The sequence below is a fragment of the Myxocyprinus asiaticus genome, chromosome 24 (assembly GCF_019703515.2).
Source record: "Myxocyprinus asiaticus isolate MX2 ecotype Aquarium Trade chromosome 24, UBuf_Myxa_2, whole genome shotgun sequence".
Taxonomy (NCBI): Eukaryota; Metazoa; Chordata; class Actinopteri; order Cypriniformes; family Catostomidae; genus Myxocyprinus; species Myxocyprinus asiaticus.
The window spans coordinates 45,576,950-45,721,128 of NC_059367.1; the positions used below are offsets into that span (position 1 = coordinate 45,576,950).

At 40.6% G+C, this 144,179-nt stretch overlaps 1 protein-coding gene and 1 pseudogene across 4 annotated transcripts; one reads left to right on the forward strand and one right to left on the reverse strand.

Moving 5' to 3' along the window:
• Positions 1–17,953: 17,953 nt before the first annotated feature.
• Positions 17,954–93,817, forward strand: LOC127415225 (interleukin-17 receptor B-like). 4 transcript variants are annotated; one of them, XM_051653877.1, is made up of 12 exons: positions 17,954–18,063; positions 18,161–18,185; positions 18,396–18,518; positions 36,882–37,006; positions 51,450–51,585; positions 51,675–51,719; positions 61,288–61,427; positions 61,567–61,635; positions 62,392–62,458; positions 84,419–84,493; positions 85,991–86,257; positions 92,607–93,817. In XM_051653877.1, the coding sequence occupies exons 1-12, from the start codon at positions 17,977–17,979 to the stop codon at positions 93,020–93,022; spliced, it is 1,575 nt and encodes a 524-aa protein (XP_051509837.1). In that variant the 5' UTR covers positions 17,954–17,976; the 3' UTR covers positions 93,023–93,817. The 4 variants fall into 4 exon arrangements, with proteins under 4 accessions (XP_051509837.1, XP_051509839.1, XP_051509841.1 ...); XM_051653879.1 differs by having other exon boundaries at positions 61,315–61,427; XM_051653881.1 differs by lacking the exon at positions 36,882–37,006 and having other exon boundaries at positions 51,547–51,585.
• A 29,331-nt stretch (positions 93,818–123,148) lies between these two features.
• LOC127415229 (selenoprotein K-like) lies at positions 123,149–140,809 on the reverse strand (annotated as a pseudogene).
• Positions 140,810–144,179: the final 3,370 nt, after the last annotated feature.

Here is a 144,179-nt window from a genome sequence, read left to right on the forward strand (position 1 = left end):
GTGTGTGGTGTGTGATTCGCTGGCTGGGGAGGCGGTGCCAGGGCCATCTATGTCAGCTTCACATCAGGAGGATGTAAGAGAGGGGGAAGTCTTGGCTTCCCCAGCCCTTAGAGGATTCCCAGCAGGGGATTTCCTCTGGAGCAGACACGAGACAAGACCCTTTGGCATGCCTTTGATCAAGTGAAAGTGATAGATGGTCAGTGCCTCCAGCCAGACATTGCACTCGCATATACATATTTTTCAATTATCAAGGATCGGTTGTATGAGTGACATAGGACACTCAGACAAAGGAGGATACAACCCAATTATTGATACCGTGGAGCCGTCAGGAAATGTTATTCCAGATGGCTCATTATAATCCGATGGCTGGTCACTTAGGGCAGAAAAAGACACTGAAACATCTAATTGCCTGTTTCTATTGGCCAAGCATTCACAGGGATGTTTGCAGGTGGTGTGCGGCATGCCGGAAATGTCAATTGGTGAATCTGACGGCCGCCCCAAGAGCGCCATTGAGCCCCCTTCCATTAATTGAGGTCCCCTTCGAAAGAATTGGTATGGACCTCGTTGTGCCATTAGAGCGGATGGCATGCAGACATCACTTTGTGTTGGTTCTGGTGGACTTTGCCATGCGATATCCGGAAGCAGTGCCTCTGCGCAACATTTAAGCATGAAGTATTTGTGGAGGCACTCTTCAGAATTATCTCCTGAGTGGGGATTCCGAAAGAAATCCTCACTGATCAGGGCACTAAGTTTATGTCACGTACACTACGCAAACTGTAAAAATTATTGGGGATTAAATAGATTCGGACCAGCGTTTACCACCCCCAAATGGACAGCTTGCCCGAACGATTTAATCAGACCCTAAAGAATATGATTCGTAAGTTTGTGCATGAAGAGCTCAAAATTGAGACAAGTGGTTTGGCCCCCTATTATTTGCAGTACAAGAGGTCCCGCAAGCCTTCACGGGGTTCTCCCTATTTTAATCATTGTACGGGCGTCGACCGTGCAGCATGCTCAGTGTCCTATGGGGAAATTGGGAGGAGGGACCTTCAAACAGAAAAACTGAATTCAATACATTCTTGACCTGAGAGCAAACCTTCACATACTGGGGCAATAAATGCAAGAGAATTTTCTCCAGGCTCAAGAACGTCAAAGCCAGCTGTATAATAGGGGTACTCGACTATGGAAATTTACACCAGGAGATAAAGTCCTTGTATTGCTCCCCACATCGAGCTCTAAATTACTCGCCAAGTGGCAAGGACCATTTGAGGGGGGAAATTGATTATGTGGTGAAACGAACAGATAGAGGTGAAGCAAGTCAGATTTACCACCTCAACCTCCTAAAAACATGGAGAGAGGCGGTCCCCATGACTTTGGTGATGGTAGTTTCGGAGAGGGAGGAGCTAGGACGGGAGGTGAACTTATGTCACCGATTGAGTTACCCCAGGGTAGTGGTACGTAGTCGTCCCTACCGATTACCTGAAAACAAAAAAAGTGGTTCGGGAACAATTAAAGTCCATGCTGGATATGGGGTAATAGAAGAATCCCACAGTGACTGGGCCAGCTCAGTGGTTTTGGTTCCTAAGAGCGACGGCCAGTCTGGTTCTGTGTGGATTATAGAAAAGTCAATCCGGTGTCTAAATTTAATGCGTACCCAATGCCTCGTATTGATGAGCCTCTCGATCGGTTAGGTGTGGCTCACTTTTATTTAACACTGGATTTAACAATAGGATATTGACAGATCCCATTTACTCCCATATCCCATGAAAAAATTGCATTTTCCACACCGTTCGGATTACACCAATTCTGTTCGTTTTTTTCGGAGCCCTGGTGGCATTTCATGGACAGAATCCTCAGACCGCACGCTGCTTACGCCACTGCATATCTGGATGACATCATTATATTCAGTAATGATTGGCAGTGGCACCTGCGGAATCTGAGTGCTGTCCTGAGATTGTTGAGACAGGAGGGTGGAAGTACGGTATTTGGGCTTCCACTTGGGTCATGGGCAGGTGTGGCCCCAAATTGATAAGACCACAGTGATTGCAGCCTGCCCGAGACCTAAGACCAAAAAGGAGGTGAGACAGTTCCTGGGGCTGGCTGCCTATTATCGTAGATTTATGCCTAACTATTTGACCGTCACCAGCCCACTGACTGATCTAACTAAAAAGGGGGCACCAGATCCGGTCCAGTGGACAGAGCCGTGTCAGCAGGCATTCACATGGGTGAAAGCTGCACTTTGCGGTGGGCCATTATTGCACTCTCCTGACTTCACTCTCCCTTTTATCTTGCAGATGGACTCATTGGACAGGGGGGTGGGAGCGATACTGTCCCAGATGGTGGAGGGGGAGGAGTGCCCCGTGCTGTCCATTAGCCATAAGCCCTCGCTGAGAGAGACTAAGTACAGCACCATTGAGAAGGATTGTTTGACCATCAAGTGGGTGGCCTCACCCTCCGATACTAACTGTTGGGGCATGCTTTCACCCTCTGTTCGAACCACACCCCGGTCCAGTGGTTCCATCGTGTGAAGGATACCAACACACGGATCACCCATTGGTATCTAGCTCTCCAGCCTTTTAAGTTCGAGATGGTCCACAGGCCGGGGGCGCTGGAGATGGCTGTTGGAGATTTCCTCTCCAGAAATGGGGGGGGTGGGTGTAAGTGAATGGCTCCTCGGCCTGAGTCTGTAGAAAGCGAGGCCAGTAGAGGAAGAACCGTGAGAATTGACACCTGTGGTAAATTATTTCTAACAGCTGTTCTGTGTTGCAGTGAGAGCTGAAGAGGGATAAATAATGCAATCCAGACCACCAGAGAGAGAGAGAGAGAGAGAGAGACAGATGCATGAAGCTGAGTCTTGTGTGTGTGTGCTGAAAAGCAAACAGTTTGTAGCAGACCGAAAAGTGTGGAAAATAAAAAACATACGTGGATTTGTTAAGACAGAGGACACATTCCCTGGAACTCCCAAGAAAGACTCAGAACACACCCTGTCTTGTCCCTCTGAATTACAATGAACAAAACAACGGCAATTCGATGAATTCTTCCAGATCCTCCGTGCCATGTAGAATCCAAGGAAATCCTCGGAAAACAAAGTCCCGAGGAAGCCTCTCACTCTCTGCTCAACGGTTCACACACCCTACGTGAGTCGCGAGCCTTCCTTGCAGTAGGCCTCATTTCAAAGCCCACCAGCTTCATCCAGACAACAAACTATCAGCGATCTAACAGAGATCCAAAACATCGACAGAACTTTTGACAAAGAGCCAAAGAACCAAGCAACACAAGGAAACGCAACACAAGGAAACGCAACGACATGCAAGTATATCTCCAGACTTTTGCTCAAAGTGCTGGTGTATTAGTTAAATACTTTGGGTAATCTGATTGCAAATCGATTTACACCCAAAGAAGGATAAATGGTTCTTAAGGCATTGTCAACAGACCCAATAAAGTTCATTTTCTCTGTATTGATCATTTATTTCACACTCTGTCACTACTCACCAACCTGTTTCATGTTGTATGTGTTAGATTAGTTTTATGTTTAGAATAGCAATAAAGTTTGTCTGTATTCAAAGATAATTTGACTGTGATATATTATGATAAATAATCCCATCCCTGTTTTTAAAAGATTTAGCTTCAAAGCCATCCCTAAATATGTGTAATATTGTTTTCAATAAACCATGAGAATAATATTACTCCAATAAGTGAATTAATCATAATTCCCTTATTAAAGCTAATTCCTTACAATAGAAATTGTGAGCAGATACAACAAGACGTTGTATTACGATTTTAATGGTGGAGAATTTTATTCAGACAAATAATCTAGTTATTTGTTATTTTTCGAATTTATAATGGTTGTCGAACTCGACTAATTCCATTATGAATTTCCTTACATAATAATGTTGGATAAGGACAGTTTAATTTAATTCCTAGCTCACACATACTACATTTCCTTACATATAATGGTGGGGGTACGTGGGCATTTTAACCTATCCTGTGTACATTTATACTACCAAAATTCCTACACTACGTTTAACAGGAAGACCCCATGTTTTCGTGTGAAAAGTTTGCGCGAATAAGCAAGAACTCACTCTGTGGTATGAATGGTTGAGCACGACATTCGACGTGAGGGCGTATGGTAGGCTATTTTCGAATGAAATTGATTGATGCGGAGATGCAGGCTTATGGTGAACTGTTTAAGGAAGACCAGAAAAACCCTGATTGTTGTCAGTTGCTAGGTGGGTGATGGTTTGTTTGGTATGAGTGGCATAATATGGGTTATGGAGCCATGGAGGCTGAGACGCATGGTCTGAAAGATGTGCCACAACAGTTGCAGTGCCTGTACAGTGTGTTTGTGCTGTTTGCCTTGTGGTGTGAATTTGTCATATGGCCCTAAAAACGCCACAGTTGCAGCGCTTGGACAGTGCATTGCACTGTTTGCGGTGTAGTGGGAGGTTTGATTGCACAGACCAAAAGATGCCAAAGTTGTGGCACTTGGACAACGCATGCACACAGTGTAGTGGGAGTTTGTCGCATGGCCCGAAAGACACCACAGCTGGGTGTTTGGACAGTGCATTGCACTGTTTGTGGTGTAGTGGGAGGTTTAGTCACATGACCCGAAAGACGCTGTGGAGTTGCGGCACATGAACAGCACATTTGTGCTGCTTAGGGATGTGTTGAGCCGATGGAAAACATGGTAACATGGTAAACGTAGCATCTGAGGACACCTGAACGTAATTGTTTGCTAGATTAAATGTTGGGAACATGTGAATCAATGTCAGGAAACTTGCTTGCGTGTGCATACGAACAACGTTATTTAAAGTTGCTTTGTCATGAAACTGGAAGGCACCTGAAACTGAGAGCCCAGATGAATACCATAGTTTGATGTTTGTTAACTTAAGCATATGGTTTGGAACTCTGTCGATTGTTTTCCAATGTAATGCGATGGGGTTTCATAACTCTGTATTATTGGCATGGGGTGACTCGTCTCGTTTGATGAGGACGTATGAAATCGTAAGAGTTTGTGCCTGAGATTTGGATTTAATGGATATTATAAGAGCACAGTTTACAGTAGTGCGGTGAATAAAATTATTTATTTATATTGATGACTTAAATTCTACAGAAAAGCTGAAATATTGGAGTATAAAGCAAAGAGTCATTTGGCGTCGATTTAAACCTGTTACTTTAAACTTGAGTGGAGTGTAAAATTATGACAGATTATTGACGCTTTTAAAATCATGCAGCAATTAAGTTGTATGGCCAAGCTTGTAAATAAAAGTTTGTAATCCAATGATTCGGGCAATGTGGGAGAGAAAGTTGAACCAAAATGTATAATCACGCGATCATTATAACCTCACATTACCCAAGGAACTCATGCATAGCCTCATGTGACCCAGAATGAGTGGAGAACAGTGAACAATGATAGAAGAAATGTAAGGAGGGTTGACAGCGTAAGAGGTAGGGAGTAACCCATGCACATCCGACAACCCCCATTATATTAAAACAGATACAAGATGCTGATCAACTATAGTGGGAAAACAATGGTGTGATCATGAGGACGCAGACAGTTTTTAGAAATACGTCAATCTAAGAAAGGAAAAATATGATGATGCAGACAGTTTTTAGAAATACGTCAATCTAAGAAAGCAACAATAAGAAAGACGGGCAACTAGACTATAAAAGATGAAGCCCCATAGCGTCAGTTCAGTTGCTTTAAAGGAAACGCAACGCAGGGAAACGCATGAGGGAAAGACATGTTATAGTGTAGAGCAGAATGGAAGTTTGCAGCAGCGCTTGATTTGTGATATCTGGGCTGCGTGGCGAGGCAAGCTCGAATGCTGAGAGGAGGCGAGTTTGCGGAATGATTATGAATGAGTTGGGACATGGTGCCTGATCTGTTCGGACAGAGGCTGTGTATAACTGCAGTGTGCTGTGGAATGGTTAAAGCCAGTGCACTAAAATGTCTGCGTTGGTTTGAAAAGAAGGTGTAATTAGAATATCGGTCGATTGGAAGGAGTTCGCTGTTGCATGATTGCCCCAGTGTTCCGAATTGGATAAATCGCACTCCGAAAGGCACTTTGAAGGGAGAACGTTCGTTATATTCATGTTAGAAGTTGACAAACAGAATCGCTGAATGGATCATGCCCTAAACGAGCTGCACGGCGAGGTAATGAGGCTGACAGGAATCACCTGTGTGGGAGAACCAGATTGAAATGCTGGGGAGCATTGGAATGATACTTGAATTAAATAGTTAATCTTTTGTTTCCTTCGCGTTCAAATGAAGCTGTAATAGAGCCAGAGCAGCACCCGTTCACGGAGGCAACTCGCGTGATGGACCGCTCCGGGTGGAAAGTTTAGATGAGAGAACATATGAGCAGTCGTGGAGAGCTGCTTGATATGTATACAGAGTGAAGCAGCTAGTTTGTGGAAGCAACTTCACACTATAAATTGCTTCGGCAAATAGAGCATAGAAAGAAAGACAGATTAAAAATATAATACTTAAAATGGTAGCGGTCAATACTGCAAAAAACAAATGAGCTGCTATGGCAGCTTCTGTTGAATAACAAGATTGTTTTGATGGAAGAGCTGTTCTGATGAATGCAAATGCTTTACAGCAAAGTTGTGTCTGATGATACGAGTCACTGTATGGGTCTATTCGTGGGCAATAGGCGGGGCCGAATGCCGGAAGACTCAACGCCATGTAGAGGTAAGCAGCTGTTTATATACGCTTACTCTAGCGATGTGATTGGTCGAATTAAATTACTTTGCTCCTCCTGAACCTTGTTTATAAAACTAAATTTCATTTGCGATATATCTCGAATATTTATAGCTCTATTAATTTTTATTTCTTAATTTGGGATGGTAATCATTTCTCTACATAGTAATACAAGCATCTTAACATCTTGCATCTCCAACCCAACCCTTTACCATGGCACAGTCATTCAAATTCAAAGGTGTCTTCCTCAAGCCTTTACCGTTGCACTTACCGGCCATAAAAGCAGAATTCTCAATTAATTGGTCCGCATACAAAACTCAAGTTATTTTTCTGACTTACACAGAAAAATATTTTACACATTAATGTTTAATCTATTATTTTCGAAGATTGTACCTAAAATACAAATGGAAATCCGCCTGTGTAACCTCCAGAAAATATTTATGCAGTAATCACAAACAACTGTGATGGGTGCATCCTGAAAATTGATGAGAAAAGGAACAGGTTCAATGTGACAATGCTGTTTATGTGCTGCTTCAGAAGAGGTTGGACAATAATTTACACATGAATAATGATACCATCCATCCATCATCCATCTTCTATAGTCACTTGTCCTATGTAGGGTCACGGGTAGTGCTGGAGCCTATCCCAGCTGTCTCGGGCCAAAGGCAGGGAAACACTCTGGACACGTGGCCAGTCCATCACAGGGCAAACACACACAGACATACACATTGAATAATGATACCAAGAAACTTTAATAGTCATTAAAATGAAAATAAAAACATAGTATAAAGTTAAAATATTTTTTATGTTGTAAAATTGCTCAAATGTTGGTCGAGGCATTTCCGATCTTCTGAATGTTGGTAGGGACACACAATGGAAGAAAGATGCCTCTTGTTGTTCCTTGCAGGGTACTCAGCCTTACAGGCTTCATATGGTTGGATTAGGGTGGGGGCGAGGTTAGGGGATCTGCTGCCTCCTTGGAACAAACTGAGGCCCCTTTGTACAATGGGTGTAGGGACATACCGTGTTCATGGTAACACTAAAATTGTATTACAGTAACACTTGGCTCACTGTAGTAAATCCAGGGGAGTAAGAACAATTATAACTGAGGGTGACATGTCCCCCTCACTTTTAGAATTATCTAAATTGGTAATTCGTAATCGTAATTTCATGTTTTTTGTTTGGCCATTATATTGAATTTAGATAGATGGTAATGGTGATGTTTGTGGCATATCTATTTTAGAAAAAAGAAAAAAAAAGAAAAAAGATCAGTGACCAAGTCAACAATGTAGACAGAGAGGTGAGACAAGCTTCAGAAACTGTTCAGGTAAGATCATATTTGACACTGACATTAAGGCATTTTTTCTGTGCCTTGATTCTTTGGTTCTGGCTAACTGGACCAATGTTTGAAATGTTTAACAGTCATTAAATTATATATATATATATATGTTTAATATGAAAATTTTCATTAATTCATGGTTTTATACATTTTAGTTCTAATTAAAGTTCTATCATAAAAACTGCAGATGTTTTTTAAAAGTTCAGTTGATATGCTTTCTTTCAAATGATATCACATTCTTAAAAACATAAAACATATTTTAAACAAATATGATCGTTCCTACGCCCCTGAATTTCCATTACATAAGAGAAGAGTTCAACACCCTCAAGTCAATCCCTAAGGTAAGGGTAAAACACGCTTTAAGTGTTTTACTTAAGGAAAAAAACGTAAGGTGTTTTATGCAATTGAGCACTGTTCCTTGATGAAGATATTGCTGAAAAAATCTTCCAGCAATACATTCACCCTGAACTATGGAATGGTCTTGATGCAGATTTTTAACTGTAATAATATAAAAATGATAAAGATGATCAAATTTAAGAGTGCCACTTTACCTGAATTTACCCTATTTGTGGTGCTATTTGTTTCTTTTAAGGTATTACATTTTTACAATACAATACAATTTTATTTCTATAGCACATTTAAAACAACAGCAGTTGACCAAAGTGATTTCCAACTGTAGTAAAAAAGTAAAACAGCGTAAGAGCATTCACACAACACATTAAGAACAATAACTACTCCGCCTCAAATGCCAACCTAAAAAGATATGTCTTAAAGCAAGACTTGAAAATCTCCACTGTAGGAGAATGCCTAATGTTTAAGGGAAGAATATTCCAGAATCGGGGTGCTACAGCAAAAACAGCAAGGTCACCCTTAGATTTTAATCTTGTCTTTGGAACAAACAGGAGCATCTGGTTAGAGGACCTCAGGTTTCTAGTTGTTTGATGAGGATATAATAGATCAGCGATATATTGAGGGGCTATACCTTGAAAGGCCTTGAATACAAGCAGAACGATTTTAAACTGTATCCAGAACATGACTGGCAGCCAATGTAAAGACACCAGAACTGGGGTTATATTTTCACTCCTCTTTGTGCCTGTCAAAAGACTGGCTGCTGCATTTTGAACAAGCTGAAGAAGGGAGAGATGATACGGAGAAATGACCATGTATAATGAATTACAATAGTCAATACATGAAGATATAAATGCAAATATAACAGTTTCCAGATCTTTGACAGAGAGCGTCGCCTTCAATTTAGAGATAGCTCTAAGTTGGAAAAAATGAGTTTTAACTACACTTTTTATTTGCTTGTTGAATTTCAATGCCGAATCAAAGATGACCAAACTTGTTTAAAAAAATTAATATATACAGGTGCATCTCAATAAATTAGAATGTCGTGGAAGAGTTCATTTATTTCAGTAATTCAACTCAAATTGTGAAACTCGTGTATTAAATAAATTCAATGCACACAGACTGAAGTAGTTTAAGTCTTTGGTTCTTTTAATTGTGATGATTTTGGCTCACATTTAACAAAAACCCACCAATTCACTATCTCAAAAAATTAGAATACATCATAAGACCAATAAAAAAAACATTTTTAGTGAATTGTTGGCCTTCTGGAAAGTATGTTCATTTACTGTATATGTACTCAATACTTGGTAGGGGCTCCTTTTTGCTTTAATTACTGCCTCAATTCGGCGTGGCATGGAGGTGATCAGTTTGTGGCACTGCTGAGGTGGTATGGAAGCCCAGGTTTCTTTGACAGTGGCCTTCAGCTCATCTGCATTTTTTGGTCTCTTGTTTCTCATTTTCCTCTTGACAATACCCCATAGATTCTCTATGGGGTTCAGGTCTGGTGAGTTTGCTGGCCAGTCAAGCACACCAACACCATGGTCATTTAACCAACTTTTGGTGCTTTTGGCAGTGTGGGCAGGTGCCAAATCCTGCTGGAAAATGAAATCAGCATCTTTAAAAAGCTGGTCAGCAGAAGGAAGCATGAAATGCTCCAAAATTTCTTGGTAAATGGGTGCAGTGACTTTGGTTTTCAAAAAACACAATGGACCAACACCAGCAGATGACATTGTACCTCAAATCATCACAGACTGTGGAAACTTAACACTGGACTTCAAGCAACTTGTGCTATGAGCTTCTCCACCCTTCCTCCAGACTCTAGGACCTTGGTTTCCAAATGAAATACAAAACTTGCTCTCATCTGAAAAGAGGACTTTGGAACACTGGGCAACAGTCCAGTTCTTCTCCTTAGCCCAGGTAAGACGCCTCTGACGTTGTCTGTGGTTCAGGAGTGGCTTAACAAGAGGAATACGACAACTGTAGTGTCTGTGTGTGGTGGCTCTTGATGCCTTGACCCCAGCCTCAGTCCATTCCTTGTGAAGTTCACCCAAATTCTTGAATCGATTTTGCTTGACAATCGTAAGGCTGCGGTTCTCTCGGTTGGTTGTGCATCTTTTTCTTCCACACTTTTTCCTTCCACTCAACTTTCTGTTAACACGCTTGGATACAGCACTCTGTGAACAGCCAGCTTCTTTGGCAATGAATGTTTGTGGCTTACCCTCCTTGTGAAGGGTGTCAATGATTGTCTTCTGGACAACTGTCAGATCAGCAATCTTCCCCATGATTGTGTAGCCTAGTGAACCAAACTGAGAGACCATTTTGAAGGCTCAGGAAACCTTTGCAGGTGTTTTGAGTTGATTAGCTGATTGGCATGCCACCATATTCTAATTTTTTGAGATAGTGAATTGGTGGGTTTTTGTTAAATGTGAGCCAAAATCATCACAATTAAAAGAACCAAAGACTTAAACTACTTCAGTCTGTGTGCACTGAATTTATTTAATACACGAGTTTCACAATTTGAGTTGAATTACTGAAATAAATGAACTTTTCCACGACATTCTAATTTATTGAGATGCACCTGTATACACACACACACTGGTGGCCAGAAGTTTGGACTAATGTACAGATTTTGTTGTTTCAGAAGGAAATTGGTACTTTAATTCACCAAAGTGGCATTCAACTGATCACAAAGTATAGTCAGGACATTACTGATGTAAAAAACAGCACCATCACTATTTGAAAAAAGTCATTTTTGATCAAATCTAGAGAGGCCCCATTTCCAGCAGTCACCACTCCAACACCTTATAATTGAGTAATCAAGCTAATTTGTTAATATGGTACTAGAAAATCATTTGCCATTATATCACAGTTGAAAGCTATTTGGTTTGTTAAATGAAGCTTAACACTGTCTTTGTGTTTGTTTTTGAGTTGCCACAGTATGCAATAGACGGGCCTGTCTTAAGGTAAATATTAGGTCAAAAATGGCAAAAAAAAAGAAAAGAAAAAAAGAAACAGCTTTCTCTTGAAACTAGTCAGTCAATCATTGTTTTGAGGAATGAAGGCTATACAATGCTTGAAATTGTCAAAAAAACTGAAGATTTCATACAAAGGTGTACAATACAGTCTTCAAAGACAAAGGACAACTGGCTCTAACAAGGACAGAAAGAGATGTGGAAGGACAGATGTACAACTAAACAAGAGGATAAGTACATCAGAGTCTCTAGTTTGAGAAATAGACAACTCACATGTCCTCAGCTGACAGCTTCACTGAATTCTACCCGCTCAATACCAGTTTCATGTACAACAGTAAAGAGAAGACTCAGGGGTGCAGGCCTTATGAGAAGAATTGCAAAGAAAAAGCCACTTTTGAAACAGAAAAACAAAAAGAAAAGGTTAGAGTGGGCAAAGAAACAGACATTGGACAACAGATAATTGGAAAAGAGTGTTATGATCTTAACCCCATTGAGCTTTTGTGGGATCAGTTAGACTGTAAGGTGTGTGAGAAGCGCCCGACAAGACAGCCACATCTATGGCAAGTGCTACAGGTAGCGTGGGGTGAAATGTCACCGGAGTATCTGGACAAACTGACAGATAGAATGCCAAGGATCTGCAAAGCTGTCATTACTGCACGTGGAGGATTTTTTGATGAGAACTCTTTGAAGGAGTTTAAGAAGTTCTGAAAAAAACTCAAAATTGTAATAGTAATTTTTCACATTATTAATGTCCTGACTATACATTGTGATCAGTTGAATGCCACTTTGGTGAATAAAAGTACCAATTTCTTTACGTAAGAGCAAAATGTGTACATTATTGCAAACGTTTGGCCGCCTGTGTGTGTGTGTGTGTGTGTGTGTGTGTGTGTGTGTGTGTGTGTGTGTGTGTGTGTGTGTGTGTGTGTGTGTATATACACTACCGGTCAAAAGTTTTGAAACACTTGACTGAAATGTTTCTCATGATCTTAAAAATCTTTTGATTTGAAAACGTATGCTTAAATGTTTGAAATTAGATTTGTAGACAAAAATATAATTGTGCCAACTTGTTAATTTATTTCATTATAAAACTAAAATTTAATTAAAAAATAAAAGTTTTTTAAATTGATGACTTGGACCAAATAATAAAGAAAGCAGCCAATAAGTGCCCAACATAGATGGGAACTCTTTCAATACTGTTTAAAAAGCATCCCAGGGTGATACCTCAAGATGTTGGTTGAGAAAATGTCAAGAGTACATGTCTGCAAATTCTAGGCACAGGGTGACTACTTTGAAGATGCTAAAATATAACACAGTTTTGATTTTTTATTTTTTTTTGGATTTTGTTTAGTCGCAACCTAATTGCCATAGTACATTAATGTTATTCCACAGTTTTGATGACTTTACTATTATGCTAAAATATAAAGAAAAAAAAATTATCATAAAGAATGAGTAAGTGTTTCAAAACTTTTGACTAGTAGTGTATATATATATATATATTTTTTGCATTTAATATTAATAGTTTTAATAACAAGCAATGTTTTTTAAATACTTTTATGTATAAAAACATATTAGTGCCCCAAAATAATATGTTGTGTAAAGATTATATAAACAATCAAAATAGTTTTTTCCTTTACACAACTTTATCATGCTATCAGTTTCTTCCAAAATATAATACATACTAAAGTGATTTTTACTAAGAATAAATCTGTGGTAACCTGTTATTATCTACCACTGACAAACAATATGTTTGTATGATACATATTTTGTTTTTTATTTCAGTGTAAATCATCATAAATCAATCTATATAAACACAAAACAATAGAGCAATTTACCATTAATCTAAACCATTTGGTTGAGAAAATTTTTCAAATAATTAAAAATTACTTATCAAATGTTTGGTGTGTAGTTGATGTATCTTCAGTAAACCCTCTGAAACATCCTGGTTACTTTTGTAACCTCCATTCCCTGATGGAGGGAACGAGATGTTGTGCTGATGGTCGCCCTTGGGAGCCCCAAACGCCTCTGATCTTTGAGAAAAGGCTAATGGGAATTGGCAAGTAGAATTTGCATGCCACTCCCCCGGACATACGGGTATAAAAGGAGCTGGCTCGCAACCACTCATTCAGGTTTTGTGCTGAGGAGCCGAGACAAGGTCCCGGTCATTTCAGCGGATAGTTCAGTGTTGTGGCAGGAGGGACACAACGTTTCGTTCTCTCCATCAGGGAACGGAGGTTACGAAAGTAACCAGAATCGTCCCTATCTGTCACACATTCGACATTGTGTCGATGTAGTGACACAAGGGGTCCCTATACGAAACGCCACAACTAGCTGAACTGTGTTATGTGGACTGGTGGTGCGAGACGGGCAGATCACTGTGTGCCTTGTAGCCAGCGCACCTGGCCGTCATGTAAACTACCCCAACGCTCCTACAAGCGTCGTATGGTCCCCTGCACCTCGGGGACAAGTCGACTGCCAAAAAAATGGGGACAGGCTACCCCAGTCGTGGCCTCTTCTCTTCTTTTCTTCTCCCCAAAAAAGAATGGAAATCAATCGACTGGGGGCCATAAGTGTCTGCATCGGGGGGGTGTCACTCCCAAGGGGAAGACACCGCGGAGACCACACCCTCCCCGAAGGGGAGGAAATGTGTGGAAATATATCACATGGTCTTACCGAGTTTTGTTGGTAGTGTCGCATGTGGAGAAGTCCCCGTGGTAGGTCCTACCCAGAGGGGACGGAACTCTACAAACGGCAACTGGGGCAGAGAGGACTCTGCCCAAGTAAGACGCGGGTTTACCAACGGGGAAGATATATCAGATGGGGTTACAGACAGGTAACCAGTGCAAGTGGAGCACCTACCCCAGTACAGGGCCTACTTGCACATGTTCTGGGCCAGCATCGAGTTTCTCTGTGAACTCGCCTGCCACAGGGCTAAGGAGGAAGGACATCCAGGGTCCATGGTCTTGTGAACACGGCTGGGGGGTAAAAGCATACGTCTCCCCCTCCAGGAGGGGAAAGGCGCTATGCACAAGCAGTACACCTGGTCAGGTGTCCCGTACACTTACCTGTTCGTACCTGACAATACATGGGACAAAACTGGCTTAACCCAGAGATTGTAGAACCTCGCAAAGGTATTGGGTGTTGCTCAGCCCGCTGCTCTGCAGATGTCTGCTAAAGAGGCGTCACTGGTCAGGGCCCAGGAGGCCACCACACTCCTGGTAGAGTGTGCTCGTAGCCCCAAGGGGGGCGGCACGTCCTGGGTGTGATATGTCATGGCGATGGTGGCAATGACCCAGTGGGTGATCCTCTGTTTGGAGACAGCACTCCCTTTCCGCTGTCCTCCAAAGCAGACAAAGAGCTGCTCAGAGCATCTAAAGCTCTGTGTGTGGTCCAAACAGATGCGCAAAGCACGCACTGGACACAGAAATGACAAGGCTGGGTCTGCTTCCTCCTGGGGCAGCGCTTGCAGGTTGACCACCTGATCCCGAAAACGGGGTCGTGGGAACCTTGGGCACATAGCCCAGTCAGGGTCTCAGGACCACGTGAAAGTATCCCGGACCGAACACCAGGCACGTGTCGCTGACAGAGAACACCTGCAGGTCCCCTAACCTCTTGATGGACGTGAGCACAGTCAGGAGGGCAGTATTCAAAGAGAGAGCCTTTAGCTCAACTGACTCCAGGGGCTCAAGCAGGGCTCCCTGCAGGCCCCGTAGGACCACAGAGAGATCCCATGAGGGAATGAGGCACGGTCTGGGAGGGTTCAGCCTCTAAGGAACCTGATGATCAAGTCGTGCTTCCCAAGAGACTTACCGTCAACTGCGTCATGGTGCGCCGCTATAGCGGCCATTTACACCTTCAAGGTGGAGGGGGACAGCCGCCCCTCCAGCCTCTCCTGCAGGAAGGAAAGCACCGACCCGACTGTGCATCTCTGGGGGTCTTCGCGTCGGGAAGAAGACCACTTAGCGAACAGATGCCACTTCAAGGCATACAGGCGCCTCATAGAGGGAGCCCTAGCCTGAGTGATCGGGGGGGGGGGGCGGGCTGTCGCGAGGAGTGTGAGGTCCAAGAATCAAGTCTGGGTGTGCCAGTAGGGTGCTACTAGGACGACCTGCTCCTCGTCCTCCCTGACCTTGCACAGGGTTTGCGTAGCCCCCGGGGCCAGCTGTGTGCCAGTGTGTCTGTGCTGAGGGGAGCCTCGGTCAGGGCATACCAGAGCGGGAAGTGGGAGGATTCCCGGGAAGCGAACAGGTCTAGCTGCACTTGATCGAATCGACTCCAAATCAGCTGAACCACCTGGGGGTGGATTCTCCATCCTCCCTTGAGCGTGACCTGCCATGACAGCAGGTCCGCAGCGTTGAGGTCACCCGGGATGTGAGTGGCTCGCAGCAACTTGAGTCACTGCTGACTCCAGAGGAGGAAACGGCGGGCGAGTTGCGACATGCGACTGGAGCGCAAGCCGCCTTGGCGATTGATGTATGCTACCGTTGCTGTGCTGTCTGTCCGGACCAACATATGCTTGCCCTGGATCAACGGCCGAAGCCTCGGGCGAGCAACACTGCCAGCAACTCGAGGCAGTTGATGTGCCAACGCAGTCATGGCCCCGTCCAGGAGCCGGCGGCTGTGTGCTCATTGCACACGGCGACCCAGCCTGACTTGGAGGCATCTGTCGTGACGACGACTTGCCTGGAGACCTTCTCTAGGGGAACCCCTGCCCGTAAAAATGCAAGGTCTGTCCAAGGGCTGAACAAGCGGCGACCGATCGGCGTGAAGCCCACGCGATGTGCCCCGTGGCGCCATGCCCATCTCGGGACTCGAGTCTGAAGCCAGTGCTGAAGTGGTCTCATATGCATCAGCTTGAGCAGCGTGACCACCGTCGAGGACACCGCCGAGGACGCCATATGCCCCAGGAGCCTCTGAAATTGCTTCAGTGGGACCGCTGTTCTCCACCTGAACGATTTCAGGCAGTTCAGCACCGACTGTGTGTGCTCGTGAGGCGCGCCATCATCGAGACTGAGTCTAACTCCAACCCGAGAAAAGAGATGCTCTGAACCGGGGAGAGCTTGCTCTTTTCCCAGTTAACCCGAAGCCCCAGCCGGCTGAGGTGCCTGAGCACTAGGTCCCGGTGCGCACACAACAAATCCCGAGAGTGAGTTAGGATTAGCCAGTCGTTGAGATAGGTGAGGATGCGGATGCCCACTTCCCTTAGCAGGGCAAGGGCTGCCTCTGCGACTTTCGTTAAGATGCGAGGCAACAGGGACAGACCGAAGGGGAGGACCTTGTTCTGAATGGGAGGTCCGTGGGGGTTACCCAGCAGAGCGGCTCCCATTAGGGTCCCCAAATCGCCCCCAGTGCTAACCGACATGGCCTCATACCCATAGATAGAAGGACCAAGGCGGGGAGCTGCTGGGGTGGCTTTCCCTCTGACGAAAGAAAGCCGCAACCGCAACGTTGCCATGGTCATGTTCTCACAGTGAGGACATGACCAGTCCACGAACGCTGTCTTCGTGTGGGCAGCGCCCAAGCACGTAAGACAGCGATTGTGGCCGTCGGAAGCGGAGAGGTAACGACCGCAACCAGGAATTTCACACAAACGGAAAGTCATCTTTAAAAATACACTCTCCATGAGTGCCACTCTTTTAGAAGGAAAAATATACTCTTTTAGTAGAAGAATATACTCTTTTAGCTGCTGAAGCACCCAGGGGCATTCTCTGCACTCCACCGGTGCACGAGGGGGAGAAACCGCTGTAATGCGCCATAAATTCAACAGCTTCGAGGTGAATGGATCGGCAGAGTAATTCAGCTCACTGAATACAACCGCTCGGCTCCGAAGAGAAAATCTGAATGAGTGGTTGCGAGCCAGCTCCTTTTATACCCGTATGTCCGGGGGAGTGGCATGCAAATTCCACTTGCCAATTCTCATTGGCCTTTTCTCAAAGATCAGGGGTGTTTGGGGCTCCCAAGGGTGACCCCTAGTGTCACTACATTGACACAACTTGGAGTGAGTGACAGATAGGGAATTTAAAAAAAATAAATAAATAAATAAAAAAAAGCTTGCCTTTGAAATATTCACAAATAAGTTCCACATCACTTATTTCACTGCTGCTCCATCCTGAAATTTTGTGAAAAATATTGTTCCCTGAACAAAAATACTGAGGATATTATACACATCTTTGTATATAAAGCCTGGCATCAACTCACAATCTTTTTTTTAAAATTAACATGGCAGCATTTTTTGCGAAGGCAGCTGCCCTCAAGGCAAATGTTCCTATATTTTCAATGTTATTTTTGTGATTTCTTGGAGCTTTACAAAGCTCCTAGAAACTAAAGCAATATTTAAGAGGAAAAAACTAAGGAATTTATTATGTAGGCCCTAATGTGTGGAAAAAAAGCAATGAAATAATTTTCAGATGTATCCCTTATATTTTTGCACTTTTTAGGTGCTAGAAACTGACAGTAACCTGCAGGTGTGGAGTGCTAGTGAGTGCTGTGTGCCTGTGGCTTAATCCGACAGTGCAAGCATGTGATTTGTGGGTGTGTTTAATTTTGACAGGAGATAAAGCAGACATACTTCTCATTTCAACAGGCATTTGTGTTTTCTCTCATGTCTGTTTTAAATGGATCCTATACACTGTATGAGGACTGCTGTTGTTTTTATCTTATTAATTCATTTGGTAACTTCTGACAGCAATGCTCTCAATATAGTAAGTATAATCTGTCTCATTATAACACAATTATATAAATAATCTCATGTTTTGATGGCTGGTTTGTTCCATCACTGATTCATTTTGATATTCACAGGTTGCCACATGTAACCATACAACAGGTAAGTGTTACAAAACTTAATTAATTTATTAAGTTGCATGCAGGTATTAATCAAAAAGCTTTCTTTCTTTCTTTCTTTTCATATCAAGGACAGACAATAAAAGATTAGAGTTCTTCTTGTTTTTTGCCGTAGTTGCAGTAATGTGAACATTTCTTTTTTTTTTTGGTCTCACATACGCAAAATTGTACATGTAATTCTTTACTATTTTAGATAGTGTACCTCCAGGTTGGTTGAAACCAGTTCGTTTAAACCCTTCACCCTTAAGTGAGCTGTCTGTGCAACTGAGTGAATCTGAAGTGTCACTCATTATAAAGTGGTCCATTAATATTGACAGTAAGGCATATTTTCTTTGGTCTCTTGAAAATGTATTATAATAGTATGATGATAATTTTTGGAACTTTGGGGCATTTTACATTTAGTGGCATTTGCATCTGGAATATTTTCAAAAATGAAACTAAACCTTTGGTGGATTAACTTTTTATTTCATATAAAGTCTATAAATTGAGTTTCATTTTTTAAAGATTAGATTAGAGTAGATGTTTTCCAAAAATAACGAATGAAAGAGTGACAGACATTAGTCAGAAGCATTTCGCAAATGTTATTGTATTTTTAATATTGTTATGTGGAACCTATAGGATCACATTACTATACCTACATTTTTGCATACTGTGGCAGTTTCCTGGTGAAATTAACACTAGAGGTGCTACAACATAAAGGACATTTATTCACTTTCACACAAATCCCAAGTAAAACGTCAGATTATCAGTTCATATACATTTACTTTACACCCTGTTCCTCACACAATGCTATTTTATGTCATCAAAACATGTTTACAATAGCGCTTGAAAGGCAATACATTTGATTGTTTGCACTACATATACAACTACATTTACAAGCTTGTTTGAGTGCAATCAAATTACGCAGACGTTGCAGTTGCACTTGTGATGTAAAGGACCGGGGTACGAGTCCAGAAGAGCACGTGAGTTGACGTGAGCTAAAAGTGTCATAGAAGCACCACAAAATAATGTGTTTGCTTCAGCAAATGTGTTTTTCATCTCACATTTGCTTTTTATGGCACTACTGGTCAAGTTTAGGTTAAATGTTTAGGTTAGGGAGGTAGGTTTTGTTGACTGAATACTCGATACCTCATCTATTTGGGAGAACATTTAAACTCACTTTTAGAGCCACACAGTGAACATTTCACCTCAGAACTGGTGTGATATGTGTAATTTAATTTAGCAAAAATGTTGCCACAGTCACATAAAAAAGATCAGGCTGAGAATTTTGATAATATGTCTTGTTCAATCAATTGTTTGTTAGTTCGAAGTGATGAAGCTTGATTATTCAAACTATAAACACATATTATTTTTTCATTATTTTAAATGATCTCTATATTGTTTATACAATTGAATCCCCTTTCAAACATCTAGCTTTCCATATATGTTTGAATTACTTTAATTATTTTAACATTTATACTTTGTTATTTTATTTGTGGTTAGTTAGAGATAAGGTTAGGGGTGGGTTAGGATATGGATTAGGATTAGGGTTGATAACCCAATTACATCAAGTCAAAATTCAGCATGCATAAGTTAACAAAAACCAGACTAATAAGTGGGCTTTCTTGTTACAAAAGGTTTCGTTATTTAGAACGTTCCCTAATCCAGGTAGTTCTAAAATATCTGGTAGTATTTAGACTGAAGTATCAGGTTGTTCAGAGAAAACCGAGAGAAAGAGAGAAACATTTGCTCAGGGAGGAAGAGGGTTTCAGTCTTCTCAAGATAACAGTTTGAGTTACATCCTGTTTGAAATGTCAGAGAGATATGTGAAGATCTCTGAAGTTGCAGATGAGGATATTAAGATATGTTATTGAGCATCATTGGCTCAGCAGTGATTAGAGCGGGCCTGCCATTGGGTAAAGCTTTAGTTTTATCTGGTGTAGACACATCTTTTCCATGAGCACTTGACACTCATAAAAAATAAAAAAGTAAAAATAATTGATATGTATATTATTCTTGCACTCTAATCTGTCTTGGAAAGTATTTTTCGATGCATTTGAAACTTTGTAATACAGCACATTTTGTACTATTGTCTCCGCTAGATGAATCGCTTATGTTGTATTATTATTCTTTTGTAAGACGCTTTGGAGAAAAGCGTCTGCCAAATGAATAAATGTAAATGTGTAGAATGAGAAGATTAAGGGTCCCAGCCAGGGCCGGATTAGGGTGGTGGGGTCCCCAGGGCTGGATTCATTGTTGGGGCCCTACACCATAAAATATTGTGCTACCATTTCGGAAAGAAAATGTAAGGTAACACAGAGAGAACAGAAGCATTGTGACTGACATCAAAAACATTCTGTAATCACTCTGCTTGAACTCCACTCTAGGTTTTTCATAGCCTGGACCTCACTATATTATTAAATTTACATACATAAATGGAATGGCATACACCTGTATATAATTATCAGGACAATAAATAAAAATAGACATAACAATGGATAAAAATAGACCATGGGGTTTCCCAAAGCACTAAGCAGCACAGAAGCAGCTATCGCTATGGCATTTTCCCCAAAAGAATCGTTATCTCAATAGCACGTAAAAACTTTTGTGAGCCTCAGAACACCCATAGGTCCATTATGTGCAACTATCTTTCTCTCATCTTTCAGTTTTTAAGAAACAAAGTCCTAGGCATAATTTAAGTGTGGGATGAGTGGGACATGTCCCTCCACTTTTTTTCTTTGCCAATTTTGTCCTATCGTGGAAACAGTCCTTCTACCTACGGGTATAAGGCCAGCGCGGCTAGCACTGGGGGCGATTTGGGGACCCTAATGGGATCGTCTCCGCCGGGTATCCCCGTGCGGACCTCCCATTCCCCAGCACACTCGTCTGCCACAATCGGGCTTGCGGATGAGTTCGCCGGCTCGTCTCACGGCGAGTCTGGCTTCTTGTTCGGAGCACGCGAAGATGATGAGCTCTTGAGCGCAGCATCGGAGAGCGGGCTTGTCCAGTCGGACGCAGAAGCCTCAGCTGGGCTTCCCCCTTCGGGGACGATTGCCCATTCACAGGCCGATGCCGAAATGACAGACATGCTTTCTCAGGCGGTCGCGAGTGTCAGGTTAGAGTGGAACCCTCCGCTCTCCCCTGAACCCTCGCGGCTTGATGATTGGTTTCTGGGCTCGCGGCGCCGCTCAAAGCAGCCCCGCTCCAGTGCCATTCTTCCCGGAAGTGCACGAGGAGCTGACAAAGTCGTGGGAGGCACCTTTTACTGCCCGGCCCCGAACTGCGCTGCAGTTCCCCCGCTCTCACTACCCTCGATGGCAGGGCGGCCAGGGGCTATACGCCGATTCCCCCGGTGGATAAGGCGCTCGCAGTGCACCTATGCCCGCAGAGCGCCACCACCTGGCACGGACGCCCTAAGCTCCCGTCCAAGCCCTGTAGGCTTACGTCGTCCCTGACGGCTAAAGCCTACAGCGCTGCTGGACAAGCCGCCTCTGCCCTGCATGCCATGGCTCTCCTGCAGGTCCACCAAGCCAAGGCACTGAAAGAACTACACGAGGGTAGTTCTGCCCCAGATTTGAAGCAGGAACTGCGCCCGGCGACCGACCTCACTCTCCGAGCGATGAAGGTCACTGCGCGGTCTCTCGGGCGGACGATGGCCACGCTAGTGGTCCAGGAGTGCCACCTTTGGCTCAACCTGGTCGAGATGGGTGAGGCCAACAAGTCACGGTTCCTTGCTGCCCCCATTTCCCAGGCAGTTCAGTACCCAACAGTTCAGCCAAAGAGTGGCTTCCTTCCTCCCTGGGTCACATACCCGGTGTGTACGGTCGTCACCACGACCACCGTCCATGGGTTTTTTCTTGCAGGATTGGCGCTCCAGTGGTGGCCTTTCCACCCCTGAGCACCCAGCTGTGGCACACAGCTGCCCCCGATGTGGCAGTCTCCATGGGTTATGAGGACAGGCCTCTTCCTCCCCCATCCCAGGCTGTTCCGGGGGTGGTCACAAGGAGCCAGGTAAGTGCTTCAATGTCCCTAGACTCAGCACGGCCACGACGTGGTGTGGCATATCGCGCTCCGCCCCACCGTGAGGCCCCACCTGCCGGTACGTCTGATGATGTTGTCCCCTTGGTCCCCCTCGAGCAGAACTTGGACGCGTGGCTCACGCTTTCCAATCCGTCGCGATGGCTGATCCGGACCATCTGACTCAGCTACGCGATTCAGTTCGCCAGGCGCCCGCCCAGGTTCAGCGGTATTCACTTCACCTTGGTCAAGAGCGAAAACGCTGCCACCCTGCGCTTGGAGATTGCTACCCTTGTACGGAAGGACGCGATAGAACCTGTCCCTCCAGCTGAGATGAAGAAAGGGTTTTACAGCCCCTACTTCATCGTACCGAAAAAAGGCGGTGGGTTGCGGCCAATCTTGGACCTGCGATTACTGAACTGGGCTTTACACAGACTCCCTTTCAAGATGCTGATGCAGAAACACATTCTGGAGAGTGTCTGGCATCAAGATTGGTTCGCGCCGGTAGACCTAAAGGATGCGTACTTCCACGTCTCAATCCTTCCTTGACACAGACCCGTCCAGTGATTTGCATTTGAGGGTCAGGCGTATCAGTACAAAGTCCTCCCTTTTGGCCTGTCCCTGTCTCCTCGCGTCTTTACGAAGATCGCAGAGGCTGCCCTTGCCCCATTAAGGGAGGTGGACATTCGCATTCTCAACTATCTCAATGACTGGCTAATCCTAGCTCACTCTCGAGACATGTTGTGCGCACACAGGGACCTGGTGCTCTCACACCTCAGCCGACTAGGGCTTCAGGTCAACTGGGAAAAGAGCAAGCTCCTCCCGGTTCAGAGCATCTCTTTTCTCGGTTTGGAGTTGGACTCAGTCTCCTTGACGGCGCACCTTACGAATGAGCGCGCCCAGTCGGTGCTGGCCTGTTCAAACAGAAAACAGCGGTTCCACTGAAACTTTTTCAGAGGCTCCTGGGGTATATGGTGTCCTCAGCGGTGGCCACCCCGCTCGGATTGATGCATATGATGCCGCTTCAGCACTGGCTCCAGACTCGAGTCCCGAGATGGGCATGGTGTCACAGGACACATCGCGTGGCCATCATGCTGGTCTGTCACTGTCTTTTCAGCCCTTGGAATGACCTCTCGTTTCTACAAGCAGGTGTTCCTTTAGAACTGGTCTCCAGATGCGTCGTGGTCATGACAGATGCCTCCAAAATGGGCTGGGGCGCTGTTTGCAATGGGCACACAGCTGCCAGCCTCTGGACGGGTCCGCGACTGCATTGGCAGATCAACTGCCTCGAGTTGTTGGCAATTCTGCTCACACTGCGGAGTTCCGGCCATTGATCCAGGGCAAGAACGTGTTAGTTCGGACAGACAGCATGGCAACAGTAGCATATGTCAACCGCCAAGGCGGTCTGTGCTCTCGTTGTATGTCACAACTTGCAAAGTCTCCTCCTCTGAAGTCAGCAGCACTTCAAGTCGCTGCGAGCCACTCACATCCTGGGCAACCTCAACACTACAGCGGACATGCTGTCAAGGCAGGTTAACCTCAGGGGAGAGTGGAGACTCCACCTTCAGGTGGTCCAGCTGATTTGGAGTCGATTCAGATGGGCACAGGTGGACCTGTTGACCTCCCAAGAATCCACCCACTGTCCACTCTGGTATGCCCTCACCGAGGCTCCCCTCGGCATAGATGCGCTGGCACACAGCTGGCCCCCTGGCCTACGCAAATATGCATTTCCCCCAGTGAGCCTGCTTGCACAGACCCTGTGCAAGGTCAGGGAGGATGAGGAGCAGGTCGTCCTGGTAGCACCCTACTGGCCCACCCAGACATGGTTCTCGGACCTCACGCTCCTCACGACAGCTCCCCCCTGGCGAATTCCCCTGAGGAAGGACCTTCTTTCTCAGGGACGGGGCACCCTCTGGCACCCGCACCCAGACCACTGGAATCTCCATGTCTGGCCCTTGGACGGGACGCAGAAGACCTAAGCGGTCTACCACCCACGGTGGTAGACACGATCACTCAGGCTAGGGCCCCCTCTACGAGGCGCCTGTATGCCTTTAAGTGGCGTGTGTTCGCTAAGTGGTGTTCTTCCCGATGCGAAGACCCCCAGAGATGCGCAGTCGGATCAGTGCTTTCCTTCCTGCAGGAGAGGTTAGAAGGGAGGCTGTCCCCTTCCACCTTGAAGGTGTACATTGCCGCCATAGCAGCACACCATGACGCAGTCGACGGTAAGTCCTTAGGGAAGCATGACCTGATCATCAGGTTCCTAAGAGGCGCCAGGAGGCTTAATCCCTCCAGACCACACCTCGTTCCCTCATGGGACCTCTCTGTAGTTATTCAGGGTCTACAGAGAGCCCCCTTTGAGCCTTTGCAGTCAGCCAAGCTTAAGGCACTCTCCTTGAAGACTGCCCTCCTGACTGTGCTCACTTCCATCAAGAGGGTAGGCTCCCAAGAGTGACCCCTAGTGTCACTACATCGACACAACGTCTCGTTCCCTCCATCAGGGAACGGAGGTTACACAAGTAACCATGACATTTTCTGGACAGTGCCTGCTTTTTGTCAGCTTGCCACACCCTCCATATTTCTGCTTCCTCTTCTGATCTCAGGTTTGGTCCTTCTGTTGGAGGAACATAAATTGTGTCTAATCTGTGCAGGCTTTGACATTAGCATTCATTAGCATTTCACCCCAGTCTGTTTCTAGTGGCAGTGGAAGTTTCACTTCCTCTTTCTCGTCTCAGCTAACCCTCTCATTGCTTCCCTCAATTCTTCTCTCTTTGTGAAACAACAACAATCTTTATCAACAAATATCTTCATCCCTCTTTGTTTTTTCTTTGTTTTTGAGGGACCATAAAAACTTAATTTGAACTAAGAGCAAAGTTTTTCTGGTCTACCGCAACAATTCTCCAATTTCAAGTTCACTTTAGCAGTTTTTAATTGCATCTAAATACGGGAGTGTTATTTCATTCTATTTCTTTTCAAAAAATGGTATATCTTAATATCTCTCTATATATTCAGTATTAACTTTTTAAGTTTCAATAATAACATAATTCTGCATGTACACAGCTTTTGCTGTAGACACAGAAACACAAAAAACAGAACCTTTTTGAGGCTCTGAGGTTCGAGCCCTTAAACCAGACTTCTCTCTCCCCATCTCCTCCCGAGAGTCCCCAAAAACTCTAAATAATTACCCCAGTTCCTGACAAACATGTCCCCAAACCCCAGCTTTTTATTTGCCACCTCCTCGAAAGCTGCCACCCTCCCCATCTCCGCAGACCACTCCGGAAATGATGGTGCACCGTCCGACTTCCAACCTTTAAAATAATTTGTCTGCCAATCATGATACTGGTCAGAACCCAATTTTTTATATGTTTATCCCCCAAATTTATTACCGCCCCATCACCCAAAATACAAAGTCTGGGGCAAAATAAAAATTTGTGTGCCCAAAACACCACACAAACAAATCTGAACCTTCAACCAAAATTCTTGGATCTCAACACACCCCCAAAAGACATGGGTTGTGTCTCCATCTTCTGATTGGCATGGCCAGCAGGTGAGTGTGTCTTTAAGACCAAGCCTATACAATCTAGAGGGGGTCCAATAGAATCTATGTAAAATCTTGAAATGCATAAGGCGCACCCTTGACATTTTTTAGAATCCTAGCCCACACTCCCTCCTCCAATACCAAATTTAAATCTTTCTCCCATAATCTCTTGAGAGAAGCTGAAACTCTGTGCCCCAGACTCTGAATTAGCAGGGAGTAATACACTGATGCCTCATGACCATTTCCAAAAGCAGTAATCACCTTTCTCAGAGTGTCTGCCACTTTAGGGGGGTGTGTACTACTCCCAAAAACAATACAAAGCAGGTGGCACAGCTGTAAATACCTTTAAAACTGAGATCTGGGAATCCCAAAATGTTGAACCAAATTCTCAAAAGATCTCAACACTCCACTCTCATACAGGTCACCGAGTGTAGTAACTCCCCTCACAATCCACTCTGACCAGCAGAAAGGGGACTTATTAATAAATAATTTAGGGTTCGGCCATATGCATTTTAAATAAATGTCCGAATTAAACACTCTGGACACTTTTGTCCATACCGAGTGCAAATGCGAGATAACGGGGTGTAACTTAACTTCTCCGATTAGTTTAATAGAAAGGCTTTGCAATGGTAAAATAGGGGCAAGAACTTCTTGTTCTATACATAACCAGGGAGGGGCTCTTTCAGATGGAAGCAACCAATGAGCCAAATGTCTGAGACTGAAAGCATAATAATAAAACAAAATCTTGGGTAGGTCTAGCTCACCTTTGTCAATCGGCCTTTGTAACTTATTAAAATGCAATCTAGGATGCTTACCATTCCAAAAGAAGGACTTTTCTATGCTATCAAATTGCTTAAAATAAGAGAGGGGGACATCTACAGGGAGAGATTGTAGCAGGTAGATGAATTTTGGAATACAATTAATTTTAATAACATTAACCTTCTCAATCATAGATAAATGTAATGAAGCCCACCTGCCCACAAAACCTTTTTATTAAGGGGTCAAAATGAACTCTAACTAAATCAGACAAATTTGCTGGGAATAAAATGCCCAAATACTTAATGCCCTGTTTGGGCCACTGGAAGGTGCCCGGCTGGTAAGCCATTACTGGGCAGTATGCTGTCGGAGACAAAGCTTCAGATTTAGACCAATTGACACTGTATCCCGAGAACTTAGAAAAGGAATTAATAATTCTACGGAGGCAAGGCATAGATCTAATGGGGTCAGAGACCAATAATAAAATATAATCTGTGTAATGCGCCATACCTCCCGCCACCACCTCTGGAAAATCATCTTCCCTTCTTATCGTGGCTACTAATGGTTCCAGGGCAAGACAAAACAATAATGGGGAAAGAGGGCAACCCTGCTGGGTGCCCCTATCCAGAGTAAAATAATCTGAAATTAATCCATTTGTTTGTACCGCCGCTACTGGGTGTCTATAAAGTAACTTAATCTATCCAACAAAAGTATTCCTGAACCCGTATATTTCCAAAATCTTAAAAAGATAATCCCATTCTACCATATCAAACGCCTTTTCGGTGTCAATTAAGATGGCCGCGACCAGAGCCTGATCATTCGCCACTGACCACATAATATTGATGAAACGCCTAATGTTATCAGAAGGGCTGCGGCCCAGAATAAACCTCACCTGATCTATATGTATAAGGGATGTCATAACTTAATCGGTTAGCCAGAATTTTTGACAATATTTTTACGTCTAGCTGGATCAGGGAAATTGGACCGTAACTCTTACACTTGCTTGGATCTTTGTCCTTTTTAAGAATCAGACTGATCCGGGCTTGTGTTATGGTTGGCGGAAGCTTTCCATTCTTTAATCATTCCATATAAACTTCTAACAAAAGTGGAGCCAGTTCTGTAGCATAAGATCTAAAAAATTCAGCGGCAAAACCATCTGGCCCCAGAGCCTTGCCTGTAGGCAAGGCCTTAATTACATCGCCAAGCTCTTCCAAGCTTATCTCAGAATCAAGAGAATTTTTTTACTCATTCGTCAATTTAGGGAGATCTAATGGTTCCACAAAGTTTCTTATGTCTTCATCAGTAGACGAAGACGTGGAACTATAGAGATCAAGATAGAATTCTTTATATATCTAGCCAAAAGCTTCCCTGCTTTGTCCCCCAACTCAAAAGTCTTGCCCTGAACAGCCAAAACTCCACCTTCCACGACAAAATAGTATTATATCTGTGTTTCAATCGGGTCAATTGTCTGAGGCCATCAGAAGACATTTGGAGCTTCAGCTCTGCCTCGGCACTTTTAATATTCCCTTCCAACTCCACGAGTTCTCGAGCTTTGGATTTTTTTGATGAATGAGGCATACTGTATGATCCAACCCCTAAGAACTGCCTTAAGTGCCTCCCAAGCCACGCCCACAGAGGATAATGAGGACCAGTTGGTTTCCATATAGACATTGATTTCAGACTTTCAGCATTTGTTGGAATTCAGGATTTTGCAAAAGGGATACATTAAAGCGCCAACTATATGATTTCTTTTTCTCCATATGTGGCAACACGTCTAAACTCACCAGGGCGTGATTTGAGACTAAAATGTTTCCAACTGAGCAATCAACAACAGATGAAGTGAGGGACTTATAGTCCCTGCCAGATGGGTTCAAAAGTCTCCAAATATCTGTAAGACCAAGATGTTTACACATCCTATGAAGCGTCAGTGTTGCTCTAGGTGGCTTACACACTCTTCCCAAGTCTCCTTCCAATATTATATCATGAGGGGTGACTCACCTGCTCTTACTTGAGCCAGCACTAAAGAAAACATGTCCACCCCATTTCTTCCCAAATTTTTCAGCTTCTTGCGGGGAAAGATGCATTTCTTGAATAAACACTATATTATATTTCTTACGTTTAAGAAAAGAAATAACCTTCCTTCTTTTTATGGGGTGCCCCAACCCATTCACATTCCATGTGGAGAGAGACAATCCACTCATATTAACATTTAAGTTTTTGACATATGAGAAAAATTATATTGTATGTAAAAAATAAAATTATATAGACTACATTCCACATTGGTGCAACAATCAACCCCCAAACTTTCCCCAGAAAAAAAAAAAAAAAAAAACTGAAAAAAGAAAAAGTGCGCATTAACCCCACGCACAACAGCGCCAACCGGCATCCATCCCTCTAAACTCAAACAGTCCATGTATGCCTACGAGAGCCCTCATGACAAATTTGCCGTTGGATTGCTCAAGTTTGGTGTTTCTATACAAAAATTTGTAAGACAGAATTTCACAACAGAAGATAACCTATAAAACAAACTCCAGCCATTAGGCAGGATAAACACAAGGAACATGTAGATTGGTAATCATGGAAATTCTTTTGTCTTTGGTTTCATGAAAAAAGGGTTGTTCCACTCTTCTTATATGTTCAGCAAAAATATTAATTTTTTATAGTTTTTCATTCCTTAAACTGTTTGTTTCTAATCCCTGATACAAACTGATAACATTAGTCAATATTTAGTAATATATATATTAGGGGTGTAATGGTACACATAAGTCATGGTTCGGTACGAACCTCGGTTTTGGGGTCACGGTTCGATACGTGTTCGGTACAACAGGAAAAAGCAACAAATCCCAAATGCTAGGTTTCTTTTCATTTATTTTGAACAGACAGTTGTGCAAATTACAGATTGTTCCACCTAGCGGCATTTAGTCCCCCCTGAGGTAGATGGTACAGTACCGCCTCCTTTAGTGAATTAAGCACTAAGCAGTAAACAGAATGCACTCTTGCACAGGCCATATTTTTTTGTAGGGTTGATAAAAAACAAAAGGTATTTGGTCACAATCAGCTACAAAACTGAAAAGCATCTCGTGTTATAAAAGTACAAAATAAATAGAATAATGAAAAATAATACTTGTGCATTAGGAGAAGCCATTCTTGTTTTGGGTTGGTGCATGGATGGTCTCTTCTTCTTCTGCTCTTTCTCCAGTTGTGGCGGTTAGCAAACAACGTTGCATTACCACGCGCGCCCCCTTCTGGATTGGAGTGTGGATCGCCTGTGTCAGACGTATTCTTCGTCTGACTGCATGCACCGAACTGTGACGTCAGTACCGTGACGGTTCGGGACAAATACATGTACCGTTACACCCCTAATATATATATATATATAAATATATACAGTACTGTGCAAAAGTCTTAGGCACATACGATGCTTCACAAAATCATTTGTCTTAAGATGGTTATTTATATTTTCAGCTTTAGTGTGTCAATAGGAAATATACATTTTAGACTCCCAAACATTTATTTTGCAAATAGAATAGAATAGAAAAGAAGAACAGGGGGCCCTGCAACAGATGGCATGGTCCCCACAGAATATTGAGTCAGTCTGGGATTACAAGAAGAGACAGAATCAATTGAGACAGCCGAAATAGATAGAAGAACTGTGGCAAATTCTCCAAGAAGCTTGGAACATCCTATCTGCCAACAACAACAAAAAAAAACTGTGTCCAGGTGTACCTAGGATTGGTGCTGTTTTGAAGGCAAAGGTGGTCACACCAAATATTGATTTAGCTTTTTTTATGTTTACTCAAATTTGTATGATGTTAATTGATAAATGAAAACAATGTATGGCATTATTTTTGAAGACATCCTCACTATGCAACATTTTTCCCAAGTGCCTAAAACTTTTGCACAGTACTGTGTGTATATATATATATATATATATATATATATATATATATATATATATATATATATATATATATATATATATATATATATAATATATATATATATTTGCAAGGATGATATATTGTTATGATAATATTTCAACATTTTGAATAGGGTATGTGGAAGAGGGGAGAGAGAGAAATGTACAGTAACCCACCCAGTGTTGCCAACTATTTGTAATGGGCAGTCGCTGAACAAAAGCTCACTGAAATGTCACTAAAAGTAGCTAATATGGAGATATAGGTATAGCTGTAATATGGAGATATAGGTAATATATCTTATTCTTGTGTGTAATGCTGAACCATCAGTGTTTATTACTTGTGCCAGTGTTACTGTGTCACAATGATTTTTGACAGTGATACCTCATCTGTTTATATCTTTATCTCTATACTTTATTATAGATCAGGGATTCATATCCATTCTCTCTCTTTTTCTCTCTCTAGCCCTGCTAGATAGTTTCTCAATGCTCTTCTATTGCTGTAGGATGGCTTTTCTTCTCTAAACAGAGAGCATGCACGTGAATTGAGGTTTAGACTGTCACAACAAATACCATCAACATGAAAGCTCGTCAGTCATTTGATTTATATAACATCTGTTTGCACGTAAGTCCAACTGCTGATGGCATGCAGGTCAGTCATATTACTTGGAACGTAGTGGGGCACTAGAACACTGAAAAACATTAATGAGAGGTGATTCACTATAGAGCTAGTGTTTTTTTCTCTCGCCAGATGTGGAAGAATGTCGCTAAAGCAGACTACAAAAGTTGCTCAAATTGTCACTAGTCGCTAGATGGGTCTTTAACTCACTAAGGGGGGTAACAAAGTCGCTAAATTGGCAACAATGAACCCACCTTAAGTTTTTTCCTTATGTGAACCTAGCATTTTGTCATGTTAATGTAAATTTTACAATAGAGTGCAACAGTCTGGTTCCAGAAGTAAAAATCCCATTCATTTATTCCATAGACTAATTGATTTTCAACTATAACTTATAAACCTTTAAAGACAGACCTACTGTGAGATACAAGGTTGTTCATCAATTGTATATGCTTCCGTTGAAGCCATCCGTCCACGTTATTTCAACTTCAATTTTAAAAATCGTGTTTGATAGCGGAATTCATGGTAAACAACTACATTACCCATTGTACAGTAGAGAAAGATCCACCAATCAGAGAACCGCAGCCAAAAAAACCCATGAAAACATGTCTCGCAGTGACCGCCCACTCCCATGACGCACTGTGAATGACGTAATCGAGTCGGTATCCCTTCACCCTTAGACTACTTATGTACAGAGGTGGACAGTAATGAAATACATTTACTTGAGTACTGTACTTAAGTACACTTTTTGAGTATCTGTTCTTTACTTGAGTATTATTTTTCTGGAAACTTGTGACATTAACTTAACTACATTTGAAAGACAAATATCATACTTTTCACTCCACTACATTTCTATCAAGGTCCTCAAGTAGAAAGTCGTTACTATGTAGCAGCTTTGAAAATCAGTGGATGATTTTTTTTTTCTTCTCTAAAACGTGATTGGTTTTTTGCAGGTGACAGACAACCTACCAATAATCACTCTTGTAGGGTCACGTGTTGTGAAGTTCAGTAATTTCCCAGCAGTTTTGAACACCGATCAGTTGGCAAAATGGAAGACGGTGGTTCCTCGGCGCAGTGTGCGCACCCATGGCCATACTTAGAAAATATGTTCCAGTTTTCTGAAAATGTTAAAGATTCGATTCGTTTTAAATGTTAGCTTTGTTTGCCTAAAACGTACCATATCACAGCCTTCAAAAACTCCCCGTCCAACCTGCGGAAGCATATTGAGGTATGTAAACTTTTAATTTCTTGTGAAAGCTTGAAATTATTTGTGCTTTAGAGCTAAAGTTTCAGTATGAAGTACGGTCGGTCAAATTATTTTTTATGGATTTGCCCGCCAAGTTGCCATAGCCTTGTGGATACACCGCTAACGCATAGGTAAGGTTCGACAATGATGTTAGTTAGCATGCAAAAGCGTGAATTCAAATGTAAATGAGCTTAAGAGTTAAATAAGTTAATATCTTGTAACTTTTATAGTTTTGTTTGTTGTAGTTGTTGTTACCTTGCATAATTACTATAGTTATGTGTAGAGCTGCACGATTAAATCATAAAAAGATCGCGATCTCAATTCAAACATCCACACGATCTCTTTCCTAAATGATAACGATTCGCCTGTCTATTAAACCTTTGACAAAAATCATACCGGAACATTCAAATCTGCGTTAGTGCTGCCGCTGAGCCAGAGAGAGCAGTTATCATGTATAGGTATGAAACAGCTTAATAAACAGTCTTTTCTACCACACAGTATTATTATTTCTTTCTGCGTTACAAATATTCAAATTATCACAGAAGTACTGGGATAAAAGTTTACACCTTTTGAGAGTAACTTGATGCTTGAAATAATGATTGTACCGATTACATTATTTCGCCACCAGGTGGCGACAAGTGACTTAAAAAAATTTATTTGTCATTGAATCATTCATTCAAGAGATTCGTTCAAAAATGCTGATTCATCCAGTAATGAAACAAGTGAAGTATTTGAGTGAGTCATTGAATCATTCAAACAGATTTTTTATTTTTTTTTAATAATTCATTCAAATCAATTAAAAAAATGTAAATAGACTGCAGCAATTCATATTTTGTCAGAACCACTAGTAAATTACATGTTATTTCCTTTAGTTGGCATTCAGAATCATGGGAGAATCATCATTTGAAACAAAAACATTGTGATTCTCAGTTTATCCAGAATCTAGTCAGTGTATTCAGTAGGTTGCTTCAGAGGCATAAGGTATTGTAAGTATTACATACAACAATGCAACAATAATAAAAAAATGCGTTGACATTAAAAAGGAAATTTACTTTTGATACTTAAGTACTTTTAAAACCAAGTACTTTTACTTAAGTAAAAATCTGTCTTTACAACTTTCACTTGTAATGGAGTTATATTTGACCAGTAGTATCTGTACTATCACTCAAGTAATAGAGTTGTGTACTTTGTCCACCTCTGCTTATGTATTTGTACATATTGGAATATTTTGCAATAAATGTAAAAAATATTGCTTCTATACTTATAATCAACAACCTAAAATCAATAGTTATATATATATATATATATATATATATATATATATATATATATATATATATATATATATATACACACACACACACACCTTTGTTTTTAAAATTTTTTTTGCCTCAAAACAATGTTTGTGATGTTGTGATTCTCCTCGGAGCTGGTAGGTTTGGCTCATGACTTACAATTCTTTTATAAAGGGTTTTATAAAAAGTCTATGAAAAAATTAATGGGGAAAATACTTCCAGAACCTAGGCGGCTGAAAAAGTTGTACTGTTGCACTCTATTAAAATTTGCTTGTGGTCAGGGGCATAGATTCCGGGGGTTTGGGGAGGAGGTAACCTCCCCCACACTAATCAAAACAAGCAAGTATGATTAACATTTATACCATGATCAATGGAAACATGGGAAAATGCTTCACGCTGCAAACAAATAAAAACGGTCGACCTAATAAACATTAATGTGGGCAAGAGAGGTCTAATGTAAATGTTGAATTAGGCTTTTACAAGAACGGTAGAACTTTATGAATTTAAAAAAAAAAAAATGTACTCATTGATTCAGTATGCTTTCCTACAAGCAAACTCTCAGTTCTAAACCGATGCAGCCACTATTGCTAAAAAGAGTGAAAACGACTGTATAATACTCGTTTGCAGTAATTTAAAATGTCAAGTTCTGCGTCACTGAAATATGGCGCGCCATTCTTCTAAGCGTCCGTTTCCATGGTGACTCATGGATTTGACACTCTGTTGAGAACGCCTTTCAGAGGTCACCATGAATGTGCATTGACTGAGTTTCAAACTCAGCTGGGTTGAGTAAACTAACCCAAAACTGGGATTCTGGAATCAATACCTGCGAGTAAGCAATACTTTATTTAATCAACTCAGAGTTCAGGGTTCAGCTTTATGGGAGCAATGTCATTAGTTGCATTTTTAACCTTTAAGTTTAAGTTATCAAGGAGAGCATCAACAAGTACTGCAGCTATACTAGGTGTCATGGATAAAGCCTTCACAAATTGCACACTAGTATTGTCATTTTGGCCTCTTTTTGATAGAGACACATCTAACTTAAGTGGCAGGAGAAATCAATATATCAAACAAAATACAGAAATGGTCAAATAGCGCAACGTCCATAATAACAGTGGGTGAATTGTTCAGACCCTTATTAATGAGCAGATTAAGAGTGTGTACACAATTGTGTGTGGGTCCATTTACATGCTGAGTCAGATCAAAAGTGTTTACAACTGTTATGAGTTATTTTGCAGTATTGTGTTCAGGATTATCTACATATATGAATGTTGAAATCCCTAGCAAAAACAAAAATCGGTGGAAGTTCAGCTCTGTAAAGTCATCAACAAAGGCTGGAGAGTATTTCGGAGGCCTATAAATAATTATAAATAGAATACAAGGATCTTTTACCACAATAATTAGATAGTCAAAGGACAAGAAATCACCAAATGACACATGCTTGCATTAAAAGACATCTTTAAATATTGCAGCTAATCCTCCACCTCACCTAACAGCTCTACAGACACTCACAAAAGTAAAGTTTGGAGGGGCTGATTTATTGAGGACTGTTGATCTGCAGCTGTTATTTAACTATGTTTCAATTAGGAACATAAAATCCAGGTTGTTTACTGTGATTAGGTCACTGACTAAAAATAACTTGCTCTTAAGTGAGCGGATGTTTAAAAGTACTAACTTGATATCTTGTTTTGGCCTCACAGCAATCTTAGATTGACGTCTAATAGGCAACAGATTAGATTGGTTTGCCATATGTCTTGAGAAGGCCTTAGTCTTTCTAGCACTTAACATAACAGATATAGAGAAAGCTACAGGCACATTGGGTTCCTGCTTGTTCTGTGTACATTTGTGAGTGTTGCTGCTACTGGAGCGGGGACCCGATACATATCACTTAGAGCTGTTATCAGTTGTTTGTTGTTCACCGAGAGCAGAAGAAGGACGATGTGTGCCCTGGTGTTGTGACAGTGGCTGGAGAGCTCTCTCAGAGGGAGGAAGAGGGCAAGCTGTGCCCACCGGCTTTGGTGGTAGAGGGGCCTGCTGTTTTTGGTTGGTATTTGGGGGCTCGCAGCATAGGAGCTGGAGAACTTTGTTCCAGCATTCACCAGTTCCTCCATTTTCTCAGAGAAGCTCAGAATGGGTAATGTTGGCAAGAGGGAGAAAGCATGTTGTGAGAGGGGCTGTGGCTCTGGTGTTTCTGGAGGCTCAAGTCTTCCTTGTTTTTCTTCCAGAAAGTTGTCCTTGGGTGCTGAATCTTGGTGCAGTTCTAAGTTGTCACAGTCTGACTGTAGTATGCTCTGTGAGAGGGGCTCAGCAAGGACTGTGTCTCTGAGTAGTGGTGGTTGTGGCTGCACTGTGTTATCGTTTTCCTTTTGGGATGAGTAAACCGAATATCCTTTCAGTAGCTGAAGTGTTTTCCTGTGGTCATCCAGACACTGAGCAGGTGTTTGTGTGCCATTCAGGTTGAATGGATTGGAACAAATTGCAGTTGCATGATGGAGGGAGAAGTAGAGATTGTCCTTTAGCACTCTTGCGCCTAGTTTGTTTGGGTGAAGGCCATCTGATTTAAAATAGTAGTTACCATTAACACTATACACCAGCAGACAAATAGCATCTGCCACTATTTACACCAAGTGTAAATAACTTCTACAAAAAAAGGGATCTAAATCAATAAAATAACTATATTTGACAAAAATCAACTCATAACAATAACGAAGGTGAAAGCAATAATTAACAATAATTGTGAAAACCTAAATTTGATGATAAAGTGTATTTATTTTCTCACTTCAGTAACGTAATTGACTGTTATGTAAGTGCCAGTGTACTTATTAGTTAGGTTCCTAAATTTCAATGAAATAAGAATAACAGCAGTTTAGCCAAATTATGGAACAGTGGTTCAAGACATGATTGGTGAAAAAGACATCAAATGAGATTTGGTGTGTTAGGTGGTCTGCAATTTTAGTTTTACTGTTGAAGTGGTCTGCCACCTGAACAAGTTTGAGAAACACTGGTCTAGACATTTATCAAAGGTTTTATGTTTACCATATTGAATTCTGACCTCCTAAATGTAGATGTACAAACCATGCATTTCTTTTAAATGAAAAGATTTAATAAACATAAAACGCTACAAATAATCCATACCTATCTGGTCATAAAATGTCAGTAAATGTCTTGCTGGTCAACATGGTCACATGGGATATTAAAATTTGTATTAAGTAAAAGAGATAGAGGATTATTTTTGTTATAGAGGGTGTGCAGAAAGTCTTTATAGCTCTGAAGTTTGTAAGTAGACTAAACAAATACTGTTTTTTAATCTTAACATTTATAGGCAGCATTAACAGCATTAATGGCACATGGATAGAGTTGAGTGCCATGGATGGAGATTTTTATTATAAATGTCAGTACCAGCCTCCATTCACCTCTAAGCAAAACAACCTCACTGGTCTACAACAGGTAAATTGTTTAATGTACAACAATAATAAAAAAAACACAATTTAAACACATTGAATTACACATCTATGTAAGACTGTTTTATAAATATGTGATTGTAACAGGGCAAATGGCACATTTTCTTTTGAATCTATACTTTTCTAATGAGAGATATCTTTTAAAATTTGAACTTCAGTCATTTAAATGCCACAATTTAAGATAAGGAGCGAACAATTTTAAAATGAATTCATTGTACTAAAATTTTAGTGTTGTGTAAATATTTATTTCTACTATTTATGCAACTTGTGGAAAGCTGTATCAGTGTATGTGCTGTCCTGTCCATTTAAAAAAAAAAAATGAGACTTCATTTAATTGCATTAAATAGAATGTCAATTTGTCAGTGGTAACTAAATGTAACTGGATCTGCTCGACCCACTCCGAGAGGGATTCGATCTGGCTTCGCTGGCATGGAAGGTGGAGACTAAAGGCTACAAGCTCTAGTTAATTACTAGTGTGCCTCTTGAGGCCAGGGTAGTGAGGTTTACACACTGCATAGCACATACCAGCTGCCTACCGTTACACTCACCCCCCTAAACCTTACTCCCATCCCGGGTTTCGGCACCACTGTAACTAGACCCGCTCCGAGTGGGATTCGATCCGGCATCGCTGGCATGGGAGGCGGGAGTGCTAACGAGGAAGCTAAAGGCTACAGCCTCTAGCATCAGTCGCTAGTGCGCCTCTTGAGGCCAGGGGAGTGAGGTTTACACACTGCACAGCACATACCAGCTGGCTACCGTTACATATACATGGGTAATTCCTGTTATGCTGTAGGTATACCTCTTGCAACTCTGTGGCCCTGTCCCAAATGGCACTCTCCGCTCTTGCGGTCTTCCTCTGAGTCCAGACTTTGGTGACATAAGCGAGTGCAGACTGATGGGGCGCTAGTCAGCAAGTCCATGAGGGTGCATGAGTTATAAAAGTGTGCATTTGTGACAGACTTCAATCAGATGATGCATTTTTTTCATTATGTTTTTATATACATGCAGTTTTACAAATTATTAATTGAAAAAGTCATGGCATTGATAGGGTAAAGAAACACTCACTATTGAATAATTGTTTTTATTAAATGATTTCAAACAACACACTGACAATAAAGCATTAGATAATTTAATCAAGAATTTCTGAAAGTCAAAGCACACTTAGAACTACAGCAACAAACCCCATCGTTTTAAATCTTTAGAGAACAAATAAACATGATTCAGACACATGGATGGTTACAGGCAGGTGCTTAGAACACAGTAAAATGTACAGAAAGAACATACCACCATATATTTGCAAAAATAGTTATAAAATACACACAGCCACACTTCTGCATGTATAAAAATCTCTGTTAGACCGAATGTTGCTATATCAATAAATATAAGCAATCTTACAAGCTACAGCCATGTGCATTAAATTATTCTCTCCTGTCTTGATATTTTAGACTCACAATAATTCTAAAATCCTTTTTGAAACAACAATAGCAAAGATTTAATCTTAGGTTACTTTTATGAACGTAAAAAAAGTTATTCAGTAAACTGAATAGGAGTAATTTCATATCTCTGGAAAATTAAATAAAACTTCTACACATCAGACTTAAAAGTGATACTACATACACATGATAAGCAACTGATCCGCTGTTGACAGTCTGTAAAAATGATTATTAAAGTACATTTTTAATCCGCAATTGACATTGCCACGTCCACCATGTTTTTTCCTCCAGTACGGAAACTCCAGTCCGCTGTGATTGGTCGAGAGGATTAGCAGCAGGGACGGTTGGGAAATAGTCCGCTGTGGAGCCCGCGCTGATACGGACTCAGCTGAAGGGCGCAAAGGGTGCGCTCGTGAGCACTCCTCAGAGCACTAAAATGTTGAATGGAACACAAGTCTTGTGGACTTCACGGGAACGCGCAAATGAAGGGCACGAGACTGCAAGTCCACATCAAGTGTGCCATTTGGGACAGCGTCTGTAACTCTGTTAAAAAGAATCAATATGCTTGTGTTTCATTCAAAATATACACAGGAAGTCGACATATTGTTACTGAATGGAACAATATTGACCCCATTCTGCTAAATTACGCCGGGTTCACACATCCACCATCAGTGGCGCGTGAGCGAGGCGTGAGTGCCACGTTTTTGTTTCGGCACCCATATTAACAGATGACACCGTTTACACTGCAAGCGCGAGTCACGCGGTGAAGTGTTCCAGAAGCATCCCAGACATGGCAGTGAGCAGATAGTTTTGGCGTTGAGCCTATTTTTGCCGCACACTTTGCCGTACAACACTAAAATAATCAGATTGTTGGAAAGACACAAAAGCAAATCAAAATTATTCAAACCAAACCTATAGTACAATACAAATAATGTCTGCATGCAAGTAAACTCAATAAAACAACTTGGTAAAGGAAAGAATTAATAAACTGACTGACCTTTTGCCATTCTGTGTGTATAGGTGAACAGTATAGAAAACATTACCCAATCACAACCAAGTGTGCTGATAAAGATGAAGTGCACGTGACTGCGTGCTGTTGCCCTTGAAGCAGCGATAACCTCAAAAAGAAAAAAATTGGGGGTAGGACCCCAAAGATAACTTTATTTCCTGCGCAGAGGCACTGCTGTTTCTCGTGGAAGAGACAATGTGAACGTCCAACACGACCGCCCAATTTACGCGCTGCTCATGGAGGATGTGTGAACCCGGCGTTACTGACAAGCGCATCTCTCAGCAGGCAATTTTGCATCAATTCAAATGTGTTTACCTATTTTCTTTGGCCTGAACAATAGCACATTGCATAAACAACTTCAGAGACTGGGGTTCTGGTCATGCATTAAAACCCAGGAAGTAATTATGTTCACTTATACCACGGGGCTGTTGAATGCTTGATTCTGATTGGCTGACGAATGTTCTAAGGCATTTCAGTAAACCAGTGGCTATGAAGAAGTTCCTGGTCTTGACCGTATAATGGTTCCATATCACTTCGCCAAATTACTTCAGTTAATAGCAGAAAAATAGCAGTACAGGCTACCACACCAAAATAACCACATAAAACAAAGACATTGGCTAAGTATATCGGATTAGAATGACAATCAATGTCTATAATATCCTAAATTTATTTCAATTTCAGTTGAACAGCAACCATTTTTTTTCTTCTTCTGGAAAGTCATTCAAATGTAATAATGGACTTTTTCTTTTGCTCTTGGAGCAAATGGGTAAGTGAAAATAATATTTGCTTTGGTCACCCATTCACTGCTGTCGAAGTTTACCCTGCAAACATTTACTTCCGCATTCCAAAACCTAGAGTGTGAAAACATCCTGGTTACTTTCATAACCTCCGTTCCCTGATGGAGGGAACGAGACGTTGTGTTGATGTAGTGACACTAGGGTTCTTCCATAAAAGTGTGTAGAACAACTTTCTTACACCACTGTTTAAGCATCCTTCATAGAAACAGCCCAAACTTCCAGTACTAGTTCGGTTATCGGAGTAGAAAAAATGTGTGTCTGTGACAGTGGGTGAGCAATCTAGAAAAAACATTTTTCATGATCAAAACATGGATTCTTTTCAACAAAATTGATCATAAAATACAGTAACGGAGGGTAACGGGTGCATATTATGCCCTAATGTCCTAAGGGTCAATGAAGTGACGTTCATTTTTGTCCAGGGTAGGGTTGCACCAGCTGTGTGTAAGGTCTCACGTAAGTTGGGACGTAAAGTTCACACTAAGGACTTAGTAACTAGTTAGTTCAACTACTAGTTAGTTTGTAACTAAGTCAGTGGTTATTTTGGTTGCATCACCTGTTCTTAAGGCAAAACTTAACTAGTTGGTCGTAAGCTCTCCGTAAAGTAATGCGTACAATGAACAAAAAAGAACAATTGAAATGAATTCTCATTTTCCGTTTCTTAAACATAAAAATAAAAACTTTTTAAAAAACTAGCTGTTTTTACCCACATGGAATGTCTCCCTCCAATGTTTTTAACCTGCTACAAAAGTGGATACATGGGAAAACCAGGTCTCATTAATATTCATAAACTCATTACCATAGCTATTCTTACCTGTTAATTTTATTTCTGGACATCGATAGTAGTATTTTTTCTAGTTGAAATCACATTTAAGATATCAGTAATTCTATTTTCACTAGTTGCAAAGGCTATTTTAGATACAGTATCAAGGCAATAATTGTTACTAGTAGAGATCCCTTTACTGATATCAATTATTACATTGTTATAGTAAAATGTTCATTCTTGATATCAACAATTGAATTACAACTAGTGAAAATGGTCATTTTTGATTAATTAATTTCAACATGTTTTATTTGGTAATTATGATATCTGGAAATTAATTTCAGACATCAATAATTTTGAGTGTAATTAGTGATATCTAAATAGACTTTCTTAGTAACAATTACATTATAGATATCAGAAATTAAAACTGTCACTAGTGAAAACCGAATTACTGATATCAAAAATGAGCATTTTTATTAGTTGGAATTCAAATGTTGATATCAAAATTTGACATTTTCACTTGTAGAAATACATTCTTGATATCAAAAATTCAATTTTTACTAGTAAGAAAAGAATTGTTTATATGTGAAATTGGAATTTCAGTAAGAAACTCATTTTTGATATCAATAATTATGTTTTGAATAGGAGTGAATGACATATTGGTGTGAAACTTTACTAGAGAATATTCAATTATAGATATCAAAAATTAGGGTTTTTACTAGTTGAAATTTGAATTTTTTTTTTTTTATTAACATTTTTATTGATTCATAATTTATCACAAAAAATATAACAACATCTATATAATGAATGAATCAAACACTTTTAACATTAAACCCCCACTATATCCCCTCCCCCTACCAAACTCTCAACCCCCCCTGACCCCCCCACGAACACCCCTGTGGTCAGCAGAATATAGACACACACAGAAAACTAAAACAACAACATAAAATAACATACAATAATCAAGTATAATAAAAAAAAAAAAAAAAAAAAACTCTAATTACTCCCTCCACTGCCCCACCTAGAGATTCCCTCAAAAATGCTAAAAACTGCCCCATTTCTTATTGTAAGATTCCCTAACCCCCATCCTAATGCTCGACCCCTCCTCGAAGGCAGCCACCCTCCCCATCTCCGCACACCACTCCGGGAACGCGCTCCATCCGACTTCTAACTCCTCAAAATAACCTGCCTACCAATCATCAAACTGGTCAAAACCCAGTCCTTCATGTACTTATCTACCAAATCCATGACCTCCCTATCTCCCAAAATACAGAGTCTGGGGCAGAACGAGACCTGAGTGCCCAACACATCACACACAAAACTTTGCACCTTCAGCCAAAATTCTTGGATCTTAAGGCACCCCCAAAAAACATGGATGGTGTCTCCATCTTCAGTATGGCATCTCCAGCAGATGGGTGTGTCCTTAAGACCAAGCCTATACAATCTAGAGGGGGTCCAATAAAATCTATGCAAAATCTTAAATTGCATAAGGTGAACCCTTGCATCTCCAGATGCAGACTTCATGCTCTTTAGAATCCCTGCCCACACTTCCTCCTCCAATAACAAATTTAAATCTTCCTCCCATAATCTTTTGAGAGAATTTAAAGCTCCGTCCCCCAGACTCTGAATTAGCAGGGAGTAACCCTTCCCAAAAGCAGCAATCACCACTTCCAGAGTATCTGCCACTCTAGGGGGGTATATGCTACTCCCAAATACAGAGCAGAGCAGGTGGCGCAGCTGTAAATACTTATAAAATTGAGATCTGGGAATCCCAAAATGTTGAATCAAATTTTCAAAAGATCTCAATACTCCATCCTCATACAGGTCACCAAGTGTATTAACCCCCCTCACAATCCAATCTGACCAACAAAAAGGGGACTTATTAATACATAGTTTAGGGTTCAGCCATATGCTCGAGTCTACGTTTAAATAAATATCCAAATTAAACACTCTGGACACTTTTGTCCATATTGAGTGCAAATGCAAAATAACGGGGTGCAACTTAACCTCTCCAGCTAGTTTAATCGAAAGGCTTTGCAGTGGCGAGATAGGGGCAAGAACTTCCTGTTCTATACAAAACCAGGGAGGAGCTCTCTCTGGTGGAAGCGACCAATGAACCAAATGTCCAAGACTGAATGCATAATAATAAAATAAAATCTTGGGTAGACCTAACCCACCTTTGTCAATCGGCCTATGTAATTTACTGAAATTTAACCTGGGACGTTTACCATTCCAAATGAAGGACTTCGCTATGCTATCAAATTGCTTGAAATACGAGAGGGGGACATCTTCAGGGAGAGATTGTAGCAGGTAGTTAAATTTTGGAATACAATTCATTTTAATAACATTAACCTTCATTGATAAGTGTAATGAAGCCCACCTGTCCACATCATTCGAAAACCTTTTTATTAAGGGATCAAAATTCACTCTGACTAAATCAGACAAATTTGCTGGGAATAAAATTCCCAAATACTTAATTCCCTGTTTGGGCCACTGGAAGGCACCCGGCTGAAAGGCTGTTTCTGGACAGTACGCTGTCAAAGCCAAAGCTTCGGATTTAGACCAATTGACTTTGTATCCTGAGAATTTGGAAAAGGAGTTAATAATTCTGTGGAGGCAAGGCAAAGGTCTATTGGGTTGGAGACAAATAATAAAATATCATCTACATAAAGCAGAAGCTTATGCGCCATACCTCCTGCCGTCACCCCTGGAAAATCATCCTCCTTTCTTATCTGCTGCTTATGGTTCCAGGGCAAGACAGAAATAATGGGGAAAGAGGGCAACCCAGAACAATAATGGGGAAATAGGGCAACCCTGCTGGGTGCCCCATCCAGAGTAAAATAATCTGAAATTAACCCATTTGTTTGTACCGCTGCTACAGGGTGTCTATAAAGTAACTTAATCCAACCAATAAATGTACTCCCGAACCCATACATTTCCAAAATCTTAAAAAGATGATCCCATTCTACCATATCAAACGCCTTTTCGGCATCAAGAAAGATGGCAGCAACCGGAGATTGATCATTTGCTACTGACCACATGATATTGATGAGACACCTAATGTTATCAGAAGAGCTATGGCCTCAAATAAACCCCACCTGATCTATATGTATAAGTGATGTCATAACTTAATCGATTAGCCAGAATTTTGGACAAAATTTTTACATCCAACTGGATCAGGGAAATTGGGTGGTAACTTTTACACTCTCTTGGATCTTTGTCCTTTTTTAAAATCAGACTGATCCGGGTTTGTGTCATGGTTGGAGGAAGCTTTCCATTCTTTAATGATTCCATATAAACTTCTAACAAAAGTGGAGCCAGTGCTGTAGCATAAGATTTGAAAAACTCAGAGGAAAAGCCATCAGGCCTTTAATTACTTCGTCAAGCACCTCCAAGGTTATCTCAGAATCAAGAGAATTTTTTTGCACAGTCGTCAGTTTAGGGAGATCTAATGGTTCCAGAAAGTTCCTAATATCTTCATCAATAGACGAAGACGTGGAACTATAAAGATCAAGATAGAACTCTTTAAAGGCATTATTAATATAAACAGCCAAGGTAAATATTTCACCACAAGCAGATTTCACTGAGGGAATGATAGAAAAAGACTCTCTCTGCTTTATATATCTAGCCAAAAGTTTTCCTGCTTTGTCCCCTGACTCAAAGTATGACTGTCTTGCCCTGAATAGCCAAAACTCCACTTTCTGTGACAAAATAGTATTATATCTATATTTCAATCGGATCAATTCTCTGAGGCCATCAGATGACATACGGCGCTTCAGCTCTGCCTCTGCACTTTTAATATTTCCTTCCAACTCCACGAGTTCTTGTGCTTTGGATTTTTTGATGAACGAGGCATACTGTATGATCCGACCCCTAAGAACCGCCTTAAGTGCCTCCCAAGCCACGCCCACAGAGGATACTGAGGACCAGTTGGTCTCCATATAAACACTGATTTCAGTCTTTAACATTTGTTGGAAATCAGGATTTTGCAAAAGGGACACATTAAGGCAGCAACTATATGATTTCTTTTTCTCTGTATATGGCTACACCTTTAAACTCACCAGAGCGTGATCTGAGACTAAGATATTTCCAATTGAGCAATCAACAACAGATGAAATGAGGGATTTGGATAAAAAAAAAATCTATTCTATAATAAATCTTATGGACTGATGAAAAAAATTTATAGTCCCTACCAGATAGGTTCAAAAGTCTCCAAGTATCTGTAAGACCAAGATTTTTACACATCCTGTGAAGCGTCAGTGTTGCTCTAGGGGGCTTACACACTTTTGCTTCACTATGATCAAGGACTGAGTCCATCAAAAGATTAAAGTCTCCTCCCAATATTATACCATGAGGGGTGCCAGCAGCTTGCAACATTCCTTCAAGATCTATAAAAAAGCCCTGATCATCAGCGTTAGGTGCGTAAATATTAGCCAGAATCAACCTTTGCCCTTGAATTTCACACAATAATTACTCTTCCTAATTTATCTTTAATCTGTTTGAGACATTTGAACTGTAGATGTTTATTAATCAATATAATGACTCCCTTGCTCTTACTTGAGCCAGCACTAAAGAAACCATGTCCACCCCATATCTTCCCAAATTTTTCAGCTTCCTGCAGAGAAAGATGTGTTTCTTGAATAAACACTATATCATATTTCTTTTTTTTTAAAGAAAAGTAATAACCTTCCTTCTTTTTATGGGGTGCCCCAACCCATTTACATTCCATGTGGAGAGAGACAATCCACTCATATTAACAACTGACATATTGATATAATAAAAATAAAAAAAACTGTGTGTCAAAAACAAAATTATACAGACCACAATCCCCATTAGTGAAACAATCAACCCCCGAACAACCCCCCGAACAAAACAAACAGAAAATAGAAAAACGTACGCATTAACCCCGCACACGACAGCGCCAACTGGCGACAATCCCTCTAAACTCAAAAGGTCCATGAACGCCCACTAGAGGCCATGACAACTTTGCCATCGGATTGCTCAATTTTGCCTCACAAATGTGTGAGGCAAAACCACACAACAGAAAACACTTTGTGAAATAAACCGAGTCAATAGGAAGAATGAACACAAAGAATGTACAAATTTATTCACAGAACTGTCTCAAAGATGTGATCTTCCACAAAACTAATTCCAGCTGATATAAAACCGTTCAGATTTCTCGGACAGACAGATGAATGATCCGTGAGCCAGCTGTTATTAGTTCAACGGATGATGTAATCGTTCCAATGTCCTGTAAACAATACTCAACAAAACAAACTACAGCCAGCAGGAGGAATAAGCACGAAGAATGAACAGATTAATCCACAGCTGTTCCAAAGGAGTGTTATTCAACAGAACAAGCTCCAGCCGCTAGGCGGAACCAATACAAAAAGAAACAAAACCGGTATCCCGGTTCCCCGGATGGTCGAGTCAATTCACTCGGAGGCCGCATAAAAGTATATACCATGACTTACACCATCCGTCAGCTTTATAAAAGACATCCTTTGTGTGAGCATGTAGATATTTTGCAGTCATCCGTAGTGTCCACTCTCAATCTGTCCGGGAACTTCAATGCAAAGTAATCTTTCGTCAATGCAAAAGTTTATTTAAGGAAAAGTATTTTTTCACAAAACAAGCTCAAGCCGCTCGGCGGAGCCAACGCAAAAAAACCAAAATTTCGCCCAGCTTCCTCAAAAGTAAGTACAGCGAGTCAGGCCCACTCACATGAGAAACATCCAATGGTTTACTGAGACATTGATTCTATAAAAGACATTGCCAGATTTGGACATGTGAATACTTTGCGACCGACCTTCGTTTCTATTCTCAGTTTGGCAGGAAACATTAGAGCAAACGAGATCTTTTTCTGATGTAAGAATTTCTTACATTCCTTGAACCGATCGCATTTCTCTCTTGTCGAGTTCGCAAAGTCCGGGAACAAGAAAATATTATGGTTCTTCCAAGAAAGCTTCCCTTTGCTCCTCGCCTGGCGCAACACAAGATCTTTATCGGATGATCTCAGAAATCTGGCCAGAATCGATCTGGGCCTATCTCCCTCAGCAGATCTGTGAGCCGGGACTCTGTGAGCTTGCTCGATTTCCAGCTTGTGGCCTGTTATGTCGAGCAGACTCTGGAAAAGCTCGTCTAGGAATTTCACCATATCTCTGCCCTCCTCATGCTCAGGAATTCCAACAATTTGAACGTTATTCCTGCAGTTTCTATTCTCAAGATTTTCAAGCTTTTCAAGGAGATGTTCCAAATCAACTTTGGTCGTGGGCGGATTAGCGGTTAATTCCCTCTCTGAACATTCCAGAAAATCAATTCGTTTTTCAACATCAGTCACTCTTGTAGCTAACTCAGAGAATTTTGTTTCCATCGCCGTAATTGATCGACGTATTACAGCGAGATCCTCCAAGTCAGCAAGAATCTTCGTCAACATCACCGACATGTTGGACAACTGACGCTGGATTCCTTCTCCCGCCGCACCATCCAAATCGAGTCCCCGGTCTGTAGGCCTGTCGGGGCTTTCATCCTGAACACGTAAGTGTCTTTTAATGTCTCCAGAGCCTGAGGATTTTGACTTCTTTGCCATGTTTTGCAACAAAGGCAAATGTGTAACTGGGTGTATCAAATTTTACCAGATTATAACATGAGAATAATCGAAAATTCAGCAAAGTGCGCAGAGCTCATCGCTCACACGTCTGCTCCTTGCATGGTGTCACGTGACCCCTGAAATCCCATTTTTAATATCAAGAATATGATTTCTGTGAGTGATGTCATTTTTTTTAATATCAAGAATTCATGTTTTTACTAGTTGAAATGTAATTACTGATACAAACAATTGCCATTTTCACTATTAAAAATTACATTCTTGATATCAAGAATTAGCATCCTAACTAGTGAAAATTGAATTGTTGATATCAACCATTCATATCCTGCGAAAAAATAAAATTTGGCTTGCAGCAGTGTCAGAGATCATTGTGAAATTCAACTAGTGAAAATTAAATTACAGATATCAAGAATTATGTGATTGTGCACAAAATATTCCCACACACTTAACGTGTCTGATGAACTTGATGAGCAGGTAAAAATGTCAAAATGCGTACCGTCAATTAATGCAAGTGGGGCTTACTGATCAGAATTCATTTACATTTGAAGCCAGAATTGCAGCCTGCCTTGTTGCTTTTGTACCCTGATGTAATGAACATTAGGCTAAGCCTTATTTTTTTCTTTTTTCTTTCGTCACAAAAAAAAAAAAAAAAAAAAAAAAACATTTGGGGTTATTAATAAAAGATCCGAGGCTTCAGCCCTATCAGCCAGGGTCTAGCTACATGCCTGGAGTAAACAATGACTGAATTTACATTTTTGGGTGAACTCCCTTTAATAATAATAAAACAGTTGTGTAGCAACAAGAAAGCTATATACAAGAATGGCGACACTGAGAAGTAGTGTACAGCGGGGCTAAAGGCCCACCATAAAGGAATAGTTTAATACAGGATGGAATGTTTTTGAGTGAGACAAATCAACTAATAATATCACAAAACCAGCATGCCAGTTTTTCATGTTAGGAGTTAGTCCAAAGCACCTGGAGACATGGCAAAAATGGTAACATCCACTCTAATCGAAGTAGTATAATTATATGAAATTCATTCCTATGTTCACTTGTTGATGTGATGTTGTGGCAAAATAGAACTATTAGATGTTAAAATAGTGAATTTAATATTTTATCTGATATACTGGGACATATTTGATGGGGACATGAACATGTACAGCATAACAGGAATGGCCAACATATTGGATAGGTGAAATGTATTCCCAGTTCAAAAGAACAATATGTTAAAGGAATATTCCAGATTTAATACAAGTTAAACTCAATCAACAGCATGTCTGGCATAATGCTGATTACTACAAAAATCAGTTTTGACTTGTCCCTCCATTCTTAAAAAAAAAAGCAAAAATCTGGGTTACAGTAAGACACATACAATGGAAGTGAATTGGGTCAAATCATAAACGTTAAAATACTCACTGTTTCAAAGGTATAGCCACAAGACATAAACAATATGCGTGTGAACATGATTTTAGTGTGATAAAATAGTTTACTAACCTTTTATGTGTAAAGTTATATCCAGTTTTACAACTTTGTTGCCATTTGTTGCATAACGGTGTTAACCCTGTAATCCCGGTAAATGACGATTTAAACAACTATACAGCTCATATAATGCAAAAAAAGAACTAATGTTAGCATTTTTATAAAATATATATTTCTTTTTTTTTTCACATTTTAGAATATTATTAAAGTCATCACAACTATGGAATAATTGAAATGGAAATATGGGAATTATGTTGTGACTAAAAAAAATCCAAAATAAATCAAAACTATGTTATATTTTAGTATCTTCAACGTGGCCACCCTTTGCCCAGATTTAGCAGAAATGTACTCTTGACATTTTCTCCACCAGCTTCTTGAGGTATCACCTTGGGATGCTTTCAACAGTATTGAAAGAGTTCCCATCTATGTTGGGCACTTAGTGGCTGCTTTTCTTAATTATTTGGTCCAAGTCATCAATTTCAAAAACTTTTTTTACATTTTTTTTTATTTTTTTTTTTTAAATTTTAGTTTTGTAATTAAATATATTAATATGTTGGCACAATTATATTTTTGTCTACAAAACTAATTTGAAACATTTATGCATATGCCTTCAGATCGAAAGGTTTTTAAGATCATGAGAAACTTTTCAGGCAAGTGACCCCAAACTTTTGAACGGTAGTGTGTGTGTATATGTGTGTGTGTATATATATATATATATATATATATATATGTATATATATATATACACACATACACACACACACACACACACACACACTACCGTTCAAAAGTTTGGGGTTTGTGCAAACCCAAAACTTTGTGGACATACGTTTGGAAAAATTACAGATTTTGCTGTTTTGGAAGGAAATTGGTACTTTAATTCACTAAAGTGGCATTCAACTGATCACAAAGTATAGTCAGGCCATTACTGATGTAAAAAAAACAGCACCATCAATATTTGAAAAAAGTCATTTTTTGATCAAATCTAGACAGGCCCCATTTCCAGCAGCCATCACTCCAACACCTTATCCTTGAGTAATCATGCTAAATTGCTAATTTGGTACTAGAAAATCACTTGCCATTATATCAAACACAGCTGAAAGCTATTTGGCTCGTTAAATGAAGCTTAACATTGTCTTTGTGTTTGTTTTTGAGTTGCCACAGTATGCAGTAGACTGGCATGTCTTAAGGTCAATATTAGGTCAAAAATTGCAAAAATGAAACAGCTTTCTCTAGAAACTCGTCAGTCAATCATTGTATTGAGGAATGAAGGCTATACAATGCTTGAAATTGCCAATAAAAAAACAAAAAAACAAAGATTTAATACAAAGGTGTACACTAGAGTCTTCAAAGACAAAGGACAACTGGCTCTAACAGGGACAGAACGAGATGTGGAAGACCAGATGTACAACTAAACAAGAGGATAAGTACATCAGAGTCTCTAGTTTGAGAAACGGATGCCTCATGTCCTCAGCTGACAGCTTCATTGAATTCTACCTGCTCAAAACCAGTTTCATGTACAACAGTAAAGAGAAGACTCAGGGGTGCAGGCCTTCTGGGAAGAATTGCAAAGAAAAAGCCACTTTTGAAACAGAAAAACAAAAAGAAAAGGTTAGAGTGGGCAAAGAAACACAGACATTGGACAACAGATAATTGGAAAAGAGTGTTATGGATCTTAACCCCATTGAGCTTTTGTGTGATCAGCTATACTTTAAGGTGCGTGAGAAGTACCTGAACAAGTCAGCCACATCTATGGCAAATGCTACAGGAAGCGTGGGGTGAAATGTCACCTGAGTATCTGGACAAACTGACAGCTAGAATGCCAAAGATCTACAAAGCTGTCATTGCTGCACATGGAGGATTTTTTGATGAGAAATCTTTGAAGTAGTTTAAGAAGTTCTGAATTTTTTCAAATTGTAATAGTAATCTTACATGTTATTAATTTCCTGACTATACATTGTGATCAGTTGAATGCCACTTTGGTGAATAAAAGTACCTTTCTTTCCATAAGAGCAAAATCTGTGCATTATTCCAAATGTTTGGCCACCAGTGTGTGTATGTGTGTGTGTGTGTGTGTGTGTATACTCTAAGCTTCACATTTCTGCCTTTCTACCTTCGATTTTAGCTTCTTTTTTTAATATATATATATATATATATATTAGTAATCAACATTATGCCACAAATGCTGTCATTTGAACTTAACTTGTATTGAACCCAGAATATTCCATTAAATCAACATTCTTTGACAGATGTTCAGTCTAGAATCACAGTGTTGATAGAATTCTGATTGTAATTCATACACTTTATTTCTGTGTCCTAACCTGAACATTTTCTTGATTGATAGTTATGGTTCAGTTTCACTGTGTCAGATGTGTCTGTTAGTCCTTCAACTGAATATCACATCCGTGCCATTAACTTTCCCTCATCACTACCTAATACAGGAGGGAAATATTTAAAGGACACATCTTATAAAACACCAGGTTAGACTGAATTGATCTTAAAGTATTATATCTCATTTTCTCCACTCTGTGTGATGTGATATTTAATTGTTATATCTCTGTCTTATTAGGATGTGAGAGTAAACGTATGAGCAATCACCCACTGTGTTCCACACGTAAGTCCATGTTTCTTTCAGGTTTTGGAGAGAAAGTACTCAACTGCAGGGTAGGGATAAATGATGGGATCTTTAATGATAAATAAACAAAAAACAAAAGAAGCCAACAAACTGACAGGATCAAAAGAAAAAGACTGACCTGGAATAAGGTCACAAACCAAAACCATACAGCAACAGATAGACAGGGGTTACAGAAACCGGTGAACTAATACACAAACAAGGGCTAACAAAAGTTGTGCGACCAGGGAGCAAACAAGTGAGAAGGAGCAACGAGACAGAAACAGACAGGTAAGGCTAGGGAACACATGGGTAACACGAAACACAAACTGAAAGTCAAAAACTGAAAGTGTGAAACAAGATTGGAAAGAGATGACGGGATCCTGACAGTTTCACTGTTGTACATCCACAGACACTGTGCCTGAAATGTAATGTTCCCTATCTGTCACTCACTCGATGTTGTGTCCATGTAGCGACACTAGGGGTCACTCTTGGGAGCCCGAGACACCTCTGGTCTTTGATAAAAGGCCAGTGAAAATTGGCGAGTGGTATTTGCATGCCACTCCATCAGACATACGGATATAAAAGGAGCTGGTATGCAACCGCTCATTCAGATTTTCTCTTCAGAGCCGAACGGTCATGCTCATTGAGCTGAATACTACTGTTCAATCACTTCTGCTGGATCTGACGGCACATTTCAGCGGCTTCTCCCTCCTCTGCACTGGTGCACTGCAGAGAACGCCCCTGGGCGCTTCGGCAGAAAAACAAGAGAGTATATTTTCTGAAAGAGCTTTTCCTCCTCTAAAAAAGTATATATTTCTCTAAAAGAGTGGCACACATAGAACGTCTTTTTAAAGACGCCTCTTTTTAAAGATGCCTTTCTGATTGTGTATTATTCCTGGTTGCGTTCGTTATCTCTCAACTTCAGATGGTCATGATCGCTGTCTTTCGTGCCTGGATGTGACCCACATGGAGGCAGTGTTTGTGGATGGTTCATGTTCTCGCTGCATGAACATGACCATGGCAACATTGCGGTCGCGGCTTGCTTCCGTAAGAAAGCAAGCCACCCCAGCAGCTCCCCGCCTAGGTCCTTCTACCTACGGGTATGAGGCCAGCGCGGCTAGCACTGGGGGCGATTTGGGGACCCCAATGGGATTGTCTCCACCGGGTATCCCCCCGCGGACCTCCCATCCCCCAGCACGCTTGTCTGCCCCAATCGGGCTTCCGGATGAGTTCGCCGGCTCGTCTCATGGGGAGTCTGGCTTCTTGTTCGGAGCCCGCAAAGATGATGAGCTCTCGAGCGCAGCATCGGAGAGCGGGCTTGTCCAGTCGGACGCAAAAGCCTCAGCTGGGCTTCCCCCTTCGGGGACGATTGCCCAGTCATAGGCCTATGCCGAAATGACGGACATGCTTTCCCGGGCGGCCGTGAGCGTCGGGTTAGAGTGGAACCCTCCGCTCTCCCCTGAACCCTCGCGGCTTGATGATTGGTTTCTGGGCTCACGGCGCCACTCAAAGCACCCACGCCCCGCTTCAGTGCCATTCTTCCCAGAAGTGCACGAGGAGCTGACGAAGTCGTGGGAGGCACCTTTTACTGGCCGGCCCCGATTCCGCATTTCCCCCGCTCTCACTACCCTCAATGACGGGGCGGCCAGGGGCTATATGGCGATTCCCCCAGTGGATAAGGCGCTCGCGGTGCACCTATGCACGCAGAGCGCCGCCACCTGGCGCGGATGCCCTAAGCTCCCGTCCAAGCCCTGTAGGCTCACATCGTCCATGACGGCTAAAGCCTACAGCGCTGCTGGACAAGCCGCCTCTGCCCTGCACGCCATGGCTCTCCTATAGGTCCACCAAGCCAAGGCGCTGAAAAACTGCACAAGGGTAGTTCCGCCCCAGATTTGATGCAGGAACTGTGCTCTGTGACTGACCTCGCTCTTCAAGCGACGAAGGTCACAGCGCGGTCTCTTTGGCAGACGATGGCCACACTAGTGGTCCAGGAGTGCCACCTTTGGCTCAACCTGGTCGAGATGGGCGAGGCCGACAAGACACGATTCCTTGCTGCCCCCATTTCCCAGGCAGGCCTATTCGGCGACACCTTCGAGGACTTTGCCCAGCAGTTCTCGGCGAAGCAGCAGACGTAGGCAATCCGGCACATCCTGCCCTGGCATGGCTCAAGATCCCGCACCCCGTCTGCCCGTCGCCAAGGGCGTCCCCCTGCGGTGACTGCACCGGCTCCGCCGCAGCCCGCCCCTTCGGCCCGGCCCAGGTGTGGAGCCCACCGCAGGAAGCAGACGCCACCCGTCTCATAGCCGGCGCCTAAGAACCCACGGAGGTCCTCAAAGCGCCCCTGAGATGGGCGACCCAGGGACGAGGGAACCCACTTATGTGGAGCTGGTAAAAAGACCACTCCATCCCCCAGTGGAGGGCCGGGCGGAAAATCTTTTGTTGCCTTTTTGTTTGATTTCGCCGCATGCCCAAGTGGCTGTGGTACCCAACAGTTCAGCAAAAGAGCAGCTTCCTTCCTCCCTGGGTCACATACCCGGTGTGTACGGTTGTCACCACGACTACCATCCACGGGTTTTTTCTTGCATGATTGGCGCTCCAGTGGTGGCCTTTCCGCCCCTGAGCGCCCAGCTGTGGCACACAGCCGCCCCCGATGTGGCAGTCTCCACGGGTTATGAGGACAGGCCTCTTCCTCCCCCGTCCCAGGCTGTTCCGGGGGTGGTCACAAGGAGCCAGGTAAGTGCTTCGATGTCCCTAGACTCAGAGACCACGACGTGGTGTGGCACATCGCGCTCCGCCCTGCCGCGAGGCCCCACCTGCCGGTATGTCCGACGATGTTGTCCCCTTGGTCCCCCTCGTGCGGAACTTGGACGCGTGGCTCGTACTTTCCAATCCGTTGCGATGGCTGATCCGGACCATCTGACTCGGCTACGCGGTTCAGTTCACCAGGCGCCCACCCAGGTTCAGCAGTATTCACTTCACCTTGGTCAAGAGTGAAAACGCTGCCACCCTGCGCACAGAGATCACTACCCTCCTACGGAAGGACGCAATAGAACCTGTCCCTCCAGCTGAGATGAAGAAAGGGTTTTACAGCCCCTACTTCATCGTACCGAAAAAAGGCGGTGGGTTGCGCCCAATCTTGGACCTGCGAGTACTGACCGGGCTTTACACAGACTCCCGTTCAAGATGCTGATGCAAAAATGCATTATGCAGATGTGTATCTCGACAACAGGCTAATCCTAGCTCACTCTCGAGACATATTGTGCACACAGGGACCTGGTGCTCTCACACCTCAGCCGACTAGGGCTTCAGGTTAACTGGGAAAAGAGCAAGCTCCTCTTGGTTCAGAGCATCTCTTTTTTCGGTTTGGAGTTGGACTCGGTCTCCTTGACGGCGTGCCTTACGAACGAGCGCGCCCAGTCAGTGCTGGCCTGTTTGAAGGCGTTCAAACAGAAAACAGCGGTTCCACTGAAACTTTTTCAGAGGTTCCTGGGGCATATGGCGTCCTCAGTGGTGGCCACCCTGCTTGGGTTGATGCATGTGAGGCTGCTTCAGCACTGGCTCCAGACTCGAGTCCCGAGATGGGCATGGCGCCACAGGACACATCTCGTGGCCATCACGCCGGTCTTTCACCGTCTTTTCAGTCCTTGGACCAACCTCTCATTTCTGCGAGCTGGTGTTCCTTTAGAACTGGTCTCCAGGCACGTCATGGTCATGACAGATGCCTCCAAAACGGGCTGGGGCACTGTTTGCAACGGGCACGCAGCTGCTGGCCTCTGGACGGGTCCGCAACTGCATTGGCACATCAACTGCCTCGAGTTGTTGGCAATTCTGCTCACACTGCGGAGGTTTCGACCGTTGATCCAGGGCAAGCACGTGTTAATTTGGACAGACAGCACGGCAACGGTAGCATATGTCAACCGCCAAGGTGGTCTGTGCGCTCGTTGTATGTCACAACTGTATGTCTCCTCCTCTGGAGTCAGTAGCACTTCAAGTCACTGCGAGCCACTCACATCCCGGGCAACCTCAACACTACAGCGGACGTGCTGTCATGGCAGGTTACCCTCAGGGGAGAGTGGAGACTCCACCCTCAGGTGGTCCAGCTGATTTGGAGTTGATTTGGACGGGCACAGGTGGACCTGTTCGCCTCCCAAGAATCCTTCCACTGCCCACTCTGGTATGCCCTCACCGAGGCTCCCCTCGGCATAGACGCGCTGGCACATAGCTGGCCCCCTGGCCTACGCAAATATGCATTTCCCCCAGTGAGCCTGCTTGCACAGACCCTGTGCAAGGTCAGGGAGGACGAGGAGCAGGTCATCCTGGTAGCACCCTACTGGCCCACCCAGACATGGTTCTTGGACCTCACGCTCCTCGCGACAGCTCGCCCCTGGTGAATTCCCCCTAGGAAGGACCTCCTTTCTCAGGGACGGGGCACCCTCTGGCATCCACGCCCAGACCTCTGGAATCTCCATGTCTGGCCCCTGAACGGGACATGGAAGACTTAAGCGATCTACCACCCACGGTGGTAGACACGATCACTGTATGCCTGTATGCCTTTAAGTGGCGTCTGTTCGCTAAGTGGTGTTCTTCCAGACACGAAGACCCCCAGAGATGCGCAGACGGATCAGTGCTTTTCTTCCTGCAGGAGAGGTTGGAAGGGAGGCTGTCCCCTTCCACCTTGAAAGTGTACGTTGCCGCCATAGCAGCACACCACGACGCAGTCGACGGTAAGTCCTTAGGGAAGCACGACCTGATCATCAGGTTCCTTAGAGGCACCAGGAGGCTGAATCCCTCCAGACCACGCCTCGTTCCCTCATGGGACCTCTCTGTAGTTCTTCAGGGTCTACAGAGGCCCCCCTTTGAACCTTTGCAGTCAGCCGAGCTTAAGTAACTCTCCTTGAAGACTGCCCTCCTGACTGCGCTCACTTCCATCAAGAGGGTAGGAGACCTGCAAGCATTCTCTGTCAGCAAAACGTGCCTGGAATTCAGTCCGGGTTACACTCACATGATCCTGAGACCCTGACCGGGCTATGTGCCCAAGGTTCCCACCACCCCTTTTAGGGACCAGGTGGTGAACCTGCAAGCGCTTCCCCAGGAGGAGGCAGACCCAGCCCTGTTGTTGCTGTGTCCGGTGCACGCTTTACACATCTATTTGGATCGCACGCAGAGCTTTAGAATCTCTGAGCAGCTCTTTGTCTGCTTTGGTGCACAGCGGAAAGGAAGCGCTGTCTCCAAGCAGAGGATCACCCACTGGCTCATTGACGCCATAACTATGGCATATCTCGGCCAGGACATGCCGCCCCCGGTAGGGCTATGAGCCCATTCTACCAGGGGTGTAGTGGCTTCCTGGGCCTTGGCCAGAGGTGCCTCTCTAACAGACATCTGCAGAGCAACAGGCTGGGAAACACCCAACACCTTTGCACGGTTCTACAACCTCCGGGTGGAGCCGGTTTCATCCCAGGTAGTGGCACGCAACACAAGCGGATAAGCCCGGGATAGCTGGCTGGGTGTATCGCTTGCACATAGCGCCTTCCACCTCCTTTTAAGCTGAAAATGTGTGCCATTAATTCCCAGTAGTGTTCACGAATTTTGTTCCCTGGTTGACTTCCTCCGAGCCCTGTGGCAGTCGAGTTTTTGGAGAGACTCGCTGCCGGTGCTCCGCATGTGGCGGTTCCCTGTAAGGCTAACCCCATGCGATATATATATCTTCTGCTAGTTCGTTTCCCTGTTGGCAAACTGCGTCTTCCTAGGGCAGAGCCCCTCTACCCCAGTCTCCATGTTTGTAGTAACTCCTCCCCCGTTGGGTAGGATCTACCTTGAAGACTCTCCACATTGGGTAGGATCTACCTTGAAGACTCTCCACTCTCCACAAATATCCCCCCCCCCTCTTTGGGCGAGGTGTGGTCTCCGCGGTGTCTTCCCCTTGGGAGGGACACCCCCCGACTAGACCTGGTGGCCCAGTTGGATAATCCCCCTTCTTTTTTTAGGGAGTGGAAAAAGAGAAGGGGAAAAGAGGCCACGACTGGGTTAAGCCTGTCTCTATCTTTTGGGTAGTCGACTTGTCCCCCAAAGGGCCGTTCGACACTCATAACTATGTTGGGGGAGGTTACATGTCGACCTGGTATGCTGGCTATGAGGCACACAGTAGTCTGCCCACCACACACCACCAGTTCACATAACACAGTTCAGCCAATTGTGGCGTTTTGTATAGGGACCCCTAGTGTCACTACATCGACACAACGTTGAGTGAGTGACGGATAGGGAACGTCATGGTTACTTGTGTAACCTCCGTTCCCTGATGGAGGGAACGAGACGTTGTGTCCCTCCTACCACAACGCTGAACTACCCGCTGAAATGGTCGGACCTTATATCGGCTCCTCAGCATAAAACCTGAATGAGTGGTTGCATACCAGCTTCTTTTATACCCGTATGTCCGGGGGAGTGGCATGCAAATACCACTCACCAATTTTCATTGGCCTTTTATCAAAGACCAGAGGTGTCTTGGGCTCCCAAGAGTGACCCCTAGTGTCACTACATCGACACAACGTCTCGTTCCCTCCATCAGGGAACGGAGGTTACACAAGTAACCATGATGTTTTAAAAGCCAAAGAACATCAGTCCTTAATATATTTTGAATACATATTAACTAGATATTTAAGAAATTTTAAGAAAAAGTAATTGATGCTTGATGTCGGAGTTTATCTGACAACTTTCCAAATATTTGCTAAGCCATAGCAAAGGTTTCTTGAGTGGTCTCTTAAGGCCCCGATATACTTCAGGAGAAGTTCTTCTTCATTCAGGGGTAAAAAGAAGTTTGAACCAGCAGAGCAACTGTTTGTGAACATTCAGACACCCGCCACACCGCTGTGGGGGGTGTTTAGAAGTACATTTAAATATGAGGACGCTAAGTAAAACCTAAACTAATGTGACATTAAAATGTGTTATCAGTGACATTATGCCTCATTCTATGAATAGAGTTTACAGTAAAAGAAGTAGTTTTAACCACTCGATGATTATTTAAAGTAATATATACTGTATATACAGTAGAACATTTTTAATTTGTCTTATTTACATTGTGAATTCATGGTGCTAACATGCTATATGCGGCCATAATATGCACCGATTACACTGTTATTGTAATATATGTGGATTCTGATACAACTGCAGAAATTGGTGTGTAAAAGACTAATAATGGGAAAATACAGATGCAAGAATGGTGATAGAGGCATATGTTTCTTTGGGCAGATGTGTGAATGGCTTTTACTGCAGATGGCACATGAGTGAATGGGCACTTGAGAGTATTTGAGTAGATTTGATTCCTTTTGTAGACTACATTAAACACACACAAAAATCGCATGACATGTTCTTGTTCTCGCCAGTGTGTTCACTTTGAATACTGACTGAACAACATAAACAAAGTAGTGGGTGGAGCTTCAGGTCACACCTACTGATGACGTGGACCAATGGCAGCAAGAAGATGTTTAGCAGCTGGTTAGAAGTTTTCCTAAATGTTTGCCCAGACAAGCTGTTCCGAACCACAGAAACAAATGCAAAAACACCTTATTTTTGACCAGATTTGGTTCTGAATGATGTCACACCCTTTCGTTCTACAATTTTATATGAAGTAGGCTATATCTGGGCCTTAAAGGTGTTGCTAGGTGGTTACTACTACTAGGGTGTTCTGTGTGATTTCTAGATGGTAGCTTTCTGGTCCAAGTAAAATGAGCCCAACCCAAGTTAAATTATATTCTGGTCTCTAGATTTAACCCTACTTTGAAGTTTATCTAACTTTTAGAGTTGAAAGTTTTTGTCTGCCAGGCAAAAATAGTCTGATATTTTAGAAAAGTGACAGCACACCTTTCCTCAACAAGCCACATAATTTGAGAGATCATTCATGTCTGTAGCAAAAACTATGGGACAAGTTACACGCCAAAGTTTAATACTTAAGGCCAGTTTATACTTCTGTGTCAAACCTACAACGTAGGCTCTGCGTAGCGGCCAACGCTTTGGTTTGCATTTATAGGTATGCGTTAGTGTGTCTGCGTTGTTTTGTGATTAAACAGCCAAAATGCTATTGTATTGAGAGAAAATGCCTTATTTTCTGAAATAACTGTACATTTAATAAATAAATAGTAGGCAATGCAATGGTATTCATTAATTATAGTATTTATTGAATTATTGAAACAATAAAAACAAGTTCATTAAAGTATGTATTACGGTACATATTATTTATTTTATACTGTATGTTGTCTGCAATGCAGAGAGACAATAAATCAGGCATGTACTGTAGGATTGCTTCTGACTCTCTTAAATAATAATAAATAAATAATGTGACATACTTTGATGCTCTGTGCTGAAAAAACAATCAAATTAATCAATAAATGCTTGCTTGTCGTTTTAAAGCTTAAACTCTTTACTATGCATTTAGGCAAAATAATCAACTCTAAACAAGTTACTTTTTAATCTGCTGACAAACTAGAAGTGTTCTGTTTTCATAATTTATGAGAAAAAATTTGGGCGGATTTTCTCCCCTTTTCTCCCCAATTTGGAATGCCCAATTCCTAATGCGCTCTAAGTCCTCGTGGTGGCGTAGTGACTCGCCTCAATCCGGGTGGCGGAGGACGAATCTCAGTTAACTCTGCGTCTGAGACTGTCAATCCACGCATTTTATCACGTGGCTTGTTGAGCGCATTACTGTGGAGACATAGCACATGTGGAGGCTTCACGCTATTCTCCGTGGCATCCACACACCCCACCGAGAGCGAGAACCACATTATAGCGACCATGAGGAGGTTACCCCATGTGACTCTACCCTCCCTAGCAACGGGGCCAATTTGGTTGCTTAGGAAACCTGGCTGGAGCCACTCAGCACACCCTGGATTCAACCTCGCGCAACTCCAGGGGTGTTATCAGCGTCTTTACACGCTGAGCTACCCAGGCCCATGAAAAATGATTATTTACATATAGCAACATATAGCTACGCTGATATTTTTGTAAATACATATAAGTAGCTATCTAAAACCCATATGATTGCTTGACCAACACAACATGGTTGTTGTTTTAAAGCTTATAAGCTGGACTTTACAATGCATATAGGCAATATAACCAACTCTAAGCAGGTGCTTATTTAATCTGCTGACAAACCAGAAGTGTAACGTTTTCCTAACTTACACATTGTCCAAACACAATGTGACACGATCACTGATCGGTGGATATAGACACATAGATATAGTAATCTTGGAGAAAATGCGCTGCTCCCGCAGATAATTTCTTATCATGCTGGGGCGGTCTCTGATAACACAGCGGACTAATCACATTCTCTTATCACACTCTTGTCATTTGTGTCGACGCAACACGACGCGCAGTTACATTTTGAAGAGGTGCATGTCAGGCTACGCCGTTACCACCATAGCTATGTGTAGCTTATGGCGTAAGTTCGACTCAGAAGTACAAATCAGCCTTCATGGTTAAGGGTTTGATCGAATGCTGTTCTGTGTTTTTTTTTTTTTTGGGCTTAATGTTCCTCTTCCTGAATATTACAATTAATTGACTTTGTGTCCTTTAAATCTAGATAAGTGGGATGCTTGTATTTTTTCAGTCATTCATGATGATAAAATAGTGGTGACCTTTACTACAAGTTCAGCGTCAGATAGATACACCATCATACTGAGAAAGGGAAATCATATACTACACACGGAGGACATAAATGGGGTAAAGTAGGTTTTTCATCACCATTTTCTTACATGCTAAATGAATTGAAAGGACATGCACAGACTGCATACACATCAACTCGCGTCTTCTGTTTCACATCAGTTTCTCTTCCTAATATTTGTTTGTGTTTGTCCTGCAGGGAGGAAAATTGGAAAATCATACAGTGGAAATGAAATATCCGGGCACCTGTGAATATCTTTCGATATCGGTGACTATTAAATGGATTCTGAATCTGATTTCTGATGTCTGTGCTATATGACCTCAATAAGTCATGCTTAATTCAAATTCATAGTAACATGGTAACAAATTCATGATTCCAAAATTTCATTGGAAATTTCTGAATGCCTTTACAAGTTCTTTGAAATGTAAAATGTTCAGCAGTATCAATTAATTTAATTTAATTAATTAATTAATTTTAATTAATTAATTAATTAATTAATTTTCTTTATTTATCACACATTATACATTTGCACATATACAGTGAAATTCTTCTTTTTCACATATCCCAGCTAGGCTGGGGTCAGAGTGCAGGGTCAGCCATGATACGGCGCCCCTGGAGCAGAGAGGGTCAAGGGCCTTGCTCAAGGGCCCAACAGTGGCATCTTGGCAGTGCTGGGGCTTGAACCCCCGTCCTTCTGATCAGTAACCCAGAGCCTTAACTGCTATAATATAATATAATAATATTATATTATATTATAATGTAATAATTACAAGCTGTAATTCTGACCATTTGCACTGCAAATGTTTTTTTTTCCTAATCAGAATTTTGTATTGCTGTCCAGGAAAATATTGGTTACACTTTGCATTAATGTACCCTTATGATGTTAAGGGTTTATAAAGGGGTTCATTAATGACTAATAATTAATTTACAAATGCTTTATAAATGATTGAAATGCCATTTTTCCAGTCCTTCTTTAATCATTCCATACTTTAACACACTAATAAAATTGGTTTTAAATGACAGATAATACCATACTTTCCACACTGTGGCGACGGATGTGCTTCAGTTCATCACAAAGTGAACTGTTCGAGTGAGTATCTTAAAATTCATCTTCTCAATCCTCAATTACCAAATGGTTCAGAACAGGACAATGGTTATTAAAGCAATAGCAGAATGTACACAGAATGATCCACTTTCATTACAAAAGACTTAATTTAACACAATACTGTAATTGTATCTGTTAGTTTTCTTTCTTCTTAGTGTTCTTGTAATTATTCTGCTGTTTCTAGCTGGGAGTCTATGGCAGCCCATAGAACCATTTGGTAAAAAGTTGTGATATTTGGCACACTGATAAGGGAGAGTCTGAACATTGCTGGTGTCAAATTTGGAGTGTCTACCTTAAACCCTCTACCGCTGCCAACAGCTCAAATTTGAATTTTACAGTGTTCATAATAACTTTTGAACTGTAAGGAACCATTTTTCCCTCTGATTCCTTGGATATTGCCGATTCGAATGCATGGCATGATTAAAATGTTTGCTCGACTAGATTTTACGGCATTTAGAATTTTGTGGAAAGCCTACTTTTTCGAACTCCCCCATAGGGTGTATGTCCAATTCGCAAAAAATGTGGCATGTATCATCTAGGGACATGCTTGACAAAAAGTTATTCACATATATATATATATATATATATATATATATACACACACACACACACACACACACACACACACAGGTGGCCAAAAGTTTGGAATAATGTACAGATTTTGCTCTTATGGAAAGAAATTGGTACTTTTATTCACCAAAGAGGCATTCAACTGATCACAATGTATAGCCAGGACATTAATAACGTGCAAAATTACTATAACGATTTGAAAAAAAAAAAATAATATTCTTCTTAAACTACTTCAAAGAGTTCTCATCATGTTCATGTGGAAAATGGCCTGAGGGTAAAAACTGTTCTTGTGCCTGGATTTCCTGGCACTCAGTGCTCTTTGTATTTTGCAGTTCACGGGTGAGGTTAGCTTTATTAAAATCTCCCAGAATAATGATAAGAGAGTCCGGGTGTTGTTGCTCCATATCTGTGATGTGATCAGCCAGCTGTGGCGGGATGTACACACTCACCAGAATAAAGGAGGAAAACTCCCGCAGAGAGTAGAAAGGCTTACAGTTGATGAAGAGTGCCTCTCAATTAGGACAACACATCTTCTTCAATGCAGTTACATCTGTGCACCAACTTTAGTTGATGTATAAGTATGTTCCACCGCCTCTCATTTTCCCCGATAACTCCGTGATGGTATCCGCTCTGAACAGCTGAAAGCTTGGCAGATTAACGCAGTGTCCGGGATGGCTTCACTCAGCCAGGTTTCCATGAAACACAGAGCAGCGGCATTAGAAAAGTCCTTATTTGTTTGAATGAGCAGAAGCAGTTTGTCTGTTTTGTTGGTGAGGGAGACATTCACCAGAATACTCGGCAGTGGAGTCCTAAAGCTGCGTTGACGAAGCTTCACAAGCGTGCTGGCTCGCTTCCCTCATGTACGTCTTTTGGATCGCTTGTAGAACACCGCTGTGCCTCCAACTAAGATGTCTAATAAAATGTCAGAATAATCAAACACCGGCAAAAAATTATCAGGTATGCTCTGCCGAATATTCAGCAGTTCATCCCTGGTGAAACTGATCGGGAAAGAGTGACAACAAAACATGACAAACAAACAAAAGTAACAAAAACGCTAGAGAGCTCCACACTGAAGCAGCCATCTGTAGCACCATCTTTCTAGATTTTTATTTTCTAAATTTATGTTAGCACTTTTACTTCTACTTGAGTAATTTTTTTTTTTTTAAGTAATTGTACTTTTACTTGAGTACAGTTTTTGACTATCCACCTCTGCTCATTAATGTCATACAATGGCAGTTTATGGTGACCACCTGTCCAAGCTTCAAAAGGTCTCAAAAGCATAATTCAGGAGTCTAATAAATTATTCCATGTGACTCATGCCTTGTTCTGAAGGCATTTGATCAGGCAAGAAACAAACCGAAATCTAATATACTATTTACTGAAAATCTTCACCGACCGTTACTCTTCTGTACACGTTCATGAGTGTGCACAAGATTAACAGAATACACAGCCCCTGCTTGTGAAATGGGACGTTCAAGTGAAAACTTGTCATGTTTTAGATAAACAAAACTGCCACAGCGATAGTAACAACAGAACACAACACAGCTGCACACAAACCAGAACTTACAAAACATGTCTGAAGAGTTTGATGTCAAAGAGGAGATGCATTTCTATGCCCAGCCTTATTTGTTTGAAAAGGAGTACTAGGAGTATTGTGGTGTGTGTTGGAAGTTCATTGCTGAGCCTACTGAAGAAGCACTAGTGACTCGTACAAAAGATGAGTTGTTGCAGCTTGCTGTACATTATGAATTAGTTTTGACTAGTCAAGAAAAGAAATTGAAAGAGACTCTGGCTGTGTCTCGTTTGGAAGGATGCATCCTACGGAGGTTGTGTCCTTTGAAGGCTGCAGTAAACCGAGTGTCATCCTTTAAACAAGTCTTGTTTAAACGAGATGGCCTTCGTAGGACGAACGGAAATGGAACGTAACATGGTTGCTATGACAGCACACCACTCTTTAACAAGCGTGAGTGCTTTGATTGAGAAGAGAACTAAGTCCCTCTGGAAGGGAATGCATGAGGTACATTTTAGGAAAGTTATAATGATGTAGAGAGAAAAGAAAATAGATTTTACTGGTGTACTTTTAGTCTAATACTTCAATTATAATAAAATAGTCTAATACTTTTAGTCTAATACTTTATGCTCTTACTTTTGCTTGGCCAAAACATTTTTGGATTTTGTTGTTACAGTGTGCTCTGATGGGAAAAGCTCAAGTGGTGTGTTCAGCGCTCACTGATGAACTGATGAATAATTAAAAGGATTTTAAATATGCTATCTTACTGCTAACGAATTGGTGCCTGATGCCTAATGACAAAAATGTCGGGGTTATCGTAAACTGGAAAGGGAGACTTAATGTATGTAGAATTTGCAAGAGGGAAGGAACGTAAGTTTACCCACTGGAGTTCTTCACAAAAAAGTGACTATGTTTGAACAACTTAAACAACTCATCCTTTTAGAAGAATTGAAAAGTTGTGTTCCAGATACTGTAACCAGTTATTTAAATGAGCAAAAAGTGCAAACGTTGACTAACGCAGCCATATTGGCTAATACATTTTCTCTCACTCATGGAAGTCCCAGTTGGAAAAAAGATTCTTGTGACCACGATAAAAAGATCTTCAGTGGTTGGTGGAAGTCTGAAGAGGCAGGACAGATCTTAAGGCTAGTTTTGCCACCTACAAACCAAAGTCACTTACCTGATATAAAGTCCAAAATAGTCTGTTTATATTATAAGAAGCCCAGACACAAGATTTCTGAATGCTCCCTCATTAAAAAAGGGAAGATTGCTAAGCCAGCGGGGCTGGTTACTTCCACTTCATTAGTGGATGGCGTTTCTGAAAGTTTAATTAGAGGATTAGAGACTACTAATGTTACTGTAGAATGGGTAGATTGTGGTGGCCAAAATGAGTACTCTCCTTTATTACCATAGGAGCTGGTGTCTATATCTGGGCAGAATGAGAACAGATCGGTGGGCATACTGAGGAATACAGGAGCTGCTCAATCTTTTCTGTTAGATGGGATTTTACCTGTTTTTTGGGATTTTTTAAAATGGGCTTTGTAGATGTTCCTTTACATAGAGTCCATCTCTCCTCTGAACTTGTGTCAGGTGATTTTATCGTCGGAGTATACTCCTCTACCTGTGACTGGTGTTAATATTGTTTTAGGGAACGATCTAGCTGTGGGGTAAAGTTTGGGGTCAATGTGCTGTTCCACCACCTTTTGGAATGTCTGTGTTTTTGATGTTTGAAATTCCAAATGTCTGCTGCCAGAGGTTTCCCCATGTATTCCCTGTCTGTGTCATTACATGAGCTAAAGCTAAACAGCTAATCACAGGTAGAGTTAGTGATACCATAAGTCTTCCTGGGGATGAAGGGGAGGTACCAGAAGGTACATGTTTGCCAGCTTTGCCTATACAGGTAGAGAAGAAGAGTACATTACCAGGGTTTCAGAAACCTGAGGGCAGTATAGATGGGTGACTTCACTGTGGTAGGTTGTCCTAAAGAGTATGTTGCCCCCAAAGCTAGTAAGGCTAAAAGTGCTGTGTTAAAGGATGACATTGACACTGATAGTAAGTTGGAAATCAATGAGGATAGTTCTTTGTCCACCATTTTCAGTCTCAGTGGAGGAATTGTTTCAAGAGCAATTGGCCGACGATAGTCTTAGAAATCTATTCTCATTTGTGGATTCGAGAGGCAAGATGGAGGTGCAGTTTATTTCTTACACAAAGGGGTGTTATATAGAAGGTGGGTTTTGAGAAAGATTAATTTTCCCACATTCATGTTGAAAAGTTCCTCACAAATGTAAAAAATGCAGTGATAAAATTGGCTTGTGATGGGATATCTGCAGTGGCGATTTCTCAGGGCCAGCAAAGCCTTCTCTGCTGGACTAACATGCCAAATAAATAAGTATTTTTCATCCTTTCATTCTCAATCACCTTTTTGCCTATGTATTTTTAATTGCTTTCCACTCTTAATTAATCTACAAACAAACAGATGCAGGGGCATGATGTCACACAATGTCAACACATAAGGAGATGTACAAAGTAAGTGATAAACATTCACTTTATTAAGTAATATCGATAAATGAGTTTGTTTCCACATTACATGATATTAAAGCTTATTTAACAAACGCCTGCAGAAACAGGTGTATAAAACATGGTAAATTATAATCTCTTTTGATAATCATACACCTGTAGCACAAATGCTAGCGCTGCAGCATTGTTTATCAGTTGGGTTGCTAGGAGACATCTCTAATCAGAGTCTGACCCCTGCTAAGCTAACGGGAGCATTGCAGTTCCGAATGTCGGGGAATGGAATGCATTTATGGTCGGAGATATCAAGTAGAAATATCCCACGTCCAACTTGAATGGAACGCAGCATAACCGTGTACCCTGAAGAAACAAAATTTATTGCTAGGAACATTTAAATCACAAATATTATTAGATAGATTTTTCCAGGTATTATAGACCTCCTTGGTAGATTCATATGAAAAATTATGATTTTTGAATGTCTGTTTGGGAGATGTTCATTTCACAAAACCGTCATGCTGCAGTTAAAATTAGGCTTGCTTGAGCATTAAGTGTCATTTCAAGTTCTGGCTTTCATACGTGGACATGTTTTTAAAATGTCAATTGGTATTACTAGTTAGCTGTGACATAATGTATGATGCCCAAATGCATAGGGTGTCTTATTCATTGTGAAACTGTGTTTTCTTAATGGCATGAATCACACTGAAGGCCTAGACTTTAAATGCACGGCCCGCCACTGGATATCTAGTCACACTGCTGTCAAGAAAATGTAGAAAAGAGTGCTGCATAGGTTTTGTTAGCCTAGGGTGAAGCGTGATGTAGCATGCTATATTCAGACTTGCCATGTCTATTAGCTTACAGGTAAACCCAAACAAAAGGTGCCAGTTGCCCCTCTTCAGCCAATTCTAGTTGTGTCAAATCCTTTTGAACATCTATTGATTGATAGTGTGGATCTACTAGCTCGTTCAAAAGCTGGGAATTGTTTTTTGTTAACTATAATGTGCCAGACTACTTGCTACCCAGCAGAATATCCTGTAAGATCTATCACCAGTAAGAGTGTTCTTAAAGTTTTGATGACATTCATGTCCATCTTTGGCATTCCCAAGGTAGTACAAACTGATCAGGGGACAACATTTATGTGCAGACAATTTGGCAAAGCTCTACGACAATTGAAAAAACAATTAAAAACCAAAACATAAAGTACAAACCATCCCCAAAGTCTAGGTGGTATTGAATGTTTTCAAGAGATGTTGAAATCACTTTTGAGCTTGTGTTGTGTGGAGAAGGGTTCTGATTGGGAGGAGAGACTTCCTTGGTTGCTTCTAGGGATTTGTGAGGTTACCCAGGAAAGCCTAGGATTTAACCCAAATGAGCTCGTATTTGGTCACAATGTTTGGTGACCTATGGCTGTCTTGGCTGACAATAGAAAGCCCCTAAACCCCCAGAGAATGTACTCAATTATGTGAGTGGTTTTCGCTATCTTTTGAATGAGGCCCTGATACTTTGCAATATATGGTCATGCCCTTTGGGGTCTGCAATGCCCCAGCCACATTTCAAAGTATTGTTAATTGGGTGCTTTCAGGTTCACATGGTTGCAATGCATACCTAGATGACGCTGTCTTGAACAGTTCCACCTGGTCAGAACATTTGGACTGTATTAAATAACTGTTTAATCAATGAGTTAATGCAAATCTAACTATTAACCTCCCTAAGTGTGAATTTGGGAAAGCTACTGTGACCAATCTTGGTAAGGTTGTGGGGAGTTGAAAATACAGGCCAGTGGACGCAAAGGTTGAGGGCGTTACATTTATTTCCAGTTCCAAAAAATCATCAGGAATTGTATAGATTTTTGGGCATGGTAGGTTATTATTGTGTATTTTGCCACATTCTTGCTACCATAGTTGTACCATTAACAGATCTCTTAAGCCCAACAGTTCCTGTGGTCTTCTTCAAGAGGCTTTTGTGGGGGTTAAAACCTTGTTGGCAAATGCACTAGTGTTAACTGCCCTGAATTTTAATAGGCCATTTCATCTTGCTGTAGATGCCAGTGACTATGGACTTGCTGCATGATTAATTAAATGAAATGTACCTTTAGCATACCAATGTTGCTTTTAATAGCTAGTTGTTAACAGCAAGAAAGTCTTAAAAAGAAACTGCTTTGAAAGAATGAAAATTTAAGTTTATACAAGGATACTTTATAAGTCAAATTTATTTTTGCGTACTATGAAAAAAAGGAGGATCTGTTTTCTAATCAGGTGCACAGTAAACTGTAAAAACCTGCTGGGCATTATTATTTGCCTGCTGCACCTCTGACAGTGCCTTCAGTCCAGCTGCGGGGTCATCAGCTGGTAGCCACCCATCATAGATGTTTAGCCTCATAAATCCAGGAACATCTGCTGATGGTGAGGCAGTGGTCAGGGACATCTTCCTGCAACGCCCCCGGCTGGACACGAAATATTTTCCATTTCCTCTCATTCTTGCCTTCCCATCAAGACCTTTGTCCCTTACAGGTCATAGCATGAAGACAAGGTTTAATACCCCTGAGAAATTCTACCCAATGTCCCATGGCCCATCTGCTGCCCATACGACACCATACCCATTGTGCATCACATAACCTCCCATGTGACCACACATGCCAACCTTGTGGCTGAGGCGATGCTAGCCCCACTGGCATCGTTAATGAGCGCTCAGTGCCCCCGCTTCCGTATGGCATAACCTCCTATATGACCATACGTGCCAACCCAGTGGCTAAGGCTGTACTAGCCCACCGTACTAGCTAAGTGCCACCGGCTCAATATGGCATACTACACCACACAACTCTGCATGCCAACTTCTCCAATAACCCTAGCTAGCATACTAGACACACACATTCTAATTGTACCACACATTATCTTAAACATCACAAATGTTCCCTATCCCTACTTTCTACCTACTGCTTTTCTCACTTCTGCACACCCACCTTTTTGTCCTTCCTCCTTAACCGTAGCCAGAAGTTCCCTTTCCTGGCTTCAATTTCCTTCAAAGTCTTTAAAATGTATAAAATATAACTGCAAGTGGCAGTTTTCAGGGTCAAAGCAGGATTGGAAAATAGGCAAAATTTGGCCTAAATTGCCAGTTTGAAAGAACAGATCCTTTAAATGCTTTGGATACATTTGAATAGATTTGTTGGAACAGTTTGGAGTATTGTACTAAGTTATAGCACCCCCTAGCATTGTCAAGTTAAATGATTTTCATTTGTATGGCACTTATCACAACATACATAGTTTCAAAGCAGCTTTTCAGAAAATTATACTGTAACAGAAAATGAAGCTGTAATGCCTTTAATGTCTTAGAGTCATAATTGTGCGGTTTGGTGAAAACGTGATTGCAGATTATGCCTTATATATATGTTAAATGCTTGATTCTGATTGGTTCACGGACATTCTAAAGTGTTATTATTTTTCAAGGAAATGCACGGCTATAAAGTAGTTCCAGGTCTTGACCACATAACGGTTCCATATCACTTCGCCAAATTATTTAAGTTATTTCAAAGAGCCCTCCAGGCCAGCACAACATAATAACCAGTTAAAACAAAGACATTGGTTAAAGTAAATCGGTTAAGAACATGGTCTAAAATATCCTACATTTATTTCATTTTCGGTTAAAAAGAGCCCTCGTGCTCCCTCGTCTCCCCTGCACACATACATACACACACACACACACACGCACGCTAACACAGTACACAAACATGCTCACACACACACACAAACACACACACACACACTAGATTCGAGTTGCGACCAACAAATAGAGCCGCACCCTGTGTTTCAATGTATTTCGCCCTAATCAGCCACACATAGCTATAGTAGAAATTTATAGTAGACTTTTCTGTTGAAGCAAAGAATTGTGGGTTGTGAGTGCCCACGAAGGATACACCTCATGCATCCTCCGAATTCCCATGAAAGAGGGTCACATTCGAAGGCTGCATTCGAAGTGTCCTACTCGCTTTTATGAAACGAGACAGCCTCGATGACGTATGCGGCTGAGAAATGCGACCTCCGGAGGACGCAGCCTTCCAAATGAGACACAACCAGAGTCAGCGCACTATTGCATCTCAGTGGGGATAAAAAAAAGTTAAGGTTTATAATGGTGTAGGTTCTACTGGTTGTTTAGGACAGTGTTACTATCAGAAATAATTAATAATTATTTCTTTAGTTATTAATTAATATTTAAATTAAATAATAGAATCTAACTCATTAAAGCCTCATACGGGGCACCAGTAAATAGTGCGCTACATTCAGGAGCGAGTTTGGTTATTAGCAATAATTAATAATTATCAAAGATAATTATCAATTATTAAAATCAATAGAACATTGATTTGAATCAATGTTAGCTCTTTTAATCCTTCACATCAACAAAGATAACCATCAAATTAAATAGAATATTAATTATTATCAAAGATAATCATTAATTATAAAAATCAATGGAACATTGATTAGAATTAACACTAGCTTATTGATCCTTCAAATTCAACAATCATCAAAGATAATTATCAATTATCAAAATCAATAGAATATTAATAAGTATTAATATCACCAGGGCACCACCCTGGAATCATGGACTAATAACCAGACAGTGTAACAGTCTCAATATTAGATTCCTCTCTTAAGAAAATCGAAATTCAAAAGGAAACAGTGAAGGTTTGAATCCGAGCACTGACATCTCCTGTCAGCATTTGGCACCGGTGTATGCAAAACAAACCAAAACACTTCTCTTTGAAATATAACAAAGTTTATTTATGCAATAATTTCAATTAATAATCAATACAATGCAGTCAATAAACTTCCGACTTACAACAACAAACTAAACAGTGACATGATTAGATATGGTAACCAAAATAAGCCTATAACACATGAGAGGATGGTAGGTGTGTGTGTGTGTGTGTGTGTAAGGTGTGACGTGCACAAAATGGCGGACGTGACTCTCATGGAGAGTATGTCACACAAGATTTCAGGCCAGAGAATATGGCCGCGAATGTGGGCAGAGAAGCCGGTTAATGGCGTCTGCCCGTTTACCGCGTGTCTCCGCTTGTACGATAACTTAGGGACAAAGCTGAGCTTTATCACGAAGTTATCTACAAGCCAAAAGTGTGTGTGAGAATGTTTGTGAGAGGTCGCGTGTGTAAACTGTTAGTTTATCACTCAGAGACGCGGTGGACGGCTCGTAAACCGTCCCGTGGTCTTTGGTTCTTTAATGGATAAACTCAGTTTGCCGGTCTCACCCGCGATGGCGGAAATACACAACAGTCCAATGTGGTTGGACTACAACACAGCAGATCTCATTCGTGATAACAGTACATTACAGTAATACCTTGAGTATTATTAGCAGCAATGAGCGGATTCGGCAGTCCGTAAACTGTACAAGCAACAATCTTGATACAAAAGAATAACACACTATAATATTCTATCTCTGCCCAGACGTAAACTTATTACTCGAATCGTATGAGGATGCAGATTGAATGTGTGTACATCCGTCCTTTAACTCCGACTCGGTTCCTCGAGGCTCGGGTGATGACGGGAGGCCGTTTCCTCGATCTGTCGGCGGGCGTTACGGCTGCTGATTCTCGGCGGGTTGGCGGAGAAATCAGCATCGTTGACTTGATTGAAGAGGGAAGAGAAATCTTTTTCTCTTCACTTATGCAGGCAAACGGATGAAGATGCGGATTGCTTGGCGGTCTCCTTTGGATCCTTTAGAGTGTTCGGTGGAACACAGAGTAATCTCAACTCATCCAGCAAGATGGAGATTGTATGGCCACAGTTTCAAGTCAAATGTTACTTCCTTGTGCCACAAGGCTACACCTGAGAGTTATTTCTACTCCCGATGACATCATGGTTGAGGGCCGTTCTGTTGTGTGCCTCATCCAATAGGAGTTGAGAGTTCGATCCTTTAGTGAGCAAGGCTTCATGGGATTTGTAGTCTGTTTTGGACTCTCTTTGTTTGATTTTGGTGCAGTTTTTATCAGTAAGATTTATGACTGTTTGTGGGCCTCAGTCAGGTTTTACGACTGTGTTAGGCCTGCCTTTGTCTTTTGTCTGAATACATGAGGCCCAACAACGGGTAATATGGCGACACACATCTTGGCGATTTTGAAGCGATATTACTTTTGATGAGAGCTGCAACAAAAAAGGTAATCCCAGATGCGATCTCTCTCATTTTCTGAGTTTCTCTCTTTCGATCCATCAAAAACAAACTCACACACACATGCACAAATGCACTACCTTATTACTCCAGTATGTCCTCAAGTAAAGCAGTGCAGGCCTCTGTTGCTAGTTCTAACGTGACGTTTTTGAATTAGCAACGAAGGCTCGGACTGTATTAAAGCAAGATGCTGAATCCGTGGCGGAAGAAAGTAGTTCCACTCATAAGAGCATTTTAGGGACGAAAACCAGAAAATGCCTTGAGATAAAACCCTGAATGATGTCTTAATGTGTGGTAACCATGGTATAAGCAGAATAATTGACTCCAGCCCGTTGAATTGTTGAAAAATAATGCACACCTATTACCACCTCGGCTGTGCATTATTTTTCAACAATTCAGCGGTCCGTCATCAATTATTCCTTATACATACATATATATCAGTGGCGGCTGGTAGAACATTTTCTAAGTAGGGCTGTACCACATACAACAATTTCAGTATGATTTAATGCAAAACAGTGAAAGTTAAAGAAAACGTTTAAGAAAAACAGTTAAAGGGATAGTTCACCCAAAAATGACAATTCTGTCATCATTCACTCACCCTCATGTTGTTCCAAACCTGTATGACTTTCTGTCTTCTGTGGAACACAAAAGAAGATATTTTGAAGTATGTTGGTAACCAAACTACATTGGTGCCCATTGACTTCCATTATATGGAGAAAAAAAACAAAACATTGAGACATTTCTCAAAATATCTTCTTTTGTGTTTTACAGGTTTGGAACAACATGAGGGTGAGTGAATGATGACAGAATTGTCATTTTTGGGTGAACTGTCCCTTTAAGAGAAGGGAGTATTCAAAATAATAAACAATCTTGTAAATGTCAACTGACCTCTTACACATGGAATTAATTGAGATTTATTTTAAAATGTCAACTATACACAAAAACACCACACTGGGGCTCAACATGAACAAATGTACACTACCAGTCAGTGTTTGAGTACATCTCCTTGACACCTGGTTATTCATTAAACAGCTATGAGGAATTAATTTACCGGTTTCAATTAAATGGTGATGCCTCCATGACCAAGTTAAACAAATGAGACTGAGGACAACTATGTACAAGAAAACTCAATGTGGTGAAAAAACCTGCATGTTTTCCTGACAGCTTATTTGTACAGGAATTTGCTCTTCTCTCCTTCTGAGTGGCAAACTTCTTGGTGACATTCTTATTGAAGTCAGGAATGTTCCTGACAAGTTTCTTCTCCATGGAAAGCATAGCCAGAGCATTAAGGCGATCCTGTTTCATAGTGTTTCTCAGGAAGGTCTTGATCCTCTTCAAAGTAGAGAAGCACCTCTCTGATTCTGCTGTTGTCATGGGTGTGATGATAAAGATCTTGAGAAGACTGACAGTCTCTGAGAAAGTACTCTGAAGATTGTTCTCCATGAAAAACTGGCACAGAGGCACTGCACCACTGCTAGCCTTGAACTCACTGTTCTCATAGATGAGGGACAGTTCTGTTTTGAGCTTGGCTGTTGTTTCAAACGCTGCATCAGGGAACTTCACACTCTTACCATGTGTAAGAGGTCAGTTGACATTTATAAGATTGTTTATTATTTTGAATACTCCCTTCTCTTAAAGGGACAGTTCACCCAAAAATGACAATTCTGTCATCATTCACTCACCCTCATGTTGTTCCAAACCTGTAAAACACAAAAGAAGATATTTTGAGAAATGTCTCAATGTTTTTTTTTTTTCCCTCCAATATAATGGCAGTAAATGGGCACCAATGTGGTTTGGTTACCAACATACTTCAAAATATCTTCTTTTGTGTTCCACAGAAGAAAGAAAGTCATACAGGTTTGGAGCAACATGAGGGTGAGTGAATGATGACACAATTATCATTTTTGGGTGAACTATCCCTTTAACTGTTTTTCTGTGCTGGTGAGGTGCTGAGTGATGGAGAACCGCTCCTTGGCATGCATCAGTATGGTGTCACATACCTGTAAAATATACATCATCAGCTTAAATTTACAATAAAGCTATTTTGATGAAAGTGATTCTGACTGAACACATGCCTATGTCCAAGTCAGTTATATGATTACTAAGGTTTTAACACCAGTATTCTTAATTGCACTTTACAGTATGTTTACTTCTCCTGATCTTTAACTTGCTATTGGTTTCCCCAACAAAACAAGGTCTACAGGGGCATGTCAATAAATAAACCACCTATTTTCTGTTACATGTGAGGATGCCTTATACACTGAATTCCTTTCCTATGTGTGTGGATGACAAAAAATCATCATGCTGCTTGTGACTGCTCTGTCATAAACCTGGAATCTACGGAGTGAACAAAAATATGAATGCAAATTTAAATTGCAGACAGCCTGCTGCATCATTTGACCGAAGTCAGCTGTGGTAATATGCCATCCTGTGTCTGTTTCATTTTTTATTTTATTTTTTTTACCTCTAGCCAGCCTCTGTTGTTCTCCTGGTCCCAGCATCCTCCATCAATTTATGGGCTGGTGCTGTTGGTCAGATGCACTGTCCCCACACAATCTCGTCATGCCCACGCAAAGCCAACTCAAAAGCCCCGCAGGACTTCACACAATCGATTATTGTGGATAAAATGTGCCTGTTTTTATCCACCTCCTCATTGTGTTTCCTCATTGCAATCCTGTGGCCGTCATTGAGCTGCATAACGATGTTCACTCTTCCCAATATGGCTAGCTTGACAGAATTATCCATGTGTGCCCTGGTGTTCTCGTGTTTCCTTACTTTCTCGACAGGTGCTTCATATCTCTCACTCCCATTGCTGTCCATGCTGGATCCGTCCCCTTGTTTTAAAATGCAAGCACAGAAAGCAAAATTATGCATTAGCATAACCGCACCCACATAGCAAGGCCTTTTTGGTGTATCAACTATGAGAGAAGCCTCGCATTTACGACTTCCCTTTTTCGCTAGCCTGCTGTCTGATTGCGAGGTCAGTTTGATCTGGGCCCAGCTCTTTCACCTCTAGTTTTTCCACCAAAGTTCTCCTCTCAAACAGACTTTGGAAGAGAGATTTTAGGGTTAGGGAGAGTTAGGGTTGAGTCTGGAAGCAGTGATAATTGCGCTTGCCATTGTCATGTCATAGCGTCCTCTATTGGCCAGCCTCCACTGATATATACAGTATATATATTTAAGATGATGGTAAGAGCAATTCACTTGTAACTTTGATAAGTGAAATCTCTGTATTATGATGGGGCCTGAATCCTGACTGAAATTCTTTACATATACATACAGTGCATCCGCAAAGTATTCACAGTGCTTCACTTTTTCCACATTTTGTTATGATACAGCCTTATTCCAAAATGGATTAAATTCATTATTTTCCTCAAAATTCTACAAACAATACCCCATAACGTGAAAGAAGTTGTTTGAAATCTTTGCAAATGTATTAAAAATAAAAAACGAAAAAAAATCACATTTACATAAGTAGTCACAGCCTTTGCTCAGTACTTTGTTGAAGCACCTTTAGCACCAATTACAGCCTCAAGTCTTTTTGAGGTTGGACAGGGAGTGTCGGTGCACAGCCATTTTCAGATCTCTCCAGAGATATTCAATCGTGTTCAAGTCTGGGCTCTGGCTGGGCCACTCAAGGACATTCACAGAGTTATCCCGGAGCCACTCCTTTGTTATCTTGGCTGTGTGCTTAGGGTCGTTGTCCTGTTGGAAGATGAACCTTCACCCCAGTCTGAGGTCCAGAGCACTCTGGAGCAGGTTTTCATCAAGGATGTTTCTGTACATTGCTGCATTCGTCTTTCCCTCGATCCTGACTAGTCTCCCAGTTTCTGCCACTGAAAAACATCCCCACAGCATGATGCTGCCACCACCATGCTTCACTGTAGGGATGGTATTGGCCAGGTGATGAGCGCTGCCTGGTTTCCTCCAGGCATGACGCTTGATATTCAGGACAAAGAGTTCAATCTTTGTTTCTCATGGTCTGAGAATCCTTCAGGTGCCTTTTGGCAAACTCCAGGTGGGCTGTCATGTGCCTTTTACTGAGGAGTGGCTTCCGTCTGGCCACTCTACCATACAGGCCTGATTGGTGGAGTGCTGCAGAGATGGTTGTTCTTCTGGAAGGTTCTCCTCTCTCCACAGAGAAATGCTGGAGCTCTGTCAGAGTGACCATCGGGTTCTTGGTCACCTCCCTGACTAAGATCCTTCTCCCCCGATCACTCAGTTTGGCCGGGCAGCCAGCTCTAGGAAGAGTCCTGGTGGTTCCAAACTTCATCCATTTAGGGATGATGGAGGCCACTGTGCTCATTGGGACCTTCAGTGCTGCAAAAATGTATCTGTACCCTTCCCCAGATCTGTGCCTCAATACAATCCTACATACAAGGACTCGATACAAGGTCTACAGACAATTCCTTGGACTTCATGGCTTAATTTGTGCTCTGACATGCACTGTTAACTGTGGGACCTTATATAGACAGGTGTGTGCCTTTCCAATCATGTCCAATCAACTGAATTTACCACAGGTGGACACCAATCAAGTTGTAGAAACATCTCAAGGATGATCAGTGGAAACAGGATGCACCTGAGCTCAATTTTGAGTGTCGTGGCAAAGGCTGTGAATACTTATGTACATGTGATTTTTTTTTTTTTTTCGAGTTCCGAGCAACATAGCAGTCATGACAATGATGAGACATATACCAATTTACAATAAACATCAGATTTACACAACACAATTTACATATCTAACATACACATAATTACACAACACAATAATAATATACAATGTACAGTATACAATACACACAATACAGAAAACACATAATATAAAATACACATACAATAAAAATAGTATATAAAGTATATATAAAATATATAATAGGTTGTATTGTACTGTATTGACATTCAGGCTGTCGGTTGATAGTCAGTTGTCAGTGTGTTGTTAAGAGAGAATATAATTTATGACAGTCGGTGTGAGATAATAAGATTAATAAAGTGCAGTGCTGATGTATATTGATCGTGAGAGATCAAGAGTTCAAAAGTCTGATTGCTTGGGGGAAGAAGCTGTCATGAAGTCGGCTGGTGCGGGTCCTGATGCTGCAATACTGCCTGCCTGATGGTAGCAGTGAGAGCAGCCCATGGCTCGGGTGGCTGGAGTCTCTGATGATCCTCCAGATTTTTCACACACCGCCTGGTGTATATGTCTTGGAGGGAGGGAAGCTCACCTGTGATGATGTGTCTGGCAGTTCGCACCACCCTTTGCAGTGCTTTGCGGTTGTGGGCGGTGCTATTGCCGTACCAGGCAGAGATGCAGCCAGTCAGGATGCTCTCTACAGTGCTGGTGTAGAACCGTGTGAGGATGTGGTGGTTCATTCCAAACTTCCTCAGCCGTCTCAGGAAGAAGAGGCGCTGATGAGCCTTCTTCACAATGGCCTCAGTGTGGATGGACCATGTGAGTTCCTCAGTGATGTGGACACCCAGGAACTTGAAGCTGCTGACTCTCTCCACTGGTGCTCCATTGATGGTGATGGGGCTGTGTTCTCTTTCTCTTCTCCTGAAGTCCACCACAAGCTCCTTTGTCTTACTGACGTTGAGGGAGAGGTTGTGCTCCTGACACCAGCGTGTCAGAGTGTGCACCTCCTCTCTGTAGGCTGTTTCATCATTGTCAGTGATCAGACCTACCACCGTCGTATCATCAGCAAACTTAATGATGGCATTGGAGCTATGTGTTGCCATACAGTCATGTGTGTACAGAGAATACAGGAGTGGGCTAAGAACACAGCCCTGCAGGGCTCCAGTGTTGAGGGTCAGTGATGAGGAGATGTGACTGCCCATTCTAACCACCTGGCGTCTGCTTGACAGGAAGTCCAGGATCCAGCTGCATAGTGAGCTGTTAAAACCCAGAGTCCGGAGTTTCTCATCAAGCTTGGAGGGCACTATGGTGTTGAATGCTGAGCTGTAGTCTACAAACAGCATTCTCACATAAGTGTTCCTTTTTTCCAGGTGGGAGAGAGCAGTGTGTATTGTAGATGCAATGGCATCATCAGTGGAGCGGTTGTTGCAGTAAGCAAACTGCAATGGGTCCAGTGATGGAGGCAGCACAGAGCAGATGTAATCTCTTATTAGTCTTTCAAAGCATTTGTTGATGATGGAGGTCAGAGCAACAGGACACCAGTCATTTAAGCAAGTGATTTTGGTTTGCTTTGGTACAGGCACAATGGTGGACATTTTAAAGCATGTGGGGACTACAGACAAAGAAAGGGAAAGGTTGAAAATGTCCGTAAAAACACCAGCCAGTTGGTTCGCGCACGCTCTGATGACGCAGCCCGGAATGCCGTCTGGACCCACGGCTGTACGGATATTCACCCGTCGGAAGGATCGGGTTACATCCACTACAGAGACGGAGAGTGAGCTAACTTCTGTAGCTTCGGCCGCAAGAGCTCTCTCTGTGAGGGCTATGTTATTTCCCTCGAACCGTGCATAAGAAGTATTTAGCTCATCCGGGAGAGAGGCAGTGGTTTTCACGGCGGAATTTTTATTCCCTTTAAAGTCTGTGATGATATTAATTCCCTGCCACATGCTTCTAGAGTTGGTGGTGTTAAACTGTCCTTCAATCTTGTTCCTGTACTGGCGTTTTGCTGCTTTGATAGAGGGCATATGCACTGCCGCGTGAACATCGCTCTTAATCCAAGGTTTCTGGTTCGGGTAGATCCGTATTGTTTTGGATGGAACAACATCCTCTAAGCACTTTCTGATGAAACACGTTATGCTATCAGCGTAAACCTCGATGTCGTCATCAGAGGCGGACCGGAACATCTCCCAGTCCACGTGATCAAAACAGTCTTGTAGCACAGAGTCTGATTGGTCCGACCAACACCGGATCGTTCTGAGGGTGGGTGCTTCCTGTTTCAGTTTCTGCCTGTATGGTCCAAAACCCGGTCCCCTCGTGTGTTAAAACTGATGTGTTGGTGGTATTTCGGTGCAATTGATTTAAAATTGGCTTTTTTTTATTTTTTATTTTTTTTATTTAAAATTGTTTAAATTCTTCTTCGCTATGCTATCAAATTCCTTGAAATAAGAGAGGGGGACATCTACAGGGAGAGATTGTAGTAGGTAGTTAAATTTTGGAATACAATTCATTTTAATAACATTAACTGTCACAATCATCGATAAATGTAATGAAGCCCACCTGCTGACATCGCTCAAAAACCTTTTTATTAAAGGGTCAAAATTAACACTAACTAAATCAGACAAATTTGCTGGGAATAAAATCCCCAAATACTTAATGTCCTGTTTGGGCCACTGGAAGGTGCCCGGCTGAAAAGTCATTACTGGGCAGTACGCTGTCGAAGCCAAAGCTTCAGATTTAGCCCAATTGACTTTGTATCCTGAGAAATTGGAAAAGGAATTCATAATTCTGTGGAGGCAAGGCAAAGATCTAGTAGGTCCAGAGACAAATAATAAAATATCATCTGCGTAAAGCAGAAGCTTATGCGGCACACCTCCCGCCACCACCCCTGGAAAATCATCCTCCTTTCTTATCGCAGCTGCTAATGGTTCCAGGGCAAGACAGAACAATAATGGGGAAAGAGGGCAACCCTGCCAAGTGCCCCTATTCAAAGTAAAATAATCTGAGATTAATCAATTTGTTTGTACTGCTGCTACAGGGAGTCTATAATGTAACTTAATCCAACCAATAAATGTACTCCCGAACCTGTACATTTCCAAAATCTTAAAAAGATAATCCCATTCTACCATATCAAACGCCTTTTCGGCATCAAGTGAGATGGCAGCGATTGGATATTGATCATTCGCTACTGACCACATGATATTGATGAGACGCCTGATGTTATCAGAAGAGCTGCGGCCCCGAATAAACCCCACCTGATCTATATGTATAAGTGATGTCATAACTTAATTGATTAGCCAAAAGTTTTGACAATATTTTTACATCTAGTTGGATCAGGGAAATTGGACGGTAACTTTTACACTTGGATCTTTGTCCTTTTTAAGAATTAGACTGATCCGGGCTTGTGTCATGGTTGGAGGAAGATTTCCATTCTTTAATGATTCAGTATAAACTTCTAACAAAAGTGGAGCCAGTTCTGTAGCATAGGATCTAAAAAATTCTGCGGCAAAACCATCTGGCCCCGGAGCCTTGCTAGTAGGTAGGGACTTAATTACCTCGTCAAGCTCCTCCAAGGTTATCTCAGAATCAAGAGAGTTTTTTTGCTCAATCGTAAGTTTAGGAAGATCTAATGGTTCCACAAAGTTTCTAATATCTTCATCAGTAGACGAAGACGTGGAACTATAAAGCTCAATATAGAACTCTTTAAAGGCATTATTAATATCAATGTCTGAGGTAAATATTTCACCACCAGCAGATTTCACTGAGGGAATGGTAGAAAAAGACTCTCTCTGCTTTATATATCTAGCCAAAAGCTTCCCTGCTTTGTCACCCGACTCAAAGTATGACTGTCTTGCCCTGAATAACTAAAACTCCACTTTCTGCGACAAAATAGTATTATATCTATATTTCAATTGGGTCAATTCTCTGAGGCCATCAGCTGACATACGGCGCTTCAGCTCTGCCTCTGAACTTTTAATATTTCCTTCCAACTCCACAAGTTCTCGTGCTTTGGATTTTTTGATGAATGAGGCATACTGTATGATCCGGCCCCTAAGAACCTCTTTAAGTGCCTCCCAAGCCACGCCCACAGAGGATACTGAGGACCAGTTGGTCTCCATATAAACATTGATTTCAGTCTTTAACATTTGTTGGAAATCAGGATTTTGCAGAAGGGATACATTAAGGTGCCAACTATATGATTTCTTTTTCTCTATATGTGGCATCACCTCTAAACTCACCAGGGCATGATCTGAGACTAAAATGTTTCCAACTGAGCAATCAACAACAAATGAAATGAGGGATTTGGACACAAAACCGGCATCCCGGTTCCCCGGATGATCGAGTCAATTCACTCAGATGCTGCATAAAAGTATATACCATGACTTACACAATCCGTCAGCTTTATAAATGACATCCTTTGTGTGAGCATGTAGATATTTTGCGGTCATCCATAGTGTCCACTCTCAATCTGTCCGGGAACTTCAATGCAAAAGTTGCTTTAAGGAAAGTGTTATTCACAAAACAAGCTCCAGCTGCACGGCGGAGCCAACGCAAAAAAACCTAAAATGTTGCCCAGCTTCCTCAAGAGTAAGTACAGCGAGTCAGGTCCACTCACATGAGAAACATCCAATGGTTTACTCAGACATTGATTCTATAAAAGATATTGCCTGATTTGGACATGTGAATACTTTGCGACCGACCTTCATTTCTATTCTCAGTTTGGCAGGAAACATTAGAGCAAACGAGATCTTTTTCTGATGTAAGAGTTTTTTGCATTCCTTGAACCGATCACGTTTCTCTCTTGTCGAACTCGCGAAGTCCGGGAACAAGAAAATATTATGGTTCTTCCAAGAAAGCTTCCCTTTGCTCCTTGCCTGGCACAACACATGATCTTTATCGGATGATCTCAGAAATCTGGCCAGAATCGATCAGGGCCTGTCTCCCTCAGCAGATCTGTGAGCTGGGACTCTGTGAGCTCGCTCGATTTCCAGCTTGTGGCCTGTTATGTCGAGCAGACTCGGGAAAAACTCGTCTAGGAATTTCACCATATCTCTGCCCTCCTCATGCTCAGGAATTCCAACAATTCGAACATTATTCCTGCGGTTTCTATTCTCAAGATCTTCAAGCTTTTCAAGGAGATATTCCAAATCAACTTTGGTCGTGGGTGGATTAGCGGTTAATTCCCTCTCCGTAGATTCCAGAAAATCGATTCATTTTTCAACATCAGTCACTCTTGTAGCTAACTCAGAGAATTCTGTTTCCATTGCCGTAATCGATCGATGTATTACAGCGAGATCCTCCAAGTCAGCAAGAATCTTCGTCAACATCACCGACATGTTGGACAACTGACGCTGGATCTTCTCTCCCGCCGCGCCATCCAAATCGAGTCCCCGGTCTGTAGGCCTGTCGGGGCTTTCATCTTGAACACGTAAGTGTCTTTTAATGTCTCCAGAGCCCGAGGATTTTGACTTCTTTGCCATGTTTTGCAACAAAGGACAAATGTGTAACTGGGTGTATCAAATTTCACCAGATTATAACATGAGAATAATCGAAAATTCAGCAAAGTGTGCAGAGCTCGTCGCTCACACGTCCGCTCCTTGCATGGCGTCATGTGACCCCCTAAAATTGGCTTTGTTAAAGTCCCCGGTCACAATGAACGCGGCCTCAGCGTGCGCGGTTTCCTGCTTGCTTATAATCCCGTACAGTTCCTTGAGTGCCCGGTCTGTGTCGGCTTGTGGGGGGATGTACATAGCTGTGATAATGACTGCTGTGAATTCCCTCGGTAGCCAGAATGATCGACACAGAAGCATGAGAAATTCCAGATCAAGAGAGCAGAAAGACTTGATAGAATGTACGTTCCTCTGATCACACCAGGATTTGTTGATCATAAAACATACACCACCACCTCTGCTTTTACCCCGCGGGTTCGATGGCTGAGTCTGGAATCTCCGCAGACATCCAAGTTTCTGTAAGGCAGATAATGCAGCAGTCCCTTGTCTCTCGTTGGAAAGAGATCTGCACTCTCAGCTCGCAGAGCTTGTTGTCCAGAGACTGAACATTTCCCAGTACAATACTGGGTAGCGGGGGTCGATTTGCGTGACGTCTTACTCTGATGAGAACGCCGAATCTGTTTCCCCTTTTCCTTCTGCCTTTTCGTGGCCGGGCAGCCCAGACAAAGGGCTCCGCTGGTGTGTTTGTAAACAGCAGGTCAGCACTGAGGAATTTGAAGTCCGGTTTATGGTGTGTAATTGCAGAGAACCAATGTCCAAAAGTGTTTGTCTGTCGTAGACAATAAGGCAGACAACATCCAAGACAAAAAACATAAGAATTGTAAACAAAACAAACAAAAAACTACAATGTTGTTTCGGAGCTCGCAACGCAGCAGCCATACTCGGTGCCATCTTGAGTCCATTGCAATATCAAGGTTGAGGGTTTGATTTTTAGGGAACATGTGTACTGATAAAATACTATATACTGTAGCTATACTATAACTGTCTGTCAAATGCATAAATGTAGATAATGAGTACATTTTGTTTGTCATTTTCTACTGCAGACAGATCTGGGTTGGCGATCGGTATTGGATGTGTGCTGTTGTTTCTTCTCATACTGCTCTGCTGCTGCATACTGCGTAAGAATATAAATACTTGCATTTTCAAATTTTAGTAGAACATCCACATTTATACATTCAATCAAAAGTGGATTGAACAAGACTTTAAAACAAACTACACTTTTTACAATTTCTGAAGACAGTGTAAGTGGTTCTTGCTCTACAACAGTGCTAGAGTGTTGTGGGTGGTTGTAATGTGGTTACAAAGGTTTCTGAGTGGTTTTAAGCACATTGCTAGGCCGTTACTAGACTTTTTGGGTAGTTGCTAGGTGGTTGTCTTCTGGTTCACAAATCAAATGAGTCTACCCTCAATTTGAGGTACAGTATCGTGTCTGTTGGCATGTAAGAGGGACGAGTTACATCACTACTAAAAATCACTACCCCTTAACTATGACAACCATCCCAATTAGCCTAGTATTGCTCGAACAAAAATCTTGATTTGGTTTCTGAAAAAATATTTGTGAAACAATTGACCTGTTTCATGTGATGTCACTGTATGACGACGCCATTATGTTTGTGACCAAAACCCCATATACACTCACTGAGCACTTTATTAGGAACACTGTGGTCCTAATAAAGTGCCCAGTGTGGTCTTCTGATGTTGTAGCCCATCTGCATCAAGGTTCGACCATAGCCTTTGTCAACTCAAACCAGTCTGGCCATTCTCCGTTGACCTCTCTCATCAACAAGGCCTTTCTATAGGCCTTAGTCATATTTACACAGCAAGTGATATGGAAAATACTGTACGTTTAAAAAAAATTTATTATTAACCTATAACTAAATTAACTTTTTAAATGCATGACAACATAAATAAAACACTATAGTAGTTAAACTTTAGGTACACTTGGATAGTTGTGTTCACCTCAGTTGCTCTGTGTATTTTCATCAGCTAAAAGAAGCTCTTACATTCCCACAGACAGGATCATCACAGATGTTTTGTTATATTGTGACCAAATCAGAGCACAAAACAACATGAAAAATCTGAATGAAGGATATTCAGGGTGATGTACCGAAGGTGTGTGTACTCGGCGGTCACACATCAGCCTCGCCGGCGTATGGAGATGAATCATGGATAAAATATATTTAAATGTCCGCAAAAGTCAAATTTGGCAATATTTGTGCTGCCTATAACTGTTCACTGTTTTCTTGAGACTTGGCACAGATCAAAAGCAATTGATTTATTTTCTTGATATAATTTCACAGGTTTTTTTTTCCATTCCCCGACATTGCTTTCTCCCACTGATGGTCACAATTATGGCCGCTGCAATGAAAAAGAGATGTCACTGAAACAATAGAAATTATTCCATGTTTCTAACAATAATAATATTGTTGTCACATGAACTCATCATGTTGAGACGTCTAGTTTTTATTTTACATACAAAAATGGTATTTTGCATTTACTGTTCAATTTCATATGAAAATGTCTTTACTTTTGGCAGTCCAATCAAATGATGATTTAAAAATATATATATTTTTTTTGGTGCCTGATATTATTTCCACTCCTTTTTTCCCCTTCAGGTCAAATCTATTTGTCGCGTCACAGCTCTGTGAACAGAACAGTGTCGGTGCGAGTGTTGGTTGTGTACCCTGCAATAGATGGCTTATTTCAGCGTGCAGTGATGGTGCTGGCAGAGTTTCTGCAGAGTGGTGCAGGTGTACATGTCATCATTGAAATGTGGGAGAGAGGAAGTCTAGCAGAACAAGGGCCACTGCGCTGGCTCAACTCACAGAGCGACCTCGCCCAGAGAGTTCTCATCATCTTACCTCCTCAACTCACACACACTGGTAATTATGTACTGTTTGCACCAATTCATTCTCTGGAAACAATGCCATTAGTGCCATAATTCAGTACATTACAATCAGTAACTGCTGAATTTTCAAGAAATCATATTATCCCAGCTCAGGCCCAAAGTACCAGGGCTATAACTAACTGGGTTTCCTTCCAAATTTGTGTGCTCGCTTGTGGTGGATACATTTTATATTTGATAAGAAATGTGCATAAACTATGATGGAAACGCATTTACAGAATAAACTACTATTGCATTTATTAGCAGGATTGGGGAGTAACGAAATACATGTAATGGGATTACGTATTTAAAATACAAAATATAAGTAACTGTATTCCACTACAGTTACAATTTAAATCATTGGTATTTAGCATACAGTTACATTTAAAAAAGTATTTTGACTACTGAAGAGATTACTTTGCACTTTATTGTCATTTGTTTCATTTAATATTTTAGTCCTTTCAGATGGAAAACATTTATACATATAAATGATGCAATCCAAAGTGCATTTGAACAGCGGTGAAACACTTTCTTATGATGTGTTACATTCATACGAGCGACAGAGAAGTAAGTTTGGAGCAGAAGAAATAGAAATAAACCTTGTGTAAATTGTCAGCTTTACGCTAAGCTAAAATGCTATTTCTAGCCATTTTACATGCACGTTACCAGATACGATCATATTTGTTTTATCAAGAAAATTCACGTTGGAGCATAATTTCTTTTTTTTTCTAGTAAGACCTTTGATATTAGGGCAAAAATCATATTCTTGATAGTAATTTTTTTATTGTTTTCCTGTATAAATATCTAAAAATCCTGTAAATAAGATAAATTTGATTTGTCTTGTTTTAGAAACAACACTGCGTAAGATATTTAGGTTTTTCAGAGAATGTATTTTTAACGTGTATTTTGTCTTACTGTACTGGCAGAGTTTTTATAGTCAAAACAAGTGAAAAAATCTACCGGTGCAGAAGAAGTAATCCAAAGTATTTAGAATATGTTGCTGACCTTGAATAATCTAACGGAATACGTTACAAATTACATTTTACGGCATGTATTCTGTAATCTGTTGTGGAATACATTTCAAAAGTAACCCTCCCAACCCTGTTTATTAGATATACAAGATGTGCATAAAAAATAAAATTCATGTGACTGAATTACTAGCTCATAACTGGACTAACCACCGGACCAATCATCACATCTGAAATGTTGCTCTGGTCATCCTGAAATAACGGTGTATAAAAAATCCAAAGCCATCATAGAAAAAGAATAAGTCGAATACAAACTTGAACTGTGCAGAAGAGCAGATTTATTGACACTTTTGAAAAATACATTATAGAAATGCAAAGACATAAGGAAGGAATAATGCACACACATAGTGCTCCCAGAACTGTTTGATGCTTCATGCCATCTGCCGCGGCAACCATGCTCAATTCACCATGCACCCCACCGAGAGTGAACCACATTATAGCGACCATGAGGAGTTTACCCCATGTGACTCTACCCTCCCTAGCAACTGGGCCAATTTGGTTGCTTAGGAGACCTGGCTGGAGTCACTCAGCATACCCTGGGATTTGAACTAGCGAGCTAGTGAACTCCAGGGGTGGTGGCCAGTGTATTTTACCACTGAGCTACCCAGGCCCCCCCCACCTTAGCTGATCCCTCAAAAGCTCAATGGGGTTAAGATCCATAACACTCTTTTCCAATTATCTGTTGTCCAATGTCTATGTTTCTTTGCCCACTCTAACCTTTTCTTTTGTTTTTTCTATTTCAAAAGTGGCTTTTTCTTTGCAATTCTTCCCAGAAGGCCTGCACCCCTGAGTCTTCTTTTTACTGTTGTACATGAAACTGGTGTTGAGTGGGTAGAATTCAATGAAGCTGTCAGCTGTGGACATGTGAGGCATCTATTTCTCAAACTAGAAACTCTGATGCACATATCCTCTTGTTTAGTTGTACATCTGGGCCTTCCACATCTCTTTCTGTCCTTGCTTGAGCCAGTTGTCCTTTGTCTTTGAAGACTGTAGTGTACATCTTTGTATGAAATCTTCAGTTTATTGGCAATTTCAAGCATTGTATAGCCTTCATTCCTCAAAACAATGATTGACTGACGAGTTTCTAGAGAAAGCTGTTTTTTTGTGGCATTTTTGACCTAATATTGACCTTAAGACCCATTTTTGACCTAATATTGTGAGTGGTGGTGGCGTAGTGGGCTAAAGCACATAACTGGTAATCAGAAGGTTGCTGGTTCAATCCCCACACCCATCACCATTGTGTCCTTGAGCAAGGCACTTAACTCCAGGTTGCTCCAGAGGGATTGTCCCTGTAGTAAGTGCACTGTAAGTCGCTTTGGATAAAAGCGTCTGCCAAATGCATAAATGTAAATGTAAGACATGCCAATCTATTGCATACTGTGGCAACTCAAAAACAAACACCAAGACAATGTTAAGCTTCATTTAACGAACAAAATAGCTTTCAACTGTGTTTGCTATAATGGCAAGTTATTTTCTAGTACCAAATTAGCAATTTAGCATGATTACTCAAAGATAAGGTGTTGGAGTGATGGCTGCTGGAAATGAGGCCTGTCTAGATTTGATCAAAAATGACTTTTTTCAAATAGTGATGGTGCTGTTTTTTTCACATCAGTAATGTCCTGACTATACTTTGTGATCAGCTGAATGCCACTCTGGTGAATTAAAGTACCAATTTCCTTCTGAAACAGCAAAATCTGTACATTATTCCAAACTTTTGGCCACCAGTGTATATGAATTGACTGATCATTAACATGCTACCTGAACATTGGATGTCATGCATACAGTACTCTATCTAACCCTAACCCTAACCCTAACAACGTCTTATAGCAAGAGAAAAAAAAAAAAAGAAAAAAAAACTTTTTTTAAAACCAGTAACTTTAAAAAACAAACAAATACAAAAACAGCAGAACATTTCAAAGTGACTCTAAATGTTGGTGCAGGTCACAAACACAAAATGATTACAATTACTTATGAAAATGTTTCTGGTGAGTTCACAATGTAGCCTAATACCTTTCTCTTAATGTAATAATAATAATTAAAAAAAAAAAAAAAAAAAAAAAAAAAACTTTTGTGCTTATAAATGTATTGTTAAAAGTCAAATATTATAAACATTAGGCTACGTTTCACTTACACATTGTGTGCTGTTATTACATTACAGTTGTGCTCAAAAGTTTGCATACCCTTAGAGAATTGGTAATATATGTACCATTTTTAAAGAAAACATGAGTGAGCAGGCAAAACATATTTCTTTTATTTCTTATAGGATTCATATTCAACTGTAGGTTATAACAGAATGGCACAATCATAAAACAAAACATGGCAACAATGAAAAAAATGAAATGACCCCTGTTCAAAAGTCTGCATACCCATAGTTCTTAATACTGTGTATTGCCCCCTTTAGCATCAATGACAGCGTGCAGTCTTTTGTAATAGTTGTCTATGAGGCCCCAAATTCTTGCAGGTGGTATAGCGGCCCATTCGTCTTGGCAAAATGCCTCCAGGTCATGCAAAGTCTTTGGTCGTCTTGCATGAACCGCACGTTTGAGATCTCCCCAGAGTGGCTCGATGATATTAAGGTCAGGAGACTGTGATGGCCACTCCAGAACCTTCACGTTTTTCTGCTGTAACCACTGGAGGGTCAACTTGGCCTTGTACTTAGGATCATTGTCATGCTGGAAAGTCCAAGAGCGTCCCATGTGCAGCTTTCGTGCAGAAGAATGCAAATTGTCTGCCAGTATTTTCTGATAACATGCTGCATTCATCTTGCCATCAATTTTCACAAGATTCCCCATGCCTTTAGAGCTCACTTACCCCCAAAACATCAGTGACCACCATGCTTCATAGTGGGGATGGTATTCTTTTCACTATAGGCGAACTACCCCACTACCCCTCTCCAAACATAGCGCTTATGGTTGTGACCATAAAGATCTATTTTGGTCTCGTCACTCCAAATTACAGTGTGCCAGAAGCTGTGAGGCATGTCAAGGTGTTGTCAGGCATATTGTAACCGGGCTTTTTTGTGGCATTGGCACAGTAAAGGCTTCTTTCTGGCAACTCGACCATGCAGCTCATTTTTGTTCAAGTATCGTCGTATTGTGCTCCTTGAAACAACCACACCATCTTTTTCCAGAGCAGCCTGTATTTCTCCTGAGGTTACCTGTGGGTTTTTCTTTGTATCCCGAACAATTCTTCTGGCAGTTGTGGCTAAAATCTTTCTTGGTCTACCTGCCCTTGGCTTGGTATCAAGAGATCCCTGAATTTTCCACTTCTTAATAAGTGATTGAACAGTACTGACTGGCATTTTCAAGCTTTGGATATCTTTTTATATTCTTTTCCATCTTTATAAAGTTCCATTACCTTGTTACGCAGGTCTTTTGCCAGTTCTTTTCTGCTCCCCATGGCTCAGTATCTAGCCTGCTCAGTGCATCCACATGAGAGCTAACAAACTCATTGACTATTTATACTTAGGGACTAATTGAATTTAAAAAGCCATAGGTGTGGGAAATTAACCTTTAATTGCCATTTAAACCTGTGTGTCACCTTGTGTGTCTGTAACAAGGCCAAACATTCAAACATTCAACATTAAACTTTTTTGATCAGGGCCATTTGGGTGATTTCTGTTATCATTAAGATTTAAAAAGGAACCAAACAACTATGTGATCATAAATGGCTTCATATGATCACTATACTTAAATAAAAGACAGTTTTGTTGCATGATCAGTCATATTTTCAAAATCAATGCCAAAATTTCACAATTTCTGCCAGGGAATGCAAACTTTTGAGCACAAATGTATATACTGTGATTATGTCATGAGTTGCTTCAATGAACTCATAATGTAATTAATTTCTCACAATATAATAACTTATTGCATTAATTTAAACTGTGCTTTTTCGAGCTGCAGCACACAATTTTTCACTCAAATTTAAAAGTTCACCATTCACACATACTTTTGACTAATTGCAAAAACTTGGTCTCGTTTTTCAGAGAACTGCCCAAATAAAATAATAAAAATAAAAAAGACTCGAATTATTCATAAAAATATTATAATGTTTATAATCTAATAATAAACCAAAAAAATTGTAAACAATTTTTTTTTTTTTTTATCCTAACTTCGTAAACGTAATTCTGGTTCTGTTTCAACCTCACTTTGAAAGGTCTCATTTTATTCCACAAGGTGGTAGAAAGCACTAGAAAAAAAAAAAAGATTTTTTTCTCTATCACATTCCATCACAATATACAGATCTGAAATGTAGGTGGCGCTCTAACACATTTTAGCCCTCACAGATGTGCTCGTCCATAGACATTTGGTCTAATTTTCAGTTCAAGCGTCACCCTTATTGCTTCATTGAATATCTCAGCCTCTGAGTGGACTAGAAGCTCAGTCTAGGTGTCATTAGAAAGCTGAGATCCTCCCCTTTAATGATATATATAATTTTATTATCAGTAGTTGAAAAAATATTTTCTGATGATTTATTTTGTATGCTTTTCTTCTGGATGGCATATTTTGTTCTGGACATCTAAGATATAACATTGGATTATTCAGCCAAGCAAGCTCACAGACAAATAAACAATGGTTCATTGTTTAGCTAACTTCTTAAGGTAAAAGCAGATATAGCTTTTAGCTATTTGGGGCTTACAGCAGCAGTTATTTGAGCATAAAAGAGAAGTTTGAATTTGATGACTTACAGAAATCAAAACTTTTGAAAATCTTTCGAACTGTGGTATTAGGGAAACAAAATATACACTATACAGTCACATTCCTGAGAGTGAGAGCTTTCATTTGATATATGACTTGTCCATTCATGTGCTATATGATGGACTTTTATTTTCATATAAATATTTCTACCCCATTACCTCTAGAGGGCGCTAATTTTCAACGCGAATTTTTTTAGGCCTTATTTTGTTATTATAAGTAACAAATGCAGAAGGGATGATATCTCTGAAATGTTCAGATTCTAAGCTTTCAAAGGAAACCTCATATTCCTGACTTGTGTATACGGAGACTTTAATGTTTTAAGCGGAAACTTTTTTTTGCCATATAGCACCCCCCTTTGGGCCCGTCAGCGGGTCCACAGAGTTTAAGGGATTAAGTGAAAAACTTTATCACATCATGCGCTCAAAATTTTATTACATTTTAATAAAATGATTACATTTTGAACATTACATTTAACTTATAACTTGTGTGCGGTTATTACACTATGTTTTATTACACTGCTACAGACCCATTTGTGTCACCATACTAGGCAGTTATTGCTACTTACTGCATTACATACTTATTGCATTTATTTTATTTTATCTATGAATATCTGTCTTTACAGAAAATCTTGAACCAAACGCAGCACCTGGTACGACCGATCACACTGTCTCAGCATCTGCTGACAGTCTTTTTGCCCTGGTGCTTAACCTAGTAACCAGCGCTGCTCATGACCCACAACAACTGGAAAAGTTCTGGACCATCCACCTGGATCAGAGCAAAGAGAAGAGAAAAATGCCTGCTGAACTCAGAGGCTGCAGGACATTTCATCTGCCCAGAGACTTACAGAAGCTCCAAGAGAATCTGTCGGGCGCAGCAGAAATGAAAAGATCAACCCTGAGAAGATCCTTCAGCTCTTTCAACGACAATGACATGTCCTGGAGGGTAAAAGAAGCCCTACAACAGCTGGACATCAACAGAAACGTAACGGCCTGTGCTGAAGTCAACAGTTTAGATGAAAGTCCTAAACACCTTGACTAATATGTGATTTTCTGATTGTTTTAATCAGATCAAAGAGTCACCGTGAAACTTTTAGTTTGTCCTAAAACATAAAAAAAAAAAATGTTATTTAAATATTTGCTTGCTATTAAGAGTCTGGCTTGTGCAATTCTTATTTTTACCTAATGACAATTGACATAATGATACACTTTCTCATGATTCCTCAGCCACATAATTGTTTAGTTATTTAGCTGGATTGATAATAAGAGTATACTGCAGCTTTTATCTCTTTATTAATTCGCTCTACTCTTTATCATTGTGTTTTTTTTTTGTTTTTTTTGTCATACATCTGAGTGCAAGAATTGTTTAATGTTGTTTTCTAGTCTGTCAAAGACCTCAAGCATTAAAACTGAGTTTGCATGCATTTTAATACCTACACAAGGTTCCTTTATAAATAAACATTAAATGTAATAAATCCAAGAGTGTATTTTTTGTTTGTTTTGTTCTGATAATATATAGGGGACACTACATAAGTCTATGGGCATGGGGACGTGGTCGTGTATCAGTCTGCGGGAGAGGGAGAGCGGTAAGGTTTGTTACCTGAGGTGTCATTATCTCTAACACCAGTGTCTTGTTATAGTGATGGTGGAGGGAGACCTGAAAAGGCAGACAGATGCATCAGACAGGAGAGAGACACACAGTAGAGAGAGTTGGCTGCATGTTTCCACTATTATAGTCTGAACTCTCATCAACTCGTTTGTGTATATATATTTGGCCACTAAGATCCTCTTTGATTAAGTTTTGTGTGATGCTGAAGGAGTAATAAAAATATTCACATTGACTATTCACTGCCTCCTGACTACTCCATTGCCCCGAAAACACGAACACTGTCACAAAGTCCAATAACACAAAAATGAGTTTTCTCTAGCAGAAGTCTTTCTTCCAAATAAAATGTTCAATATCATATTTTGCTGTAGCTGTAAACAAGTGAACACAATCGAACCACACTAGCAAACACTGCAAGGGTCAACTATACCATGAATTATCCCCTTTTCTCCCCAATCTTGCATGCCCAATTCCCACTGCTTACTAGGTCCTCGTGGTGGCGCAGTTACTCACCTCAATCTGGGTGGTGGAGGACAAGTCTCAGTTGCCTCCGCTTCTGAGATAGTCAATCTGCGCATCTTATCACGTGGCTCGCTGTGCATGACACTGCGGAGACTCACATCATGTGGAGGCTCATGCTATTCTCTGCAATCCACGCACTACTTATTACCCATTGAGAGCGAGAACCACTAATCGCGACCACGAGGAGGTTAACCCATGTGACTCTACCCCTTCCTAGCAACTGGGCCAATTTGACTGCTTAGGAGACCTGGCTGGAGTCACTCAGCACGCCCTGGATTCGAACTCGCGACTCCAGGGGTGGTACTCAGCGTCAATACTCGATGAGCTACCCAGGCCCCGTGATCTTAACAAAAAGTTTAAACTATGTTTTCAGGACAAAGATATATTTCATACATGTCAGGTTGGGACAAGTTACATTTTTGTTGAGGAAGGTTGTAAACGTGAGTTTATCAATTATAATATGTTTACCCAAAACAATGGTTTGATATTTTTGCACCTTTTCCATTTTTGTTGTTTTAGTGTATGAATCAATTTCATAATGAATCAATAGGCTGTTTAATGCAACATCAGGATAACGCAAGAAATCATGTATTAGTTCCAAATGTTGTTCCATCTAAAGTGCTGATTTCTGAACAAGTGCCACCATGCAGCTAATGTTCAAGCCCTTGAAAATGCACGCTGTGCCTTTGATGTCACATTCCTTTTGATCTCTGGTTATAAATTTGCACAGAAGTGAAATAATGCTGTCTTGGTCTCTGTGCTGTTAAGGTTAGGATTAGGGTTAGGACTATATTGATGTAAATACTACACAAATGTTGTCAGAAATCAGGCGTGATGTGCCTTTTTTCATGTCACATCCATTCGCATATGCAATTGGGGAATGTTGTCACATGCAGTCAATGTGTGTTCAATAAACTGTTTCATTTTTCCCTGGGCAATAACAGTGAAAATGTTCAATAGCTCAAAGACGTTAAGGTACAGAGGTAAACATTTTAATTGACTAATAAAACATACCCTAAATAAACCTACCCTAGGAAATACCCTAAAGTCAAAAGCATAACAAACAACCCCAGTGTCCCCTATTTAATGAAACAAAAGGCAAATGTCACTATATTTCATTTCATACAGGTCAATCTGTGGCCTTAAGGAAATCAATACCTGCTCCCCCTGGCAAAATATTTTGTGAATAGTCACATCATTTGAAAAAAATAAAAAAATAAAAATTACCATGTCCAATTTGTTTTGTTTGCTATAACCTCTGCCCATTCACTTGTTTACAAGTCTTGTTACATTTATTGAATTTGTTTGTTGATTCTGCTGTGTTGCCTGAACATCTGACCTGTGCCTGTCCCTGACCTGTGTGCTTTTGTCACTCATCGACTTCAACAAAAAAAATCTTTATAGTTCACTCTGTCTCTAAACCCAAAAGGTGGAAAATTACACATATACATACATTCACATCTTATGATTTGTGCTAACTAAGGCTACGTCCAAACTAATATGTTTTTTGTTTAGAAACACTTTAATTTCACTATGTTTATGCCTTTCATCCAAACTACAACAGTGTTTTCCACCAAGTGTTTAGAAAACGATTCAATCAGTGTGGATGTGGCTTAAGTATAATAAAATATTTTAAAATAAATTGGGGTTTAATTAAATAATCTATGACATAAATGACATTAAAAACAAAACACATTAACAAAACCTGATGATCCATGTTATCCCTTCATGATTTGACAATGTGCCAAAGAGCATCTTGTGTGCTTCAATGGAAACAAGAAGATCTGATCTTCCATACAAAGGAGTTAAAGCAGATTTATACTTCTGTGTGTCTTACAGAGGTGGGGATAAAGTCTTGTATAATCAGGCCAGGAACACACTGAATAAGGAAATCAGAGTGACTAAAAGAAGATACTCTGAGAAGATGAAAAACAAATTTACAGCTAACAACCCTGCATCAGTGTGGAGTGGCATGAAACAATTTACGAATTACAGGACTCCTGCCTCCAACCCTGTGGTGGACCAACAACTGGCTGACGACCTGAATGTGTTCTACTGTAGATTTGAAAGGCCCAATCTCACACCCCACACCCGCTCTGACACACAAACACCAACACCTTCTGCAACCCCCCTCCTCCCCCCTCCTGTTACTCAACCTGCACTTAAGATCTGTGAAGAGGAGGTGTGCCATGTCTTCTGAAAACAAAAGACAAGGAAAGCACAGGGCCCAGATGTCTTTTTGCCCATGTGTCTTAGATCCTGTGCTAACCAGCTGGCCCCCATCTTCACACTGATTTTCAAAAGATCACTAGAGCAGTGTGAAGTCCCATGCTGCTTCAAACGCTCAATCATCATTCCTGTCCCAAAGAAACCAAAAATCACAGGACTTAATTACTACAGACCTGTCACCCTGACGTCTGTGGTCATGAAATCATTTGAGAGACTGGTGTTGGCCCACCTGAAGGGCATCACCGGACCCTTTCTAGATCCCCTTCAATTTGCTTATCGAGCAAACAGGTCTGTGGAGGATGCAGTCAACATGGGATTGCATATCCTGCAACATCTGGACAGACCAAGGACAAATGCAAGGATCCTTTTTGTGGACTTCAGTTTGGCTTTCAACACCATCATCCTAGCTATACTCCAGACTAAACTACACAAGATCTCAGTTCCCACATCTATCTGTCAGTGGATTACCAGCTTTCTGACGGACAGGTAGCAGCTTGTGAGACAGGGGAAATTCACTTTCAGCACCTGTACAATCAGCACTGGTGCCCCCCAGGGATGTGTGCTCTCCCCAGTACTCTTCTCTCTCTACACCAATGACTGCATCGCCAAGGACCCCTCTGTCAAGCACCTGAAGTTGCAGACGACACCACTGTCATCTGCCTCATCCGAGATGACAATGAGTATGCATACAGAAGGGAGGTTAAACAGCTGGCTGTCTGGCGCAGTCAAAACAACCTGGAGCTGAACAGGCTCAAAACGGTGGAAATGATTGTGGACTTCAGGAGGAACACCCCAACACTGACCCCCCTCACCATTATAAACAGCACTGTGGCAGCAGTGGAGTCATTCAGGTTCCTGGGCACTACCATCTCACAGGACCTGAAGTGGGAGACCCACATCTGAGAACAGTTTTTTCCCTCAGGCTATCCATCTCATGAATAGTTAAAACTGCCCCATTGAGCAATAATTATGTGCAATTCACAGTCTAGTCTTTTTATATTTACCAACACATCCAACCTCTTCTGCTATTACATTCCCTTGCACTGTATATAACAGATTTGTATTTAGATTTGCACTACGTATGTGTATGTATGTATATGTATATATATAGTCTTATTGTGTATTCTATATATACTTTATTTCCTATTCAATTTATTTTTATTTTTTTTTGTATTTATTTTTTTTAATTATTTTTTATTATTGTCTTGTTGCTGTTTTGTATTGTTGTGCACTGGAAGCTCCTGTCACCAAGACAAATTCCTTGTATGTGTAAGCATACTTGGCAATAAAGCTGATTCTGAATATAAGCCGTAGGCTATGCATAGCTATGGCTACAAATTTAACAATGTGTTTCATCAACGCAGACCACAATTGCTGTGGCCATTCGTACACTTTGTAACCAGAGACCGTCCCCGAGGATGATAAAAAAAGATATCTGAGGTAGCGTCGCATTTTCTTCTAATTTAGTTTAAGACCTTTGCATCAAATCATTGAATTTGCACTCGGGAGCATTGTTTTATTAAAAACTTTTTTCTCCGGGCTTTTATTTGATATATGCACTCACTGAGCACTTTATCCTCCTGAGACCCCCGCGTGACTGCTGTGTCAGACACTTCATTCAGGAGCGGGTTTGGTTATTAGCAGTAATTAATCATTATCAAAGATAATGATTAATTATTAAAATCAGTAGATCATTGATTAGAATCAACATTAGCTTTTTAATCCTTTAAATCAACTATCATCAAAGATAACAATAAATTATTAAATTCAATAGAATATTAATTATTATCAAAGATAATTATTAATTATTAAAATCATTAGAACATTGATTAGAATTAACATTAGTTTATTGATCCTTCAAATCAACAATCATCAAAGATAATTATCAATTATCAAAATCAATAGAATATTAATAAGGATTAATATTGCTGGGGCACCATCCTGGAATCAGGTACTACTAACCAGACAGTATAGCAGTCTCACTATAGGATTGTTCTCTTAGGAAAGTCGAGGTCAGGAGAACATCGACATTCAAAAGGAAAACAATGAAGGCTTGAATCCGAGCACTGACATCCCCTGCCAGCCCTTGACACAGGTGCACGCAGAACAATACCTAAACACTTCTCTTTAAAGTATAACAAAATGTATTAATGCGGTAATATCAATTAATAATCAATACAATGCAGTTAATAAACTTCTGACTTCCAACTACAAATAAGCCTATAATACATGAGAGGAAGGTATGTGTGTGTATGTGTGAGTGGGTGTATGTGTATGTGTGTGTGTGTATGTGTATGTGTGTAAGGAGTGGAGTGCACAAAATGGCGGATGTGGCTCTCATGTCACGCGAATGTGGGCGGAGAGACTGGTTAATGACATCTGCCCGTTTAACACGTGTCTCCGCTGGTACGATAACTTAGGGACAAAGCTGAGCTTTATCGCCAAGTTATCTACTCACCACATGTGTGTGCGGGTATGTTTGTGAGGGGTCGTGTGTGTGTGGTTAGTACGAGAGAGAGAGAACAGAGTGACAGCACTGAAGCAGGTTTTTTTCTCCCCTTTTCTCCCCAATTTGGAATGCCCAATTCCCAGTGCGCTCTAAATCCTTGTGGTGGCGTAGTGACTCACCTCAATCTGGGTGGCGGAGAACGAATCTCAGTTGCCTCTGTGTCTGAGACCGTCAATCCACACATCTTATCATGTGGCTTGTTGAGCGCGTTACCGCGGAGATGTAGCGCATGTGGAGGCTTCACACTATTCTCCGTGGCATCCACGCACAACTCACCACACGCCCCACCGAGAGCGAGAACCACACATTATAGCGACCATGAGGAGGTTATCCCGTGTGACTCTACCCTCCCTAGCAACCGAGCCAATTTGGTTGCTTAGGAGACCTGGCTGGAGTCACTCAGTACACCCTGGATTCGAACTCGCCACCCCAGGGGTGGTAGTCAGCGTCAATACACAATGAGCTACCCAGGCCCCCCGAAGCCAGTTTTAGCGATCGTGGGAGAGAAGGCAACTGTTAGTTCATCACTCAGAGACGTGATGAACGGCACGTAATCCATCCGCCATGGTCGTTGGTTCTTTAATGGATAAATCCAGTGTGCCAGTCTCACCCGCGATGGCAACTCATCCAGCGAGATGGAGATTGTATGTCCAAATTTCAGGTACGTACGTTACTTCCTTGGGCTATGAGGCTACACCTGAGAGCAGCAGGGCTGCATCTAGACGAAGCACATACTGTCGCTGGAATCGAAACCTAGAGAGAATTTCCAGGTTTTATACTCTCGATGATGTCATGGTTGGGGGACGTGTTCTGTTGTGCCTCAACTCCTATTGGATGTCATTTCATCTAATAGGAGTTGAAAGTTCAATCCTTCAGAATTTCACACATAGGTGTAAATTGAGCAAGGCTTGATGGGATCTGTAGTCTGTTTTGGCCTCCCTTTGTTTGATTTTGGCACTGTTGTTGTGGTATCAGGCTTTGAGTGTTCCTACTGGCCGCAGTCAGGATTTATGACTGTGTGTAGGCCTGCCTTTGTCTTTTATTGGAGTACATGAGGCCCAACAGCTGTGTGCATTTTCCATTTTTGATTGGAAAGTAGTAGCACCTAATAAAGAAGCCCAAAAACTCCTAGAGCAAATTGATGTCCACATATGTGGGACAACGAGACTATGTTGTGAAATTTTAAATAACACTAAGCTATAGAATGTCAGATTTTTTTCATCAAATTGTTTATTATGTTTCCAGGAGTGTTGGTTATTCATGTTTTTGAGAAGTTACAGACATTACAGCTGATTTTCTGTAGAACTGAATAAATAATTCTGATTCAAGGTAATGTCCAGCATCATCCTATCACTGCCAACCATATTAAAGTAAAATGTAGCATTATAAAATTATGAATCTATGTACTGATTACCATTGTCCCATGTCTGTCAAACATTTTGAGTGGTCCAAACATCATCTGCAGCCTGAACTGAACTTTTGGTCAGATTTTAGGATTAAATGCACTTAGAAAGCTGCATAGAAAGCTATAGAATGCTCCCTTGCTCCCTATTTAGTAAATACCTTAAACTCCAGTGTGCTGTCTGTTTTCACTGGTCTCAGAACTTTGAAATGCACCTTATTTTCATCCTAACTCCATATAAAATTTTTCAGCTTTTGGATGAACCCATTTATTCTCAGTGTGAAAATGCACAGTAAATATAGGAATGCATTTATTTATGTTAATGAATAGAATCGTATTGTACAGTGATAACAAAATATAATATAACAATATGTAAATTAAAATAATAAATGACCCACAGATGTTTTAGAGTAGAAAGTTATTCAAAATAACTAACATGTTTTTTTTTCTACTTTTGAGGAAATACGGTACCAGTTTGTGGACATCATGTTTATCAGGGCACTGACGCATGAAAAATTAACAGATTTTTAATGCAGCATATCAAACAAAACTAAAGACACTCCTCTTTACAACCAATCAGGTTTCAATAAAAAAAACGTAGAGATTTCTTACCAGAGGCACTTTTGTTGGCAATGCAAAGTTTAACCCTTTAAATGACAGTCTAGAGTCTTGTGAACAGTATTCAATCCGTTTTTATTAATTTAAATTATGCATTGCATCTAGCTAAGTCAAAATATAACATCCACACGGGGTCACATGAGGTTATTAGGAACACCTGTACACCTACTTATTCATGCAATTATCTAATCAGCCAATCGTGTGGAAGCAGTGCAATGCATAAATTCAGATACGGGTCAGTAGCTTCAGTTAATGTTGACATAAACCATCAGAATGGGGAAAAAATTTTATCCCATTTATTTCAACCATGACATGATTGTTAGTGCCAGACGGGCTGGTATGAGTATTTTTGTAACTGATGATCTCTTGGGATTTTCACGCACAACAGTCTCTAGAGTTTACTCAGAATGGTGCCCAAAACAAAAAACATCCAGTGAGCAGCAGTTCTGCAGATGGAAATGCCTTGTTGGTTTGAAAGGTCAACAGAGATTGACCAGACTGGTTCAAGCTGACAGAAAGGCTACGGTAACTCAGATAACCCCTCTGTAGTGAGCAGAATATCATCTCAGAATGCACAACATGTCGAACCTTGAGGCGGATGAGATACAAGAGCAGAAGACCACGATGAGTTCCACTTCTATCAGCCAAGAACAGAAAGGTGAGGGCACAGGCTCACCAAAACTTGACAGCTGAAGACTGAAAAAACAGCCTTGTATGATGAATCTCGGTTTCTACTGAGGCACACAGATGGTAGGGTCAATTTTGCACCAACAGCATGAATCCATGGACTCAACCTGTCTTGTGTCAACAGTCAAGGCTGGTGGTGGTGGTGTAACAGTGTGGGGAATGTTTTCTTGGCACACTATGCCAATCAATCATCGCTTGAATGTCACAGCCTATTTGAGTATTGTTGCTGACCATGTGCATCCCTTCACGGCCACAATTTACCCATCTTCTAATGGCTACTTCCAGCATGATAATAGACCATGTCACAAAGCAAAAGTCATCTCAAACTGGTTTCATGAACATGACAATGAGTTCACTGATCTTCAGTGGCCTTCCCAGTCATCGGATCTAAAGCCAATAGAACACCTTTAGGATGTGATAGAATGGGTGATTCACAACATGCTGACAAATCTGCAGAAATTGCAAAGTGCAATCATGTCAACATGGACCAGAATCTCAAAGGAATGTTTCCAAAATCTTGTGGCCACAAAGAATTAAGGCTGTTTTGTGAGCAAAGGGAGGCTCTATCCAGTATTAGTATAGTGTTCCTAATAAAGTGCTAAGTGAGTGTATTTCTTATGTGAGTACACAATATTTGTTGTATTACAAAATGTGTAATTAATATCATGAGGTTCAGGAAATGAGGAAGCGGGAGATAGCGATTCCAACACAAGAATGTCCTTTTATTTGACAAAAAAACTATGTTCGCTTGAAGCACAACAGTGTAGCTTCAAAATAATTATAAATGGCAGCAGCCAACACACACGTAACTTCTCAGCTGGGCTCTCTCTCTTGACTGCCGCTGTCTCCTCTCCTTAAAAGTCCCAATCACTCCTCACTGAAACACAAGACAGGTGTTAAGCACAGGTGGAAATCATTCACCACTCATCTCCCCTGCTTCACTCTCCACAGCATGGTGATCGGCCACACCTCTGCCTCCACAAACCCCCCAAACAGACAAACAGGGGAATGCAACAGTGGACCGCCACAGAGTGAGACATTTACTTGTAAAAAAAACTGTTGGCACGGCTCCGTCCTCTGGACCGGGTTTGGCGCTCCCTTTTTAGTGAGATCAGTCAGCGGGCTGGTGACGTCTGAATAATTGGGTACAAACCTCCGATAATAGCCAGCCAACCCCAGGAACTGTCTCGCCCCCTTTTTGGACTTGGGCCTCAGACAAGCTGCAATGGCTGCTGTCTTATCAATTTGGGGATGCACTTGTCCGTCACCCAAGTGGAAGCCCAGATACCATACTTCCACCCACCCAATTGCACACTTCAGAATTGCCGTGAGTCCCACCCACCTCAGCGACAGCCCTCAAATGCTGGATGTGCCGCTGCCAATCGTTGCTATAGATGACGATATCATCCAGATAGGCAGCAGCAGCATATGTGGCATGTGGGAGAAGGACTTTGTCCATGAGCTGCTGAAACGTCGCTGAGGCCCCAAACAAACCAAATGGAAGAGTAATGAATTGGTGTAAGCCAAGTGGAAAAAGCAGTTTTTTCTCAGGACATGGGAGTCAAGGGAATCTGCCAGTATCCCTTTGTTAAATCCAGTGTCGAGTAAAAACGAGCTGCACCCAACCGATCGAGCAGTTTGTCAATGCTTGGCATTGGGTATGCATCAAATTTAGACACCACGTTCACTTTTCTATAATCCACATAAAACCAGACTGACTCTTCACTCTAAGGGACTAAGACTTAGTCTTAGTGGAATTCTTCAATTACCCCCATATCAAGCATAGCCCTCGTTTCCTCCCACACTCTTTTTTTTTGTGTGTCCGTGTAAACGGTAGGGATGACTGCATACTGCTGCCCCAATGTGTTGAGTTTTGCTCTCAGGTCAAGAACGTATTGAATTCGTTTTTGCTGTTTCAAGGTCCCTCCTCACAATTTTTCCTCACGATGTCTAAGACACCGCAAGGCTTATGCCCATACAACAAATCAAACGGGGAGAACCCCATGGAGGCTTGCGGGACCTCTCGCACTGCGAATAACAGGGGTTCAAGCCACTTATCCCAATTCCAAGCATCTTCGTGCACGAATTTACGAATCATGTTTTTCAGGGTTTGATTAAACCATTCGACCAAGCCGTCTGTTTGCGGATGGTATACACTTGTCCAAATCAATTTAATACCCAATAATTAATACAGCTCGCATAGTGTACGTGACATGAAAGTAGTACCTTAATCAGTGAGGATTTTCTTCAGAATCCCCACTCGGGAGATGATTCTGAAGAGTGCCTCCGCAACACTACGTGTCAAGTCAAGTCAAATAATTTTTATTTATATAGCGCTTTTCACAACATTTTCAACATCATTTCAAAGCAGCTTTACAGGAAATCATGCATTAACAAAAAATGAAACTGTAATATCTATAAAGACTTAGAGTGATCATTGTGTAGTTTGATTAAATAGGACTGTAAATTGTGTATAGAAATTAAATAATTATATAATAATTGTATTTAGAACCCCTGTGAGCAAGCTGAAGGCGACTGCGGCAATGAACACAAAACTCCATAAGATGTTGGTTAATTGAGAAAAAAAACCTTGAGAGAAACCAGGCTCACTGTGAGGGCCAGTTCCCCTCTGGTTAAACAACATGAATATAATGGCAATATTAGTTATTTATGCGCAGTGCAAGTCATGGTTTTAAATTTGTAAATTAAGTGTTAAGGTCCAATGTTTAGTGATTAAATTTTGCATAGAGGCAGTGCTTCTGGATATCACATTGCGTAGTCCACCAGAACCAACACAAAGCGATGTCCGCGTGCCGTCCACTTTAATGGCCCAACGAGGTCCATACCAATTCTTTCAAAGGGGACGTCGATCAAAGGAAGCGGATGAGTGAGACGAGGACTAACCGCCACCTTTCTCTATATTTTTGCCCCTGAAATTGAACAGCCACGGGCACTAAGGGATATTCATGAACGTCCCCATGCACACACAGTGCTCGGCCACGCCTCTGTCTCCACAGTGTAATGTGTTGACCGTATGTTTGACAGCATGGTGTACAGAAAAAAACATATTTAATAAGTTATGAAAAAAGAACACTTCTAATTTGTCAGCAAATTAAAAAGCACTTGTTTAGAGTTGGTTTGATTGCCTTTAGGCATTGTAAAGTGTTTGTCAAGCAAGTAGTTATTAATTAATTTTATTTATATAATTTAGTCAAGTAATTTTTATTTGTATAGCACTTTTCAAAATACACATCGTTTCAAAGCAGCTTTATAGGAAATTATGCTGTAATGTCTTAAAATCCTCATTTGTCAAAAATTATTGTCTTTAGGCCCCCAGTGAGTAAGCCAAATGCGACTGTGGCAAGGAATCCCAAATTCCATAAGATGTTAGTTAATGGCACAAAAAAAAAAAAAAAAACCTTGGGAGAAACCAGGCTCAGCTGGGGGAGCCAGTCGCACTCTGGCTATACAGAATGGATATACAGTAATGCCAATATCAGTTGTGTATGTGCATTACAAGGCATGTATTAATTGAGTAAACTGAGAAGATATGAGTGGTCAATGTTTAAATCTAAAGGATATAGATTGAACTGTAAAATTAATCAAAGACTAAGTGTCTTTGAAGTCCACCCCAAATTGACTGCGGAAGTGCTCGTAGATGCAGTGTCCTTTGTTATTTAGCTGATAAAGGCTTTAGTTGGCAGTCATTTATTGTCTATGTATTCCACTTTTAGAAAAGTGATGCATGCAGCAGTCAGAGATGTGTTACTTGCGGTTTGATTGGATTGCGGTGGACAGCAGTTTATTCGCAGTGTAGTCTATCCTAAAACCAAGAATATGCAGGCAGTGGTCAGTGAAGTGTGCCTCGCAGTCGGGCTGTAAGCTTGTGGCAGTTTATTTTTGTGAAGTCCAGGCCTTTAACATGCTCAATGACACAAACTGACTATTTTTGATCAGTCACCTAGAAATAGTGCATAATCCATTTATTACTTTTATGTCATAATATTTCTTTGTTTTAAATTTTTTAAATCCTAAAACTTTGATTACTACAAGGATTATATTTTAAATCCCATATTTTCAGTGTAGACTCTTGAACTGCACTCTAAATGTCTCACATCCGTCTCTGAGGTTTTCATTATTTATTTGACTTTATATTCACAATTTTTGTTAATTACTTTTTGTCTGATGTATAAATGTTGTGTACACAAATGGGCATTGAAATGTGCGTATGCAATTTCCCACGCACACATCGTGATTTTTAATAAATAAATGGTGTAAATGGCAATGTCCCAAATGGCATACTTGATGTGGACTTACGGTCTCGTAGCTTTCATTCGTGCATTTCTGTGAAGTCCACGAGACTGTATGGTGTTCCATTTGACATTTTGTCGCTCAGAAGGGTGCTCATGAGCACTCCAAAAAGGGGTGGGAGCTCCAAACTACAATTAAAGATAAAGGGAGCCCCTATATCCCTAAACTTAAAGGGAAAGTTCACCCAAAAATGAAAATTCTCTCATTATTTACTCACCATCATGCCATCCCAGATGTGTACAAAGATTTTTGGAAGAATATTTCAGCTCTGTAGGTCCTTGCAAGTGAATCGAAATCAGACATTTACAGCTCTAAAAATCACATAAAGGAAACATAAAAGTAATCCATTAGACTCCAGTGGTTAAATCCATATCTACAGAAGCGAATTATAGGTGTGGGAGAGAAACAGATCAAAATGTTAGTCCTTTCTTTACTTGAAATATCCACTTCCACTTTCAGATGTGAAGGTAAAACTAAACAGGCGCCACATGTGGATTTCAGATGTAAAAGTGAATGTGAAAGTAGAGGTTTAAAAAGGACTTAAATATTTATCTGTTACTCAATCATATATCATATCGCTTCTGAAGATATAGATTTAACCACTGGAGTCATATGGATTACTTTTATGCTTCCTTTGTGATTTTTGGAGCTACAAAGGTCTGATCACCATTGACCTGCATTGTATGGATCTACAGAGTGGAGATATTCTTCTAAAAATCTTCATTTGTGTTCTGCTGAAGAAAGAAAATCATACACATCTGGGATGGCATGAGGTTGAGTAAATGATAAGATAATTTTCATTTTTGGGAGACACACCCTTTTGGAATTGGCGCAACCCCCTTTTGGAGTAACCACGCCCCCTGCTGGAGTAACTCTGCCCTCTTTTGGAGGTCTCCGGCCTGCAGCTATTGACCTGTTTTAGTGACGTCACTTTTCCCCTGCAGCTGTCATATTTGTGACCATTAGCGGTAGAAAACAATGGTGGTGAATGGAAAAACACCCGTAAAATGATCTAAAAAAAAACTTTTGATCCATGCAAAGTCCCAGGAAAGGTGTATACAGGTCTGAGGTCTGCACATACAGTTGCTATCAAAATGTGAATTAAAACACATCAACTAAAACCTCAGTAAACAGTCAAAGTAAGTTTTTAATACACATTTTGATTGATTTTGAGAACAAAGAGTTCAGTTTACCCAATTTTTAAAATAAAAAATAACTAATTCTCTCCACAAATGTCATGTCAAAAATATTCAACCCCCAAGTCGATCATTTGTGGAGCATCCTTTATCCTTAATAACAGCAAATAAATGTTTCAGGTAAGTGTTCTCAGGCTTCGGACACCTCTCTTACACATTTCTCATGAGCAAAAGCTTCCAGCTCATTTACATTCTTTGGTTTCTGTGCTGCCACTGCTTCCTTGAAATCCCAACAAAGGTTTGCAATGGGATTTTAATGATGGACTGAAATTTCATTAACAAAGACAGAAGGAATGGCCATTTAAGGACATTCCACGACCTATCCCTGAAGCAGATTTTGGACAACTTGGAAGTATCCTTGGTGTTATTGTCTTGCTGGAAAGTCCAATGATCCGAGCTTCAATTTACACACTGAAGGCATCACATTTTTCATGCCAAAATGGCCTGATTCCTTAAAGAATCCATGGTGTCAGTCACATAGTCAGGATAGCCATTTCCTGCAGCCACAAAACACCCCCATAACAGGACTGATCCACCTCCATGCTTGACTGCGGGGATGGTGTCAGTCTTGTCATTACCTTGTCATCTTACTCCAGATGTACTGCTGACCCATGGGTCTAAAACTCATTTTCAGTTTAATGTCATACGTCTATAAAACCATCCAGGACTCCACAGGTCTTTCCTGATTACTTCTTGAATATTCAAGTCAACATTTCCCTTGGTGAAGTTTTGCTTTCTTCCACACCCCATGAAGGTTGCTGTTGTACCATATTTAAAATATGTGTGAATGGTGCTGCCAACTTTGTCTATTGGAAATTGAAGTGCCTTGGAAGGTACTTTTAGCCATGACCTTTCTTGTGTAATGAAATAATCTCCTCTATTAGCTTTTGAGACAGCTTATTTTTAATTGCATTTTTTGCATAGAAATACATTTTTGCTTACAATGCTAAACTTAAATTTTAAAACTTAAATATGTGTCATTGCAGATTGATGACTTAATATTGTTTTAAAACAATTACTTGTGTAGTCTTACATATTTAAGAAACAGCTACATGCAATAGGGGATGAATAATTATGACATGGCTGTATTTAAAAAAAAAAAAATCCTGCTATTTATTCACACTATGACTTTGAATGTGTCACTCAACTGATATAGATGTAAAGTTTAAAAATTCTGGGTCATCAGAAAAGCTTACCTTTGTAAATCCTTACTGTCTTGGGGGGATTGAATAATTTCGATTGCAATTGTATACTGCCAAATTTGACTTTCGCAGACATTTAAATTAGGGCTGGGTGATATGGCCAAAAATATTATCACAATATTCTTTTTCATATCATTTGATATTTATATTTATCACTATATACATTCACATTTGCACATTTTTTTGAATTTTCAAGTTGGCAGAAGAAGAAAAAAAAAACCTAAACAGTCAAAATAGTCTATACAAAACTGCATTGGGGGATCTTCTACTAAACTATTACACTATTTTATTTTGTTTATCAATCAAGTGCAGTTGGATATGAATGTTAAAAGATCATCTGTTCATTTTGAAGCATAATGACACTATATCATTTTTACATTCAAATTATTTTCATATTTCATTACATTCAGATACCCAATTATAGGGGCATAGAAGCCCTTGTGACTGAGGAATGATACTGTATGGGGGTTCAGGGGTGGCCCCTGAGAGAAAATTTAGAAAATGTAAGTCTGAATGGACCATTTTTATATTTCATTAAAGTGAGAAAGACTAGACTACTAGTAATTTTATTGTCTTTCATCCATGCCAGAGATGTTGACATCTGAATAATTTCACAAAATTATAACATAAATCTATTTGTTTATTATTAAAGGCTCGCAACATGCTGATTAATAAAGCTAAATTTAGAAGGCAAAACATTATGGTGCTCTGGACCACGTTAACTTATGTGGCGCCTCATGTCTACTCACATGGGAAAAGAGGCAACATGTGAAGAGCGGGACAGGGCATAAATGAAGCGTGTTCAGTGCTAGAGAAAAATATTCAAGAATACAACACAGAAAGATCAGATCTGGTGTTGTTTTGTTACGCTGCTCACTAGAGATGATGAAAGGGTGCAACCATCATCATGTCTTGCAGTCCGGATGGAATCAATCAGGTGTCCGGACCCGGTTCACGGTGGCTGGCGTAGTGTTGATGTTAGCAACTTCATACATTCTGAAGCTGCGTTTAAACTGACGCGGAAGAAATATGCTCAAAGCTGCACCCAACACTAGGGAACAGCTTGCTCTGCACCGCTGTCAATTCTACGATCCACCTTGCGAGCGTGGCGCTCGGCTTCCATAGGAAGGAATTGGAAGCGCTTGCTCACCCTCGTTCACCACGTGCCAGTGGAATTGTACAATAAGAAAGCCAAACTGCTTGTGTTCCTTTTCGATTCAGTTCACTCAACATTGCCACAAACACACTATGGAGAATTCCTTTTCTCATGACTAGTTGAAGCCCTTATACAATAACACTAGTCTTGTGATTGGCAATGTTGATGTTTATATAGGTGCACAGTTGGCCTATATAAGCAGGTGCGAAATCACCATTTCTTCAGAATTTTCTTCCTTCAAGATAGTGACATCATCTCTCATCTTGAAAGCCCTCTCCAATTTGCCAGAGATATTGTACACTTCTTCAGCGGACAGGATCTTCTCTGCAGATGTGGACAGGACGATTCTCACCAGTATCACTCAGCACTTGCAGCAAGAGGACTCTCCCCTCCCCTGCTGTGTTTCGGCGAAGATTCTCTCCACCTCGCCATGGAAGACGCTTCTCAGTGAATGGGTTTTTCGCTTCAGACGCTCACCGTTGAACAACGCAACGCTTCAGCGAGACACCACCCACTTTCCGCAGCATTCGGGCAGGAGATATTTTATCCTTTTCATATATATGTATTAATATATCAAAAAAGAGCTGCTTGCGTGCAATGCGTCTTTTTCAAGATGTCTTTCCGCAAGTTTTCTGTATGTGAGCTGCACATCCCGTCATCAGATGAACATGAGAGATGCATTCACTGCCTGGGCAGCGCCCACCGTGGCAGCTCTCATGGAGACAGACTGCCCTCACTGCGAGGGCATGAGTCTCTGGATGCTCCGCTCAAGGATCATCCTTGTACTGAGGGATGATAAAGCCTCCTGCACCCTCCTACCCGCCTCCCACACCCCAGGAGCTCGGTTTACAGTGGTCCCCTCCAGTCGAGTCAGAAAGTCTCACATTCACATGCCATTTCACTCCCCTGCCCGCCAGAGTTCGTTGAGACCGGGATATTGCAGAGAATGTTGTTTTGGCGTGTTGTTTGAATAAGGGATGTTCTCATAAAGAGAAAAGTGCTCGTTGCACTGCACGAGGTGCACACACTCTAGAAGAAGCCCTTCACGCTTCTCTTACCCAATGTTGCGTGCAGGAACTTGCAATCTCCTTGCAAAGAACGCGATAGAAATTGTTCCGAACTGTGTCACCCATAAGTGTTCTTCAGCCGCTGTTCTATCGTTCCAGAGTAAGATGACGGACTTCAGCCCATTTTAAATCTGAGATGCTTGAATCATGCACTCGCAAAGCGCCCCATTCAAAATGGTATCTCAGAAACAGATCTTATCACCCATTCGCCCATGGGCTGGTTTGCATCAATAGATCTAGGCGACGTGTACTTTCTTTTTTTTCTTTTTAGAACAAAATATGGGAATACAACAACATAAATACAGGACAAACAAAACAATAAACCAAAAACAAACAAAACAGGCTTTGCATGTGATTATGTGAAGTGTAGGTGTGAGGTTGTGTTGTGTGTGTGTGTACATCTCTATTCAGTATGTATGTAAATATATATGTAAGGCAAGCTGTGGAATAAAGAGTAGAGAGGGGAGAAAAAAAAATATGTATATATATATATATATATATATATATATATACACACACACACACACATATATATATATATATATATATATATATATATATATATATATATATATATATATATATATATATATATATATATATATATACACACACACATATATATACACACACACATATATATACACACACACATATATATATATATATATATATATATATATATATATATATATAATAAACTACGGGGAAAAAAAGGAAACAAATAAATAAAATAAATAAATATATAAAGGGAGGCGGCATACCAAGGAGATACAGGGACGGGCCACTATTCGGGGGAAATCAGAGTAGGACAGTAGGGCACCCCCAGCCAGGACCCAGCACTCTGATGCATCTTCACGACCGAGACCAGCATGCATGTGGCCTGTAGGTCGCCATCAAACCCCACCAGGGAGGGCCAACCCACTGGACAATCTCTTTCAAAAACCTCTCCCAAACCCTGCAGGAGAAGCCAGCCCACTAGGGAGTCAGTGTAGTCAATATCCTGCTGTCCGAATCAGGAGAACTGACCCACCACACAGTCCCCTCCAAGACCCCTCCCAAACGTTGCAGGGGGAGCCAGCCCACCAGGGAGTTAGTGTAGTCACTGTCTCGCCATGTGCATCAGGGACCTCTGGCTGGAAAAATAAATAAATACATAAATAGAAAATAAAAAAAGGGAAGTCTGTAGTTTTATAGATATGTGTTTCCAGAATCTAATATTAATAATCACATGTAATAAGTGTAGTAATAGGAAATAAACATTATCTATTATTATATATTAATAGGTTATAAATATAATTATATGATATGATAATACAGTCATAGTAATCAGAAAACACATATTAAATAAACTATATATAAAGGTATCTCCATAATTGTGTTAATAATAATGACGGTGATGACAATGCTGACAATAGTGATAATAATATTGATGGTAATGGAATAGTATGGTAATGGAACCATCATAATGGTAATAATAGAGATAGTAATAATGACAATAGTGTTATAAATAATAATAATATGAACAATATATAATATCAACATGTATATGCATATATACGGATAAAAACACAAATATATAAATATTTTTATATATTTTTATCCTTTCCCCTTCTTTCTTATAAGTTTGTAGAGCTATGATTGGGAGAGTGCGTGGGTCCGGTTCCAGGTGTTTGATTTAGATTAAAATAAATTAAAAATGGGTTCCAGATGTCATTAAATGTAAATATATTCTTCTTGTGGGTGAATGTTATTTTTTCTAATGTGATGTATTCTGTAAGAAGATTGATCCAATGATTGATATGTATAGATTTTTTTTATTTCCAGTTTAACGGAATTATTTTCTTGGCGATAGTTAGAGAGCTGAGGAATGGGTTTTTATATTTGGTTGGAAGATTATAGACTTCTATGGTGTTATCGAATAAACAAAGTGATGGCGATGGAGGGATTCTACAGCCCATGATAGTGGAAAGTTTATCAGTCACTGCTATCCAATAGGAATAAACTGGCTGACAAGTCCATGTGGCATGGAAATGCTACCCAAAGTGCATCGTGAACAGGTGTCTGTCGCTTAAACCCATTTTAAACTTTTTTTTTTTTTGGGGTGATGTAGGTCCTATGAATAATCTTGTACTGTATGAGTTGTAAATTTTTATTGCTAGTCATAGAGAAAGTATTGTTACAGATTTATTTCCAGAGTTTGGGGTTGGAGGAGAGAGCAAAATAATTTTCCCATTTGATTACTGGTAGTGTTATAGTTACATCAGTATTTGATATTAGTTTATAGAGTTTGGATATTATTATTTTTTATCATTGAGTTTGGTAGGAAGGCAAGGTCTGCAACTAAGGAATTTTTGCACTGATTTTCTTCTAATTCTATCCATGAGTTATTATAATTGTTTTTCTGAATGCATTTCACTAAATATTAGAGCTGGTTTGCTAACAAGTAATATTGAAAGTTTGGTGCATCTAGGCCACCTTGTGATTTTGTCTTTTGTAATTTTGCCAGAGATATTTTAGGTGTCTTGTTTTTCCAATAGAAGTGAGAGGTTAATGAGTCCAGTGATTTAAACTATTTATCTGTGGGTGTTGTTGGAAGCATTGAAAACAGATAGTTAATTTGTGGTAAAGTTTTCATTTTAACTGTAGCAATGAGACCAATGAGTGAGAGTGGAAGATTAGAGACTATCTTTTTTAGAAGAGGGGTATAATTGAGGTTAAACAACTCTGACAGCCTGGGGAAATGCTGATACCTAAATATGTAATGTTGCCAGTGCGGAGTGGGAGAGGAGAGTTATGAGCTGTAGAGTCCCAGGCATCTTCAGAAAGTGGTAGTATGGTCGATTTATTTCAGTTTATTGTGTAATCTGAAATTTTGGAGAAAATATCAATAATTTTGAAGGTTTCCTGTAGTGAATTGTAGGGGTCCTGTAAACAGTAATAAGTTGTCTATTATTTTGTCGTATTGCTGCGGTGAGTGGTTCTATAAAAATTGCAAACAAAGAAGGAGAGAGTGGGCATCCTTGTCTGGTCCCCCGGTGTAGTGTGAAATTTTGTGATGTGACCCCATTTGTGGTTATTGTGGCCCTGGGTGATGCATATAATATTTTTATCCAGTGGATGAGTGACTCTCCAAAACCGAATCTATGTTGAGTGCTGAATAGAAACGTCCAATTTACTTTATCAAATGCTTTTTCAGTATCTAATTACACAATTATAGTTCTGGTTTGTTTTTGTTGGGCAAGACTAATTAGGTTGAATAGTCTATGATATTATCTTAAGCATTCCTGTTTTTAATAAAACCTGTTTGATCATGGTGGATTAATATCGGAATAACTGTTTCTATTCTAGTACCTAGAGCTTTGGTAATCAATGTGTTTGTGTTTATCAGTGACACAGGGCGGTAACCAGAAGGATGAATTGGGTCCTTGTTTGGTTTTAGTAAGAGTGTCATAGTGGCTGTATTCATATGTGTCGGTATTGTGGATGTAGTTTTTATTTCTATAATTACTCTCTGAAATAATGGGGATAACATTTGCCAAAAGTGTTTATAAAATTCAGCTGGCAGTCCATCAGGTCCAGGTGATTTGTTGTTAGGCATTTTATCTAGTGCTTTATAGAGTTCTTCAAGGGCGAGGGGTGCGTCTAATGCATTTGCCTGTTCTTTTGGTATTGTTGGTAATTTTACTACTTTAAAAATATATATATATATTTCTGTTTGATTTGGGTTGTGATCAGAGGAGTATAATTTTTGATAAAAGGTTTGGAATACAGTATTAATTTCTTGTGGATTCTGAACTATTTCGCCTGATCGATTGAGTATAGATGGAATAATTGCTTTTTATTTTTTACGCTTTAATTGATTTGCTAGGTATTTACTTGTTTTGTTGCTATATTGATATTGTTAGTGTTTAAGTTATTGGATAATGAATTGCGTTTTTTGGTGTATGATGCTGTCAAGTTCTATTTTGAGATGGTTCAGTTCGCTTTGTATTTGTTCGGTGGGGTTAGTGGAATTAATATCTGTGAGGTGTTTAATTATTTGTTCTAATTTATTTTCCCATTGTTGTTTCTGCTTTTGATATTGTGAGTATGATATTATATTTCCTGTAATTACTGCTTTTCCTGTTTTCCATAATAGTAATGGTGAAACTTCTGGGGAGTCGTTCATCTCCAGAAAGAATGCCCACTCTTTCTTAATGAAACTGTCAAAATCTGGGTCATGAAGTAATGAGGTATTGAAGCGCAGTCTGTTGTGGAGCTTAACATAAGGTTGAGTGTTTAGTGTGAGAGAGATGGGAGCATGATCGCTGATTATGATTGGGTGAACTGTAGTCTCTGTTACATGTTGGGTGAGTGATTTACTGATGAGAAGGTCAATTCGAGAAAAGGATTGGTGAGAACAAAAGTAAGTATATTCTCTAAGTGAAGGGTTATTCATTCTCCAACAATCGCCAAGTCCATAATGAGTCATGTATTGTTTTATTATTTCTGTTGAATGCCAATTTCTTGTAGAATTGGATACATTTGATTGGTCCATTTGTGGGTTAATGATAGTATTGAAGTCTCCAGCAATAATAATATTACTTGTGTAGTGTAGTAATGAAAAGAAATTAAGAAAAAAGGATGGATCTTCATTGTTTGGCCCATAAATACTAGCTAGTGTGTATATTGTGTGGTTAATGGATACATTGATAATAACGAATCTTCCATCTGGATCAGTGATGGTTGTGTTAAGGATCAGTGGAATATTTTTATTTATTAATATTGAAACTCCTCTTTGTTTGCTATTATATGTTGATGAGAATATAAGGTGGAATTGTTTGCATTTAAAATTTTCAAGTTCTGAGTTTGAGATGTGTGTTTCCTGTAAGAAGCATATATCTGTCCCCAGTTTCATCAGGTGGTTAATTATTGTAGTCCTTTTTGCCTGGGTCCGGAAGCCACGCATGTTCCACGATACCAATTTAAGCTTCTGCATTAGTATTTATTAATTGTCTTACATACATGTTTAGAGAAATACGAGTCGTCTGAATAGAGATGGTGTGTGTAGCCCATGTATCAATGTGTGACCATGTGTGGGGTATAAAGTTAAGACACATATACAAAGAAACAGATACAATGCAGTAAGGCAAAACAGATATGCTTAGGGGACTGGTTGAGGATCACCGTATGGGATAAGATCCATGACAGGAATTTGTTTAAAGAGGGGTGAGGGTGTTTTGTTTTAATGTATAATATGACAGTCACTGATAGTTTGATGTAGCATGGCGAATTAATAGAGCCATGGAGTGATGTTGGCATCGCGGTAAAGCTGTTCTTCGATGTATAGCTCATCCACAATTATATTTGCACGTTTATTGTTTTGTCTGTGTCGTTTCATGATGGTGTAAAGGACTTTGCTCCGGTCATTTATTTCATGTGGAAATTGGTCATTCAGTCCGTAGTTCATGCCTTTTAATTCTTTGCCTTTACTCTTGATAAGATCTTTGTGTTTGTAATGTTCCAGTTTAACAATGATGGGATGAGGTGTTTTATTTGAATGTAATCCGAGACGATGGACTCTGTGAAAGGTGATTTGGTTTACAGTGTCCGGTGGGAGTTTGAGTTGAGTTTCCATAAAATCTCTGATCATTTCTTTGGGGTTATCGGATGGATTTTAGGGAATGCCGGAAAAATCAGGTTACCATGCATGTTTCTACATTGAATGTCCAATATGGTTTCTTTCATTGTTTTGTTTCATGACCAAGTCCATTTTTTCACTGAATGTTTTAACAGCTGCTTGAAGGGAGTTGTTGGACTGTTTTAATTTTTCAATGTGATTGTAGGCGAATTCCAGGCTTGACTGAAGCACTTTTATTTCGTTGTGTAGTGTGACCAATAACTCTAGTTTGTTGTTAGTGGAAGTAAGTACACTGACCTCTATTTCTGTAGACTGTAGACCGTTTGTGTCGGTAGATGATGTCTTTTTCCATTTGTTATTTCGAGTATTTTGCTGAGTTGTGATGTTAGTTGTATCCATTTCGTACCGGTTGTAGTAGTAATCGATGTATGCTTCTAGGTCCATTAAATCAGAATCAGAATCAGCTTTATTGCCAAGTATGCTTACATATACAAGAAATTTGTCTTGGTGACAGGAGCTTCAATACAAAAACAATACAAAAACAGCAGCAAGACATAGATAATAATAAAAAATAATAGTTATACACATACCTACATACACACACAGACACACACATACATATACACATACGTAGTGCAATCTAATACAAATCTGTTATCTGTTATGTACAGTGCAAATGTTTTTTGTTTTTTTTTTCCCCCAGAGGAATGAAATGGCAGAAGAGGTTGGATGTGTTGGATAAATATAAAAAAAGACTAAACAAAAGACTAAACTGTATATTGCACATAGTTATTGCTCAGTGGGACAGTTTAACTGTTCATGAGATGGATAGCCTGAGGGAAAAAACTGTTCCTGTGCCTGATGGTTCTGGAGCTCAGAGCTCTGAAGCATCGGCCAGAAGGCAACAATTCAAAAAGGTAGTGGGCAGGGTGAGTGGGGTCCAGAGTTAATTTTCCAGCCTTTTTCCTCACTCTGGAAGTGTAAAGTTCTTGAAGGGGGGTAGGGGGCAACCAATAATCCTCTCAGCAGTCCGAATTGTCCTATTTAGTCTTCTGATGTCTGATTTCGTAGCTGAACCAAACCAGACAGTTATTGAAGTGCAGAGGACAGACTCAATGACTGCTGAGTACAACTGTATCAGCAGCGCCTGTGGCAGGTTGAACTTCCTCAGCTGGCAAAGGAAGTACAACCTCTGCTGGGCCTTTTTCACACTGGAGTCAATGTGTGTCTCCCACTTCAGGTCCTGTGAGATGGTAGTGCCCAGGAACCTGAATGACTCCACTGCTGCCACAGTGCTGTTTAGAATGGTGAGGAGGGTCAGTGTTGGGGTGTTCCTCCTAAAGTCCACAATCATCTCCACCGTTTTGAGCGTGTTCAGCTCAAGGTTGTATTGACTGCACCAGACAGCCAGCTGTTCAACCTCCCTTCTGTATGCAGACTCTTCGTCATCTCGGATGAGGCCGATGACAGTGGTGTCATCTGCAAACTTCAGGAGCTTGACAGAGGGGTCCTTGGCGATGCAGTTGTTGGTGTAGAGGGCGAAGAGTAGTGGGGAGAGCACACATCCCTGGGGGACAGAAGTGAGTTTCCCATCTCACTAGCTGCTGCCTGTCCATCAGAAAGCTGGTAATCCACTGACAGATAGACATGGGAATAGAGAGTTGGTGTAATTTATTCTGGAGTATAGCTGGAATGATGGTGTTGAAAGCCAAACTGAAGTCCACAAAAAGGATCCTTGCATATGTCCCTGGTCTGTCCAGATGTTGCAGGATATGATGCAATCCTATGTTGACTGCATCATCCACAGACCTGTTTGCTCGATAAGCAAATTGAAGGGGATCTAGAAAGGGTCCAGTGATGTTCTTCAGGTGGGCCAACACCAGTCTCTCAAATTATTTCATGACCACAGACATCAGGGCGACAGGTCTGTAGTCATTAAGTCCAGTGATTTTTGGTTTCTTTTGGACAGGAAAAATGATTGAGCGTTTGAAGCAGCATGGGACTTCACACTGCTCCAGTGATCTATTGAAGATCTGTGTGAAGATGGGGGCCAGCTGGTTAGCACAGGATCGAAGACACGCTGGTGAGACGCCATCTGGGCCTGAAGCTTTCCTCGTCTTTTGTTTCCGAAAGACACAGCTCACATCATCTTCACAGATCTTAAGTGCAGGTTGAGTAGCAGGAGGGGGGAGGAGGGGGGTTGCAGGAAGTGTTGGTATTTGTGTGAATTGAAGGTCAGAGTGGGTGTGAGATTGGGCCTTTCAAATCTTCAGTAGAACACATTCAGGTCGTCAGCCAGTTGTTGGTCCACCACAGGGTTGGGGGTAGGAGTCCTGTAATTTGTGAGTTGTTTCATGCCACTCCACATTGATGCAGGGTCGTTAGCTGAAAACTTGTTTTTCAGCTTCTCAGGAGTATCTTCTTTTAGCCACTCTGATTTCCTTGTTCAGTGTGTTCCTGGCCTGATTGTACAAGACTTTATCCCCACCCCTGTAAGCATCCTCTTTGGCCTGACGAAGCTGCCTGAGCTCTGCTGTAAACCACGGTTTGTTGTTGTTGAACTTTAAATAAGTCCTAGTAGGAATGCACATATCCTCACAGAAACTGATATGATGTAACAGTATCTGTGAGCTCGTCCAGGTCTATGGCTGCAGCCTCAAAAACACTCCATTCCGTGCAATTGAAATATGTGGCTAAATCAGATTTTTTATCTTCAGACTACAGTCACTTTTGTTATCATGGCCACATTAGTTGTCATGGTAACGCAGCAAACTTGTGTATATTCACCATGCATGATATTTTAGTGATGGATATTTTGCCATGGATTAAACTTTTCATGAGGGCAGTATATATATATATATATATATATATATATATATATATATATATATATTAACATTCTTCACAGACAGTGGCTTAAAATGGGAGAGGTGGCATATGCAATGTTTGTTGCTGCTAATGCTTTTAGATCTTAGTGCTGCCTTCGACACGATAGATCACGACATTCTCTTTTTATAGGCTAGAGAATTATGTTGGCATTTGTGGACTTGCATTAGCATGGTTTAGGTCCTATTTAGCAGACTGCTACCACTTTGTCTGTGTAAATAAGGAACTGTCAAACCAAACAAAAGTTTTGGTTTGACAAGTATGGAGTGCCACAGGGATCAGTTTTAGGGCCTCTGCTTTTCTCTATGTATATGCTTCCCCTGGGAGATATTATCAGGAATTGTGGAATAAATTTCCACTGTTATGCTGAAGATACCCAACTTTATATTTCTTCAAAACCTGACGAAATTTCACAATTTTCCAAATTAGCAGAGTGTAACAATGAAATCAAAGATTGGATGGCCAGAAATTTCCTTCTACTCAATTCTGACAAAACAGCATTAGATTTTATACTGCTGGTTGATATTGTAGGAACTATTAACAGTCCAGAATTTTGCGATCGCAACAAACGTGATGGAATATAGTGTGGTAGAAGGTCACTTAAGTACTGCGGAGCTAGACCATTCAAAGCTTTGTACATAGTTAACAGAATTGTAAAATTAATACAAAATTTAACAGGTAGCCAATGTAACGATGATAAAATGCAGCTAATATGACATAATTCTTGGTTCTAGTCAGCACTCTGGCTGCTGCATTTTGAACCAATTGAAGTTTATTTATTGATCCTGCTGGACATCCTCCCTGTAATGCATTACAATAATCTAGTCTTGAGGACATGAACGCATGAATTAGTTTTTCGGCATCAGCAACAGAGAGCATGTGTCGTAATTTAGCAATATTTCTTAGGTGGAAGAATGCTGTTCTACAACTTGTCATGATGAAGAGTTTTGCCACTTGTCAAACTTTTGCTCCGCCCCTTCGTTTTCCCGCTATTTTGGATTGTTTGAAAAAAATTAAAAATGTGCTTGTCCTAGGCTGTTCGCCCAATCGGAAACAAACCAGTGTATAAAAATTTACCATAGTTTCATTATGAAAAGTAATCAAAGGAATTATGAAATGTTGTTTGTCAAACGGTACACCAAAACGTACATAGTGGGAGTGGTCTTTTTACATAAACGGTTATAACTTTTGAACTTCTTGTCTTTATGACTCTGTATTCAGACATTGTTGGATCTGTCATTTTGTACGTCTTATAGAACATTTATATTGAACCTTCTGTTTTTCAATAATAATACAAAAAAATCCATAGTTTTAGCACAATGTGTGGACTTTTCAGACGGTCCCTTACCACACCCTCCACAGAATTAGCACGTTTCAACACAACGTTTTCAGACGACCCCTTTACCAGCGTATGAATAATTTCCAAGTTATATCAATGTTAAATAAGCGATCTGGAATGATTTCGCTGTGACGCCATCTGACAATCTTACGGGACAAATTGTGTTCCGTACTGATTCGATATGGGACACATCATTTCATATTTAAATACGGGACGATCCCGTATGAGCAAAGTTTGGAAGATGTGGAAAATCACGAGGAGTGGAAAAACGGGAGAAACCCTGCAAAATCGGGAGTGTTGGCAGGTATTGACTACTCAATTAATCTCAGTAATTGTCCTGTTATTTGACACTTTCACCCACTGATTAAAGTAATCATGGTTGACTGTCTTCATTTCTACAATGGCATCTGAAACTGAAAACTACTGATTTTAAATGAGGCTGCATCCAAGCCACTCGGTGTCAGTGTAAATCCGAGTGGACTTTTGACCTAGTGGACAAAGTTACTGAGTGCACCTTTGTGTAATTTTCTTTAAATTAAACTATTCCCTATCCCGTCCAGATTACACATAGGTCTACATAGTGTACACCTAGGGTGACATACAACATGGTAAAAACATTAATATTACACTATGCTCCTATAAAATGCCCAATGTGGTCTTCTGCTGTTTTAGCCCATCCGCCTCAAGATTCGACATTTTGTGCACTCTGAGATGCTATTCTGCTTAATACAGTTGTACAGAGTGGTTATCTGAGTTACCGTAGCCTTTCTGTCAACTCCAATCAGTCTGGGCTGCAAAGCATCGCAAGCTTAAGTTGATCATAGAGGCCATTGCCGCCAATGGTATCCACAATCTATTTAGGCTTACGATGCTTTTCGGAAACGCAGCTCTGGCCATTCTCCGTTGACCTCTCTCGTAAACAAGGCATTTCTGTCCGCAGAACTGCCACTCACTGGATGTTTTTTGTTTGTTTTTGGCATCATTCTGAGTAAACATTGTGCATGAAAATCCCAGAAGATCAGCAGTTACAGAAATACTCAAACCAGCCCGTCTGACACCAACAATCATGTCATGGTCAAAATCACTGAGATCACATTTTTTTCCATTCTGATGGTTGATGTCAATATTAATTGAAGCTCCTGGCCCACATCTGCATAATTTTTTGCATTGCTGCCAGGCGATTGGCTGATTAGATAATCGCATGAACAAGTAGTTGTACAGATGTACAATAAAGTGGTTGTGAGTGTATGTATCCCTTTATTTTTTGAACAACAATGGATGATGTGATTAAAAAAACTAATCCATTTATCTTGAAACATTGAGCGAATAACTGAATGCGGGCGCACACACACATGAAACTCATGGCCAGTAGATGGCATATTTGTGATGAAACAGATGGAGACGTTAAAAGAAACAAAAACGGTTTTGTAACATGCACAAGTCAAAGTATTAAAAACAAAAACTGAAAATATTTTATGAATTTCTTTTTCATTTTTGTTAGTTTTGAAGCAATGCATGATAGTTTCAATTTAGTTTTTTTTTTTTTGGGGGGGGGGGGATGTTATTTTAATTTTGTTTTTCTAGGTTATTTTTTGGAATTATGTTTTAGTTTCAGTTAACTATAATAACCTTGATCACAACAACATTCCGCAGTCAATATGGCGTTTGACTATGGAGTACAATTTGCCAAAAACATTCACAGTTCAAATGTTGACGTAATCGAACTAAAGACATTCAAATCTGCTTCTGCACCATTGGCACAGAGAGAGAGACTGGTTATACATATGGATCATTCCAACAATTTGGTTCCTTTAAATCCCCACTACTACCCACTATGTTGTGGTATTTATAACGTTTGAATTCACCCGATTACAATTATAATAGGATTGGAAAAAAGAATAAAGATTATTTATAATGTTACACACTGCTGTGGGCCCAAATAATTGAAATAATTTTCAATTATTGCACTAGTCTAGCGTCATTTACTCATGTCCCCAGAGCTACACATCAATTATCTTTAACATAAAACATTTTCTGTATTTTGTGATGTTAGTTATATGTGGTAAAGCATAACATGTCTACTGTTATGGCAAGATACAGGGAAAATTTAAGCACATTTACAAATATTTTAGTTATCATTAACGGACCATGTTGTAGCTAATTTATCCACTGAATGTCCTCCCTGTTATTTTCCACCCTGACCCTGTCCATTAAACCAGATGGACATCTGAATTTTTAAAGTCATTTAGCATGACTGGTATGAATTATAAAATCTTTAACATGTCCTTTTAATTATGAAACATGAAGATACTTATAAAAGTTTTTTTTTTTTTTTTCACAAGTTTCACAGCCAAATTGTAGGAATGACTCACATAACATGAGCTCCATTTATTTGGAAGCTTTTCCAATGATATAACATGAATCCCAGCGTTTGTCTTTCTCAATTAAGCCGTGACATGTAAACAAATATAATAAAAATTTACTGTTTTCATCATCCAACAATGTGTACATAACACTGTAGGGCATTTTTGCTTTTTTTATAAATATTCCTAAGTGACCTATTTGAATATTTGTCATTATTCCCATCTTCTTAACATTGCTGTATTTCCTTTAAGAATTACATCTTGTCTTCAGTCAGAGTGGGCAATTTGTAAGCTTTTCAAGGCTACCACTCACAAATCACTCCAAGCGTACTCCCTCCACCCAGTGGAGAGTCAAGAGAATGAACGCAAATGCCATTATTTAGTTTTTGTTTTCTTTTAAAGATAATAACACTGCATGGCTGGATAGGAAACAAATGATCACTTACATGATCTAAACGGTCAACATCATTTACTTTATTGAAGCAAATTAATCATACAGAGTCTGCTACAAAAACATAACTTTCATAAGATATAAAAAAAAAAAAATGGTTTCAGTGTGTGTGTGTGTGTGTGTGTGTGTGTGTGTGTGTGTGTGTGTGTGATGTTCTGTAATGGTGGTTGTGGTTTGGCTGCCATAATCAGCCACTCTGGCCCCTTGGAAAAGGAATTCCCAGCGCAGCATCATGAACCTGCAGTGACGGGCAGCAGCAGCCATGAAAAGAGGAGTATGGACTGTGTGCACGCTGGAGCTTTAGACAGCTTATGTGAGCAGCACGTCACACCCCTCTACGCCTGCATCAGTGTACAGGCGTTTACCTGTGCATGACAGACGGATCAAAATAAATGCCATTCTCAACGCATGTATTTGTAAGTTTGTTCTGTGGGTTATTCAGTCTTACTCACCGTCCTCATCCTCCTCCACCCATAGGAGGAGGGGTGGGACCTGCACCATGGTTTATTCTGCCCATCCGTCTGCGCCCAGGGAAACCAGGAGGACTGCAACAGTATTACAATATAAACACAAATAAATCAGTGCTGAGGATCACTAGTGGTGTTTCAGTCATGAACAACTTTTTTTGAACAAATCGTTTTAGTGAACACATCAATCTCATTCACTTCCATGGAGATTACTAGTATTGTTTGTTATAAGCCGAGAAGTCTCTCCTTCTGACTGCTTTTTTTTGGTGAAAACCATGATCTTGATACAATTACCCATGGTTTTACTGTTTTACTACAGTAATACTGTAGTTTCCATGACCGTTTTAACCATGGTTATTTTGTGGTTACTATGGTTTTAATACAAATATCATGGTTAAGCTATGATTACTGCAGTAAAAACACACTTAATTTTCTTAAGGAAATGTCACCCTAATAAAATATATAACTATCAGTTGATATTATTGATTTCAATGTCATCATCCGATTGCTATACAGTATATCTAAAAAATAAAAAAAATCTTTACATAGCTTCAATGTAGTTAGCTACACTACAACCTACAAACAAAAATGTGCTAACTACTTAAGTAGAGTATATGCAGAAGATTACAGTGCAACAGTTCTTGTCAGAGCAACAGGCCACACCGACTTATTGAGAGGGGCAGAAAACAGAACCAGCAGTTTATGAGAGCTACTGGTATTAGGGATGCTGCGATCAGGATTTTTACAGCCGATACCGATCATTTCACTTTTAAGAAGGATCTTTGTCATAACTAGCTATATGCAAGCTTCTGCACATGGTCACTTAATTGAATTTTCCTCTTCCCAGTAATATCACTTTGCCTAGTTTTTGCTGACAAAAACAGTTTAAAAAGTGTATTAAAAAGGCTTTTTTTAAAAAGACTTTAAATCAAGTACAGGCTAACAATATATTCTCTATATTAAGATAAAGTCAAACTGATAACCCAAAGGTGCAATTAAACTTAATGTGACATTTGTGGTTATTGATTCGTTGTCATTATTTCATATAATTATTATTATTCCTTATTTTATTTCGATTGTATTTTTGCATTATATTGAATACATTATATTACAGTATCTTAATATTATATAAAGAATTCTTATATTTATAAATTCCTTCCTTGCCTTTTCATTTAGTTGGATGATTGTATTAATAGTTCATTTTTTACTTGTTGCTGCTTGAACTTTAATGAGGGGAACATGCACTCTCTCATGAGGTCAAGAAATGAAAGGAAAGCGGAGAAAGAGCGCATGTTTTTGGACTCTACAGGTGCTACTATTGTTAATGCCATTTATTCAGGAGATATTTAATAAAGATATCTGAATTACCGAGATGCCTATAACCGACTGAGAAGCTGCCACCATGAACGATAACAAGGACCGTTTCACAGCTCGCGCTGTTTTCCCTTTGCCTTGTTGCATGTAAACAGCACATGAACATTACAGTACATAAGCTTTTCATATTTGCCATACCTCTCCCACTGCATCGTTCTTAACTGCTGAATCAAGTTTATTGTACAACACTATACCAGTATTCCCCACACTCTGTGATGCCATGACAGTGCTGCTCAAGCCTTAAAGGAGTATTTTGCAACATGAGTGATCGGTTTATGCAATTGGCCAAATTACCGATTGAATCATAGGACATGATCGGATCATCCTTGCATACCAGTTAGGGATGCTCCAATCGATCGGCCGATACTGATCTGTGGCCAATCGATCGGAGCATCCCTAACTGGTATGCAAGAATAATTCCCGGTACTGTGAAAAGCACTGCACATCATTGCCGGTACAGTGTACCGGTGAGTACCGGCCCACTTTGAGCACTGATCACTGGGATGCATAAAAATCTCCATCTATGGGATTATGTGTATGGCAGTTAAATGTGAATATGTAAGGCTTGACAGACGTACCCTCTGCCATCACTGAAGCGACTTGATGCACTGTTGTGTCCATCTTTAGACAGATCTGGCTGAAAAAGAGTCTGGAAGCTGGTGACACATAATACAGATCCTTTTTAACATTATGCACACATTAAAAAATTATGAATATAGCTTTAAAGAGAACAAATAAACTTACAACAACCCAATAAACTCGACTGCACCCCAGAAGAGATCACTAAGGAAAGACAATCTCCATGGCGACTGGGTCCTACTGTCCAGAACCTGACCTGAAACCACACGAAAAGTACCATAAAAAATGTTATATAACTTTATTATATAAAAACAAAGTTTCAGTGCGCTCATATACTAGCTTTGTTTTACCAAGTAGTAAGGCGTGTCCTAGCGAGGTAAAGTACTTAAACAGTGCAATCAATTGCCTTCTCAGGAGAAGCAATCTACCAGCAGAAGTCAGCAGCAGCGTGTATGTGTGTTTATTACTTGTTTCACTCGTTTTAGAGTAGTTATCGTTGCTAGGAGACGCTTATTTGTTTACTGTGTGAAGTCACGTTTGTTCATTTGCTCATCTCACGTGAGCTTTCAGTTTCAGTTTGCGCTCATATACTAGCTTTGTTTTCCTAAGTAGCGAAGAGTGTCCTGCTGATTTCAAGCATCAAAGTTACAGCGGTGTATATATTTGATACACGCCCCGCGGCAGGGGCAGCCCTCGTGTGAAGACCAGCGAGTCTACCTGTGTGGGTCCACCGAGCAAGGACACCGACAAGGCACTTAAGTATCGCACTTATTATCTTCTTTTCTTGTCTACTGCTTTTTGACATCTTTCTTCTCTATCCTATACCACTGTGCTTCCAAATTCCTACTATCACTAACATTCGTTACTCATGCTCCAGACACAGGAGACAGCACAATCTTAACAACTTGTGCACTATCCCCACTTCCTCTGCTAAATTTTTTCTCTTCCTATCGGTCTTTGGAATTGCCATTCTGCTATAAACAAAGCTGACTTCATTCCGTCCATTGCAAGTCATTCAGGTCACAACATTCTGGCTCTGACTGAGACCTGGATCAGACCAGAGGACACTGCCAAACCCACAGCCCTCTCCACCAACTTCACTTTCTCCCACATGACCCGTCAGACTGGGAGGGGTGGGGGAACGGTTTCTCTTACTGTCTCCTAATATCTCCTTTGAATCATATGCGATTACTATCACCCACCGTGTTAAAATCCATTTTGTAGTTATATAGTGCCCCCAGATCAGCTAGATAACTTCTTGGAGAAGTTGGATGTGTTGCTCTCAACCTTCCCTGAAGATGGCAGCCCCCTTGTAGTACTTGGGGACTTCACCTGGAAAACCTCAGACTGCTGACTTCCACACTTTGCTCACCTCGTTTGACCTCAAACAACTCACAACTGTGGCAACTCACAAGTCAGGTAACCAACTGGACCTCATCTGCACATGTAACTGCTCCACTGATCGTGTTCTTGTTACTCCACTGCACACTTCTGATCACTTATTCCTTGGTTTCAACCTTAACTTGCCTCCTGGCGCAACACACACTCCTCCTCAGGTCTCTTTTCATCGTAACCTACGCTCACTCTCGCCCTCCCGTCTCTCCTCTACGGTGTTATCCTCATTTCCTCTAACCAGTTCTCCTCACTTTATGCAAATAATTCTACTAACTCTCTATGCTACACTTTAACATCTTGTCTAGATAACATTTGTCCCCTCTCATCCAGGCCAGCCCACGCTACACCCTCCACCTCCTGACTATCCGTTGTTCTCCGTGAACATCGCTCTGAACTCAGAGCAGATCGCAAATTGAAAGATCTTGCTGACCTAAGTATGTATCTGTCACTCCTCTCTTCCTTCTCTGCTAATGTCTCCACTGCAAAAACATCATATTATCACAACAAAATTAACAATTCTTCTAATAGTCGCACACTTTTCAAAACTGTTTCTTCTCTCCTTCCCCTCCCGCATCAGCTGTAACAGCTGATGACTTTGCCACATTTTTCATAGATAAAACAACAACCATTAGCGCTCAATTCTCCACACCACAAACCCATGAACACACATTAACATCACTCTTCTTTCTTTCCCCTCTCGGAAGTAGAAGTCTCCAAACTTCTCCTTTCCAGCCATCCTACTACATCCCCTCTTGATCCTATCCCCTCCCACCTCCTTCAAGCCATTTCTCCTTCAATCTTACCTGCACTCACTCACATCATTAATACATCTCTTCTCACTGGTACCTTTGCCACGGCATTTAAGCAGGCTCGGGTAGCCTCATTCATCGCTTAAACATTTCAATGAGTTGTGTTCAACCAAGTCTGATCTTTTCTTACACAGAACAACCTGCTAGACAGCAACCAGTCTGGCTTCAAAAATGGACACTCTACAGAGACTGCCCTGCTGTCAGTTACTGAAGCTCTGAGACTGGCGAGAGCAGCATCCAAATCATCCATATTCATCCTGCTGGATCTCTCTGCTGCTTTCGACACAGTAAACCACCAGATTCACCTCTCAACCCTCACGACAAAGGGCATCCCAGGAACCGCGCTTCACTGGTTCAAGTCTTACCTCACAGGTAGGTCTTTCAGGGTGTGTTGGAGGGGAGAGGTTTCTAAGACTCACCAACTAGCTACCGGGGTGCCTCAGAGTTCAGTGCTTGGACCGCTCCTCTTCTCCATATACATGTCATCACTAGGATCCGTCATTCAGGCACATGGCTTTTCCTATCACTGCAATGATGATGACACACAACTCTACCTCTCATTCCAGCCTGATGATCCGACGGATATCAGCCTGCCTAGCAGACATTTCATGTTGGATGAAAGATCACCACCTCCAACTAAACCTTGTTAAGACCGAGCTGGTTGTGCTTCCAGTGAGCCCAGCAATTCATCACAACTTCACCATTCAGCTGGACTCGTCAATGATTACACCATCCAGGACATCCAGAAATCTTGGGAGTCGTGTTCGACGATCAGTTGAACTTCATAGACCACATCGTAAGGACTGCCCGATTGTGCAGATTTGCCTTGTACAACATTAGGAATATCAGGCCCTTCCTATCAGAGCATGCTACAAAACTCCTTATCTAAGCTCTTGTTCAGCATGTACTGTCAAACCTCTGCAACTGATCCAGAATGCGGCAGCAAGAGTGGTCTTCAACGAGCCCAAGAGAGCGCTTGGCATGCCACTCTTCATCAAATTTCACTGGCTGCCAATGGTTGCTCCCGTCACAGCTTCATCGGACTGAGCATGTTGTCATTACAGGCACTCAACGCTGTGCTTTACAGGTACCATTCCTGCAGGATCATCCTGACATGACCCTCCAGCATGACAATGCTACCAGCCATGCTGCTCGTTCTGTGCGCGATTTCCTGCAAGACAGGAATGTCAGTGTTCTGCCATGGCCAGCGAAGAGCCCGAATCTCAATCCCATTGAGCATGTCTGGGACCTGTTGGATCGGAGGGTGAGGGCTAAGGCCATTCCTCCACCACCACCCCTGGAAAAGCATCTTCCCTTCTTATTGCAGCTGCCAATGGTTCCAGGGCAAGACAGAACAATAATGGGGAAAGAGGGCAACCCTGCTGGGTGCCCCTATCCAGAGTAAAATAATCTAAAATTAATCCATTTGTTTGTACCGCCACTACCGGGTGTCTATAAAGTAACTTAATCCATCCAATAAAAATATTCCCGAACCCATATCTTTCCAAAATCTTAAAAAAATAATCCCATTCTACCATATCAAATGCCTGTTCTGTGTCAAGTGAGATGGCTGCGACCGGAGTCTGATCATTTGCCACTGACCACACGATATTGATGAGACACCTAATGTAAATCAGAAGAGCTGCAGCCCCGAATAAACCCCACCTGATCTATATTTATAAGAGATGTCATAACTTAATTGGTTAGCCAAAATCTTTGACAATATTTCAACATCTAGCTGGATCAGGGAAAATGGACGGTAACTTTTACACTTACTTGGATCTTTGTCCTTTTTAAGAATCAGACTGATCCAGGCTTGGGTCATGGTTGGCGGAAGCTTTCCATTCTTCAATGATTCCGAATAAACTTCTAGCAAAAGTGGAGCCAGTTCTGTAGCGTAAGATCTAAACAACACAGCAGCAAAGCAATCTGGCCCTGGAGCCTTGCCTGTAGGCAAGGCCTTAATTAGGTTATCTCAGAATCAAGTGAATTTTTTTGCTTAGTTGTCAATTTAGGGAGTTCTGATGATCCACAAAGTTTATAATATCTTCATCAGTATATGAAGATGTGGAACTATAGAGATCAAGATAGAATTATTTTAAAGCATTATTAATATCAATGGCAGAGATAAAAATGTCACCACCAGCAGAATTCATTGAAGGAATGGTTGAAAAAAAAAAAAAAAAACTCTCTCTGCTTTATATATCTAGCCAAAATCTTCCCTGCTTTGTCCCCCAACTCAAAATATGACTGTCTTGCCCTGAAAGCCAAAACTCCACCTTCCATGACAAAATAGTATTATATCTGTATTTCAATCGGGTCAATTCTCTGAGGCCATCAGATGACATTCGGCGCTTCAGCTCTGCCTCTGCACTTTTATTATTCCCTTCCAACTCCATGAGGTCTCATGCTTTGGATTTTTTGATGAATGAGGCATACTGTATGATCCGACCCCTAAGAACAGCCTTAAGTGCCTCCCAAGCCACGCCCACAGAGGATACTGAGGAACAATTGGTCTCAGTCTTTAACATTTGTTGGAAATCAAGATTTTGCAAAAGGGATACATTAAAGCAGCAACTATATGATTTCTTTTTCTCCATATGTGGCAACACTAAACTCTAAACTCACGAGGGCATGATCTTAGACTTAGATGTTTGCAATTGACCAATCAACCACAGATGAACTGAGAGACTTAGATATGTATATAAAAAATGTATTCTGGAATAAATCTTATGGACTGATGAATTTTTTTTTACAATCCCTACCAGATGGGTTTAAAAGTCTCCAAATATCTTCAAATATCAAACATCCTGTGAAGTGTCAGTGTTGCTCTAGTGGGCTTACACACTTTTGCTTCACTATGATCAAGGACTGAGTCCATCAATAGATTAAAGTCTCCTCCCAATATTATATCGTGAGGGGTGCCAGCTGCTTGCAACATCCTTTCAAGATCTATAAAAAAGCCCTGATCATTGAGAGAGTCGCGTGGCACCATGCGAGGGTTGGACGTGTGAACAGCGAGATCTGTGCACTTTGCTAATTTTTAATACTTTTTAGGTCATAAACCGGTGAGATTCTATACACCCTGATCCATAATTGTTCTATGAAGACAATATGTCAAAGAATTCAATATCCTCGGGCTCTGGAGACATTAAAAGACACTTAAGTGCTCAAGCTGATACCCCTGACAGGGCTGCAGACCAGGCACTCGGTTTGGACGGTGTGGCAGGAGAAATTCAGCATCAACTGGCGAATACGACGGCAATGCTGGCGAAGGTTGTAGCGGACTTGGAGGATCTTGCTGTAATACGTCGATCGATCACTTCCATGGAGACTAAATTATCTGAGTTGTTTACTAGAATCGGGGAAGTCAAGAAACGGATCGATTATCTGGAGTCATCGGAGAAGGAATTAGCTGCTAACCCACTAGCGGCCAAGGCAGACTTGGAACGCATTTTGGAAAAATTGGAAGACCTTGAGAATCGTAGCCGGCGAAACAACATCCAAATTGTTGGAATTCCTGAGAACAAAGGCGGCCGATATATGGTGAAATTCCTACACGAGCTCTTCCTGAGTCTGCTTGACATAACAGGTGTAGGGCTTTACTGGTTGTTTAGATCAGTGTTACTATCAGAAATAATTAATAATTATTTCTGTAGTTATTAATTAATATTTAAATTAATCAATTGAATCTAACTCATTAAAACCTCATATGGGGCTCCAGTAAATGTAATGCGCTACGTTTAGGAGCGGGTTTGGTTATTAGCAATAATTAATAATTATCAAATATAATTATTAATTATTAAAATTAACAGAACATTGATGAGAATCAATGTTAGTTTTTTTTTAATCCTTTAAATCAACAATTATCAAAGATAATCGTTAATTGTTAACATCGATGAAACATTAATTAAAATTAACACTAGCTTTTTGATCATTCAAATTCAACAATCATCAAAGATAATTATCAATTATCAAAAATCAACAGAATATTAATAAGGATTAACATTGACGGGGCACCACCCTGGAATCAGGGACTAATAACCAGATAGTATAACAGTCTCAATATTAGATTGTTTTCTTAGGAAAATCAACATCCGAAGAATATCGATTTTCGGGGAAAAAAACAATGAATGAAGGCTTGAATCCGAGCACTGACATCCCGTCAGCATGACACAGGCGTATGCAAAACAAACCAAAACACTTCTCTTTGTAATATAAACAAAGTTTATTTATGCAGTAATATCAATTAATAATTAATACAATGCAGTCAATAAACTTCCGACTTACAACTACAAACTAAACAGTGATATGATTAGATATGGAAATCAAAATAATCCTATAACACAAGGGTGTGCGTGTGTGAGAGAGCGAGTGTGTGTGTGTTGGGAGGGACACGCATAAAATGGCGGACGTGACTCTCGTGGAGAGTCACGCGAGACTTCCAGCCAGGGAATATGACCGGGAATGTGGGTGGAGAGAAACCAGTCAATGGCGTCTACCAGTTACTGCGTGTATCCGCTTGTACGATAGCTTAACACATAAAATGTGTGCCAGAATGTTTGTGAGGGGTCGGTGTGTGTGTGTGTGTGTGTGTGTGTGTGTGTGTGTGTGTGTGTGTGTGTGTGTGGTTAGTACGAGAGAGAGAATTAAGTGACGCCCCAAAGCTGATTTCGCGATCGTGGGAGAGAAAGCAGCTGTTAGTTCGTAAACAGTCCTGCGTTCTTTGATTCTTTAATGGGTAAACTCAGTTTGCCGGTCTCACTCACGATGGCGGAAATGCACAACAGTCCAATTTGATTGGACCACAATACAGCAAATCAAATTTGTGATAATTAATACCAATAAAGAGAGTATTAATAATGAGCGGACATGGCGGTCCGTAAACTGTACAAGCAAAAAAAAAACCTTGAAACACAAGAATAACACACTATAATATTCTATCTCTGCCCAGACGTAAACCTCTTACTTGAATCACATGAGGATGCAGAATGTGTGTTCATCCGTCCTTTAACTCAGACTCGGTTCCTCGAGGCTTGGGTGACGACGGGAGGCCGTTTCCTCGCTCTGTCGGCGGGCGTGCGGCTGCTGATTCTCGGTGGGCTGGGGGAGAAATCAGAAATGTCGACTTGATTGAAGATGGAAGAGAAATCTTTAATCTCTTCACTTCTGCAGGCAAACGGACACAGAGGTTGAACACGGAGTAATCTCAACTCGTCCAGCGAGATGGAGATTGTATGGCCACAGTTTCAAGTCGGACGTTACTTCCTTGTGCCACGAGGTTGCATCTGAGAGCAGCGATGAGCTGCATCTACCCACTGCAAGCAAAGTTGCTGGAAGCAAATCCCAGAAGCATTTCAGAGGTATTTCTACTCCTGATGATGTCATGGTTGAGGGACGTTCTGTTGTGTGCCTCATCCAATAGGAGTTGAGAGTTTGAACCTTTAGTGAGCAGGGCTTCATGGGATTTGTAGTCTGTTTTGGACTCCCTTTGTTTGATTTTGGCACGGTTTTTATCAGTAAGATTTATGACTTGGTATGTGGGGGCTGAGTTAGGTTTTACGACTGTGTTAGGCCTACCTTTGTCTTCTATCTAAATACATGAGGCCCAACACAGGCCATAAGCTGGAAATCGAGCGAGCTCACAGAGTCCCGGCTCGGAGATCTGCGGATGGAGACAAGCCCCGATCAATTCTGGCCAGATTTCTGAGATCATCCGATAAAGATCTTGTGTTACGTGAGGAGTAAAGGAAGGCATTCTTGGAAGAACCACAATATTTTCTTGTTCCAAACTTTGCGAATTCGACAAGAGAGAAACGTGATCGATTCAAGGAATGCAAAAGACTCTTACATCAACGGAAGGTCGCTTTTGCACTGATGTTCCAGGCCAAATTGAGAAGAGATGCTAAAGATGGCTGTAAAACATTCACATGCCCACAGCAAGCATTATCCTTCATAAATGTGTGACGCAGCTGAGTGGACCTGACTCACTGAACATTCACTGTTCGTGGAAGCTGGTCGCCTTTTTTTTTTTTTTTTTTTTTTTTTTTTTGTGCTGGTTCCGCCTAGCGGTTGGAGTTTATTTTGTGGAGGAACACACCTTCAGAACAGTTATGTGGAGGGTTATGAGCCTGTGTTCATAGTCTGAGCCACTTCACCACCAAGTTCAGCCGAATACCACTGCTATCTGAGAATATTGCTACTCTATTTACAAATGTGGTATTTTGCTGTTATTATGAAGCTTGAGTCTGGAGAAGTAGGAATCAGTGCAAGTGTAACACCATGTGAACTGTCTACTGAAGCGTTTTCCCCCTTAACATTTGAGAATATGGACGAATAAAAAATTTATTTTATGCACATTCTTTGAAAATGAAATGCTCTTTTTAACAGCCAGGATAGGAATGTTCTATGCAATAATATAATGGTGCTGAATGGTTTATGTATTTATTGTGCCCTCTTGTGGACTAAGGAAACAGCATCAATTTAAAAATCAGCTGACTTTAAAATTTGAATATTAGTTCATATATATATTAATATTTATATATTTATTTCATTTAAAAAAAGTACAATAAATTTGAATGGTTCCATCAGAACTGTTTATTTTTGTAATAAAGTTCAGCACTATTTTACTTTGAGTGTTATTTTTTCATTCAGTATCAATTTTAAAATCTATAGGTTGATTAATTAACTAAGTTATCAGTATCGGTAAAATCTACTATCGGTTGACCTCTACTTTGGTGCGTCCCAAACTGCACACTTCTGCACTATTCTATGCCATTTTGTAGTGTTAGTAGAGTGAGTGTTGTGTTTACACTGAAAAGGCAACAAAAAGAAATGTGGCAACTAGCATAACTTCAGTGAATACAGCCCCTTACAAATGTTAGTTGAATGCTTTATCATCACTTCATGCTATGTGAATATTAGGGATGCACTGATATGGAATTTCTGGGCCGATACCAATAACTGATTATTCACAGCTCATTGTGGCCAATACCGATATTTAAAAAAAAGTTTTTTGTTTGAATCCTTCAACCTGGAACAGCTAGCTAATACATTAAAATCTTCATTTAAAAGCTTGGAATTTTGACTTGCTGCTATTTAAGGTTTGGCAGATGTAACATGAACCAGATATGTGCCTACTGATGAATGCTGCTTTGAATGAGAAATAAATGAAAATACACTTGCATAAATTGTATGGTGCCCATTTATATGAGTGTTTACAGTAACTCTGATGACGTGCAAACAGAAAGAAAATAATGAACTTCTAACTGTAATAATGCATTAAATAAAAATGAGGTGATAAACAGCATGTTACAAACATTAAACAACAAAACACACAGTACTAACCCTAATCTCTGTGTAATATTTAAAATAACAGCCAGACAGTGGTGGTTTGTGTGTGTTATGGATGTGTGCTTATTCGTGTCTCATTCACAGACGCATGTTACAGCGCTCATCTGTGACAGTTCCACTGTATAATGGGAATAGGTAACATCATAAAGATCGAATAGTCATGAGTCATAGTGTTTGAAATGTCTCAACTCGTTAAATACAACAAGCACATTCGTTTCACACACAAACTAATGTTTTTAGCCATCTTGAGTCACTCTGTGAAACTGTTTTCAAGATCTGTGCACCGTGCTAGGTTGTGTTTGGGCTTGTTTTAATCACAGTGCTAAGTAACGATGTGCTATTTCCCACATTCTGTATGCTTCATTAAGTAATAAGCAAACATGATCCCAAGTAACATACATGTTGTCGTCACGTTTTCGCTAGATGCCTCATGAAACATAAACAGTCGCAGAAATAATAACCATTCCAAAAACAGAAAGCCCTGTCGCTCATCATGGCTGGTTAGGACAAAAACTCGTATTAACATGGAAAAGATACCTTTTATCGAATGTCACGGCATCACGTCATGTCTGGTTAGGTCACGGTGTTAACGCATGCCATTAATTAAATTTAACGGGTTCATTTTTCTTAATCGTGATTAACACATTTATCGTTAATACAGCATAAACACTGGTGTGAAGTGCGGAACCTTTGTAATGTGTCATTACACTGACGCACACGCAACAGTGCCAGAGCCCCTCTAGCAAAGAGAGCCTACAAGCTTAGCATACACGGCGGTCCCATAGACATTCTATGGGCGGAACGGTCTTAACACGCTAAAGTTGACCATTACGCTCTCTCGTATGATAGAGCCGCGGAGGCTGTATTCTCATTAAATAAAAGAATCTCTGACAGTGCTTTCCTGTCAGTGATAAAATGATGGCAAAAGGAGCTCTTAGCACTATGTGATGTATAAAATAAGACCAGATGGGACTTGACAGAAATCAAGTATTTTTCAGCCTATGTAAGGCGCTCAATGCGGCGCTCGACGCTGGTGTTAACGCCTGGACGCGAATCATGAATGCAGCTTTACGATTGCTGTAGGAAAGTGGATAGCCACAGTCTATTGGCATTAACCATGCGGATGATGAGAGTTTAAGAGATTTAATGCCCATTGCAATGAATATGCAACCTATGTGGGAACTAGTTCTTTCAATTAGTCAAACTCCTACTTACAGTAGACTTTGGGAAACGTTTGATGTTACCTGAATTGGTGCTATTTTAATGCATTTCTATGTTTATATTGTGGAAGGCTTTGTTTGTAAAATGTTAATAAAGCAATATATTGCTACATATTGTTTTTTTTTTCTTCCTAAGATGAAAATAAACATTTTGACAAGAAGTATATTCAGTGTCAAATTTCAACATTCAAAATCTGCGTTTAATTGTGATTAACAACAAAAAACTATACGATTAATTATTTTAATCGACTGACAGCACTAATATGTATACAGTATATATGTATGTATGTATGTATTATGTATATATATAATACATAGTGCCCGACATTTTACCGATATGCGCCAATATGAAAACTTTTTTTCAGAACATATAATGCAGAAAACAATGCATTAGAATTGGTGTCATTACGTAGTTTGTCCAGCAGAGCGCGCTCCGACTCTATTGTTTACAGAGCTGAGCTGTGTGTGGCTCTGCAGACAGGGCGGAGTTGAGTTGTGTGTTGATAAGTTGCTTACTAGTTTGTGAAATACATACTGGAAAGTTAATAAACAATGACCCATCACTTTCCCTTTTCAAGATTACTAATATAACATTAACCCTGTCCCTGACAACCATGTCACTCATGTCTGTTTGCTGTTAGCCAGCTATAGTTTGTCAGTGCAGTAAGTAATGTAGCAGATTGAAAGGTAAACATCACAGCATCTTTTTGCAGCTCAGCAGACAACGGTGCGGTGGTGGATTGTGTGTGGTTAGTGTTGATTTCATGCTACGCTGTTACCTAGTTGGTGAGACACAATGCTGGAAAGTAAAATAAACAATGTCAGTCTTTTACTCTCCGTGACAACGAGCTTATAGCTAATTAGCTAATCACGTAGCTACTTTAATTGTTGTCAGCTGAGTGGAAGCTAATGAGTAAACATGTATTCACCAAACTGTTTTGTTCAGGATTCACAGTTTGGTACCCCCTTCAACCGAACAATTCCAGTCATTGCATTTACAAAATGTAATATTTAAAAGTCTGGTTTTCCACCGTTGAAAGCTTCCCCTGAACTTGTATAGCAGAATACGGTGTAACACCGCTGCTGCCGTTTATCTTGACTTGGCAATATTAATATAGTCAGCATCTGACCGATACTAAAAAGTGATACTGATGTTTATTTAGCTATTTATTTTATTTTAATTTATTCTTTATTTTAATGGTCAGCATTTGACTGATACTAAACAGTACTGATGTTTATTTAGCTATTTATTTTATTTTTATTTATTCTTTATTTTCTCAGTGTTCATTTCTAGAATTTGTTGACAATTTATAATAATAAATGTCAAATATTCTTTGATAAAAATATTTAAAGCAGCCTTCTGAGTACCTTTGCATAGTCATATCAGTGCAAAATCAGTGAGAAATCCACATAGAAAAGGTCTGTTTTCATTCTAGCACAAAAATTAAATATACCGGCCACCATATCGGTAATCGGCGAATTTTGATAATTGGTCTCAAAAATCCCATATCCGTCGGGCTCTAATTTATATATATATATATATATATATATTATATATATATACACACAGGTGCTGGTCATATAATTAGAATATCATCAAAAAGTTGATTTATTTCACTAATTCCATTCAAAAAGTGAAACTTGTATATTATATTCATTCATTACACACAGACTGATATATTTCAAATGTTTATTTCTTTTAATTTTGATGATTATAACTGACAACTAAGGAAAATCCCAAATTCAGTATCTCAGAAAATTAGAATATTACTATATATATATATACACATACACACACACACACACACACACACACACAGTTGAAGTCAGAAGTTTACATACACTTGGGTTGAAGTCATTAAAACTCACTTTTTTTAAACACTCCAGTTTTCATATTAGCAAACTATAGTTTAGGACATCAACTTTGTGCATGACACAAGAAATTGTTTACAGAGATTGTTTCACTTTTAATTGACTATATCACAATTCCAGTGGGTCAGAATTTTAAATACACTAAGTTAACTGTGCCTTTAAGTAGGTTGGAAAATTCAAGAAAATTATGTCAAGCCTTTAGGCAATTAGCTTCTGATAGACTAATTGGAGGCAACTGGAGGTGTACCTTTGGATGTATTTTAAGGCCTACCTTCAAACTCAGTGCCTCTTTGCTTGACATCATGGGAAAATCAAAAGAAATCAGACAATACCTCAGAAAAAAAATTGTGGACCACCACAAATCTGGTTAATCCTTGGGAGCAATTTACAAACACCTGAAGGTACCAAGTTCATCTGTACAAACAATAGTATACAAGTAAAAACACCATGTGTCCACGCAGCAATCATACCGCTCAGGAAGGAGATGCATTCTGTCTCCTAGAGATGAACATATTTTGGTGTGAAAAGTGCAAATCAATCCCAGAACAACAGCGAAGGACCTTGTGAAGATGCTGGAGGAAACAGGTAGACAAGTATCTGTATCCACAGTAAAATGAGTTCTATATCAACATAATCTGAAAGGCTGCTCAGCAAGGAAGAATCCATTGCTCCAAAACCACCATACAAAAGCAAGACTACAGTTTGCAAGTGCACATGGGGACAAAGATCTTACTTTTTGGAGAAATGTCCTCAAGTTTGATGAATCAAAAATTTAAATTTTTGGCCAAAATGACCAGAGGAAAAAGAACACCACCCCAACCGTGAAGCATGGGGGTGGCAGCATCAGTTGTGGGGGTGCTTTGCTGCAGGAAAAACTGGTGCACTTCACAAAATAGATGGAATCATGAGGAAGGAAAATTGTGCATATACTGAAGCAACATCTCAAGACATCAGCCAGGAAGTTAAAGCTCTGTCACAAATGGGTCTTCCAAATGGACAATGACCCCAAGCATACCTCCAAAGCTGTGGCAAAATGTCTGGCCTAAGACAGGGAATGTTTTCTATGATTAAATGCCAGGAATTGTGAAAATTGAGTTTAAATGTATTTGGCATATGTAAACTTCTGACTTCAACTAACATATATATATATATATATATATAATTTTTTTTTTTTTTTAGGGGTGTAACGGTACATGTATTCGTCCCGAACCGTCATGGTACTGATGTCACGGTTTGGTGCATGCAATCAGACAAAGAATACATCTGTCAGTAACAGGCGATCCACACTCCAATCCAGAAGGGGGCGCGTGCGGTAATGCAACGCTGTTTGCTAACCGCCACAACAGGAAAAAGAGCAGAAGAAGAGAACATCTTATGCACCAACCCAAAACAAGAATGGCTTCTCCTAATGCACAAGTTTTATTTTTCATTATTCTATTTATTTTGTACTTTTATAACACGAGATGCTTTTCAGTTTTGTAGCTGATTGTGACCAAATACCTTCTGTTTTTTGTCAACCCTACAAAAAAATATGGCCCATGCAAGATTCTGTTTACTGCTTAGTGCTTAATACACTAAAGGAGGCTGTAATGTACCAACTACCTCAGGGGGGACTAAATGCTGCTAGGTGGAACAAACTGTAATTTGCACTACTGTCTGTTCAAAATAAATGAAAAGAAACCTAGCATTTGGGATTTGTTGCTTTTTCCTGGTTGTACTGAAATTGTACCGTGACCCCCAAAACCGAGGTACGTACCGAAACGTGACCCCTAATATATATATAAAGCTTTATTTATCACAACATTTCACATAATAAATGTTAGAAAAGCAGACAGAAAAAGAGGGGGGCAAATCACATAGTTTTACTATATACAAAGGGGTATTAAAAGAATGAATGTAAGATAAGCCACTTAATTTAAAAGCCATAGAGGTCTCCATAGATGGAAACTATAGAGCTGATTGAGACGCACTCTCTGCTTCAGAGCGCCGAAGCGAAAATTATACATTTTAATTATCATCATGATGAATAATAAATAACGCAATGTCACATTAACACCATATGCTTAAGTGATTTGTTGGTGAGGTAAGGTTGCAAATTAGACCGGCGAATGAACAAACGGCTTCATTACTATTAATTAGAGAGGATACAGGGAGATTTAAATAAAAACGTCACACGTCACATCACCTTAAATTACTATTCATGACCAGTGCATTTACCATAGTAGGATCTGAAGAATACTTCCTCCGGATTTCATCGCTATAACATTGACGAGACAAATGTTAACATGTTTGTTAGTTCAAACAAATATAATGTGTAACAATTAAAATCTGTAATTTAAGCAAAGTTAAATACAAACCACTAATAATGGACGTATTCTCACTTAGCTGACGTAAAACAAACGCAATAACGCTAAATGTCGAATTTTAACCAGTCAGTTCGAAATATTCACCGTAAATAGGATTGTACGCATTTACAAAACAAATATTTACACAGTTAACCCTTTTTCTTTTCGAAACAAGAGTTTGTTTTTAGCACTTACCATTCGATACATACACCATCGTCACTGTTGCAGATAAAACCCGGATGCTGAGCTTCACTTCCGGTAATGCGCAATGTTCGTGAAGTTTGACGTGTTGCTTTCACTGATTGTTTTGCATTCATACAAACCATAAAGCCTACATACGTTATATAGAGGACAAAAGTAATTTACAATAATTTACAAAAGTAAAAAATCATTACATAAATAAATGGTTAAAAACATCAAAAATTAAATGTACTGTTTTATTTTATTGCATGAAAGCACAACACTTGTTTTAAACACATTTAAATTATTATCTTTTTAAATAATAATAATAACATTAATAATAATAATAATAATAATAATAATAATAATAATAATAGTATAGAGGTAGACTATTATGTAACATTGTAATGTAAGTACATGTAATATGTTTAATGGGTCAGTATCAAAATATGGTGACAAATATGTCCCATGACTTTTCAGTCAAAAAATAATAAATAAATAAATAAATAAATGTTTCAAATAGTAAAAAAAAAAAAAAAAAAAAACCTTTCAAAAGGCATCTTTCTATAATCTAAACTCGATATGAAATGGAAATGGTTTGACTTGAATGGTTTATTGTTTTACACATTTTTAGAAAATATTTGAATTTGTCAATTGCCTTGTTTAGGCATTTATAGTTATTTATGTGTTTATTTTTTACTCATTTTGTTTCAGATCAAGCATTAGTGTAAGGCCTAAAAAGTGTGCAAAAAAAGAAAAACAAAAGTAATTTTAAAAGAAAGTTTGTCCTTTGATTTCATTTCATTAGTGTTATCAATGATAAAAAAGTGTATTTTGAAAATACAAAAAGTTGTTGAAAAGAACTTCCAAGGTCAACGTTCAGAGGAAGAATAGGCTGCTCGAATGTGCATAATATAGTGATTTTCCCACCATGATGAAAAAGTTATTAATTAACTGTAATTTTTTTTCACATGAAAAAAACCATTTAATTGTATAGTTTATTGATTTTAGTCTGATTAATGGTTTATGTTTTGTGATGCAATTGTCACCATCTTAGAAAATTAAGAGAATTTGTCACTGTGTTATCGTCACTGGTGATACAGCCCTTGCTTAATTTGTTTTAAAAAAATAATAATAAAATGACGAACAACAGTCAAGTTGACCTTTATGAATAAAAACAACGTCAAGTTGTTAAACATTTTTTACCCTTAGCATTTATGGGTGAATTCATCTGAATTCAACTGAATTGAAAATTTCAATATTTTGTAAGTTGGAAAGTCAACATTTTTTGAGAATGATATGAGGTACTGTAACCTTCAATTGTAATACATATTCATGATTTTAAATGTTCTCATAATGATCTTAATTTCCTTTTTTATTATTTTCCATTTTTGAACATGTGCCATTTCAGTTTACAATAACAATGCATCCAATAACATGTTCCAACGTTTATCTCACTTTTGTCCCACCCCATGTCTTCTATCAAAACACACACAAAGACAAACAAAAATTCTAAATAATAAAAAATAACAAGAAATAATAATAATAACAGGACAATAAAAATGATGATAATAAAAACTGATAATTTAAAATAAAGTTAACCTTGAATAAATTTGACTTAGACCTTACAATAAGAAGAGTTATCAGCAAAGAGATAAAATTCAGCATTGACAAGAGTGCCTTGGTTTGGCTATTATTGTCAGTGGCGGTTCTAGCTTACTTGGTGCCCTAGAAGAGATTCGACATGGTGACCCCTTTAATATCAACAAAAATATGAGAAACAGATCAATATTTAAGTCCTTTTTATACTCGAAATCTCCACTTTTACTTCTGAGGTAAAAGTCTGACTCAAGATAGCGCCGAGTATGGCTGCTGCGTTGCAAGCACCGACACAACATTGTAGTTTTTTTGTTTGTTTTGTTTACAATTCTTATGTTTTTTGTCTTGGATGTTGTCTGCCTTATTGTCTGTGACAGACAAACAATTTTGGACATTGGTTCTGCAATTTCACACCGTAAATTGGACTTCAAATTCCTCAATGCCGACCTGCTGTTTACAAACACGCCAGCGAAGCCCTTTGTCTGGGCAGCCCAGCCACAGAAATGCAGAAGGCAAAGGGGAAATAGAGCCGGTGTTCTCATCAGATTAAGACGTCGTGCAAATCGACCCCCACTACCCAGTATTCTACTGGCAAATGTTCAGTCTCTGGACAACAAGCTCTGCGAGCTGAAAGCGCAGATCTCTTTCCAATGAGAGATGAGGGACTGGTGCATTATCAGCCTAACAGAAACTTGGATGTCTGTGGAGATTCCAGACTCAGCCATCAAACCCGTGGGGTTCTCCGTGCACCGAGTGGACAGGGTGAAAGACCTCTCAGGTAAAAGCAGAGGTGGTGGTGTATGTTTTATGATCAACAAATCCTGGTGTGATCAGAGGAACGTACATTCTATCAAGTCTTTCTGCTCTCCTGATCTGGAATTTCTCATGCTTCTGTGTTGACCATTCTGACTACTGAGGGAATTCACAACGGTCATTATCACTGCTGTACAGACCGGACACTCAAGGAACTGTATGGGAGTATAAGCAAGCAGGAAACCATGCACCCTGAGGCTGCGTTCATTGTGGGGATTTTAACAAAGCCAGCTTCATGTTAATAGCAAATTGACTACCAACACATCAGTTTCAACACACGAGGGGACCGGGTTTTGGACCATTGCTACTCTCCCTTCCAGGATGGCTACAAATCCCGCCCACCATTTGGAAAATCGGACTACTCTTCTGTTCTGCTTCTGCCTGCTTACAGGCAGAAACTGAAACAGGAAGCACCCACCCTCAGAACAATCCAGTGCTGGTCGGACCAATCAGACTCTATGCTACAAGATGCTCTATGCACAGACTGGGAGATGCACCAACTGGCTGGTGTTTTTACGGACATTTTCAACCTTTCCCTCTCTTTGTCTGTAGTCCCCACATGCTTCAAAACGACTACCATTGTGCCTGTACCAAAGCAATCCAAAATCACTTGCTTAAATGACTGGCGTCCTGTTGCTGTGACCCCCATCATCAGCAAATGCTTTGAGAGACTAATCAGAGATTACATCTGCTCTGTGCTGCCTCCCTCACTGGACCCATTGTAGTTTGCATACTGCAACAACTGCTTCACTGATGATGCCATCGCATCTACATTACACACTCCTCTCTCCCACCTGGAAAAAAGGAACACTTATGTGAGAATGTTGTTTGTAGACTACAGCTCAGCATTCAACACCACAGTGCCCTCCAAGCTTGATGTGAAACTCCGGGCTCTGGGCTTAAACAGCTCTGCTGTGCAGCTGAATCCAGGACTTCCTGTCAAGCAAACGCCAGGTGGTTAGAATGGGCAGCAACATCTCCTCATCACTGATCCTCAACACTGGAGCCCCACAGGGCTGTGTTCTC

Coding starts and splice junctions, on each gene's coding strand:
- LOC127415225 (XM_051653877.1), top strand. CDS start 17,977: ATGGATCCTATACACTGTATGAGGACTGCTGTTGTTTTTATCTTATTA. Junction 18,064..18,160: donor ACAGCAATGCTCTCAATATA/GTAAGTATAATC, acceptor TGATATTCACAG/GTTGCCACATGTAACCATAC. Junction 51,586..51,674: donor CACATCTTATAAAACACCAG/GTTAGACTGAAT, acceptor CTGTCTTATTAG/GATGTGAGAGTAAACGTATG.